Source organism: Lithobates pipiens, unplaced genomic scaffold (assembly GCF_037356315.1).
Source record: "Lithobates pipiens isolate NorthernLeopardFrog02 unplaced genomic scaffold, aLitPip1_a1.2 Scaffold_16, whole genome shotgun sequence".
Classification (NCBI taxonomy): domain Eukaryota; kingdom Metazoa; phylum Chordata; class Amphibia; order Anura; family Ranidae; genus Lithobates; species Lithobates pipiens.
The window spans coordinates 490,605,334-490,749,512 of record NW_027507748.1 but is presented as its reverse complement, the minus strand read 5'-3'; the positions used below and the strand labels follow the sequence as shown (position 1 = coordinate 490,749,512).

General features: G+C 42.9%; 1 long non-coding RNA gene across 1 annotated transcript; it reads right to left on the bottom strand.

Moving 5' to 3' along the window:
- Positions 1–70,013: 70,013 nt before the first annotated feature.
- Positions 70,014–120,522, bottom strand: LOC143984429 (uncharacterized). The gene is made up of 3 exons (XR_013274853.1): positions 120,436–120,522; positions 92,741–92,860; positions 70,014–70,364 (listed from the first exon to the last, which is right to left on the bottom strand). It is a non-coding gene; the product is annotated as an uncharacterized LOC143984429 (long non-coding RNA).
- Between the last annotated feature and the right edge of the window lie 23,657 nt (positions 120,523–144,179).

Sequence of the window (144,179 nt, the reverse complement as noted above, 5' to 3'; positions counted from 1 at the left end):
GGCATGTTGGTATTTTTACTGCTATTTGATATGCACCCATTGCATCCTTAGCAACCAATTATGTCATCTGTCACTGGGGTGAGAGTCAGCAATGGCAGTACAAATCACAACAGCTGTCCTTTGTTTGCACAAGTCATTGAGGTGTAGTTTTGTCCATCATAGCACCACAGTTTACAGTGCACCCAAGCACCACCTCCTCCCCATACAATTCTTTCAATAGCTGTAAAAGAAAGTATAAAAATAAGCCCTAAATGATCATCATGTCTGGCATGCTTACAGGAAGATGTATAAGTTTGCATGCTGCTATGAGCAAATAAGAAGCCTCTGTATCCACAGATGGTCATGGGCATGGTATATGATCTGCAGGCAAGGCATGTATGCCACTTAAACAGCCAACACACACAGAGGATGTGGTGTAGTAGTTAACCAAGTCTTCTGCCACGTACACATGATCGGAAATTCGTCCAGTAAAAGACTGATGAAAGCTTTTAATCGGAAAATGCGACCATTTGTATGCTCCATCTGACTTTTCCAGGCGGACTTCCCGCCAGCAAAAGATTGAGAGCAGGTTCTCAAAATTTCAGTCGGAAAAAGTTCCTATCCGAAAATGTGTTTGTGTGTATGCAATTTCGACACGCAAAAACTCATGCATGCTCAGATTCAAGTATGAGATGGAAGTGATCGGTCTGGTAAAACTACCGTTCGTAATGGAGATAGCAAATTCATCACGCTGACATTTTTTAAATAGTTTAATGCAACGCATTCTCTTCTTCTTCTCACAAACTTCTTTCTTTATTATTTCTCGTGATCTCATGAATACTCTTTTTTGTTTTTAAAGCCAGATCTCCATAATAATGTTTGGAATTATTTTTTACTGTCATTTTATTTTATTTTAATCAAGAACTCCTCTTTTTGGAATATTTTGAAATGATTTTCTAGTCATCTCCATAATTTTTTTTTGTGTGTGTGTCAAGTTTACACAACAACATTATTATCTTGTATTTTTAAAGCTCAAGGAGGTTGGTTGGTGTCCTTTGTTAATTTGACCTTGTATTTTTGAAATGTACCTGCCTACTCACAAAAACTGTCCTATTTGAAGAAAAACACATAGGCAAGTATTTTCATATGAAAACAATTCCATTCGTTCTGGCCCATAACAAAATAAAGAGGAAGGCAACGCTGGAGAAACTGTTGGAATTTGTGAAGCCTTTGTACCCCAGGGCACACATCAACACATCATTTTGAAATCAAATTTATTAGCTTGAGAAATCCATATAATAGTGAGCACAATCTGGTCCAGGATTCCCAGAGATCAGGAACAGCAGCAGATGACATATATGTCCCCAGGCTGTGGTACAATACAGCCTGCGTCTTCTGTTAGACCAGACTGAACCCAGGCCATCACTTTCTGGTCTTCCCTGCAGCCTTTCCTCCACACTTCCCTGCAGCCTTCCTTGCAGCCTTCCTTGGGGGCTGTGGCTCTGGAGGTGGACTTGTGGCAGGAGGAGGAGGATTGGCGAGCGCACATAAGTGCATGTTATCACTCATTTGGCCCCTCAACCCCTTAACAAATATCTGTGTGCTAAGTATACCTTTTGTTTCATTCTCATAGGGGAGAAAAGACACGGGATGTCGGAGGACAACAGGAACACCACACCTCAGGAAGAAGGGGAGCAGAGGGCACCACAACTTTAGGATGTGGAGGGATGAGAGGTGGAAGAAGTGATGGAATTTGACACCGCAACAGGTCAGTATCAGACACCACAAATGCAGGTAATAGATGTATGCCTGCATATGTATAATACATGGTGTGTATTTTTATTTTAGGTGATGTGCAGGTTGTGGAAGAACAATCTACTCATTTCCCCAGTGACAGTGCACAGCAGCTTATCCAGGACATAATGGGGGTTATTTACTAAAGGCAAATCCACTTTGCACTACAAGTACACTGCAAGTGCATTTGAAAGTGCACTTTCAGTGCACTTGGAAGTAAAGTCACTGTAGATCCTAGGGGGACATGCAAGGAAAATAAAAAACAACATTGTAGCTTGCACATGATTGGATGATAAAAACAGCAGAGCTTCACCTCATTTCAGAGATTCCCCTCATATTTACAGCGATCTACAACGCCTGCACTTACCAGTGCACTTTCAAGTTTTTTCTAAAGTTTTAATACAGTTTAAAAGCCAAATTTGGAAGATGCACACAGTGTGTCAACATGTGCTATCTGCCATCAGGGGATTTCAATGTACGCATTTTGTGGGTGCAACCCCTTCCTCCCAACTCTAGTAGGTGAGAGGAAGTGGTTGCACCCCCAAAACATGTCCATTGATCCCCTATGATGGGAGATAGCACATGTTGACATTAGGCATGGGATCAGAAAGGAAATCCCCATTTTGGTTCACAATTTGTGTGCATCTTCTAAATTTGGCTTTTACATGGGTGATGGAAGAAGAAAGCTAGTATTAAGTGGACTTTATAAGGCACATAAGTACTCTCTCTATAAAACAATTTTATTACAAATATAAATATTGTTACACATGCACATAGGTATGGTACAACAATTATATACATAAAAGATTTTTTAATATCACTGTGACCCAAACTGCCTGATCAATATTATTATCCAATGAGGCTTATTGTATAACATATAGTACAAAAAAATCGGAAATACAAAGCCAATAGTTTGATATCCAATAGCAGAGGATTATTCAAAATTCCACAGGGATAATATGAGGCATATGAGTCCAGACTTTGTTTTAGTTGACGAAAAAGCTCGACATGTTCCACGCTTAGTCAGCGCTTCTTCAGGAGCAGTTCATAAGTAGGATTTAAAACAGTTGTATAAAAAGGGGGGGGGGGTTATTCTTCAGCTTTATTAGTTAGTTTCTATCATCCCCAGCGTTTGTACCTACGGCCGTAGGTACAAACGCTGAGGATGATAGAAACTAACTTGCCTGTGATGATCACTCTTAAAGTGCAGCGATAGATTGCAATACTTGTGGCACTTTGATAATCTAGACAACTGACTAAAGGACAACTTTAAATCACTTTTGATACCTCATTTTGTATGAGGAGCTGAACTATTTTTGATACTGATCATTTGGTCTCCTACTATTAATATCTCTACAGCACTTCTGCTTGCTTACCAGTACCTTTTTATAAAACTGTTTTAAATCCCACGTATGAACGTCTCCTGAAGAAGCGCTGACTAAGCGTGGAACATGTCAAGCTTTTTTGTCAACTAAAACAAAGTCTGGACCTTCAGTCTTCACTTTTTAAACTCTTTTAAATCCTACGTATTAACTGCTCCTGAAGAATCGCTGACTAAGCGTGGAACATGTTGAGCTTTTTCGTCAACTAAAACAAAGTCTGGACCCATATGCCTCATATCATCCCTGTGGAATTTTGAACAATCCTCTGCTATTGGATATCAAACTATTGGCTTTGTATTTCCGATTTTTTGTACTATATGTTATACAATAAGCCGCATTGGATAATAATATTGATCAGGCAGTTTGGGTCACAGTGATACAAAAAAATCTTTTATGTAAATAAATGTTGTACCATACCTATGTGCAAGTGTAACAATATTTATATTTGTAATAAAATAGTTTTATAGATAGAGTACTTATGTGCCTCATAAAGTCCACTTAATACTAGCTTTCTTCTTCCATAATCCATATCGGGATGATGGCACATTAATTTAGGTGTGTTCGCAGTATCACCCTACGATACATACATTCTTTACACATTTTTTCATTTCTTTTACATGGGTGACTTCACCCCATCTGATGAAGGCAAGACCAAGACTTTTTTCACACTATAATGTCTGATATTGCCTTCATTTGTGCAATGTTGAACTTTGTAATTTCCAGAGTTGTGTATGTTATGTTTGGAAACATGCCTGTTTCTGTACTTTTTTTAAAAATTTCAAGGCAAAACTTTTACAAAAAAAGGTGTGTTTTTTTTTTTTACTACAAAATGTTTTAGAACACACATGTGCACGGAGTAAAAGGCTTTCTACTCAACAATGTGTGGCTTCTTCTTAAAATACTCAATCAATAACACTTTTTATATTAAGTATGTGTTTACAGTGATAATGGGTGTTATATAAATAATGTTAAAACCACTTGGCACTACGAGTGCACTAGGAGAACCTAGGAGATAGATAAAAGAAACACAAGCAGTAAATCAAAATCAAGATATTATCATATCTATTTTTTTTATTTTGAAAATATTAAAAAAATAGCTGGCATAGCAATGGCCCCCCTACCTGAAAAATATTCCACATATTTTTGACGCACTTCACAGGCGCTTTGGGGGGGCAAGCCAGGACGGACAGCTTCCAGGGCCGTCATTGTATTCTCATGAAGTCCGGCCTCAGGCCCAACTGTGGCAACATAACCAGGTGCATTTAAAAAGTTGTGCAGTATGCAGCAGGATAAAACAATGTGGTTAAGTTTGTACTCTGTCAAGTTAATTGCTGTTATAAATAAGTGGAACCAGTTGGCCATTATCCCGAAGGTATTCTCCACGGCTGTTCTGGCTCTGGCCAGCCAATGATTACAAACCCTCTTCTCTGGGGTGAGAGTCCTCTGGGGGAATGGCCTCATCATGTAATCACCCAGACCAAATGCTTAAACAGTGATAAAAACAAATGGTCATTTTCACTTAAGGGTGTACTCACTTTTGTTGCCAGCGGTTTAAACATTAATGGCTGTGTGTTGAGTTATTTTGAGGGGACAGCAAATTTACACTGTTATACAAGCTGTACACTCGCTGCTTTACATTCTAGCAATGTGTAATTTCTTCAGTGTTGTCGCATGAAAAGATATAATGAAATATTTTAAAAAATGTGAGGGATGTACTCACTTGTGAGATACTGTATATATATATATATATATATATATATATATATATATATATATATATGTATATATATATATATATATATATATATATATATATTTATATATAATTACACAGCAAAATAAGAGCAGTGCACCCTGGGGTGTCTTGAGGTTTCCTCAGGGATGCATTGGCAAACTTATCTTGCCTATCAAACCTACCTTGCCTATAAATTTGTCAAAAATTGTATACAATCTAGCAGGTGGATCAAGCCTGCCTTTTAGTTACACAAAGCCACCATTTTTAATTATGCACCATTACGACTTTCTAGACACTAGTATCCTAACAACCAATGATATCAGTTGATGAGGAGAATATCTTTTACCTCAACAGCATTCTTGTTTAAACCTCTTCTGTCTCTCTCCCTCAGCACTGGGGTCACATTAGCAGACTGATGGAGAGAAATTGAGGGGGAATAGAAACATAGGTATACTAGTAAGTATTAGTGTTCAAAAGTCTATTTGCTTTGGAAGAATGCATGGCCTCTAATGTTGGGGGTCCTGTGTGCGAATGTTGCTGCATTATGTAAAACTATTACAATGTTTTTTTTAGTTTTAGAATGGGGTGCCTTGAGACTGTCCATAATTTTAAAGGGTGCCTTGACTGAAAAAATGTTGAGAAACACTGCTTTAAGGCAGCCCTCAAGCATGTTATTTAATTTGATGACCAAATTAAATGATAGAATCTTCTCCCATAGAAGTCAGGGGGATTCACAGCTAGTTGCAGATTTGCTGAATGTCCCCAAACCCTTAGCAAATCGCTTACCCCTATCAGTGACCAAATTATAGATGTTGTTTGGTAAATACAGTCTTTATTAATATAAACACAATATTCCCAACATACCCATGAGTGGGTGCTACATTTGTATTTGTAATCTGCAACTACTGTTTGCCATTGTTGGATTTCTGGACTGTGGGCTACATTGATGAGTATTATGATGACATCAACAGTTAGGACGTCTGACAGGTATGTCATTTTAAATAATGCATTTATGACATGCATATGACATCATTGTGATGTCAGGGTGTGGGACTGAGCCAGTTATTTGCTCACTGATTGGTGGATGTTTTTTTAAATCATTTTCTGTTCTGCACTTTGTCATATGACTGATGAAGGGGTCCTATATTGCTTTTGTAATTATGTGATCACTGAATAAAGCTTTGGACTCTTTCTGAAGATCCCTGGTGTGCTGGTAATATACTTTTTGCATTTTTTTAATATGGCTCAGGTGGAGATTAATCACATTTCTAAGGATTCATAATCTGCTAGGCAACTAAACAAGTATTACTTGCCTGCCTGTGGATGTTTCTTCAAACAGTGGCTGCAGCTTAAGATGTATGTTCACAAAAACCTGTGCTAAGACCCCTTCAATCTTCAGCAGCTGGAAACGTCTTATCTCCCCAGATAAGAAGAAATTATTTATATATACCAGCTCCAAATAAGTGATAACACACCGTACCCACATTAATAATAAATACAACATATAACCTGAAAAAAAAATTCTGATCAGTCATCCCACTGCATACAGAGCAAATAACACATACATGAAAAAGACATTCATATCTTGAGCTTCGTATGATCTGCTTAGCAATAGGAGGTCACCCAGTTCTGGTGAGAGTTCTTTTTGCATATAGGTGTGGAAACTTCAGGTAAAATTGAGAAGTGTACTTAATTTGTTGGAAGATTGATCACAAAATATGGACTTTCCAAATGAATGACTTTATACATCATGTGTTATTTGGTGCATATGCATTGAGATATTGATCACAATTTAAAATTTTGGGTTATATGTTGTGTGTTTATCAATATTTTTGTAGACACGGTGTATTATTGTGTGCTGGTATATGCCATATGCATTTATAATTTGCAGGATAAGATGCACCTTTGGTACAGGAACATAAGCCATCTTTGGCAAATTACTTGTTCTAAAACCTTTTTTTAAATCTGCATAAAAAAAAAAAAAAAAAGGGAAATAAATTTGGATTAGTCTATAAAGACAAGCAAATGCAGTCAAAATATATACAGTATTAAACCCAAAACCAAAAAATTGTATATACCGTATTGCAGCTTATCAATTCCTAAATGCTGTGGCTCCGGGTAGATGGGACTAGCAAAGGAAGCGTCGCTGGCCCCATCACCTGGTATGGACTTAAAGGGGAAGCCCTACGCCAAAAAAAGGCATGGGGGTCCCTCCTAGGGTCATATCAGACCCTTATCTGAGCATGCTACCCGGCCGGTCAGGAAAGGGGATGGGCACGAGCGAGCACCCCCCCTCCTGAGCCGTACCAGGCTGCGTGCCCTCAACAGGGGGGGGGGTGCTTTGGGGAAGGAGGGGCAGAAGAACAGAAGGCGGCGATGAAGACAGTGGCGACAGCGGTGATAGAAGACTGGGCCACTGCTTGTAAAAGAACTAGAAGAAGGCCCGGCAAGAAGAACCAAAGAGGGGGACAAGACCCCCAAAGAGGGGGACAAGACCTTCGAAGTACATTTTTTTTCACAAGTGAATGGGTAGGGGTACATTGTACCCCATACTCATTCACATAGGGTGGGGGGCCGGGATCCAGGGGCCCCCTTATTAAAGGGGCTCCCAGATTCCAATAAGCTCCCCGCCCACAGACCCCGACAACCAATGGCCAGGGTTGTCGGGAAGAGGCCCTTGTCCTCATGTTGAGGGCACGTGGCCTGGTACGGCTCAGGAGGGGGGGTTTTTGCTCGTCCCCACTCCCTTTCCTGACCGGCCTGGTAGCGTGCTTGGATAAGGGTCTGATATGGACCTGGGGGGGACCCCCAAACCGTTTTTTCGGTGTAGGGCTTCCCCTTTAACTCCATACCAGGTGATGGGGCCAGCGACGCTTCCTTCGCTAGTCCCGGCTACCTGGAGCCGCGCTCAAAATTAACTGACTTTTCTCCGTGCGGGAAAAGTCTGTTCATTTCAAAAGTACAGCGGACTAGCACACACACGGCCGTATTATCTGCCAGACTGCGAGTCCGGTGGACATATTTTGGTACAAAAATACTTTCTTAGTCCGCCGGACTTTTGGGAAAAAAAAGTCTGCCGGAGCCCACACACGGGTGGACTTTTCCACCGGATTGTTTGATCGTGTGTACACAGCATAATAGATTGAATCCAAATTCCAGCTATCACTTTAAGTAGCTACAGCAAAAGTTTTTTTTTGTTTTTTTTCGTTTCGAATAAAGATTTTACATAAATAAATAAAAGCTGACCATTGTAAGCACCCCTATATATGGTAAATGGACTGTCTCAACTATTTAACTGCTACATCTGCAGGGCAGCTTGTTCTGTTTAAAAACAACAGGTTTACTGGCCAAATCATCAGGTGTATATAAAGGATCAAAAGCCTAAAAAAATATCATCTAAGAGATTTTGAATGGGGCTTTAGTGTGTTTGTGTATGGGTACAGCCTGCACAAGGTGATTGCGCAAGTTTTGATTGCATTTGTAAGCAACTAGGGGCATCATCGTGAGGTTGCAGTAGGTAGCCAAAGCAGTTATTAACCACTTTCAGACCGGACCATTTTGCTGACTTAAGACCAGACCACTTTTTGCACTGCGACGCTTTAACTGAAAATTGTGCGGTCGTGCGACGTGGCTCTCAAACAAATTTGACGTCCTTTTTTTCCCACAAATAGAGATTTCTTTTGGTGGTATTTGATCACCTCTGTGGTTTTTATTTTTTACGCTATAAACAAAAATAGAGCGACAATTTTGAAAAAAATAGATTTTTTACTTTTTGTTATAATAAATATCCCCCAAAAATATATTAAAAAAAACATTTTTTTCCCTCAGTTTAGGCCGATACATAATAAGTGATTATTGATTGGTTTGCGCAAAAGTTATAGCGTTTCAAAAATAGGGGATAGTTTTATGGCATTTTTATTAATATTTTTTTTTACTAGTAATGGCGGCGATCAGCGATTTTTATTGTGACTGCGACATTATGGCGGACACATTGGACATTTGTGACACATTTTTGGGAGCATTGTCATTTATACAGCAATCAGCGATTCCTGTGTGAATGACACTGGCAGTGAAGGGGTTAACCAGGGGGTGGCAGTGTAGGGGTTAAGTGTTCCTAGAGGCGTGTTACTAACTGTGGGGGGCTGGGCTTTTTTTTAGTGAACACTGATCTCTGCTCCAATCACATGGATCAGAGATCAGCGTCACTTGTTGCTAGGCAGAACGGGGAGATGCTGTTAACAAAGGCATCTCCTCGTTCAGCCTCCTCGGTATCCCCGATTTAAATGCTAAGAGTGTAGTCCCTTTGTGGATTTTTGGTAGGCCAAAAATAACTGTATAAAGGGGATAGTCATTGTAAAAATAATCTTCAAACTTACCATTTATCCAGCCATTGGATCAACCAATATTAATTGGGTTGGTCAAACCATTCTTAGTACTCTGTAAAGGATCCTTCCTCAACATCATATTAAGCCCCATACACACTATCAGATTTTCTGCTGAGTTTTTCCTTCAGATTTACCAAAACCATGTAGTAGAAGGGCCTGCCTGATTGCATACACATTGAAACTCCTAAGGTTTGACCTCATATTATATGGTATTGGTAAATCTGAAGGAAAAACTCAGCAGAAAATCTGATAGTGTGTATGAGGCTTAACTGGTAGTATCAGCTAACATGGCAAGCATACCTTTCCTATAGTCTGTATAGTTAATGATTACAATAGCCTCAGGCTTATTGTCAGGTTTGCTAATAATGTTCTTATCTTCTCTGAGTGGCCTTAATGCAGAGAATTGCTCTGGGCTTAGTTAGTGTAGTTATTCCTGGAGGCTTCACTAATGACATTGTGTTTAATTGTTCATGTATAACATTTAATGGATAAAAACTGCCCTGGTGGAACGAATTTGCTTTTAAGCTTGAACAGATTCTGTCTTACTGTGGACATCATATGGGGATGCATTTGTTCCAAGAATGCATATGGAAAAATAGTTTAATCATAAAGTGGTTGTAAAGTCAGAAGTTTTTTTTTTGGCTTACGGCATCCTATGCAGAGTAGGGCTTGGGAGCAAGCATACACGAGTGCTCTCATAGCCAATGACTTGCTATGGTGGGGGGTTGAGCCCAAAGCTCTAATGGGGGACCCCATAAGAGGATGATCAAGGCACAAAGCAGTTAAATATAACATGTTTGTTATTTTAATTAATAATAAAAAAAGCCAAGTTTTACAATTACTTTAAGCTATTGTTGAAATTTGGACGTTTCAATCTCAAAGTTAAACTTGTTAAACCTGGCTACAGGGCAAAAATAAAGTCCTTTAGATACAAGTCTTGAAGATAGTTTGATAACCTGGCACACCTTGATCCCTGTTGACTACTGATACCTAGGGGGTTACAGTCTTTTGCCCCTCCTGGGCTGTTGTTGCCACCGGTGGCCGAAAAACGGGGATGGCTGGTGGTACTAGTGGTGGGTATTGTACCCTCTGTTGCCTAAGATTCACTATTCATTGATGGATTCTCAGGGGGACATTCGTTGTCTGATGTTTTTGGGGGATACTTCACTGGCCCCATAGCACCGATTTAGCAGACTTGATTTGTTGTTACTTCTTCGATCACAGCCAACTCTAGTTTGATCATCAACGTGGATATGTTAATATGTATGTATTATGTATTATGATATTTTGGTGGGATTATGACATCATATGACCTCAGAGGATGGGGAATGTCACCTTTTTCTCTGATATTGATTGGTGGATAATACCTTAAATATATCTACATTATTGCATGCACTTATTAAAACCCTGAAGAAGCAGTCCTGCACAGCTCCAAAACATTGCACGGTAATAACATAATATAGTTACAGGATATGGCTATACAGTAATTATGCAGTCATTTTATAGTAATAGTTCCAAATATACTGTAAGCAAAGCTTATTCAAAACTTAAATATTAAAGTACTAAAGTATAGCTAACAAAAATAATATATCTGATATAACACTGACATAAACAGCAGCACACTTGTTGCATCACACCAGTGCAATAAAGACCAACTATAATTCTATTTAATTTAAACACAGGTAGGAAATGCATAGCATTCAGCTATTTCTGAATGGCTAAGATACAATAAATGCAGTGTAGTCTGGGGCCACTGATGATAGTTGTCAGCTATGCAATAGACACAATATTCTCAGACAGGTGCCAGGAACAATCAGAGATTCACATGACAGGATACAGGATGTCCCAACAGATGTCACAAAGCATTAGAGGTCCAAATCGTAAAATACATGACAGGTGGTTTAGAATGAAACCTCCACACAAAAAAACAAGCATCTAACTTGCAGTAAAAATTGGAGATAGTATATGCAAGATATGAGTATTCAGAACTGTTAACAACAAAAAAAGTACATCATTAGATGACAATAAACATTCTAAGGTGCAGACTTCAAAATATGCAGCTTGCAGCAAGATCATAACATGATTTCTGGAATAAGAATAGGTTCAGTTAAGTACAATATAGGCGTATACATATGTCCAGATAGTGCTGACCTTGGCTTTTTTGGATAAAAAATTAGGCATAAGGCAGTTTAGTATCCATAATGGGTGCAGTGCATGTGGTGCGCTGGTGGGAGATGTGCCCACTGTGCACACACTGAGGATTTGTTTCAAGAAACGCTCCTAAAAATTGTCTTATGAATTGCAGCTATGCTTATAACTTTCAGGGGATTGGTACAACAGCCCTATTGTTTGTGTCCACTGGAGGTATATAAACATACTCTCCGCCTATGCTTTTGGTTAGTTGACTTACACCTGGAACTTCAGTGCAACTTTCTCCTGGAAGCGCTGACCGCAAGTGAATATATACCTACAGCTGTTGCCCCAGAAATAGTACTGATGGGCCTGCCAGTCTTATATATATAAGTCAGTGGTGGAGGGCTGGCTGCTGGCCCTGGTTGTTCTGCTTTTTAAATGGATGTTAGAGATCCACACACCTCTTAACTCGGTCATCCAGCATGGTGGGCAGTGCTCCATTCCACTGATCATTGCTACCCTCCATGAACACAGAATTGTAAAGAAAATGCTGCTGAGCACTACGAGGTACATACCCAGCAGACCGGAAATGTATGCTTTGATGGGTAAGAGGGAGTGGGGTACTGATGGCTTGAATATGCTGAATATGGGGGTGTACAGAGAAGGGTGAGCTGTAATATGAGTAAAGAAGCTTGTGAAGGGAAGGGATAAAGCTGACCTATGCACATTGCAAAAAGGAAGAGTGTGTACCGATGCCCATGGAAATCAAATGCATGTTCTCTTCATGGTAACTTGTACTTGTAACTTTTAATGTGTTTATTTGTTTCCCCATTTGTTATGTCCCTTCCCCTCATGTGTTTACTCCCGCTGTTCCCCTGACTGCCCATATGTACTTGATTGCAGGTATATTGCTATGTATGATCTCCCTTTGCTCAGCACAAAGGCATCTATTAAAGTAATATTGATAATGTGAAAGAGCTTAATTATTTCACCAAACATTGTGCTATCTTTAAAGAACCCAAACATCATGCAGTATCCATGGCCTTTCTGCAGGAAACTCATCTGTTGGAGACTGCAAAAGGTTATCCTAAACTCTGCCCACCACTCTCAATTTTTATGTAGTTAGTAAGGTTGAATAAAGACACCAGTCCATCCTGAGTGAGTGTCTACAATTGTCCCTATCCCTGTACATTACACACTCACGTCAGTCCCTACCCTCAAGGAGCCCACAATCCAAGGTCCCCATTCATATACCAGGGTCAATTTTGGACAGAAGCCAATTAACCTACCTGCATGTCTTTGGAGTGTGGGAGGAAGCCCACACAGGCACAGGGAGAACATGCAAACTCCAAGCAGGTAGTGTCGTGGTTGGGATCTGAACCAGTGACCCTTTTTACTAGTAGGTGAGAGTGCTAACCATTACACCACCGTGCCACCCGTCTAAATATAGCTTCTAAACAATAGGATAAAAGATCAAAAGGTATTGCCACGGGGCTGTATAAGCAAACCCCTTTTACAATAGCAGAATCTATGCTGAATGCAGAAAGAAAGATTCTGTTCATATACAGTGATATAAACAATGTCAAATAAAGCTTTGCCACAATTACTACACTTTCCTCTGGTAGATTGTTAAATTTAATCAAATTCAAGAAAGGGACTGCAGAAATATAGAAAGAGCTAACATATTGTCAACCTTACCCTTAGATCACTCATCAGTTACCGCCCTTTGTCTTACCTTGCCAAGATCCCATAAATCTTCTTACCGGAAGGTAAATAAATCACAGGTAAAAGATTGCATCATGTGAGCCTCCTATTGAGGATTTTATATTATTTTTTTTGCAGACACTGAAACCTCTTAAAGAAAAAGGATAGGTCATACAACATTTTAAAGTGATCAAATCAAATCCATCACCTTAAACAATTACATAACAAAGCTTACCGTATTTCCCACCCTCGGCCAGCGTCAGCTAAGGGCAGCTTAGGCAGCTGATGGATTGAAAGTGTAACCTGCCCTGGGATGTAAAAATAAAACCTAAGTGCATATGGGTTTTCCAGTAACAGGAGCTGCTGTCACACTGGTGCCCTCTAGTGGCAATCAATGTCATTACAGTTAAAACAAGTAACGGTGCTCCTATTCGATGCTCTCAAACCTCTAAATAAATCTGGTGGAAATAAAATTAATTTACATATTTCCAGAAGACATGCAACCATTAAAATGCTCATTACAATATTCAATAAATCAATTCATCAAAATAATATCTCTATAAACGCTGTGTCAAGCTATCTAGTGCTAATAAATAAATAAAAAACGTGAAAAATCCATATTGTGTCTGACTTATAGCACATAAAACTTTGCTTCAAAAAAAAAAAAAAATGCCAGCACATTTCCTCTTGTGCTTAAAGTGCAACGTGCATGCACAATTCTGTGCTTTATTTTTTCTCCAATGTGTCCGTTACCCCACTTAGATATACACTCACTGATAACATATGACCTTTTTTATTTTATTAGCTCAATATGCACTCATCTTGTTCTCCACACCAAATCCTACTTTCCCTCTGATTTTTCCTTTGGCTTGATTATTATTAAAAGACCTTCAATATTATGCACCACACCCTCCTATCCACGTCCGCAGGATTTAATATGTAAGAGATCAGTAGGTGATTCCATAGTGTAAAACTGCTTTATTAAACATAATTTTAAATCCAAAAAACAAATCTATACAAAGAAAGTGTATGTACAGCTTTGCTAACATATGTCAAAGTTGCAAAATTACCATACCATCCATCACAAATGGATTAAAATACTTGTTCACAAATGCTGAAACCCTCTCTCCTATCATGCACAGAGTGGAAGTTTTAGTTTACCTGCCTATAGCCGGGGGGGGGGGGGGCATAACCCCCGTTTAGGGGCAGTTCAGCATAGCACACATTTTCAATGCTATGTGATGTCCTTCACACATCGTCCTGTCACATTACACACATAATGTTAAGAAGGTACCAGCGTAGGAAAGGGGTGATGGGAGAGTGGTGGAGCCGCAAGAAAATGCACCTTCTTCTGTGCAGACAAAAATCCTTGTACATGCCCTGTTCCCACCTCAGGCTACTTACTACAAGTGGAAGAGAAATTGAAGCTCAAAGGCCCCAGAACTGTTGAAGACACCCACCCTATACGATCTTGCAGGTGCTGGCTCTGGAAGGAAGGAAAAATCCTGCACAGCCACACACCACTGAAGGCATCTTTATTGAAAGATTAAAATCCAAAAACAGTCATATCTTTTTGACTTTTTGTATAACGTTTGATATTAAATCTTTTGTATGTCCTTATGATGATGAATTTGATTTTGTTTATAGTCATTTTGTGACTTTTATATCTGTATCTGCATTTGTATTATTATCTATTATACATTTTTCCTTATTAGTTCTGATTTTTTTAGCTTTCGATTGCACCATGTGGGGAAGCTGCATGTAGCTTACGACTACATACATATATATTGTGACAGCAGGCAGGTAAAATCACCTGGTTGTATCCAGGATGGAAAATATATATGACCTAGATTCAGGTTTTATGCTGACTTGTACCACTAGAGGGAGTGCTGGGAGTCCTACAGGTGAAGAGGTAATGAGCCCAGCTGAAGTAAGTGGGCTCATTAAGACCTCTACAACAAAAAAAACCAGCAGGCCATCCTGGAACCAGTTATGTGTCGTGTAGACTGGGGAGTGTGGTATCTACCTGTCCTGTGCAGTGAGTCAACGCCTATGTGGAAAACTTCTAAACCAGGGAGATAGGGACTGGAGCAGCACAAGGTTGCACCTAGTTGTTAGAATCTATGTGTGTAGTAAGCAGTCAAGCTGACCAGAATTTTGTTTCATGTTTCTTTTTGTTTTGCTGTTATCTTTTTACTTGCATATAGTATAAATAAACCGCATCTTTGTTTTTGTTTTTTCACCTGCAACATGGTCTGCTGTGCCTGATTTTGTGTGGTGAACCCACCCAGGGTATCACACACACCCGCTGCCAAGCTATCCCCCTCACTATATATATATATATGTATATATATATATATATATATATATATATATATATATATATATATATATATATATATATATAATAGATAGATAGGTAGATATTTTAAGTTAATTGAATTCATTGTATTCGTTTGCTCTTTGCTTCTCCCCTCCAGGTGCAATTCATTTTGGACATTTACATGGTCTGGTTTTGTGGAGAGGTTCCTTTCAACATTCCTTGCATTTGATTGGCTGTCTTTTTCATTAGCTCCATATATACATCAGATCAGATTTTGTTCATTCAGTTATGACTAAGCATCTGTTTGTGGTGTCAAACGCGTTAGCTGTTTTTCCCTGTTTTCTATGCTTCAGATATTACTTTTTTTGGATTTTAATCTTTCAATAAAGATGCCTTCAGTGGTGTGTGGCTATCCAAGAGATACTTGTGAGCTACAGGGATAGTTAGCGGGTGCATTACATCCTGGTGTGAGCAAACTTTTTATGCAGAGAGACCAGTCCAATAAAGTTCCAGCAAAACCATGGTGCGTGTTTGTGCTGTTAACAAAGTATTTTTGATGCTGTACAGTTTCTTTCCACTGTAGCTTGTATATAGATAAAACTTTGGGGTAGATTTGGTAAGGACTAAATATATATTTTTTTGGGGGGTCCTTACCTTTAATAAAAGTTGCAGATGCAATTTTTAAAAGCTTAACTTCAAGCTAAATGCTAAATGCACAGATTAAATACCTATGAGCACAATTGTATCTTCAGTGTGTATTTTTGTTCATCCTGCGATCCAGTTCTGCCATCCAGCACAGCGCTCATGTCTGATTGGTTCAGCTGCATCTGGAGTATTCCTGTCATGTATCAGATAAGACCAGAACTGTGTGGACTGCAACAGAGGAAACCCAAATGTGTATAAGTGAAATATAATGTTTTATTAAGGAAAGTGAATAATATAAATACAAACACACAGTGCAATAAATCAACCAACAGAGACCCCAAAACAACAACAGACAGATATGTACAATAAATGGGAAATACCAGGATCGTAAACGATAGGCAGGCCAGGGTCATGCACAGAGGATCAGTGGATAAACAAGGGCAGTCCAGAATCAGAGACACAAGCCAGGCCAAGGTCATACATGGGGAGATCAGCAGATGGGGTAAGGAACACAGGACAGGGAGAGGATGGACGGATCAGACTGCAGGACAGGGATGATGGTAACAGGTGGGACAGGGTAGGGACCAGGACAGGGAAACAGGATCAGAACCACGGGTCACAGGTTCAGGGCGCAGGAACAGGAACAGGTTCAGAATCAGGCTCAGGATCAGGATCAGGATCACAAGCAGCAGGTCAGGGCACAAGGACAATACCAAGGCAAACATATGAGTGCTTGCCAGCTATTTATAGGCCTGTGATTGGCCTCAAGTGACACCTGATTGCAGGAGGTTCTGCCTGCTCCATACTGCCAGGATCCATCCGCTGGTGGACGCCAGTACTGCAGCCCAAAGATGATATAACATCAGCAGGGAAAAGCTCTCCTGACAGCTCAAAACTGACAGGAGACACCTGCTGGTGGACCTCAGTACTGCACGCCAAAAGACAGATATTATCAGCGGATGGAACATTTCCTGACAATTCCATCCAGTTCTGGTCGCCAATCCTCGGGAGGGATTTGATGGAACTGGAGAGAGTCAAGAAAAGGGCAACAAAAATAATAAAGGGACTGGAGGACCTCAATTACAAAGAACTACTACAAGCGCTAAATGTATTCTCCCTGGAGAAGAGATCCTTGAGAGGATATATGATAGTGATATACAAATATCGCAATGGTCATCCCAGCGTAAGTATAAAACTTTTCAGTCTCAGGGAGTATGAGAGGACACAGGGCCACACAATGAGACTGAAGGAGAAGTGGTTTATCCTTAAGCTTTGTAGGGGGTTTTTCACTCTCAGGGTGGTAAGGACGTGGAACTCTTTCACAATCGGTGGTGTCAACAGGAAGCATGGATAGTTTTAAAAGACTGCATTTAAGCGAAAACAATATAAGGGGATATGGGAAATGATTTCCTACACACATACATAGCAACACAGGTTGAACTGGGTGGACTGTTGTCTTTATTCAACCCTACCTTACCTAACTGACTATAGTAACTATGTAACTATTATACATGAGTTTAGACCAGGTCTTCTGACTAGGATACCACAAGAACAACCTGGAGAAATGCATGCACAACTTGTTTTACTATTTGACTTGGCTCCACCACAAATCCAGGGAATGTTTGCTTCCTTGTTCTCCATTACTACCTTATTTATATACCTTTTGTAATGATAACCAAATGAAGACATTATTTATTTATGGTAATGTAATGGTCCTACTGGCAGTTGGGTACCCAACTTAGATCACTAATGCAACTACTTAGATCGCTGATGACATTGGGTGGCACTGTATAGGAATACAGGTAAAATAATAAACAGAGTTTATTTACCTCCATTAAAGAGCAGCCCAAACATGTAACAGTTGAAATTAGTTAAGAAATTGATTTCCAGACCATTTCACACAAGTAAAACTTTAAAAAAATAGATCTCCATTACCAGCCTGAATGAAGAATTGTCTTAGAAGAGGTCTTAGTGGGGACATGGGCCATTTAATCAATTCCTAAATGTGTTGCTGTCAACAAACTGGGCATGATCATTTAATAGTCAATATGCAAACTTAAATTTAAGCAGCCCTGGCCAGTAGAAATTATATTGGTTCTTTTATTTTTTAATATTGATAGAGAAGATTTGCAGACACTTTGAAATGCAGATTGAAATGCCTAATTACTTTCACTTAATAAGCTGTATTTTTTCAATGGAAGCCTAGAAATTGTTGTACTTAAAATCAATAGGATACTTTCACTTTCCAAAAAATAACAGTATCTGCAAAGAGCCTATTTGATAGACATAGTGTTACATTTTAACAAAGGAAAACTTTTGAAGTTTATAGCATTGAAATAAAGTTCCTGTTGCTAAGCAACAGAAAACTGAATATTGTAAGGAATGAAATAGATAAATTTGCTTTCAAACAAACACTAACATATTGTTCTATGTCAATAACAGTACATTTGTCAGATATCTGAATATAAGAGAACTATGGTGTAAAAGGAAGGTCTTGTAAAACATTAACCCTTTTAAGCCACTATGTGGCCACTAAAAAAAAAAAAAAAAGTTTGTTTATATTAGGGTAAGTTGAAAATTAATGAGTGGAGCTTAAATTCACCTGGCAACAAATGCTAATGTCATCCAACAATGACAATCTTTACATATTCTGTTTTAAAATTATGTATAATGGGGAGAAATATGCTTGCTCTTTTCTCAGTTACTGTACCACTAAGGCAAAGGTATGGCAAAAGTGATATGAATTGTCAGTTTATGTTCTATGAATTAAAGTAGACATTAGTGATCAGAGAGGTCTTCCAACTTTTTTTAAAATGTGTATTTAGATTTTCATTTGATGTTCATGAAAGCTCATTGCTACATAGGAATTACAACCAGCGTAAACTGATTATAATCTAATGATTTACAGATTAAATATTAATTTTACAGGCAAATTGAGCATTGTTTTAAGGGCATACTATATCCCATCACCAACATTATAATATACTTCAGAACTTGCAGCATCTCATATTCTAACTCAATACAGTACCCTCCACTACCAGTGCTTAGCCACATACCCCTCTGCTAAGAACATTATAGAAGTTTGCTTAACTTGAATAATAAGTGGATTTTCCTTAAGTAGAAATATAACACCCAATACTTGCAGGATTTCAATATCGCTAGGGACAGTATAACATCCCATAACACCAACAACAGGATATCTTTTTAACTCCTGTCAGCTTTGCTATAATATTGTATTCCAGAGGGTTACAATCCAGAAAAAAAGTATATCCCTTAACTATGATCCCCCAAAAATATGATAAACCTCAGCTACCAATAATAGCAGCAAGCTTATATTATAAATGTGCCAGCCTGAATTATTTAAGTCAGCATTATAATGAATACATGAACTATCTTTTAACAGAAATGGTGGAAAGAACAAGAGACTGGTTTTGTGTTAGGTAGTATAATAATAGCCCAACATTTTAGTTTTGGAGTCAACATAGCTAAAAATGAATTTCTTTCAGCAAGTATCTGGTGTCTGCCACCCAAGTCAAACAGGCTACCTCCAGATTTAAATAGCTCCTTTCCAATAGTTTTTACTATTTTTAAGGTGACAATCAGGTACAACAGGAACAACAAGATGCAAAGGTTTCCACACAGATCGCATTGTTTGCAATTGTTTACAAAATGTTAGTTATTGTTAGCAACAAACACATATGAAAATAAGAAAAGAAGCATGTACTGCTGTCATAAACTGCTGTTTTTTTGCATTAAGACAACTTAAGACTAGGTATAAGCTCGGTGTTCGTCTCGAACATCGGCAGTTCGTCTGTTCAGCGAATTCAGAACTTTGTGGACCGTTCGCACCAAATTCGTGTGGCACAAACGGCCCACAATGCACTGCGCCATTGCAGTGCATTGCTGGCTCATGATTGGCCAAGCATGCACTGTGACTCCGCAAGCTTGGCCAATCAAAGCACTGGCAGCGAGGAGAGCCATAATTGGCCACAGGCAGGATGCCTGTGGCCATTTATAGCTCAGGGGGTTTAGTACACGCCCCACACTATAGAAGGCCGCCAACGCGGGGGCCTTGTGTAGTGTGTTTCTGCGTGCAGGGAAAGAGCAAGATAGGCAGGGACAGTTTAATTTTATCAGGCATCTGCAGGAGTTAAAGTGGGTGATGTGTGCCTCCAGCACAGTATACACCTGTATCTACCCTTTTTTGCTGGTGTTCTCTAATACAGGCATCTGCAGGAGTTAGTGGGTGTTGTGTGCTTCCAGCACAGTATACACCTGTATCTACCCTTTTTTGCTGGTGTTCTCTAATACAGGCATCTGCAGGAGTTAGTGGGTGTTGTGTGCCTCCAGCACAGTATACACCTGTATCTACCCTTTTTTGCTGGTGTTCTCTAATACAGGCATCTGCAGGAGTTAGTGGGTGTTGTGTGCCTACAGCACAGCACAGTATACACCTATATCTACCCTTTATTGCTGATGTTCTCTAATACAGGCATCTGCAGGAGTTAGTGGGTGTTGTGTGCCTCCAGCACAGTATACACCTGTATCTACCCTTTTTTGCTGGTGTTCTGTAATACAGGCATCTGCAGGAGTTAATGGGTATTGTGTGCCTACAGCACAGCACAGTATACACCTGTATCTACCCTTTATTGCTAGTGTTCTCTAATACAGGCATCTGCAGGAGTTAAAGTGGGTGGTGTGTGCCTCCAGCTCAGTATACACCTGAGGATACCCCTTATTGCTGGTGTTGTCTGTTGCATATCTTGCATATTAGCTTTTAAAATTAGCACTTTTGATTTTGAACGTTCGAGTCCCATAGACATTAATAGGGTTCTAAAGTTCGTACGAATTTTTGGTACGTTCGAAGGTTCTGGTGCGAACCAAACCGGGGGGTGTTCGGCTCATCCCTACTTAAGACTTAGGACTGAAAACTAAGACAGTACTCCTTTCTCCCAGGACACACCCTCGACATCTAAGGGCAAGGTTTGTGAAACCTCTGGTGGAATTCCACCTCAGGCTCCCAAGAATTTACTTCTGGACCATAGCCTTCCCATTGAACCAGATATTGTAATTTGTTCCTAATGATGATAGAATCAAGAATGTTCTCCTCCATAAACTCTTCTTAACCTTGTACTTCAACATAAAATGAAGGTGGAAGAATTATTCCAGAAAAAGGATTTCCATGAAACAGTTTTGCCCCGTGCACACGATTGGACTTTCTGACAACACAACTGAGGATTTTTGTTCAAAGGATGTTAGCTACAACTTGTCTTGCATACACACGGTCACACAAATAGTGGGCAACAATTACAAACGTAGTGACGTACAAGACATATGTGATTTCTCCATTACGAATGCTAGTTTTACAAGACCGAGTACTTCCAGCTCGTACTTGATTCCAAGTATGCGTGAACTATTGTGTGACGGACTTGTGTACACATGATTGGAAAGTCCGACAACAACGTTTTTTTGGCAGAACATTTGAGAACCTGCTAGCCAACATTTGTTGGTGGATAGTGATGGACGAACTTCCGACGGGACGTTTCGCGAACGCGAAACGCGAACGGGCACAAACGTTCGCGAAAACGACCGTTCGCCGCGGGCTCCATTGACTTCAATGGGAGGCGAATTTCGCAAACCTTTAGGTCGAATTTGCGGCCACGGGGTAATTATTAGGGGGTAGCACGTAGTCCCACCACCTGGACAATAGCATAATACATGTATGAGGTGAATTTGGGATCGATAACTACAAGCATTTTTTTTTTATTTGGGAAATTGTTCTGACAATTCAGGACTATGGAGCTAATGAAGGCAATGGAGGAGAGGGAAGGTCAGGGACCAGGGTAGGCAAACAAGAGGGTGCAGGAGATACAGAGCACTGACAGCAGCACCGTAATACAGAGCACTGACATCAGCACCGTGACATACAGCGCTGACAGCAGCTCCGTGACATACAGCGCTGACAGCAGCTCCGTGACATACAGCGCTGACAGCAGCTCCGTGACATACAGCGCTGACAGCAGCTCCGTGACATACAGCGCTGACAGCAGCTCCGTGACATACAGCGCTGACAGCAGCACCGTGACATACAGCGCTGACAGCAGCTCCGTGACATACAGCGCTGACAGCAGCACCGTGACATACAGCGCTGACAGCAGCTCCGTGACATACAGCGCTGACAGCAGCTCCGTGACATACAGCGCTGACAGCAGCTCCGTGACATACAGCGCTGACAGCAGCACCGTGACATACAGCGCTGACAGCAGCTCCGTGACATACAGCGCTGACAGCAGCTCCGTGACATACAGCGCTGACAGCAGCTCCGTGACATACAGCGCTGACAGCAGCTCCGTGACATACAGCGCTGACAGCAGCTCCGTGACATACAGCGCTGACAGCAGCTCCGTGACATACAGCGCTGACAGCAGCTCCGTGACATACAGCGCTGACAGCAGCACCGTGACATACAGCGCTGACAGCAGCTCCGTGACATACAGCGCTGACAGCAGCTCCGTGACATACAGCGCTGACAGCAGCTCCGTGACATACAGCACTGACAGCAGCTCCGTGACATACAGCGCTGACAGCAGCTCCGTGACATACAGCGCTGACAGCAGCACCGTGACATACAGCGCTGACAGCAGCTCCGTGACATACAGCGCTGACAGCAGCTCCGTGACATACAGCGCTGACAGCAGCTCCGTGACATACAGCGCTGACAGCAGCTCCGTGACATACAGCGCTGACAGCAGCTCCGTGACATACAGCGCTGACAGCAGCTCCGTGACATACAGCGCTGACAGCAGCTCCGTGACATACAGCGCTGACAGCAGCTCCGTGACATACAGCGCTGACAGCAGCACCGTAAGCAGCCCCAGGAGGAAGTCAGCACAGCACAGGGATGGTGTGATCCCCTCATAATAAGAACCCCCAGGAGGAAGTCAGCACAGCACAGGGATGGTGGGAGCCCCTCATAATAAGAACCCCCATGAGGAAGTCAGCACAGCACAGGGATGGTGGGAGCCCCTCATAATAAGAACACCCAGGAGGAAGTCAGCACAGCACAGGGATGGTGGGAACCCCTCATAATAAGCAGCCCCAGTAGAAATATGACACCGCTCAACCTCTTCAAAGAGGAGGGTAGGGGCATATAGTACGGTGTGCTTTTTTGGGTCAGGGAAGTGAGCCAAATGAATTAAGAAGGTCTGTGTGCTTGATTCCAAAAATTGTTTATAGACATATACATGGTCTACTGATCACATGTGTTGAATTCCTCCGAGATCCATGCCTCATTCATTTTTAGAAATGTGAGGTAGTTAACACTGTCGTGAGCTAGGCGAGTACGCTTATCGGTCACAATCCCCCCTGCTGCGCTGAACGTCCTTTCGGACAGGACACTGGATGAGGGGCAAGCCAACAGTTCGATTGCAAATTGGGCAAGCTCTGGCCAGAGGTCAAGCCTGCCCACCCAGTAGTCTAGGGGTTCATCACTCCTCAGAGCGTCCACATCGGCCGTTAACCCAATGTAGTCGGACACCTGACGGTCTAGGCGTTCCCTGATGCTGGATCCGGATGACACCTGTCGATGGGTCGGCTGAAAGAATGACCTCATATCCGAAGTCACCAACACATCTTCAAACCGGCCTCTTCTTGCAGGCGCTGTTGGATTGGTACCCGCAAATCCTTCTCTGGGAGTGGGAATTGCTCCTCTGCCAGCGCACGCAAAAGCAGAATGCAGCATTTCTCGAAGCAAGGCCTGGAAGTGCTGCATTCTGACAGCCCTCTGCGACGGCGGTAACATTTCCGCCATTTTGTGTTTGTACCGGGGATCTAAGTACGTTGCCACCCAGTACTGGTCCTTGACCCTCATGCTTTTTATACGGGGGTCCCTATTAAAACACTGGAGCATGAAGGCCCCCATTTGCACTCAAGCGGAAGGTATGTGGTGGTGGTGGTGTTGTTGGTGGTAGTGTCTTTGGGGGTGCACATAGCAGAGAGTGAAGAAGAGGGTGCAGATCGAGAGGATGAGGAGGGTGCAGAAGAATAAGGCTGAGTGAGCCACTCAACCAAGTCTGGTGCGTCCTTTAAAGTAATTGAACGCACCTTCTGCAACTTCCCACTTTGGCTCAAGGCTGTTGCTCCTGCCCTACCCCTACCACCCCTGCGGAAGGGCCTGCCTCTTCCTCTGCCTGTCATTTTTTAAATCACCCTGTGACAAAACTCTTAGTCCCTATACCGCTGAAGGACTGCTGCAGTATAGGGCAGCGGTCAGCAGTAGTGCACGTCAACCCTATGTATTGTGGACCGATAGCGGTCCTTACAGAACAGCAGACTGTACTGCACTCAGGCCTATGTACCGTAGCACCCTATACCAAGTTACCAGTCCTTATAAAAACTTTTGTGGACCAAGCAGGTTGTGTGTTAGTGATTAGCAGACTGTACGTCAGTCCCTATACCGCTGAAGGACTGCTGCAGTATAGGGCAGCGGTCAGCAGTAGTGCACGGCAACCCTATGTATTGTGGACCGATAGCGGTCCTTACAGAACAGCAGACTGTACTGCACTCAGGCCTATGTACCGTAGCACCCTATACCAAGTTACCAGTCCTTATAAGAACTTTTGTGGACCAAGCAGGTTGTGTGTTAGTGATTAGCAGACTGTACGTCAGTCCCTATACCAATGAAGGACTGCTGCAGTATAGGGCAGCGGTCAGCAGTAGTGCACGTCAACCCTATGTATTGTGGACCGATAGCGGTCCTTACAGAACAGCAGACTGTACTGCACTCAGGCCTATGTACCGTAGCACCCTATACCAAGTTACCAGTCCTTATAAAAACTTTTGTGGACCAAGCAGGTTGTGTGTTAGTGATTAGCAGACTGTACGTCAGTCCCTATACCAATGAAGGACTGCTGCAGTATAGGGCAGCGGTCAGCAGTAGTGCACGGCAACCCTATGTATTGTGGACCGATAGCGGTCCTTACAGAACAGCAGACTGTACTGCACTCAGGCCTATGTACCGTAGCACCCTATACCAAGTTACCAGTCCTTATAAGAACTTTTGTGGACCAAGCAGGTTGTGTGTTAGTGATTAGCAGACTGTACGTCAGTCCCTATACCAATGAAGGACTGCTGCAGTATAGGGCAGCGGTCAGCAGTAGTGCACGGCAACCCTATGTATTGTGGACCGATAGCGGTCCTTACAGAACAGCAGACTGTACTGCACTCAGGCCTATGTACCGTAGCACCCTATACCAAGTTACCAGTCCTTATAAGAACTTTTGTGGACCAAGCAGGTTGTGTGTTAGTGATTAGCAGACTGTACGTCAGTCCCTATACCAATGAAGGACTGCTGCAGTATAGGGCAGCGGTCAGCAGTAGTGCACGTCAACCCTATGTATTGTGGACCGATAGCGGTCCTTACAGAACAGCAGACTGTACTGCACTCAGGCCTATGTACCGTAGCACCCTATACCAAGTTACCAGTCCTTATAAGAACTTTTGTGGACCAAGCAGGTTGTGTGTTAGTGTTTAGCAGACTGTGCGTCAGTCCCTATACCGCTGAAGGACTGCTGCAGTATAGGGCAGCGGTCAGCAGTAGTGCACGGCAACCCTATGTATTGTGGACCGATAGCGGTCCTTACAGAACAGCAGACTGTAACGCACTCAGGCCTATGTACCGTAGCACCCTATACCAAGTTACCAGTCCTTATAAGAACTTTTGTGGACCAAGCAGGTTGTGTGTTAGTGATTAGCAGACTGTACGTCAGTCCCTATACCAATGAAGGACTGCTGCAGTATAGGGCAGCGGTCAGCAGTAGTGCACGGCAACCCTATGTATTGTGGACCGATAGCGGTCCTTACAGAACAGCAGACTGTACTGCACTCAGGCCTATGTACCGTAGCACCCTATACCAAGTTACCAGTCCTTATAAGAACTTTTGTGGACCAAGCAGGTTGTGTGTTAGTGATTAGCAGACTGTACGTCAGTCCCTATACCAATGAAGGACTGCTGCAGTATAGGGCAGCGGTCAGCAGTAGTGCACGTCAACCCTATGTATTGTGGACCGATAGCGGTCCTTACAGAACAGCAGACTGTACTGCACTCAGGCCTATGTACCGTAGCACCCTATACCAAGTTACCAGTCCTTATAAGAACTTTTGTGGACCAAGCAGGTTGTGTGTTAGTGTTTAGCAGACTGTGCGTCAGTCCCTATACCGCTGAAGGACTGCTGCAGTATAGGGCAGCGGTCAGCAGTAGTGCACGGCAACCCTATGTATTGTGGACCGATAGCGGTCCTTACAGAACAGCAGACTGTAACGCACTCAGGCCTATGTACCGTAGCACCCTATACCAAGTTACCAGTCCTTATAAGAACTTTTGTGGACCAAGCAGGTTGTGTGTTAGTGATTAGCAGACTGTACGTCAGTCCCTATACCAATGAAGGACTGCTGCAGTATAGGGCAGCGGTCAGCAGTAGTGCACGTCAACCCTATGTATTGTGGACCGATAGCGGTCCTTACAGAACAGCAGACTGTACTGCACTCAGGCCTATGTACCGTAGCACCCTATACCAAGTTACCAGTCCTTATAAGAACTTTTGTGGACCAAGCAGGTTGTGTGTTAGTGTTTAGCAGACTGTGCGTCAGTCCCTATACCGCTGAAGGACTGCTGCAGTATAGGGCAGCGGTCAGCAGTAGTGCACGGCAACCCTATGTATTGTGGACCGATAGCGGTCCTTACAGAACAGCAGACTGTAACGCACTCAGGCCTATGTACCGTAGCACCCTATACCAAGTTACCAGTCCTTATAAGAACTTTTGTGGACCAAGCAGGTTGTGTGTTAGTGATTAGCAGACTGTACGTCAGTCCCTATACCGCTGAAGGACTGCTGCAGTATAGGGCAGCGGTCAGCAGTAGTGCACGGCAACCCTATGTATTGTGGACCGATAGCGGTCCTTACAGAACAGCAGACTGTACTGCACTCAGGCCTATGTACCGTAGCACCCTATACCAAGTTACCAGTCCTTATAAGAACTTTTGTGGACCAAGCAGGTTGTGTGTTAGTGTTTAGCAGACTGTGCGTCAGTCCCTATACCGCTGAAGGACTGCTGCAGTATAGGGCAGCGGTCAGCAGTAGTGCACGTCAACCCTATGTATTGTGGACCGATAGCGGTCCTTACAGAACAGCAGACTGTAACGCACTCAGGCCTATGTACCGTAGCACCCTATACCAAGTTACCAGTCCTTATAAGAACTTTTGTGGACCAAGCAGGTTGTGTGTTAGTGTTTAGCAGACTGTGCGTCAGTCCCTATACCGCTGAAGGACTGCTGCAGTATAGGGCAGCGGTCAGCAGTAGTGCACGGCAACCCTATGTATTGTGGACCGATAGCGGTCCTTACAGAACAGCAGACTGTACTGCACTCAGGCCTATGTACCGTAGCACCCTATACCAAGTTACCAGTCCTTATAAGAACTTTTGTGGACCAAGCAGGTTGTGTGTTAGTGTTTAGCAGACTGTGCGTCAGTCCCTATACCGCTGAAGGACTGCTGCAGTATAGGGCAGCGGTCAGCAGTAGTGCACGGCAACCCTATGTATTGTGGACCGATAGCGGTCCTTACAGAACAGCAGACTGTAACGCACTCAGGCCTATGTACCGTAGCACCCTATACCAAGTTACCAGTCCTTATAAGAACTTTTGTGGACCAAGCAGGTTGTGTGTTAGTGATTAGCAGACTGTACGTCAGTCCCTATACCAATGAAGGACTGCTGCAGTATAGGGCAGCGGTCAGCAGTAGTGCACGGCAACCCTATGTATTGTGGACCGATAGCGGTCCTTACAGAACAGCAGACTGTAACGCACTCAGGCCTATGTACCGTAGCACCCTATACCAAGTTACCAGTCCTTATAAGAACTTTTGTGGACCAAGCAGGTTGTGTGTTAGTGATTAGCAGACTGTACGTCAGTCCCTATACCAATGAAGGACTGCTGCAGTATAGGGCAGCGGTCAGCAGTAGTGCACGGCAACCCTATGTATTGTGGACCGATAGCGGTCCTTACAGAACAGCAGACTGTAACGCACTCAGGCCTATGTACCGTAGCACCCTATACCAAGTTACCAGTCCTTATAAGAACTTTTGTGGACCAAGCAGGTTGTGTGTTAGTGTTTAGCAGACTGTGCGTCAGTCCCTATACCGCTGAAGGACTGCTGCAGTATAGGGCAGCGGTCAGCAGTAGTGCACGTCAACCCTATGTATTGTGGACCGATAGCGGTCCTTACAGAACAGCAGACTGTAACGCACTCAGGCCTATGTACCGTAGCACCCTATACCAAGTTACCAGTCCTTATAAGAACTTTTGTGGACCAAGCAGGTTGTGTGTTAGTGTTTAGCAGACTGTGCGTCAGTCCCTATACCGCTGAAGGACTGCTGCAGTATAGGGCAGCGGTCAGCAGTAGTGCACGGCAACCCTATGTATTGTGGACCGATAGCGGTCCTTACAGAACAGCAGACTGTACTGAACTCAGGCCTATGTACCGTAGCACCCTATACCAAGTTACCAGTCCTTATAAGAACTTTTGTGGACCAAGCAGGTTGTGTGTTAGTGTTTAGCAGACTGTGCGTCAGTCCCTATACCGCTGAAGGACTGCTGCAGTATAGGGCAGCGGTCAGCAGTAGTGCACGGCAACCCTATGTATTGTGGACCGATAGCGGTCCTTACAGAACAGCAGACTGTAACGCACTCAGGCCTATGTACCGTAGCACCCTATACCAAGTTACCAGTCCTTATAAGAACTTTTGTGGACCAAGCAGGTTGTGTATTAGTGTTTAGCAGACTGTGCGTCAGTCCCTATGCCGCTGAAGGACTGCTGCAGTATAGGGCAGCGGTCAGCAGTAGTGCACGGCAACCCTATCTATTGTGGACCGATAGCGGTCCTTACAGAACAGCAGACTGTACCGCACCCAAGCCTATGTACCGTAGCACCCTAGACAGACCAAGTTACCAGTCCTTATAAGAACTTTTGTGGAACAAGTGAGTTGTGAATGATTAGCAGACTGCAGCAGAAGGGCAGCAGTCAAGTATAATATTCTTTCTATATTTGGAAGAAAGAATATTATACGTGTACAAGCCTATTACCGTACCACTGATACCAGTCCTGAAAAGAACCTTTGTGGAACTAATAGTAACAGCAAGTCTTTAAAATTATCCTCACTGCCTGACAACACTGCTTCCTGCCTGTCCCTATACAAATTGGCAAAAAAGAGTAGGCTGGAACGATTAGCTGGAACAGCTCTTTTGTGGACCTGATAGTAACAGCTAATGATGATGATGATGATGATGATGAAGAAAGACTAATCTGGCTGAGCTGTCCCTAAAATAGCAGCATACAGCGCTCTGTCCCTTTATCTAAACTGACAAAAGAAACTCAGGCTGCTGACCTAACACCTATACCAGTCCTGAAAAGAACTTTTGTGTACCAAATAGCTAGCGTTTTCTCTGTCCCTACTCCACACAGGATCCTTTCCCTACAGTGACAGAAGAAAGAATGTAAAATGGCCACCGGATCGGGTGTATTTATAGGTTAGGGGGAATGTCCAAGTGTCCATGAGCTGTCATGTCTCAATTGGTTGTCCTGTAACACATGATAAACGTGTCACGAAAGGTTAAAGTTCTTGTATACATTAAACACGTAAGTCCGCCGGGGCGAACGACGGAAAAAGGCGTTCGAACCCGCGGACGGCGAAAGTCGGAAATTCGCCGCGAAACGACCGCCGGGCGAACCGTTCGGCCATCACTATTGGTGGAAAGTCCGATAACAAATGTTTGATGGAGCATACACAAAAGCTCACATCCAACATTTATTTTTCGGAAAATCTGATCGTGTGTACAGGGCATAAGTAGTGATATATGAAAAACATACTGTGAAGAAGTTTTATGCAAAAAGTGACCAATGACCAAGTTGATTTGAGCAGAAATCTGGAAAGGTCCCACAAATCTTTGGCCCAATTTAGCAGATGAAAAATTAACCTTAAATTTTTTGGTAATTAACCAAACATTGTCGCCCATGTGTAGGAGGTTACCTGCGATGTCTGTCAGTGTCCTCTTTGTCAAATTCCTAAGCCTCAAAGTATCAATCATTCTTTTTTTCTGAATCTCCTGTAACGTAGTTAATCTGTTGATAACAGCAAGAACTGGAGTTGAGATAGGGAAATCAGGAATAAAAACTGGATGATACCAGATAAATGATAAATAAAAAGGACTTTTGAGAAGTGGAACCATGCTTGGAATTGTTAGAAGCAAACTCTGCCATAGAAATATAGTCCACCCAGTTATCCTGAAGATAACGGACAAAACATCAATGGTATTGCTGATTGGTTCTCACAGTCTGACATTTAGACTGAGGATGAAAAGTGGAGGACAGAGTTATTATTACAGCTAAAGTTGAGCAAAGCTTTTCAAAAATTTCTAAATAAACTGTACTCCTCTGCCAGTCACCACATCATCAGAAATTCCATGTACTTTAAAGACTTCTCCAAACATTAACTGAGATGCTCAACGACTACCAAGATATAAGTCATACCTATCAAGGGTTCAAGATTGACCACAAAGTGCAAAGAAATTGACCCCCATGGTCTTGATGGAACAGGTAGTGGCTGGAGCAACCCCAAAGCCGAAGCTTGGGAGTCTGATTGCATGTACAGATCAGGCAACAGGCTATGTAGATTTTGACATCTTTCTTGCAACCAAGCCAAAAAAAAGTAATGTGATAAAAGTTCTTCAGTCTTTGAAACCCCAAAATGTTAAGTAGTTTGGAGTCATAAAACAACCTGAGGGCTTTAACACGAGCAGATTCATGTACATAAAGACAATGTGCTTCAATCCAAAACCCATTCTTGTACTCAAGGTTAATGTCCTTAGGGGATGATTTAGGAGTGGGTCATTCTCATTCCCATCCCTAGGAAGTATTTTTTTTCAAATGGTGTCTATTTGTTCAGACACTATAACATTGGTTACAACAATTGTTCTTTTTAACTTTGTTGGGGCAATTGATTTTTCAATACAGAGAGTCCCCCCAATATAAACATACTGTAAGCTGTTTGAATACCTTCTTTCTTTCTCCTGAGTAGATATGGATCTCTTAATAGCATTAACCTGCATAGAATCTGGAGAAACTTTAGGATCCTTCTGAACAAACTGATTAGAAGTAATAACGCATGCCACCGTTACTTCCAAACATTCCCGGTCTTTCCTTCCTCTTTTCTGTAAATCTCTGATAAACTTGGTTACATATTTGGATGAAAGCCTCAAGATCATTAGGAGTTTGTACTCTGGCAAGCTCATTTTTTAACTGTTTAGGCAGCCCTTGGCGGAACTAACTCTTTTCTGCTACTGGGTTAAAAGTGGTATCTGAGATCCAATGTTGAAATTCAGCGACAGAGCTTCTACCCTGCTACAAACTATGCAACTTTGCTTAGGCAGTAGCACAGAAGTTGGGATCATCAAAAACCGTATTCATTGTGGCCACAAAAGCCTAAAAATTATTCATAGTGGCGCTGTCTTATCCTACATAAGGGGAGGCCCAAGGCAGTGCTTCCTCAGTCAGGAGGTTAATAACAAACAATACCTTTTGTTTCTCAGAAATAAATTCAATAGGTTGTATTTGGAAGTAAATGCAACATTGGTTAAAGAAACCTCTGTAATTGTGATGGTCCCCATTGAACTTGAGTGGTAGAGGCACACATGGGTTAGCAATATCTCATGAACATGAGTCCAGCAATCATCTCTGTAGAACATGGATTTACTCCTGTTGCCCTTTTATTACACTGTCCAATTTCAGAATTTCTTCTTGGTAGAGAATACTTAACTCTTGCAGCTCTGCAATTTGCTCCCTGAAAGGAGCCTATTTGCTATAACAGTCTCCCTGTTTGGGCCAGATTATTCTGGTCACGGTCAGGAGTCACGCTCAGAGAACAGTAGCTATAGCAGTAGAGAGATTCCCACTGACCAGCAGGATAGGTATGCCAGCAGGTCACCCTGGTGAATGACTCAAGCTCACCTATGATGCAGATTTTAATTACTAATCAGTATTCACTGGCACTCTTGATGGTGGAGATGGGTTTTACTGCATGCCAGTACCACATCACTGTCCGCAGGATCACCCCACCAGGAGATGAGCAAGGTGGGGTTCAGTAGCAGATATATCAGGTAGGGATCAAGCAGAAGCGGGTCCAACAGGCGTCATGATTGATGGTGGATATGCATCAAGGGACACATTTTTTTTTATTTTTTAATAAAGGATTAAAAAAAAAACAGTTTCTTGTCTTTATTATTTTTGATACTTTTTTTGGTGAATGGGTAGTGGTACGATGTAACCAATACCCATTCACATAGGGAGGAGTCGGGATTTGGGGACCCCCTTAAAGGGGGCTTCCAGCTTCTGATAAGTCCCCAACAACTATAGTCCAGGATTGTCGGAAAGAGGCCCTTGTTCCCATCAACATGGATATAAGGTGCTTTGGGCCCCAAAGCAATGCCCATGTTGTGGCCTGGTATGGTTCAGGAGGAGGGAGAACTTGTTCCACCCCCCCCCCCCCCTTTCCTCTTCCTTTTTTATTTAAACATATATTAGGGATGGAGGTTTGCCACTGCTCTGATTAGGTTGTGTCAGGTCACATTATTACATTGCCAAACAGGGTGGAAGTTACCCACTTTCCTAGCGACCTGCCTCACCATAATCAAACAATTTATCACTCATCCACATTAATACATTGTTCTTCATTGAGCCAAATTGTCTGTAAAATTCAAATCACCATATATATATATATCTATAATTATACACTCTAGCTTTTATTGCTGGAACATAGGGATATTACACATATGGAATACAATATGGTATACTTCCTTTAGCCTTGAGTGAGCCCCCTTTTTGGGAAGAGAGAGAGGTGACAGGACCGTTTTTGACCCCGGGGCTGTGATGCATGGCAGTTTTTCCCCTTTAAATAGACTTGGGGGTGGGGCTTTGCTTCCTATGCATTGGCATCATGGTTTGATGCCCCATTCAGAGCGTCATTACGCCTGAGCATGGGGTGGATTCTCCCCCCTTTACATCTAGTTGAGGCTGGGACTTGCTTGGTTCTGCAGTGGATTCATATGCCACTGATGAGGCCAAAGCTTGTCGCTATTCCCTGCCGCATTGGTGTTTTTTTTTCATGATGTTGGTGGGGAGCTGCCCCTTCCTGGGGATAAGAGTGGATTGGACTGGTCAGCTGACCATTCCACATGGGTCATTCACATGAGAAGGATCCCAGGCATGCTCACATCCACAGAATCATACACAGAAGGTAACAGAGGCTCATGTATATCATACACACACACAACACTTTTTAGGTCTATTTTAGTATCACTTATTATATTTTACTATCATTATGGAGTGCACATAGTTATCAAATGGTGTGTTTGGACTTTGATTCAATTTTGGTGGGTACATGCACACACATTTTTTGGTAGCAGTCCTTTTATTTAGCACACTTTAGTTCACTGCAGCAATCACTTTCACTTAGTCATTTAGTCATTGGTATAGGTTTACCCGATCAAAAGTTAATTCATTTCACATGGTCTCATTTACATATTCTTGCAGAGCAGTGTGGGTTGTCAAGCACACTCAAGATTGACATGGTTGTGATATGGTCGCTTGGTCTTCACCTGGCTGCTGTCCCCGGTTTGGATGGGATTCCTCACCTCAGCCCCGGGGGGAGATCGTCATCCCTGTCTTCCCTTGGATATAGGTTGGGCATCACTTATGGACCATTTTGTAAGTTATAGACCCCCCTTTTTCTGAGAGATGGTTCTCTTTTTAAAGGGTGTCCTATATTTATAGATATGTTATTGATTTAATTTCAGAGCATTTTACTCCTGATGAGTGGCGTGAGCCATGAAACGTGTGTTGAGTACACTTTGATCTGATACCCAGACAAGTTTGGCTCACTAAGAGCAATTGCTCATGTTTATTATTAATGGATGCACGATCTATGAAATTGTACTGTGGATCATGTTGTATTTTACTTTGTATAATAATTGTATGTGTATACAAGTGACCTGTTATTTACAGTATATCATGTCTTTTACCAAAGATTGATACTTTTTACCTTGATTTTGAATTAATAAACTATTTAATGATCAATATAAACTAGATATTTATTCAGTGACATGCCTCATATAAAGTCCCAGTCTTTACTCTTCCTTTTTTGTTTAAACATATATTGGAGGTTTGCCACTGCTATGATTAGGTTGTTGCAGGTCACATTATTACATCGATCACCCCCCCCTTTCCTGTCCTGCCAGGCTGCATGCTCAGATAAGGGTCTGGTATGGATTTTCTTTTTTAATTTTGGCGTGGGTTCTCCTTTAAAATTCATACCAGCCCTGAAGGATCTGGTATAAATGGGGGGGGGGGGGCATCCGCCCACTCCATTCCCCCCCCCAATTAGTTTCTGTTGCCAGCAATGTGTTTTTTTATTACGTATTATTTTTTTACTAAGCACCCATCCCCCCATGTTAAGTATGTTTGCATGGTTAAGCAGGGGGGGGGGGGTGCTTGCTCATCCCCTCCTCCTTCCTGACCAGCCAGGCTGCATGCTTGCATAAGAGCCTGGTCAGGATTTTGGGGGGACTCCACACTGGTTTTTGTAAAAATGTTGGCATAGATTAAAACCCATACCAGACCTGAAGGGCTATAGCCAGATGACGGCAATTTAAGTCATTTAAATGGGATTTGATTTGTTTTCTTTTCTTCTTTAGAAATGTAATTTCTGCTGTAGCATGTTTTTTGTTTTTCACAGGAGGTGGTCTCAGCAGGGAGCATCAATAGTTTAAAAAAACTATTGGATAAGCACCTGAATGACCACAACATACAGGGATATACAATGTAATACTGACATATCACACACATAGGTTGGACTTGATGGACTTGTGTCTTTTTTCAACCTCACCTACTATGTATTTTTTTCAGGTTGGGATTGTACCCTAGAAGGAGAAGTGGAGAAAACTGGCTTTGTTTAAAGTGGCAGACTGGCAGTAAACTCTGGTTGAAGAAATATATATTTATGTGACATATTGTAGTTACATAGCTACATAGTTGGTAAGGTTAAATAAATACACTGGTCCATCCAGGTAAACCCCAGTGTGTGTGTGAGTCTGTGTACATTTATGTCACTAACATTTTCAATATCTCTGTACATTATATTTACTAAGAGACTCATCTAAAAGTTTTTTAAATTTATCCAAACTCTTCACTGACACCACCAACTGTGGAGGGGACATCTATATCCATATTGCTAAGTAAAGCAATTTAGGATTGAACCAATTTTCATCCAACTTCATTGAGTAGCATTCTTTAGAAACCTTAGATGAAATCATATTCGTCCTATGGTAAAGACACCATTTAACCACTTAACGACCAGAAGCATTTGCCCCCTTAATGACCAGGCCATTTTGTTGCGATACGGCATTGCGTCACTTTAACTGACAATTGTGCGGTCATGCAACGTTGTACCCAAACAAAATTGTTGAGCATGATTTTTGCTATAATAAATATCCCCCAAAAAAAGAAAAAAAAATGTATTCATCAGTTAGGCCAATATGTATTCTTCTACATATTTTTGGTAAAAAAATTGCAATAAGTGTATATTGATTGGTTTGCGCAAAAGTTATAGCATCAATAAAAATTACATAAATCTATCCCCTATTTTGTAATTATTTTATTTTTTTACTAGTAACGGCAGTGATCAGGGACATTGGGTCAGACAGATCAGACACGTTTGACACATTTTTGGGACCATTGACATTTATACAGAAATCAGTGCTATAAAAACGCACTGATTACTATGTAAATGTCACTGGCAGGAAAGGAGTTAACACTAGGTAGTGATCAAGGGGTTAAATGTGTTCCCTGGGAGGTGTTTCTAACTGTGGGGGGATGGGACTGACTGGAGGAGGAGAGAGATCTCTGTTCCTAATCACTAGGAACAGTAGATCTATTTCTCTTCCCCTGTCTAAACAAGGATCTGTCTATTTACACGGACAGATCCCCATTCTGTCTCTCTGTGGAGTGATCGCGGGTGGCTGATGGAGATCACGGCCGGCGCACGCATGCTTCAGCTTTGGCGTCACCTATGGTGATTCGCCCAGGAGAGCCAACCTGTCGCAGTATAATAATGGCAGCTGGTCCTTAAGCTGTTAAAGATTTGTATATTTTGATTATATAAAGTGTCTTGAAAAAGTATTAATACTCCTGTATATATTAAGTATCTCTTCTCCAGGGAGGATACATTTAATTTTTGTTGTCATTCCTCATAATTTTATTATTTTATTTATTTAATAAATACCCTTTATTTATTTATTTATTACTGTAAAAGCTGCATTACACTTTATTTAATTTTTTTTCCCAAACAAATTTATTTTATTTAGAGGTAAAAAGCATTTACAGAAAGCTCAATAGACAATTAAACAGTGAGAGTACATAAAGCATGGGGTGACAGGATAAAGACAGGTTTGTTAAGGATGTAGGGATCAGTTTGTGTAAGGGAGGGCTCCAAGTATGTGCAGTTGATTTTTTAGTTAGGTGGGTTGCAAAGATTGAGATATTCAGGCATCGTCTGGAAATGTAACCAGCAGCCCCATTTTCGATTGAATTTAGTTGAGTTGTTGTGGGCGATATGGATTAATTCTTCAATTTTTAGAGACTGTTGTGATTAAAATGGTATTTCTATATACCTGACAAAGGCCAGCTAGAGGTATAACTAACGCAATTACAATACTCACAAAGCCCTTTACTTAACACTGCAGTGCTAAGGAGACAACATCAAGATTAATGTTCAGGGTTGTCTGTCTGGTGTATTGTGGGAGGGGCTGCATTTTATATGCACCCTTATCAGCCAATAATTGTATAGAACATGGGTGTGGTTAATACAGAGGCGTAAATTACACATCATCATTACACATCATCATTACACATCATCATTACACATCATCATTACACATCATCATTACATATCATTACATATCATTACTCATGTCATCTGCTTCTGAATCACAGTCATGGGATATGTGGCTCAGACATATTGTGACACAATTTCTTTATTTAGACAGTACAGAATAAAAAATGCCTATGCAAGCTACAGTATATTTTCTTATGTGCATGTCCACAGAAAAACTGCCTATGTCTGCAGATACAGAGTTTAAGCTAACTAGCAAAGTTACCCAAGTTAATCTCATATGAACTTACAAAGATGGAGTCACTCTGGTTCAGCCATATCACAACAGAGACGTTGTGAATTCTAGTGAACCATTCTCGGAATGTGGCAGTATGTGTCGAGTTTCAGTGTAGTGGGATGCATTGCTTCGCTGTGCTTATCATGTGCATTGCTAGTGATTTATGGTATGATTTGTGTGATAAGGATGAGAGGTGGAGTAAGAATTGGGCAAATACCCTTTCTAATGCATTCTAATGACCTGCTAGCCTTGCTTTCTTCAGCTTGGCATTGCATGCTATTGCTCAGTCTGTGATCTACAAGGACCCTGGATCCTTTTACATCCTCAATTGCCCCAGAAAATCTCCCCTAGGAAAGAACTTTCATGTATATATTTAGCTTTCAAGTGCATTACTTAGTTTTTCAATATTAAAGCTCATCTGCCTTCCAGCTGCCCACCCCATCTATTTTAACTAAGATTTCTTATAAAGTTGCTATATCCTGTTGTGAAATTATAGCCCTGCTTAGCTTTGAATCAGTAGCAAACCCTGAGCCTTTTTATTCTAACCTATATATAATTTATGAACTAGTCTGTATGTGAGAAGTGATCTCAAAGCGAGTGAGAAAGAGGACCTGGTGGACGGAGAGTGTGATGAGTCTGAGGCATTATGGGTGGAACTGCATACAGATGTGCGTAGTTCAAAGTTAATCATTGGAGTTTGTTATAGACCACCCAATGTTAATGAGGAGGTGGAGACTCAGCTCCTTTCACAGATAGAAAGGGCTGCAAGGGCTGGGACAGTGATAATAATGGGGGATTTTAACTACCCAGAAATTGACTGGGGTAATGGCACTGCTGGGACAGTTAAAGGGCAAAAATTTGTAAACCTATTACAGGACAATTTTATGGTCCAGTTTATTGAGGCCCCAACCAGGAATGATGCTCTGTTGGACCTGGTAATCTCAAACCATACAGAATGTATTACTAATGTTCAGATAAAGGAACATCTGGGTAGCAGTGACCGTAACATGATTTCATTTGATGTTAGCTGTAAGCAAAAATCACATACGGGAAAGATAAAAACACTTAATTTCAAGAGAGCAAAGTTTCCATGGATGAGGGCTGCTCTCCGGGACTTAGACTGGGAGAGAATATTGGCACCAATGGGCACAGAATAGAAATGGGAATTCTTCAAAAAGACTGTTTGTGATCTCACGGCAAAGTATATTCCCATGGGCAATACGTTTAAAAGGTTAAAAATAAAACCGATGTGGCTCACGGCCAAAGTTAAAAAAGCTATAAACTATAAAAAAAAGCTTTTAAAAAATATAAAAATGAAGGAACGCTAGTGTCATTTAAATGTTACAAGGAATATAACAGAATATGTAAAAAGGAAATCAAGGATGCAAAAATTCAAAATGAAAGACAGATTGCAAAAGATAGTAGGACAAACCCCCAAAAATTCTTCAAATATATTAATAGTAAAAAGGTTAAGTCTGAGCATGTAGGCCCTTTGCAAAATAATCTGGAGTGGGTGATTGGGGACAAAGAGAAGGCTAACTTATTAAATATTTTCTTCAGCTCTGTGTATACAAAGGAGCATGGGGGAGCTCATGTCCATAATGGGGGTGGTACTGACGCAGCCCCAAATCCACAATGGCTCAAAAGTGATATGGTCCAGAAATATTTGGACAGAATAAAGGTGGATAAAGCACCTGGACCTGATGGCATCCACCCACGGATCCTAAAAGAATTGAGCTCTGTAATTTCAAAGCCATTGTATCTCATTTTTAGGGACTCATTAATGACAGGAATAGTACCACTGGATTGGCGCAGGGCCAATGTGGTGCCTATATTTAAAAAGGGAACAAAGTCTTTACCAAGTAATTATAGACCCGTTAGTTTAACTTCTATAGTTGGGAAGATACTGGAGGGATTAATAAAAGACCACATAGACGAGTTCTTGCCGGAAAAAAAATATTTTGAGCAACAGACAGCATGGATTCATGAAAGACAGAAGTTGTCAGACAAACCTGATTTCTTTTTATGAGGTGGTAAGTAAAACCTTGGACAGAGGGGTGGCGGTGGACGTGATATATTTGGATTTTGCAAAAGCATTCAATACAGTTCCGCACACACGGCTCATGTGTAAGGTAAAGTCTACAGGTTTGGAAATATCAGTTTGTAAATGGATAGAAAACTGGCTAAAAGACAGAATTCAGAGAGTAGTGGTTAATGATTCTTACTCTGAATGGTCTAAGGTTATCAGTGGTGTACCCCAAGGTTCAGTGTTGGGACCCTTACTTTTTAATATCTTTATAAATGATATTGGGTCTGGGATCAAAAGTAACATTTCCGTGTTTGCAGATGACACCAAGCTATGCAGTGGAATAACGTCCTTACAGGATGTCTCCAATTTACAAGCCGACCTCAATGCTCTGTCTAATTGGGCGACTATGTGGCAGATGAGGTTTAATGTTGAGGAATGTAAAGTTATGCACTTGGGGGCTAAGAATATGCATGAATCATACATGCTAGGGGGAGTACAACTGGGGGAATCCATCGCCTGGTTTCCGCCACACATGCTTGACACCATCTGAACCAAATAAGTTTATCTTGGTCTCATCAGATCACAGGAAAAATGGACATTTAAACTGTGCAGCTTCCTATCTGATGTATCTCATACTGCCACTTGCTTCCCAGGGCCAGCGTTCGTTCCACCAGTCGGAAGTGATAAGGGGATGGCTCTGGTATTAGCGTGTCAGGCTTTTGCTTTGATACATTTTGTGCATGTGCATGTCATCTGGAAGTCAAGTTTTGTATAGATGGATATATTTATCATTTGCTTTGACAAGCTAGTTTATGTCTGTCTCAATTTATATTTAGCTGTTTTATTGTATGTTTTCCACAGAGCTCAGAGCATTCCATTTTGAGAATTACACCAAATGACCATCCAAAACATCTTTCTTCATCTTGGCTTTATGAGCCCATGGCTTTTGAGATCAACTTGAAATGTTCCAATTTATTAGCACTGTAAACAATATCACAGAAAACTTCAAGCACACTTACTAGATCTTCCCCTCACTATCAAATGACATACTGTATCTATAACTGTTCGGTTAATAAAATGTAGATAACAAGCATACACAAAAAAGTCCAGAAAACACACTGTTCAGTGATTTCAACAATATAAAACAAAAAAAAAAAGAAGAAAACTCCACATAGGGGGTAATCCACTTTGCACTGCAAGTGCACTTGGAAGTGCAGTTGCTCTAAATCTAAGGGGTAGATCTGAAATGAGGGGAAGCTCTGCTGATTTTATCATCCAATCATGTGCAGGCTAAAATGCTATTTTTTATTTTCCCTGCATGTCCCCCTGGGATCTATAGTGACTTTACTTCCATGTGCACTTGCAGCGCAACGTGGATTTTCCTTTTGTAAATAACCCCCATATTGTGATACCAATAAAACCAATGCACACAAAGGCATTCAGCGTCTCTTCTAATAAAATTGTAAAAGAAAATCTCCAATGTGTTCTGCAGCCCACAGAAATTCCTGCAAATGAGTGCTCAGACCTCCCTTTCCTGATATCTGTTTTGTCACACAGGATTTTTTCAAAAATATAGGGTTGTCTGGGCATGAATTCCCTATAAATACTTTACCATATCATACCTCCTCAGTTTCCTTAAAAAGTACCTACTGTACATATAATTCAGACAGACAAGCATTTGTGCCAGTGTCTGTAAATATACTGACATTTGCAGCAAATTTGAATAGATCTTACTACTACAATTTAACAATGTGTCACTTTGGCAGTCACAAATTCCTAGATAATTACCTCCAGTTCTCAGAGTAGGAAACTGGCAGTAATTAGGACCTGCTCTGAGCTGGACATATATGGGGTATGCCAGTTGTCAGAGTTGTGCTGGGAAGCTGTCGGGAATGTGACAGCTTCCCGCACAGTACTATATCCTCAACCTCATTCTCCAGCCAAAAATTCTAACTTTAAGGGGCCTTGGATACAGGTGATGTCATTAACCAATATGACAATGTCCATATTTGGGAAATTACTTTTTACTGGGTGGGTGGACCCTGAAGGGAAACTGAGACACTAGTTCAATATCAGGTTCATTTTATGCACATTAGTGGGCTGAGTCCAAAGCTGTTCTAGAACTGAATAGTGGCTATAGATCCACCTACTGCCATGCCAAGTCAATTACCATTTACCAGTAGCATAAAGATGCATTTCCCTGATACTGAACTTGCAGCTTAGCAGGGAAGATCAAGCATAGCTTTAGATATTTCTTGTATGCAAAGTCTTTGATAGAGTTAGAGTAATGCCCTGTACACACAGTTGGGCATTCCGACCACAAAATCCGATTGTTCTGAATGAGGTGACGTCAAACACGTACATTGGGACTATAAATGGGCCAGTAGCCAATAGCTTTTGTCTCCTAGTTTATTCTGAGCATGCGTGGCACTTTGTCCGTCGGAATTGTCTACACACGATCGGAATTTATGTGATCGGATTTTGTTGTCAGAAAATTTTAGATTCTGCTCTCAAACTTTGTGCGTCGGAAAATCCGATGGAAAAAGTCCAATGCAGCCCACACATGGTCGGATTTTCTGACAACATGATCTAATCGCACATTTTCCATCGAAAAATCCGACCACGTGTACAGGGCATTAGAGTTAGTTAAATTGTTTTTGTACTTTAACTGCGTATTCAGGGTTTAACAAGACAGAGGTGTTATTGATTTTTGAAAGGCTTTTGTTCCTGTAAATCAATAAGCTGATCACCACCAGTCTAGATGTGTTATTCAGTGGTCATTAACAACCAGAATGTCGGGGATACTGATAGAAGGCATCCAGCCTCAGGGATAACCAAATCCGTGTAACTGCACTCAGGAAACTGAAACCAGACTGTGTATACTTTAAGTAAGATATATTAATAGTGAAACTGGATCCATCTAAACACAAGCAAACAAAATACACAGCAAACATGAAAATATAGTGAACCATAAACCAAAGTGAAACAAACCCTCAAACTAAGTGACAGAAAACCTAACTAGCAAGTGAACTATAATAGAATATATACAGATAAAAGGGCAACATCACTCAACAGGGTAAACTGGTGGTGCAAAGAACACTTAGCCCTTGTACACACGGTCGGAGAATCCGCCAAAATGTGTCCTATCGAACCGTTTTGTCGGATAATCCGACTGTGTGTGGTAAGCATCGGACTGATTCAGGCGGAATATCCGTCGGAGCCAATTTTCCAACATGTTGGAAATATTTCCCGACCAACTGGGCCGATCGGACATACTCCGATCATGTGTAGAGAATTTTGATCGGACCAAGTGCCACGCATACTCAGATCAAATTCCTACATCAAAGCTATTGGCTACTAGCCTCAATGTAGTCCGATTGTAACGAAATTACGTCATCATGTTCTGAAAGATCGGATTTTTCGCCAACTTTGTCCAACTGTGTGTATGCAACAGTTTCGGACAAAATCCGACAGGCGAAATCCGACGGATTTGGTTGTGGAAATCTCCGACCGTGTGTACAGGGGCTAAGGAAGAGGAAACTAGGCCTGGGATCATTAACAAGAGGAGCAGATATGAGGTAGAGTGGTACAGGGTAGAAGGTACAGGTTACAGGATGCAGGGCAGGAACAAGACCAGGCAGGAATTAGAATCAGGATAACGCAGAAAAAATGAATCTGGCTATTAGGCCAAATACTGCAGCAAGAGTGTCTAGTAGTGGAGAGACTAAATACCCACCCAGCAGCCAGCATCAGGTGAAGACTAATTACTGGGATTATCTGGCTGCTGTGAGACACCCCTTGGCGGACACCAGAACTAAAATTTTCACTCCGGAAACTACAGTGCCATCAACTGGTGATCTAGGTCCCTACAGTTCAATAGAAGATCAATCAGTAACATTGCCCAGAAAGTAATGTTTGTTTACAAAAAGAAGGAAACCAACTAAGAAATGTATTGTACTAGCTAGTATTTTTTTTTTAAACCATAGATTTTTATTGAGTTTTACAGCTTACAAGTGATAAATGAGGCATAATATACAATGTATAGATTACAAGCTATAAAAATCAGTTATCAAGCTTACAAACTAAGAAACATAGCTGACTTATGAGCTACTTGTATTACAATGGAATATGTCCTCCTAGAAGGCAAAGTCTACTAGAAGGCAAACTGGGTTCCCCAGTGACGTATGGGTGACCCCGCCCTCTCTGATGTAACGCAGGTTTCCGTTACATCAGAGGGGGCGGGGTCACCCATACATCACCGGGGAACCCCTGGCTCAGCGCTGGGATCCCCGCAGTATCTCCGGAGTGGAGACAGAAGACGGATGTATGGACAGCGCTGGACTGAGAGATCCCCGTCGCTGGATATGATCATCCATCACTGGATAGCAAGAGTGGATTACCACCACTGGAATCTTTTTTTTATTTTTAATAAAGGAATTTTTCAAAAGTGTGTTTGTCTTATTTAACCATTTTTACACTTTCTTTGTGAAATGGTAGGGGTACTTTTGTACCCCCTTACCATTTCAAACAGGGGGGGCGGGATCTGGGGGTCCCCTTGTTAAAGGGGGCTTCAAGATTCTGATAAGCCCCCGCCCAGAGACCCCTACAACCACCGCTCAGGGTTGTGGGGATGAGGCCCTTGTCCCCATCAACATGGGGACATGGTGCTTTGAGGGGTCACAGACCCCCAAAGCATCCTCCCAATGTTTAGGGAATGTGGCCTGGTACGGTTCAGGAGGGAGGGGGGCCTCTCTCTCGTCCCCCCTCTTTTCCTGTGGCCGGCCAGGTTGCGTGCTCGGATAAAGGGTCTGGTATGGATTTCTAGGGGGACCCCCACGTAAAAAATGTTTCCCCTTAATATTCATACCAGATTCGGGTCTGGTATGGATATTTAGGGGGACCCCCACGTCAATTTTTTTTTTATTTGACACAGGGTTCCCCTTAATATCCATATCAGAACTGAAGGGCATGGTAATTGAATTTAGGGGAACCCCAATGCTTTTTTTTTTTTTATTATCAATGAATGAATGAATTGTCGGCTAATACAGAGAGCACTCATTGAGTGTTCTCTGTATTACGGGAGCCGACAATATAGCCGCAAGTGATTTTAAAAGACTTTTTTTCCTGCACAAAAGACACTTTGTGCAGGGACAGTTCTAAGCACCAGAAACATGCGCCCCTTCACAGGCATACTACAGACACCCCCCAGGTATGAAATTTATAGGAATATTACACTTTTATTGTTTCACTTTAATCATTATTAAAATCACTGCTCCTGAAAAAATGGCAGTTTTTAAAACTTTTTTTTGCATTGATCCATGTCCCCTGGGGCAGGTCCCAGGTCCCCAAACATTTTTTAGGACAGTAACCTGCATATTACCCTTTAAAATTAGCACTTTAGATTTCTCCCATAGACTTGTATAGGGTGTTCCCGGCTTTTCGAATTTGCCGCGAACAGCCCAAATTGTTCACTGTTCGCTGAACAGGCGAACAGGCAATGTTCGAGTCGAACATGAGTTCGACTCGAACTCGAAGCTCATCCCTAGCTACTGGTACAACCGCCCCAATTAGTTGGTCTGGCCACTGGATGGTCAGGTGTTTATGGTAGTTATCAACAGGGTGTATTTAGAAATCAGAAGTGACAAATGCGGAGAGGCATATTTTGAAGTTCTCCAGATCTCCCAATGTTTGTGGAAAACTAGAGCTCTTCTTTTTGTATATGCAAATAACTTTTCCATTAGATATTGGTTGTTAACTGTAGAAATTACTACCTCAATGTGAGGAGGTGTAAGGGAGAGCCATTCTTTTACCAGGGATATGCGGGCAGCAAACAATATATCTACCACTATCTTTCTCAACGTAGGAAAGAAATGTTCAATACCAATGCTTAGCAGTGCCAATGCTGGGTTTAGCATAAATGTGGTGTGTGTAACATCTACGATCAGGGAAGATACTTCTTTCCAGAAGGTTGTAATCATTCCACAGCTCCACAATACGTTGAGTAAGCTGCCAGTGGATTGACAGTTCCTCCAGCAGAGTGGTGGGATGTTTGGATCCATTTTATGGAGACGTAGGGGTGTTAGATACCACCTGTGTAAGGATTTTTGGGCATTATCCCAATGATCTACACAAGCTGAGGATTTACTATTGTATTTCACCGCTAGGTGCCATTGTTTTAGAGAGTACTCTTTTTGTAGTTCCTGTTCCCATTTTGCCATGTTGGGTAGAGATTTTATAAAACAAAGATATCCCTTTTTTTTCCCTGGTACTTGTGAAGTTAGTGATACCATAATACTTGAGGTATTTCTAGTGGTTTCAGTGTATTGGTGGATACATAGTGCTTTATTTGAAACTGTTTATATCTGTCTAGTGTCTCCTGTTCCTCCATTATGGGTATGAGAAAGTGATCACCTCTTTTTTTCCAGGATTGGGTTGACAAGTTGGGGATTAAATATTCATAGTCCGCCAGTGAAACATTTCATTTGCACATAGGGGTATCAGTGGGCTTTTGATGTATCAGAAATGACCATGCAGCAAGTGTGGCTTGTACTGTAGGGTATGGCGGAATTTCTGGTTTGTGATGTATACTAGCTGCTATAGCTAGTGCTGGAAGATCGTGACCCCGGTGTTACAGCACATTCCATATCCGACCACTGGTTATCAGTTTGGTATGAAAACCAGTATCGCATTTAGTCCAATATTGCTACACAGGTGTTTGGGTTTATATAATTGTTCTAAAGCTACTCTAGGTCTTTTTCAAATAAAAGTGTTTAACTTTTTGATAAGTGATTAATGAATTTTTGAGGGATAGGGATAGGCAGTGTTTTGAAATGATACAGCAATTTAGGCAATATTTGCATTTGGTATGCAGCTATCCTACCTATCCAGGAAAGATGCAGTTTACCTATATGATCAATTTCTTCTCCAAGTTTATTTAGTAGTGGAGGGAAATTATGAATATATATGTTAGCAGAGGAAGAGGACAGCTGCACTCCAAAGATAGGTAATTGAAGGGGAATCTTTGTTTGAGTTTGATTTTAGCTTTAGGTGATACATGGAGAGCTAATGTGAAGCATTTCTTTGTATTGACTTTATAAAAGGATACTTTCCTGGACTCATGTAAACGTTTTTGAATTTCTGTGATTGAGGACTCTGGGTTAGTGATAGTTAAAATTATGTCGTGAGCAAATAGCCCTATTTTATGAGTCTCAGGGCCTATTTTAATACCTTTAATGGTGTCGGCGGATCCGATACTTTCCGCTAAAGGCTCTATGATAAGTGAGAAAATAATTAGGGACAGGGGGCAGCCTTGGCGCATGCTGCTCGAGAGTTGGAAGGGTTCAGAGAGTAGATTAGATGTATAGATTCGGGCCGTGGGGTGGGAGTAAAGTGACATTATAGCTGAATGGATTTGGCCAGTTATTCCGAATTTGTGCAAGGCCTTTGATCGGTAGGTCCTGTGTACCCTATCAATGGCCTTCTCTGCATCTAAGGCTAAGAAGGTGCTAGGGTTTTTGTTAATTTCCATAAATCGCAAAAGAATTAGCATCCGTTTGGTCCCATCTGGTGCTTGCCTACCTTTTACAAAGCCCACTTGATATAATCCTATGAGGGAGGGAGTTACTTCTATTAATCTATTGGCTAAGATTTTGGCATATATTTTTAAGTCAAAATTCAGTAGAGAGATTGGTCTAAAACTTTGAGGGTGGGATGGGTCTTTGCCTGGCTTGGGGATCGTAACTATAATGGCTGTAACATTTCCTTTGGGAAAGAGTTAGTGTTAGCTGCTGCATTGAAAATTTCCACCATTTTTGGAGCTACTAGGGAGGCGAATGCTTTATAATATTCAGCCGAGAAGCTGTCAGCCCCCGGTGTCTTGTGCATGGGGAGGGACTTGATAACTGTCATCACTTCATCGCAGGTGATAGGGGAGTTTAGTTTCTGTAGTGTGGGTGCATCCACAGAAGGTAGTTTAACTCCCTGTAGAAACTTGTCAATTTCTTCTTCTGAAGTTTGGTGAGTGTGAGGATCGCTATTAAGGTTGTAAAGGGATTCATAATAATCCTTAAAGGCATTTGCTATGTCTTTAGGATTGTAAAATACAGTGTGGGAGCTATGGTGCTGGGTCTCCAGATCAGCTATGGTTTTGTGGCGCTGTGTTATGCGGTATAATTTTTTCCTCCTTTTTCTGGAGGCTATCTGGATAAAAGTTCCTCTAGCAAACACTTTGTGCGCACACAATGTCGTTGATGGGGAACATTCCTCACTGGTATTAAAGTGGAAGTATTCCTGCAATTTTCCCTCAATTTCATCCCTTATTTGGGAATGGGACAGTAGAAAAGTATTATTACACCCCAGGGGTTTGTAGGAAGTTCTATTGGTATCCATAATCTCAATTGTCACTGGAGCGTAGTCCGACCATGGGATATTATGGATATCAGATTTAACCACATTTTGCAAAGTGTACAGATCAGTGAGAAAATATAAATTCTGGAATAGCTATTATGTACTGTAGAGTAGGGATGAGCCGAACACCCCCCGGTTCGGTTCGCACCAGAACTTTCGAACGGACCCCAAATTTGTACGAACTTTAGAACCCCATTGAAGTCTATGGGACTCGAACGTTCGAAATTAAAAGTGCTAATTTTAACGGCTAATATGCAAGATACTGTCCTAAAAAGGGTTTGGGGACCTGGCTCCTGCCCCAGGGGACATGGGTCAATGCATAAAAAAGTTTTAAAAACGGCTTTTTTGGCAGGAGCACTGATTTTAATGACGATTAAAGTGAAAAAAAAGTGAAATATTCCTTTAAATATGGTGCCTGGGGGGTGTCTGTAGTATGCCTGTGAAGTGCCACGTGTTTCCCGTGTTTAGAACAGTCCCTGCACAAAATTACATTAAACGGAAATAACACCATTTAAAACTGCTTGCGGTTTTAATGTTATATCTGGTTCCTGCAATATGGTTGAAAATCATTGAGAAAAATGGCATGGGTAGCCCTCCCTGCACATTACCAGCCTATTTGGGTCTTGTACGCATATTAAGGGGAACCCTGTACCCATATTAAAAAAAGGAAATGCGTGTGGCCCCCAGGCCCTATATACTCAGAACAGCAGTATACAGGCGGTGCAAATAAGACAGGGACTGTGTAGGTTTGTTGTGTTAAGTTGAATCTGTTTGTAATTTTCAACTGGTACATTTTTAAAGTGTAGCTCCAGTCAAAAAAACTATTTTTAAGCTTTTTGGAAAACATAGGGAAAGGTTATCACCCCTGTATAATTTGTTTTGTCGTCCATCTTTTTTCATCTCACTTGCTGTTGTCTCCTTCCGTTTGCAAGTAGGAGATGTTTGTAAGTTGGATGTTTGAAAGTAGGGGCCTGCCCTATATGCTCTGCAGAAATGGCGGAACAAGGTGTTGGTTTTGCCACAACATTGTAAGCCCTCACAGTGACTCTTGGTGGGCGCTGGAGCGCCCTGCTGTGAACGATTATATCAAGAATTGTAATTACATGCCATTGTTGAACAGTGGTAGAAAAATTGACCTTTGGTGGTTGTGGTGCTGGTGCCACAACACTATAAGTCCTCACCGTTACTCTGGGTGGGCACAGGAAGGGGCCCTCCTGTGAAATATTATATCAAGAATTGTAATTACATGTCCCTGTTAAACAGGGGCAGAAAAATTTGACCTTAGGCACTGGTGCTGGTGCCACCACACTGCAACCTCTCCCATATACTCTAGTTTTATTGCAGGAATTAGCCCTGCTGCAAAGCATTGCATCAAAAATTGTACTTAAACCCCCCTGTTAAACAGGGGCAGAAAAATTGGGCCTTAGGCACTGGTGCTGGTGCCACCACACTGCAACCTCTGCCATATACTCTAGTTTTATTGCAGGAATTAGCCCTGCTGCAAAGCATTGCATCAAAAATTGTACTTAAATGCCCCTGTTAAACAGGGGCAGAAAAATTGGGCCTTAGGCACTGGTGCTGGTGCCACCACACTGCAACCTCTCCCATATACTCTAGTTTTATTGCAGGAATTAGCCCTGCTGCAAAGCATTGCATCAAAAATTGTACTTAAACGCCCCTGTTAAACAGGGGCAGAAAAAATTGGGCCTTAGGCACTGGTGCTGGTGCCACCACACTGCAACCTCTGCCATATACTCTAGTTTTATTGCAGGAATTAGCCCTGCTGCAAAGCATTGCATCAAAAATTGTAATTAAACGCCCCTGTTAAACAGGGGCAGAAAAATTGGGCCTTAGGCACTGGTGCTGGTGCCACCACACTGCAACCTCTCCCATATACTCTTGTTTGATTGCAGGAATTAGCCCTGCTGCAAAGCATTGCATCAAAAATTGTACATAAACGCCCCTGTTAAACAGGGGCAGAAAAATTGGGCCTTAGGCACTGGTGCTGGTGCCACCACACTGCAACCCCTGCCATATACTCTTGTTTTATTGCAGGAATTAGCCCTGCTGCAAAGCATTGTATCAAAAATTGTAATTAAACGCCCCTGTTAAACAGGGGCAGAAAAATTGGGCCTTAGGCACTGGTGTTGGTGCCACCACACTGCAACCTCTCCCATATACTCTTGTTTGATTGCAGGAATTAGCCCTGCTGCAAAGCATTGCATCAAAAATTGTACATAAACGCCCCTGTTAAACAGGGGCAGAAAAATTGGGCCTTAGGCATCACCCAGAACCAGAAATGTTCTTCCAACATATCAGCGGAGGAGGAAGAGGATAGACAATCAACATAACAGGACAGTCACTCAGCATCAGCATAGGCAGTCTTGAAGGGATGTGATATTTCCAAAAAAATTATTCTGTTACATCAGCTTCAGGTGCTTGGTAGCTGTGGGTGATCCAAGACTGATTCATCTTGATGAAGGTCAGTCGATCAACTGATTCGGTGGACAGGCACACCCTGTGATCGGTAACAAAGCCACCAGCAGCACTGAAGGTGCGTTCCGAAAGAACGCTGGATGCAGGACAGGCCAGTAGCTCAATTGCATACTGTGCAAGCTCTGGCCAGTGATCCATCCTCAAGACCCAGTAAGCCAGAGGATTTTCGGTGGGAAAGGTGTCCAAGTCTGACCTTGCCCCTAGGTATTCCTGCACCATGTAAATCAGACGCTGGCGATGGGTGCTGGAACTGATTATACCTTGGGGCTGCGGACTAAAAATTGTCTGAAAGCATCAGTCAGACGGCCACCTTCTCCACCGCTCCTTCTGACGGATGCCTCAGCAACACGTTGTCCAGGACCAGGAGTTTGTAACCTCCCAGTCTCTGGGAACGCGTTGCACAGACCTTTCTGCAAGGCCTCCCGGAGATGTCTCATCCTCTGCTCCCTCTGCGATGGCAAGATAAGGTCAGCAACCTTACCCTTGTACCGTGGATCAAGGAGAGTGGCCAGCCAGTAATGGTCCCTCTCCTTGATCCGAAGAATACGAGGATCCTTCCGCAGGCTTTGCAGGATCAGAGAGGTTAGCTGAGGCATTCGGTCCGGAGTCCTCTGGGTCACTAAGGACAACATGATCCGCAGCTACCTCCTCCCAGCCACGTACAAGTCCACGTGTTTCTTGGGACTGTAAATCATCCCTACAAGACTGCTGCTGCTGCTGATGCTGAGTGCCAGCCTCCACCTCCATGCTGACACAATCATCCTCCTCCTCCTCTTCCTCCTCCTCATCCTCTTCCTGTGTGATGGGTGGCACAGCAGGAACACTCTCTGGATAAAGGGGGCCTTGAGAGGCAAGGAAGTCCTCCTCTTCTGCCTCAAGTGCCCTGTCCATTATTCCACGCAGCGTATGCTCCAAGAGGTGGACAAGAGGTACAGTTCTCCCCCCCGTGACCACGTCCTATCGTGACGAAACGCGTAGGGAGGAGGAGCGACGTCCTGACGCCACCATCTCGTGTTGTATGTTTTCGGTGTAACGGGCGCTAACCGAGACCGGCCGGCTCGGTTTTGCTGTAACGATCGTTTTAATCGTCATTTCTGTAAGTGTGCATTTGTCTCTTACGTTCGATTAAAGTTACTTTTGGGTTTTACACTATTGTGAGTCTCATTGCCTTCTATGTAAATCCACGAACGGGAGTGTATCGAGAGACGAGCGGGCTCTGAAGTCCCTCACATTTCATCCGTGCAGGCCCTGGACTGGGGAATTAGTCAACTGCTTTATATGGTTCTCTGTAATAAGGAACCATTCGTTTCTGGTAAGCGGCAATAATATCATTGGTGGAGGCTGAGCACAAGTCACGTTCGTGTTTGATATCTCTACTGTCACTACTTCACTGTGGGAAACCTTGCAAATAGAGACTATATGGACTCTTTGAACATTGTTCTATTCTCATTATGTTCTCAAACAATTTCCATATTCATGTTTCACTAATGTTATGAGATAACGGACCATTGGATGCCACATTATTTCATTATTGTTTTAAGACAACAGATTTTTTGGATGTTATACTGTTTTTTTGCAGGTTCACCTTATATGAATATTACTTAATGTAATTTTTATTTTCACCACATATATTTTCTGATACCCAATACGATTCTAATCTTTAGGTATCATTGGTGTAATATATTCTTTTTACACGTTTGGGTTTTATCAGCAAAGGTTTGCTTGCATTATCCCACATTTATTTGATCATTCACTCCTACTAAGGGTATTCTGTGTATAACCACACTAAGAGGTATCTGCTATTTTCACTGATTTAGTATTTTCTATCTTTATTAGATAGTCCCTTTTTTGTCGCATTCTAATCCTTTTCTGGCATGCGACAAACACACCACTAAGTTCAAACTTTGTTGTTTCACATGGTTATATTTTTTTATTTTTTTTGAGTTTAGTTATTTTTTGTAGCGCAACCCACTCCTTTTTTCTCACAGTGTCACTGATGCATGCACTGTCACTGCTCACCATCCTTGTGGCCTCCTCAAATGGTGACAGGACAGTGCATGCATCCCTGATCATGCCCCACTGGCGTGGTGAGAAAAAACCGAGCTCCCCTGACCCTGTCCTGGTGCCGTAGTCGCACAGGTACTCATTGATGGCCCTCTGCTGCGTGTGCAGCCGCTGCAGCATGGCCAACGTTAAGTTCCACCTGGTGGGCATGTCACATATAAGGCGGTTCTTGGGCAGGTTCAACTCCTTTTGGAGCTCAGCCAGCCGAGCACAGGCATTAAATGATCAGCGGAAATGCACACAGACTTTCCTGGCCTGCTTCAGGACATCCTGTAAGCCGGGGTACCTGCCCAAGAACCGCTGCACCACCAGGTTAAGGACGTGAGCTACACAGGGCACATGGGTCAGTTTTCCCTGTCGGAGGGCGGAGAGGAGGTTGGTGCCATTGTCACAAACCACCATTCCTGGCTTAAGCTGGCGTGGCGTCAACCTCCTCTCGGCCTGCCCCTGCAGAGCTGACAAAACATCCGCCCCAGTGTGGCTCCTGTCCCCCAAACAAACCAGCGCAAGCACGGCATGGCATCGTTTTGCCTGCGTACTTGCGTAGCCCCTGGAACGCCTACGGAGCACTGCTGGTTCTGAGGACAGAGCACTGGAAGAGGCCATGTAGGAAGAAGAAGAGGAGGGGGTGGAGGAGAGAGGTGTGTCACAACCAATAGTAGCATTTTGGAGGCGTGGTGGCGGAACGACCTCCAACACTACTGCACCTTGTCCTGCATCCTTCCCAGCTGCCAGAAGAGTGACCCAATGGGCCATGAAAGACAGGTAACGTCCCTGTCCATGCCTGCTGGACCATGAGTCAGCGGTAATATGCACCTTACCGCTGACCGCCCTGTCCAGCGAGGCAAGGACATTGCCTTCCACATGCCGGTAGAGAGCCGGAATTGCCTTCCGTGAGAAAAAGTGGCGTTTGGGGACCTGCCACTGAGGAATCGCACATTGTACAAACTCACGGAAGGGGGCCGAGTCTACCAACTGAAAAGGCAGCAGTTGAAGTGCTAGCAATTTAGCCAAGCTAGCATTCAACCGCTGGGCATGTGGATGGCTGGGAGTGAACTTCTTTCGCCGGTCCAGCAGCTGGGGCAGGGACATTTGCCTGCTATAATCGGACGTGGGTGTACCGCTAGCAGAGTTCCCGGAAGCACTTGGCTGTGACACACCTAATTCTACACCTTCATTCCTCTCAGAGCAGGTTTCAGAGAGGACTGAAGGTCTAGTGGGGTTGGAGATGCCAGCTGATGAGGAGCAAGGAGAGGTCCGCTTTGTTCTTTGGTGTGGGTCTTAGAGGTACGCTTGCCAACGAGCTGCATCGCAGGTCAACATATGTCTGGTCAAGCATGTGGTGCCCAAGCAGCTGATGTTTTGGCCACGCGAGATACGCTTGAGACATATGTTGCAAATAGCAGCGGTGCGATCTGATGCACTCGTCTCAAAAAAGGCCCACACCAAAGAACTTTTAGAATAACGCGCAGAAGCAGCGCCCTGCACAGGCAGAGCTCTGCGGTGTGATTCAGTCGGTGTGCTGCCCCTAAGCTGGCCCCCGGAGGGCATCCTGCCTCATTGGACATGTGCCTCCTCCTCCTCCTCCTCCTCCTCTCTCCTTCCAGGCACCCACGTGGAGTCAGTGCCCTCATCATCCCCTCCCTCTTCATCGCTGTAGCAAACCTGGCAGTATGCTGCAGCTTGTGGAACATGACTGCCAGATTGCTGTCCTTCTTGAGCATCCCCTCTCTCTGCGCTCACGCTACTGCCTTCCTCTAGCTGAGTGTCATCATCAGAGCCCACAAAACACTGGGCATCCTCCTGGAGCATGTACCCAACACTGTGCTCAAAGAGTTCAGGAGACTCCTCAGGAGGACGTGGTGGGTCTAGGGAAGGAGTCACTGATGATGACATTGAGAGGAGGGAAGACGATGCGTTGGCAGCTGCTTTGCTAGTACCCTGAGACTGGGTGAGAGAGGATGAGGAGGATGAAGAGGGCTTGGTCATCCACTCTACCAAGTCGTTGGCATGTTGCGGTTCAACATGTCCAGCTGCCGAAAAGAAGGACAAGGGTGTCCCATGGCCACGTGCTGATGACAATGCACCGCGTCCACGACCAGCACTGTTGTCTCTAGACACAGAGCCTGCTTGCCCTCTTTTATCGGCTCGTGCCTGTCTGCCTCTCCTTGCTGGCCTTCCAGACATGGTAATGGCCTGAAGGGAGTTGGGTAAAACAGCAGTGTAATGGAGTCACACAACACCCACTAAGCCCTGCAGATGGCTCTATTAGAGAATAGCAATAAACGGTAGATACAGGTGTATATTGTGCTGGAGTCAAACAACACCCACTAACTCCTGCAGATGCCTTTATTATAGAACACCAGAGATAAAGGGGTATACTGTAATTGAGTCACACAACACCCACTAAGCCCTGCAGATGTCTCTATTAGAGAACAGCAATAAAGGGTAGATACAGGTGTATATTGTGCTGGAGGCACAAAAAACCCACTAACTCCTGCAGATGCCTTTTTTATAGAACACCAGAGATAAAGGGATATATACAGATGTATACTGTGCTGTGCTGGAGGCACACACAACTTCCAATAACTCCTGCAGATGGCAAGTGGGCTCAAATAGAGAAGAGCTATGTAGGTGGATAAAGTGGTGTGTACTGGGTACAGAGCACGCAGACAGCACGCACAAGCTCCTAACACTACTGACTGCAAGCTCTATTATAAAAGATAGATCACTAGCTACAGTGGTGTGAAAAAGTGTTTGCCCCCTTCCTCATTTCCTGTTCCTTTGCATGTTTGTCACACTTAAGTGTTTCGGAACATCAAACCAATTTAAACAATAGTCAAGGACAACACAAGTAAACACAAAATGCAATTTGTAAATGAAGGTGTTTATTATTAAAGGTGAAAAAAAATCCAAACCATCATGGCCCTGTGTGAAAAAGTGATTGCCCCCTAAACCTAATAACTGGTTGGGCCACCCTTAGCAGCAACAACTGCAACCAAGCGTTTGCGATAACGTGCAATGAGGCTTTTACAGCGTCCTGGAGGAATTTTGGCCCACTCATCTTTGCAGAATTGTCCTAATTCAGTTACATTAGAGGGTTTTCGAGCATGAACGGCCTTTTTAAGGTCATACCACAACATCTCAATAGGATTCAGGTCAGGACTTTGGCTAGGCCACTCCAAAGTCTTCATTTTGTTTTTCTTCAGCCATTCGGTGGTGGACTTGCTGGTGTGTTTAGGATCATTGTCCTGCTGCAGAACCCAAGTTCGTTTCAGCTTGAGTACACGAACAGATGGTCGGACATTCTCCTTCAGGATCTCTTGGTAGACAGCAGAATTCATAGTTCCTTTTATCACGGCAAGTCTTCCAGGTCCTGAAGCAGCAAAACAGCCCCAGACCATCACACTACCACCACCATATTTTACTGTTGGTATAATGTTCTTTTTATGAAATGCAGTGTTCCTTCTACGCCAGATATACTTGGACACACACCTTCCAAAGAGTTCCACTTTTGTCTCATCGGTCCACAGAATGTTGTCCCAAAAGTCTTGGGGATCATCAAGATGTGTTGTGGAGAAATTGAGACGAGCTTTGATGTTCTTTTTGCTCAGCAGTGGTTTTCTCCTTGGAACTCTGCCATGCAGGCCATTTTTGCCCAGTCTTTTCCTGATGGTGGAGGCATGAACGCTGACCTTAACTGAGGCAAGTGAGGCCTGCAGTTCCTTGGACGTTGTTGTGGGGTCTTTTGTGACCTCTTGGATGAGTCGTCGCTGCGCTCTTGGGGTAATTTTGGGCGGCCGGCCACTCCTGGGAAGGTTCACCACTGTTCCATGTCTTCGCCATTTGTGGATAATGGCTCTCACTGTGGTTCGCTGGATTCCCAAAGCTTTGGAAATGGCTTTATAACCCTTTCCAGACTGATAGATCTCAATTACTTTCTTTCTCAATTGTTCCTGAATTTCTTTGGGTCTCGGCATGATGTGTAGCTTTTAAGGATCTTCTGGTGGACCTTACTGTGTCAAGCAGCTCCTATTTAATTGATGCCTTGATTGTGAACAGGTGTGGCAATAATCAGGCCTGGGTGTGGCTATAGAAATTGAACTCAAGTGTGGACAACCACAGTTATAGTATGTTTTAACAAGGGGGGCAATCACTTTTTCACACAGGGCCATGATGGTTTGGATTTTTTTTCACCTTTAATAATAAACACCTTCATTTACAAATTGCATTTTGTGTTTACTTGTGTTGTCCTTGACTATTGTTTAAATTGGTTTGATGTTCCGAAACACTTAAGTGTGACAAACATGCAAAGGAACAGGAAATGAGGAAGGGGGCAAACACTTTTTCACACCACTGTATATAGGTGAGGTGAATATAGCGGTGTATACTGCGGTCAGGGCACACAGGCAACAACCACTACACAACAGCAAGATCGAAAATCGGCCGAAAACGATTGGTGTGTACTGTGTTGAAGGTACACAGAACACCCACTAACTGCTTCAGACACCAACACACTACACTAGGCCGCCGCGCTGGCGGCCTTATATAGTGTGGGGCGTGTACTACACAGCCTGAGCTATGATTGGCCACAGGCATCCTGCCTGTGGCCAATCATGGCTCTCCTCGCTGCTGGCGCTGTGATTGGCCAAGCATGCGGGGTCACAGTGCATGCTTGGCCAATCATGAGCCAGCAATGCACTGCGATGACGCAGTGCATTGTGGGCCGTGAGCGCCACACGAATTTGGCACGAACGGCCCATAACGTTCGGAATTCGCCGAACGGGCGAACAGCCGATGTTCGAGTCGAACACGAAGCTCATCCCTACTGTAGAGTAATATGAATAGTTCTTCTCAGTGGCTTGAGAGTAACGCCAGGGATCAAAAAGCCTTTTTTCATGACAAAATGGGCCCAAGCACGGTCTCCATCTAAGAGCCCGTCAAGCCCTGCGTTTTGAACCATATTAAAATCTCCACAAACAATTAGGCTACCTTTTTGGTAAGATCTAGTGAGCTTTACTACTTTTCGAATACATTTCATTGGTTTAGCATTTGGTGCGTATAGGTTTACCAACGTGTAGGTAGTCTTGTTAATTTCTGCAACCAAGATGATGAAGCGTCCTTGTGGGTCTGCGTGATCCTGTAATAAAGAAAAAGTTACCGTGTCCCTGATGGCAATAATTACACCATTTTTCTTAAGAATGTGATTTACTGTGAAAATTTGTGGGAATTTGCTATGTGTGCATTTTGGGGGTTTACTGCTAGAGAAATGCCTCTCTTGTGTACATAGAACATCACATTTCATAGCTATAGCCGATTTCCAAAGTGCCCTATGTTTATAGGGGCTGTTTAGGCCTCTCACGTTGTGAGTCAGTATTTTAATGTTCATTCCAATGTAAGTTAGCGAACTGCTGCCATCCAAGGGTAGGAATTGGGAGTGGACCTGTTGAAAAAGTATTGCTGGGTAGGTGTAGAACTTGGAACAACTTTTCTTGATCAGTCAACAAAAAAAAACAGGGATATAACAAGACCTTAGTTGGTCATAGAATAACTGGTAAAAGTTATGTAACTCATGTTGCATGAAACAGGTTACAGGGCTCATCCCATAAATTAAGAAGGGGGAAACAAGTTTTCAGAAGTAGCCAAGCAGCGGATGCTATTTTAGCCATGAGCTAGGTAGGCAGTTGGGCTAAAGGCACTAGGGGTCTGTAGGCCTGGGAGTGGAAGCAATGTAGTGAAGTTATCATCCATGGTGCCAATGCAAATAGAAATTGCTTATCTGTTCCTTCTATGCTGGTGGTGGAAGTTGCGTCTGTCTTGAAGGGGTTCAGGAACTGCAGCTTCACCATCCTCAGGGAGAAGCCACCATTTTCTGTGGAGTTCCTTGCCTTTTTCCAGGGAGATGATCGCATGCAATTCGTTGTGCCATTCAAGCAGCAATTTAGCTGGGAACCTCCATTTATACAGCATTTTGTGATTGCGCAGGATTTTGGTGATGGGGACTCAGTTATGCCTGGCTGTCAATGTAGATTGTGACAGGTCAGCATAAAGTGAGACTCCGGCAAAGGGGTCTGGGAGGGCAGGGTGCTGTCTAGCGTAACACATTAGCTGATCTTTCACATTGTAGAAGTGAATTCTTGCTATGACATCCCTGGGGATTTGGTCAGGCAAAAACGATGGTTTAGGCAGTCTGTGTGCCTTATCTTTGATGACATCCGCAGGCCCCAGGGAAGGGTTAGCAGTGACCATAAGCTTCTGGAGGTGGGCAGTTAGTTCTGCCGGTTTGATTGTTTCAGGGATCCCTCTGAACTTAATGTTATTCCTGCGAGCCCTGTCTTCAATGTCAGCCACTTTGAGTTGCATAGCTTTAAGTGCAGAGGTAAATTCCTCCATCTTGTGTTCCACATAAGTCCCTCTAGTGCTGACTGCTGAGATTTCTGCCTTAGAAGAGGGCATAAATGATACCATATCTTGCTGGAGGCCCCCCTCAGTGTTTACAGCATTTGTTTCATGGTAGTGTCTATTATAGGCTGACCTGAAGTAGGGAAAGCATCAAGCTGCTGGGCATATGAGGAGGATTCCTCCATTTAATCCCCATCTATTCCTATGCCTTTCTGAGGGTCTCCCTCCTCCCAAATCCTCAGTGTTTGTTTCACAGGGCTTTCAAAGGGGGAAGGTGGCAGGAGCTGTGCTGAGGGACAGGACTCACCCGTGGATAGTAACTGATTGCAGAGCGAACATGCAGGGGAGGCTGAGGCTCTTCTCCCGTCACAGGAGTCATCTCGGATTTCTCTTCCGGAGGCTGGGGAGAAGAAATCCATAAATTTCCTCGGCCCCTCCCATTCCTTTCTCTTGTTCATTATGTCCAGCGTGTGCCTTGTAGTCTCCCTGTGCTGAGAATGTACTTTATATGTTTAATGGCTTGCTGTGGGCCGTGATTTTCTGTCCGCTGTGGCAGAGCTCTCCTCTCACACCACCATCCGCTCTGGCTGCTGGCTCTGCCCCCACTAGCTAGTAATTTAAATAGTATCTGTTTTTCTTTGTGAATGAAAAAAATATTTTGCTTGTGTATTGTATACTATACAGGTTCACCATTTCTCATGAATTACTAAGGACCATCACGCCCCCCCCCCCCCCCCCCCCACACACACACACACACACACACACACACACACTTCCTGTGAATGTTATTTAAAGGAATTGTGCATTTTTAATGTTTCACTCCCCACCAAATGGTATTTTTATTCATTTTTTTTTTTTACATTGGTACATGTCCTCTTTAAAGTGCTTAGCTCCTGATGACCCTCATTTGATAATGCCTTGCCTGCCTATTAGTCTTAAAATGGAGAAAGGCTAATGGACACAATTAAAATTCAAGCTTTGGATCCCATTTACTTGATTCCACTTAACATTTGCAACTCCTGAACTCTTTGATATATTCTGTGAGCAAATGAATCAAAAACAGTCACATTCAGGAAGTCCACACCAGTCACAATTTTCATAACTGACTCCAAGATACACATAATAAAGTGTAGCACCCTGTTCCTAAACAGGGCTGCTAATAAATCTATTTGTGCTGGATGGTAACTAGCTGGCTAATTAGTAGGTTTATCCACTGATTCCTTTCCTAAGTCTGGGTTTGTCTGGGTTTGGGGTAGTCTCTCTCTTTTGTCAATAGGTGGCACTGTTGCTTTTGGCATTAGAATGATGAATTACCATACATTTAGGTAATGGGTAACTAGAATGTCTCAGCCAATCAGCAGGAGTTTATTTAACCACTGTGTTTGCTGGGATAGGCTATTTATTTTGGAGAAGTCAAGTGATCGGAGTTCTTCCTGCCCGAGACTGTGGCCTGGACAGGCGTGTGTTGAGAAGCTCCTGGTTGCTAGGCCTGAAGCCTAAGGTCTATCCAGGAGGTATGCTGGCTGCTAGGTCCACTTAAGGCCTATCCAGCAGTTCAGGGTTCCACAGAGGAAGAGCAACCAAGGTTACACCCAAAAGCTTGGGGAGGAACCGCATGTGTTAGAGGCTCAGCCTGAAGGGAGCCTGTCCATTGATGGAGGTAAAGGAGAAGTGCCCTAAACCCTCTCTCCCCAATGTTCTTGTTAAGAGAAATAAAACTCTCTCTTTGTTAATTTTTTACAAAAAGCAACTGGTGCCCAATCTTTTCACCTTGCACCTCACCCATGTCTAGTAACCTGCACCCTGAGGCGGAATATCTTTTCTCACTGGCTCAGGGGGTCACCATCAGGCCCTTGGAAGTCAGGGAGAACATTACATAAATTATGGTGAATTAAATTCTATTCCTTTAAAGGAATGCAATATGTATTACTTTTGCTTTATCATACATCATGGGACACAGTGCCATAGTAATAACTATATGGGTATATAACCACCTTAGGCGATGGACACTGGCACGCCCAAGACAGGAAGTTGCCTCCCTATATAACTCCTCCCACACTGGGAGCACCTCAGTTTTGTAGCCAAGCAATATGCGTATATATCACAAAGAGGGGAGGGATATCTGTGTCCCGTGATGTACTTCAAGAAAATAATTTTACAGGTAAGCTGTTATAAAAATTCTATTTTCGTTATCATACATCACAGGACAAAGAGCCATAATAATAACTATGTGGGATGTCCCAAAACAATAACATCTGAGGGGAGGGAGACACATATAAGCAGGACTCCATCAGAGTTGAGGACCTATACTGCTGCCTGCAGCACACTGCGCCCAAAGGCAGTATCCGCATGTCTTTTCACATCCACCTGATAGAATCTAGTGAACGTATAAACTGAAGACCAGGTTAAGGCCTTGCAGATCTAAACCATAGAGGCCTGGTGATACACTGCCCAAGAAGCATTAACTGCTCTGGTTGAGTGTGCTATGATCTTAAAGGGTTGAATACCCCCTTTCAAACCATAAGCCGAATGATAATTTGCCTAACCTATCTAGAAATAGTAATTTTTTTTCTCAAAGGATTTTATTGGTAAAAATCAAGGTAACATACATGTTCATACAAGAACCAGAACATACAACAAAAAGGGGAAAAAAATACAGCACACTTGTCATTCCAACGTACCCATATTGTATAAATGAGATTGTTTTCCTTACATACAGCATTCTAACTTAAGGAGATCATATGGTCCATTAGGCCTCAACACTTTTGCACCCAGGTATTCCTTTACCGTAATCTGTTGTTATACAGGTATACCCTCAGTTCTGACTCTTCAGCTAATTTCTTAGAAAAGCAATCTGTCCATAACCAGCTCCAAGGGGGATAACCCTGGGGCACTCAGCCAAGGAGCCCACAATAAATATTTTTTTTCTGGGTGGCCCCTATGTTGGTAAATGTACTTTTCCAAGCGTAATGTAGCTCCCATTTGGGCTATCCATTCCCGCAACCTAGGAGGGTCTCTTGCTCTCCAATGTTGAAGGATACGTTTATGGGCCTGGAAAAGAGCTCTACCAATGTCCTTCCTAGGGTTCTCCTCAATTGGGAGATCATAATGCCTAAAATACACACTTTTGGGTCTTGTGGAACCTTTACCATGAATACTTCATTTATAGTTTCAATGACCCTCCTCCAATAGAGATGTAACTTGGGGCAGCGCCACAGTAAGTGAATGAGATCTCCGTGGTCCCTGGTGCATTGATCATTTTCCCCAATCCCCATCTTGCACAGTCTGACCGGTGTAAGATGTACCCTCATTACAATGTGCAATTGTGACAGTCGTTGTGTCGTGTTAAGCAAGCACCCTTGTATTGCCTGCAGGGCCTCTGCCCATTGATCCTCCTCAAATGTTCCTACGTCCCTCTCCCATGAGGTAGTCACCTTTGCAGGGAATCCTGGCAAAAATGCAGTAAGTAGCATATCATATGATCTGGATATAAAGCCCTTGTAACTGGAAACTTCTATCATATAGTGAAAGATTGGGGTGGGGGATTGTATCCATGGGTTGTGTCCTGCTTGTGCCTTGACGGCATGCCTCAGTTGCAAGTAATGGAAATGCATAGATTGGGGAAATCCATATCTTTCCCGCAACGCTGGAAAGGAAAGCAATTTACCCCTACCAAAAATGTGAGCTAAGTGGGTGAAACCGTAACGTTTCCAACATTCTGCACAAGTCAAAAGAAGCAGCTCCCCGTAATACTGGTTGTTCCATATCGGACTGTATCCTGTGAAGCCTTTTACATCTTGTAATTGGCGTGTTTTATTCCAGATTTTATGGATCAGAGCATATGTGGGGAAGAGCTTAGCGAACGAAAAGGCCTCTAGACCCGTGACCACCTTATCCGAGCCTGTGGTATGCCTTAATAGAGCAGTTCTGGGATCCCCCCACCTCCCCCCACCTCTATTCCGCTTGATATGGCTCAAGCAATGTGTTGGAGTTGAGTGGCTAAATAATAGAGCCATGGGTTGGGAAGGGCCAGTCCTCCTGCCTCTTTAGTTTTCTGAAGCTGTTCCAATCTAATTCTGGGAGGTTTGTTGAGCCAGATAAAGGCTCTAAATAAGGAGTTGATGATTCTAAACATTTTAAGTGGAATTACCATTGGGATGTTATGTAGGATATACAAGAATTGTGGCATGAAGATCATTTTGATAAGGTTTATTCTGCCTATCAATGACATTTTCAATTTAGCCAATATTTTAGTTTTATCCCTGATCCTGCCTAATAATGGGGAAAGATTCAATGTTATATATTCACGGGGCTATGGAGTGATCCATATCCCTAGGTATTTCAATTTGGAAGACACCGGGATGTCTTGTAGTGTGGGGTCCTGTGGAGTTGTAGAGTCTAATATCATAATGTTTAATCACTAGACCCGAGAACGACCCAAATCTTTTAACCACCGACGTGGCCTCACCCAGGGACCCCAACGTATTCCCCAGTAACAGCATGGCATCGTCGGCATATAACATTAGTTTTTCGTGTATCTGCCCATACTTGAAGCCCGTTATTAGGGAGTTAGAATGCACCAAGGCTGCCATAGGCTCTAAGGCAATGGCAAAAAGTAGAGGGGACAGAGGGCAGCCCTGTCTGGTCCCTCTGTATAGAGAGAAAGGAGTTCTGTAAAAGTTGTACCCATGATAGGAACCAAGGCCCAAACCCACATTTTTCAAGAGTCACCCACAGATACTGTCATTCTATGCTATACTGTCATTCTATGCTGTCAAACGCCTTGTGTGTGGGGATGAGCTTCGAGTTCGAGTCGAACTCATGTTCGACTCGAACATTGCCTGTTCGCCTGTTCAGCGAACAGTGAACAATTTGGGCTGTTCGTGGCAAATTCGAAAAGCCGGAAAACCCTGTACAAGTATACGGGAGAAATCGAAAGTGCTAATTTTAAAGGCTAATATGCAAGTTACTGTCCTAAAAAGTGTTTGGGGACCTGGGTCCTGCCCCAGGGGACATGGATCAATGCAAAAAAAAGTTTTAAAAACAGACATTTTTTAAGGAGCAGTGATTTTAATAATGATTAAAGTGAAACAATAAAAGTGTAATATTCCTATAAATTTCTTACCTGGGGGGGTGTCTATAGTATGCTTGTGAAGGGGCACATTTTTCCCGTTCTTAGAACTGTCCCTGCACAAAGTGTCATTTCGCAAGGAAAAAAAAGTCTTTTAAAATCACTTTCAATTGTCGGCTCCCATAATACAGAGACCACTTCAGGTCTGGTATGGATATTAAGGGGAACCCCGCATCAAATTAAAAAAAAATTGATGTGGGGGTCCCCCCAAAAATCCATACCAGACCCTTTATCCAAGCACGCAAACTGGCAGGCCGCAGGAAAAGAGGGGGAGACAAGAAAGCACCCCCCCTCCTGAACCGTACCAGGCCACATGCCCTCAACATTGGGAGCCCTCAAAGCACCATGTCCCCATGTTGATGGGGACAAGGGCCTCATCCCTGCAACCCTGGCCGGTGGTTGTGGGGGTCTGCGGGTGGGGGGCTTATCAGAATCTGGAAGCCCCCTTTAACAGGGGCACCCCCAGATACTGCCCCCCCTGTTTGAAATGGTAAGGGGGTACTTACATGGTTAAATAAGACAAACACACTTTTGAAAAATTCCTTTATTAAAAAAATAAATAAATAAAAAAAAAAGATTCCAGCGGTGGTAATCCACTCTTGCTATCCAGCGATGGATGATCATCTCTCCGGGGTTTTTTGATGCTGCCTGTCCTTTCTTAGGACCGTCTGGCAAAACAAACGAAACATCTTTTTGTTTGTCAGGGAGGTTGGGGGGCTCAATATGTCGCAAAGGTCAAGGGCTTGCGATAGAATGTGAGATAAAATTGGAGGTCGCTCCTTGGGGGGAACCCAGAGGAGGAAGTCGAGAGTGAAGGAGGGAACTGCTTGTCTCAAGTTGGATCAAGTCTGGTTTTTCAAATTTAGAATAAACCGTGGAAAGCTGAGCTAATCTAGCTGATTAAAAATACCATAGGAGGTTGTATAGGCCCAGCTCTCCTTTAAGTTTAGGTTCAAATAAGGTCCTACGGGGAATCCGAGCCACCCCAGGGGAATCAAATGATTTTGTTTTGGAAAGATCTTAAGTGGTCCTTCCTGACCAAAATGGCAAGGGCTCCGAACAAGTACAACATTCTAGAGAGGAGCGTCATCTTAATTGAATTAGTTTTGCCTAGCCAGGATAGTTTCCCTCTGAACCAGCTTTTCAAGTCTGATTCAAGTTTTTTGTACATAGGGGGATCGTTGGCTTAGTGTCTGTTTTAAATTTTATCTGTAAGGGTGTCTGAAACCATTAAATCAGGCTGAAACAGAAGTGCAGTTAAATCACACATGTTTAATAATAAAATTAAAAAAAACAAACATAGTCAAAACATAGCCAAAGTTCAGCAACCGGAACAGACAGTCAGTCAAGCCAGAAGTCAGGGATCAATGTAGAGGAACAGCAAGCCGGATCTGGAGCCAGAAGGGATGTCAGCAAAGCAAGTCTTGAACAAGATCGCAGGAGAACATTTCTGTGATGTTGACTAAGGCGAAGGCAGAGAACCTCTGGACTGGATGGTTTAAGTAGGCAGGACTGACAAGCAGGATATCATCAGCAGCTGAGTAACTGTGGAGTGATAGGAGCTGGCAATTAGCCAACAGCTGAGTGTCCAGCTCAGAGAAGGGAGGGCTGAGCCCAACCCTGACAAAGGGTTATTCCCAGATATCTGGATGATTTTCTCCAAGCAAACTCAAATTAATTTTGTAGGGGAGGGACTTCTTCTTGGGAAAGTGATAAGTTGAGGGTCTGTTATTTAGAATGGCTGACTATAAGGCCTGAGATTTCTGAGAAATCTTTAAGGACTTTGCACAGGTTGGGGAGTGAAGTCAATGGGGATGTCATGAACATGAGGATGTCATCAGCAAAAAGGACACATTTGTGGGTCTGAAGACCACAGGAAACCCCTTGTCTATTTGGGTTGTATTGAATGGCTACTGCTAGTGATTGAATTTAAATTGCAAAAATTAAGGGGGGGGGGGGAGGTCATCCCTGTCTAGTTCCCCTGGAAATGGTTAAGGGAGCTGAATAATGGACCTGGATACGGATCATTGCTTTTGGGGAGGAATATAGAACATGGAGAATAACCTTGAATCATTGGTCGAAACCCCAGTGTTCAAATATTAAAAAAATGCATGGCCACTCCACAGAGTCAAACACCTTGTGTAAGTCTAGAGAGAGTATCATTCCTTTCTGTTTAGGACGCTTATCCCAGTTAGATTGAAGAATGGAAATGACATCTATGGCCCTTCTGCTCTGGTCCGGGCCCTGTTTGTTTGGGATGAGTCCCACCTGGTCCATGTGAATGTAGCAACCTATGAAAGAGGCTAGACGGTTGGCTAAAATCTTTGTGAGTATCTTCAAGTCATTATGAATGAGGGATATGGATCTATAATTACCAACTTCTTCTGGATTTTTGTCCGGTTTGGGGAGCACCTTGATGTAGGCAGTGTTCAGTGGGGGGTCTAGGGGGTAACCTTTAGTATTATAGTTGAAGAATTTGGCCATGAATGGGGCTAAGGTTTCTGAAAATGCCTTGTAATACAGGACCAAGAGGCTGCCTGAACCAGGAGTGGATCCCTTTTTTAGGTCTTTGATGACCTCAAGAACCTTTTTTACTGTAAATGGGGCATATAGAAATTTTCTATGAGTAGGGGAGAGGTGTGGCAAAGGGAGGTCCTTTATGAAGTTAGAGAATCTTGGTCCTACGTCCCTGGATTTAGAGCTGTAGATCTTGGAGTAGAACTCATGAAACATCTTCAGTATCTTGTTTGGGTTGGCGGGGGGGGGGGGGGGGGGGCACCCTGGTATTCTGATTTTGGGAATGGTGTGAGATTTCAATCGGGGAAAAAGTTTGGAAGCCAACATAGAGCCTAAACGATCTTTCTGGTTGTAGAACTTTGCTCTACTACAGCAGATCTGTTTTTCTGCTTTACCCATCAGGGCCAAATTAAGCTCCAGTCTGGCCTTGTCTAAATGTGTTAGGGATTCCTTGGTTGGGTGTTTCTTATTCTCTTTTTTGCTATATGCAGAAGGGATATGGCTGGGGGGCATCATAATATGGTCAATCCTAACACATTATTGGCAAGGGCTAGAGAAATGGGTATAATCCCTTTTGCCAGGGTTAAGTTCCCTCCAAGCGTCAACTAGATTGTGAGAGTGTAAAAGTTTAGCTATCCTGAGACTGGCCTTCGTAGGGCGGGTGAGTTGGGCTGAGAGGGGTTTGGACTTGTCTAACCCTTGGTCGAAGACTACTTTGGAATGAACACTGTGGTGGGGTGGGAAAACCCCCCTGGACCATGTCGTGGATGACTTCTCCCTCCCTGAAAAAAGAAGGGGAGATAAGGTCCCCAAGATGCTTAAGATGGACTTCTGCTGGGAGGGGCATTGGAATGGTGGCCTCCAGACCAAAGGGCTCTTAGCTTGGGAGAGCCTCCCCCCAATTCATGGTATATTCAAGTCCCCAAATAATGGACAGGCCAGAGGGAACATGGTTAATATTCAACCTTGATCTTCATTGCTTGGTGGAATTGTCTGTATCCAGAAAGGCACTGACGGGCAGGCCCATTATGCAATCTGTCTGTATGGTGTCTAAAGGAAGTTTGTATCCTCCTGATGGGCTTACGATGGAAAGGTCCCTGAGACTGTAAAGGGAATATGGATTGTGGACTCAATTCTTTTGGGGGGCTCCCAAAGCGTAACAGGAGTATGAGGCCTACTCGTTGGAGCGTCGTTCAGTGGGCAAGGGAGAAAGATCCATGGTTAGAGTGTCCCATGTTCCTATCAGGAACGTGAAGTTCAGGAAAGGTGGGAGCTAAATCTCCAACTATGAGTTGAGCCCCAGATGAAATTAGGGGTTAAGGGAGTCCTGTAGCTGTGGAAGCGGGAAGGGATATGAGGCCCTGAAGATCTTTGATTAAGGGGGCCTTTTGTCAGTGGTTTTCTTGCTCTTTGTTTTGCTCCAAACTGGGTCCACTGGGCTGGCAAGAAGAGGGCGCTTGGAGGTTCCGGACGCTGCATTGGTAAAGTCCATCACCGATTTTTGTGTGATTAGTTTCAGATTCAGCAGGGTTTGCCCTTAAAGGTGAATTTTACAGCAAATGGGAATCCCCACCAATATTTGATTTCCTTTTGGGAAAGAACATTTTGGAGGGGTTTTAGGGATCTTATCCTTTGAATAGTCGTGGATTTGATGACCCTGGCAATCACCTGGGCTTTGGCTTGAGAATGTCGCATCACTTCCTCTTTCGTGGCGTAAAAGTGGGGCTTGACTATGATATACCTAGGGGATCCATCCTTCCTGGGGGGGGGGGGGCAAGGGCTCTGTGGGCTCTGTCCAGTTCAAGCCGATGTTGGGGGATACCTGGAATCAAGTTCTTCATGAGATCCTGGATTGCTGTTGGGATGTCACTGATTTTCTCGGGGAGACCCCCCGACCCTGAAATTATATCTTCTCGAACTATTCTCAAGGTTGTCTATTCTGGAGAGAGATGTATCGAGCTGGTCCTGTAATACTTGGATGTGGTTGGAGTTCTGATTGGTCCTTGAGACCATGATGTCCAGTTTCTGCTCTATGGCATCCATTCTGGCACCCAAATTTTGAGAATCAGATTTAATGTCTCCCGTTATTTTTGAAGAAGTATTGGATAGACCCCTGTCCAGCAATTCTGACATTTTGCATAATAGATCTGCAGAAAGGAGGGCTTTGTCTATGCCTGGTAGTCCAGGAAAGAAGGCCTCAGGTGGGCAGGCTAGGGCAGGGCCTGCTGGAGAGGAGTATATAATTACCTATTTAAAGTAAAATAAAAGAGGAATGTAATATAAGAAAAGTGAAAGTGGGAAATTATATTAATCTGGTTGTCTGTAAAGAAACCAAGGTGTTCATTTAGTAACAAAGGAGGGTCTAGAATCATGTAAGATGTGAAATAATGCTTCCATCTGCATAATTTGGTCAACTTGAGAAACAGGTTCCCAATTTAGAGCTATGGCCCAGTGCATAGCTACACTAATAGTATGGATACAATTTGAGAGGCATTTAGGAACCTCTGGGATATTATCAAAAAGAAGACAGTGTTCATATGTTTTTTTTTTGTTTTTTTCTTAATCAAAAAAGTTTTTATTAAACATAGGAAAACACTAGAATGTTTATATAAAGGATTCTGCCTTTGTTTTTGCTTTTTAAACTCTTTAAAGTAATTCTTTTGTTCTGTATCACAATAAATATATGCCTGTTGACCTCCACAGACAACAATGCACTAGCGCTGCACATGCTTGATCTCTGTAGTCCAATGAACACTGAAACATATTGGCTCTTGATAGAATTCATTAGACACAGGAGACTTGATATTTGCAGATAACATACTGCAAGGTTAAATAGGTTAATTGATGTTGTTGGACTTGCAATTTTCTTTGTATGACCAGCAAAGTATTTGTGTAAAGAGTTATACAGAGTTGATAAGCTTGATGTGATAATAATGCTATTATATAGTATAGTTGGAGTTTATTAAATATAACAATGCATTTAATGTGCTAAATATTTGTATTGGATTCACATTGGTAACATTACGTGTTTGTGTGTCATGTTTAAAGTGCTATATGTGGGGATATTTACAGTTTTCATTATAATGTGAACATTAGAAAATGATTGCATCTCAGTAGCCTTATATTTGAATTTGTACATGCACTCATTAGGATGTTAAGTGGCGCATCATGTGCAACACAGCAGGATTTAATATATTTGCAAAAGAGAATTAGTAGTTATATAGCTAAACTGTAGCTGTATATTTAAAGTAAATCAGTCATGAGAAAAGGCATTGCTATTGCTGACATCCTTCTGAAAATACTAAATGCCTGGCTTTTATTCTGAGCAATTAATGTCAATGCTTTTTAAATCACAACTGTAGCACAGCTATGTAGAATGCAATACAAATATGTAGCATGTAGCTAGAAAACCATATTTATGTCCTGACAACTAACATTTTCAGAAGGAATGATCCTCCACATTAGCCTCTGTATTAGTCTCATTATTATATTAAGACATTATTCATAAAAATTAAAACTAAGGGACTTTTCAACTGCTAGATTTGCATAAAACCCATTTTTTTGCAAGTAGAAACCAAAAATATGCATAAATCTATAAAACCAACCAAATGTATTATGCACCAGGTGTTTAATAAAACCATACATACATACAGAAATTAAGAAAAACATGAACATCTGAAAAAAGAAAAGAATATCTACATCCCAACTATTCTATGAAATGAATTTTAGAAATGGGGAAACAGAACCATCTATTTTCATATCTTAGCCAGATCAGGTTGCTTCACAGGTTGTGCATATCCATGGTTATTAACCGATTTGTCCATATGATGTATGATTGTCTGTTTTTTTTCAACTTTTTTTTTTTATGTTCGGTCAAAAGTTGCTGGCATAAAGACTGGAATCTCCACAGTAATAAAACCACAAGGGTGCGATATTCGTGCTTTGTTGTTACATTGTTTCTGAGTAAACTGAAAGAGAAGAGCAGTGTGACTAATTTTAAAGAAACAGTAAAATCTAGTTTTTTTTATTTAGTACATTTTTATTTAAGGGTTAAATATTACTTTTATGATACTATTTTTTCAACACCTTATAATGTCCTAGTCTCAAACTATCAAAACAGCAGTGAAATCATCTAAAAGCCATCACAATTCAAATCAAAAGCTATTTTCAATTGATTGTTTATTCCAATTTTTGATTGCATAGATGCTCAAATCTCAAGTCAGAAACAATATAAACTATGAATGGTAGAGTACTGTGAGCCATTTGTAGTTTTATCGAAAGCTAAAGAAAAGCTTTTAAAATGGACCTGAAATTGTCTATGTTTTGTTCAGCAATACAGCTATATACAGCAATAGTAATAAATTGTACACTTTTTATATGTTTTTAAAACACTTCTGGAAAAGAAGCACTTAACAGCACCAGTAACAATAGTTTCAATATAAAAAATATTAAAATTGGCTATATACCAATTTGAAAATTCTTAAATCCTTAATGAAAAGCATTTTTAACATTAACATTACCTAACTAGTCCAGTTCACCCCCCCCCCCCCACATGGTGCTCCTGAGTGCTTCTGGGTGTGCCTGTGCTCCTGTGAAGTGGATCCCAATAGACAATTTTACAGAACCATTCCAGTCTTATTAGAGACCCATGGTAGTTTATACGGTGTCATGGTTATGCAGTGATCTTCCTGTGTTTGCTTACCTCCCCTCATGTGTTCAGACTAAGAGGCCAGCCACTTCCACCTGGTGATTTTTATAACCTCTCCTCTAAGCATGGCTCCACCCCAGGCCCTATCAGGGAACCTTATATTAACCTGTGCACTGCAGGCCATCAGTGCTGATCAACCATTGTGTATTCCATTGTGTGTTTGGCTTCCTGTTACCTGCCGTGTGCTCTTCTCTTGTTCCGTTACCGACTTTGGCGTGTCTTTGACTATCCCTGTTTGCCTGTGATCCTGACCTTTTGGCGTGTCCCTGACTATTTCTGTCTGCTTGTGGCCCCGACCTTGGCTTTGTCCCTCACCATCCCTATCCTCCTGTTGCCTACTGTGGGTGTGAGCTGGGGGTCACGACCTGGAGCCAGTTGCAGCCAAGTCCATCCTCACCACTCAAGGCTCTGGTGAACACCTGCTGGCTCTTAGACTCCGCGCCCCAGGGAATCTTACGCTCTAACCCCGGTGGGACCTGTCTCCCGTCCGCAGCAGTCAGCCGTAGGGTCCACAACCTTGCGGTGAACTCCTGATCCCTACGGTGTGCATCTGTCACCTCGCCTCTAGGTGACCTGACAGTTTGATCAGCCATGGACCCGGCTGACGTGCCGCTTCCTGCAGATGATCCATTGCAGAGCTTAGTTCGCAGACTTGAGACCCAAGAATCGCATCAGACCCAGGTGATGCGATTCCTTCAGGATTTGGCATCACGTGTTGAACAGGTTCAGGCCTCATTAGGACCCCCGGTTCACCAACCTCAACCGCTATCTGCCGCTGCACCTATTGTATCAGTCGCAGCCACACATTCATTACAACTACCAGCTCCGGTCCGTTTCTCTGGGGACTCCAAGGCTTGCAGGGGGTTCCTTAGCCAGTGCACAGTTCATTTTGAACTTCAGCCCCAAAACTTTCTGTCCGATCGGGCAAAAGTTGCATATATCATATCCCTCCTGTCCGGCGAGGCATTAGCTTGGGCCGCCCCTCTGTGGGAACTGAATGATCCAGTGGTTTCTAGCCTGTCTGATTTCTTGAAATTTTTCGGAATATCTTCGAGGAACCGGGTCGTGTCTCCTCAGCAGCTAGCGCTCTTTTACGTCTCCGTCAAGAGTCTGCGTCTGTGGGACAGTATGCTCTTCAGTTCCATATCCTCACAGCTGAATTGAGCTGGAATAATGAGGCCCTAGTTGCAACCTTTTTACATTGCCTCTCTGATAGAGTGAAGGATGAATTAGTGGGAAGATCCCTTCCTGCTGATCTGGACAGTGTCATCACCTTGTGTAACCAGATCGATATTCGCTTTCAGGAGAGGGCCCTGGAAAAAAGACGCCAGCACTCCCCGTTCTTTAGGCAGCCTGAGCCCCCAGTCCCTTCTCTTCGATCTGAGGAACACCCCCTGCCTGCTGAGGAACCTATGCAGTTGGGCTGGACTAAATTATCTCCCGAAGAACGTGCTAGGCGCAGAACTCTGGGCCTATGCCTCTATTGTGGGGCCAAAGGTCATTTCCTTGACACTTGTTCTCTTCGTCCGGAAAAACGCTCAGGGCTAATACATCTGGAAGGTGGAGTATTAGACCCTGAAATATCACCTTCACCTTCTCGTCTTCTCCTTTCTGTGTTGCTTCATGTCGGTGCTTCCTCTCGTTCGCTCTCAGCACATCTGGATTCCGGAGCCGCTGCCAATTTCATGGATTGGGAAACTGCATCCTCCATGAGACTTAGCCTTTTGCCCCTTACAACGCCATTGGTGGTCTTGGCAATTGATGGCACGGTTCTCCCAGGGGGCCCTATCCGCTTTCAGACTCTTCCTGTTAAGATGTCAGTAGGGACACTCCACCAAGAGTGGATATCCTTCCTTGTCTTACCTAAGGCTTCATCTCCTATCATATTAGGTCTTCCTTGGTTACGGCTTCATTCTCCACATGTTGACTGGTCTGCTGGACAGATCCTGGCTTGGGGTTCCTCCTGTTCCTCTTCCTGCCTACTTAAGGGTACCCCAAAGGAGAAACTTCCTGTTACCACCATCCCAGTATCTTCTGCTCTTCCCGCTGTATATAGCGATCTCTGGGATGCGTCCTGCAATAGTCGGACTGATGCACTCTCTAGGTCATGTGGTACTCTGGATGAGGGGCCCACCTATGAACCTGAGTTGATCACTCACTCCAGTTCGCATAACCATTTACCTTTGTCTGTCCCTAATCTCCCTTGGACGCACAGCCAGGCTAACTTGTCTGCAAGTTCCACAGTTGCTATGCCCTGTGATGCGATTGAGATGGTCGCTACACCTGACAATGCTATTCAGTCGACCTCTGCACCAGTTATGCCAGTCCAGTCCATGCCCAATGAGCTTCCTGCTTCTTGTTCAGCACCTTCGGTGACCTGGCCTCACCCTACTGCTACTATGTCCGTTCAAACCCGTTTAAGAGGCTCAATCCGTCCTTTGGATAGAATACCTCATTCGGCCAGGAGGGGTTTTCAATCTTTTTCTCAGGGTTCTCTGCATTCTGTTTGTGTTGCAGCTATCCAGCTTGACTCTTGTGACATGTCACTTTCTAACCAACCTGACCTCAGGAATCCACTGACCTCTGCCCAGTCTGGTGGTCCTGTTATCGGTGCCCAGCTTATCTTTAAGGGTGTGGGGGACCCTGCTCAGACTCCTGATCTTCTCATACCCTTACCCTTTCCTAAAAGCCTTTAGTTCTCAAGTCTTCTTGTCCTCTCCCTACCTCTGTTTCGGTCTCTGAAGATAATCTGAAATACGAGGTTAGTCAAGTTTTGGATTCCCGGCTCCGTAAAGGCATTCTTCAGTACCTCGTACTTTGGAAAGGGTTGGGCCCTGAGGAGAGGTCTTGGATCACTGCATCTGAGGTCTTTGCTCCCTGTCTGTTAAAGAGGTTCCATCTGGAGTTTCCCTTTAAGCCTGGACCCAGGCGGGGGAGGGGGAAGCCTCGTAAGAGGGAGGGTACTGTCATGGTTATGCAGTGATCTTCCTGTGTTTGCTTACCTCCCCTCATGTGTTCAGACTAAGAGGCCAGCCACTTCCACCTGGTGATTTTTATAACCTCTCCTCTAAGCATGGCTCCACCCCAGGCCCTATCAGGGAACCTTATATTAACCTGTGCACTGCAGGCCATCAGTGCTGATCAACCATTGGGTATTCCATTGTGTGTTTGGCTTCCTGTTACCTGCCGTGTGCTCTTCTCTTGTTCCGTTACCGACTTTGGCGTGTCTTTGACTATCCCTGTTTGCCTGTGATTCTGACCTTTTGGCGTGTCCCTGACTATTTATGTCTGCTTGTGGCCCCAACCTTGGCTTTGTCCCTCACCATCCCTATCCTCCTGTTGCCTACTGTGGGTGTGAGCTGGGGGACCCTGGGGGTCACGACCTGGAGCCAGTTGCAGCCAAGTCCATCCTCACCACTCAAGGCTCTGGTGAACACCTGCTGGCTCTTAGACTCCGCTCCCCAGGGAATCTTACGCTCTAACCCCGGTGGGACCTGTCTCCCGTCCGCAGCAGTCAGCCGTAGGGTCCACTACCCTGCGGTGCACTCCTGATCCCTACGGTGTGCATCTGTCACCTCGCCTCAAGGTGACCTGACAGTTTGATCAGCCATGGACCCGGCTGATGTGCCGCTTCCTGCAGATGATCCATTGCAGAGCTTAGTTCGCAGACTTGAGACCCAAGAATCGCATCAGACCCAGGTGATGCGATTCCTTCAGGATTTGGCATCACGTGTTGAACAGGTTCAGGCCTCATTAGGACCCCCGGTTCACCAACCTCAACCGCTATCTGCCGCTGCACCTATTGTATCAGTCGCAGCCACACATTCATTACAACTACCAGCTCCGGTCCGTTTCTCTGGGGACTCCAAGGCTTGCAGGGGGTTCCTTAGCCAGTGCACAGTTCATTTTGAACTTCAGCCCCAAAACTTTCTGTCCGATCGGGCAAAAGTTGCATATATCATATCCCTCCTGTCCGGCGAGGCATTAGCTTGGGCCGCCCCTCTGTGGGAACTGAATGATCCAGTGGTTTCTAGCCTGTCTGATTTCTTGAAATTTTTCGGAATATCTTCGAGGAACCGGGTCGTGTCTCCTCAGCAGCTAGCGCTCTTTTACGTCTCCGTCAAGAGTCTGCGTCTGTGGGACAGTATGCTCTTCAGTTCCATATCCTCACAGCTGAATTGAGCTGGAATAATGAGGCCCTAGTTGCAACCTTTTTACATTGCCTCTCTGATAGAGTGAAGGATGAATTAGTGGGAAGATCCCTTCCTGCTGATCTGGACAGTGTCATCACCTTGTGTAACCAGATCGATATTCGCTTTCAGGAGAGGGCCCTGGAAAAAAGACGCCAGCACTCCCCGTTCTTTAGGCAGCCTGAGCCCCCAGTCCCTTCTCTTCGATCTGAGGAACACCCCCTGCCTGCTGAGGAACCTATGCAGTTGGGCTGGACTAAATTATCTCCCGAAGAACGTGCTAGGCGCAGAACTCTGGGCCTATGCCTCTATTGTGGGGCCAAAGGTCATTTCCTTGACACTTGTTCTCTTCGTCCGGAAAAACGCTCAGGGCTAATACATCTGGAAGGTGGAGTATTAGACCCTGAAATATCACCTTCACCTTCTCGTCTTCTCCTTTCTGTGTTGCTTCATGTCGGTGCTTCCTCTCGTTCGCTCTCAGCACATCTGGATTCCGGAGCCGCTGCCAATTTCATGGATTGGGAAACTGCATCCTCCATGAGACTTAGCCTTTTGCCCCTTACAACGCCATTGGTGGTCTTGGCAATTGATGGCACGGTTCTCCCAGGGGGCCCTATCCGCTTTCAGACTCTTCCTGTTAAGATGTCAGTAGGGACACTCCACCAAGAGTGGATATCCTTCCTTGTCTTACCTAAGGCTTCATCTCCTATCATATTAGGTCTTCCTTGGTTACGGCTTCATTCTCCACATGTTGACTGGTCTGCTGGACAGATCCTGGCTTGGGGTTCCTCCTGTTCCTCTTCCTGCCTACTTAAGGGTACCCCAAAGGAGAAACTTCCTGTTACCACCATCCCAGTATCTTCTGCTCTTCCCGCTGTATATAGCGATCTCTGGGATGCGTCCTGCAATAGTCGGACTGATGCACTCTCTAGGTCATGTGGTACTCTGGATGAGGGGCCCACCTATGAACCTGAGTTGATCACTCACTCCAGTTCGCATAACCATTTACCTTTGTCTGTCCCTAATCTCCCTTGGACGCACAGCCAGGCTAACTTGTCTGCAAGTTCCACAGTTGCTATGCCCTGTGATGCGATTGAGATGGTCGCTACACCTGACAATGCTATTCAGTCGACCTCTGCACCAGTTATGCCAGTCCAGTCCATGCCCAATGAGCTTCCTGCTTCTTGTTCAGCACCTTCGGTGACCTGGCCTCACCCTACTGCTACTATGTCCGTTCAAACCCGTTTAAGAGGCTCAATCCGTCCTTTGGATAGAATACCTCATTCGGCCAGGAGGGGTTTTCAATCTTTTTCTCAGGGTTCTCTGCATTCTGTTTGTGTTGCAGCTATCCAGCTTGACTCTTGTGACATGTCACTTTCTAACCAACCTGACCTCAGGAATCCACTGACCTCTGCCCAGTCTGGTGGTCCTGTTATCGGTGCCCAGCTTATCTTTAAGGGTGTGGGGGACCCTGCTCAGACTCCTGATCTTCTCATACCCTTACCCTTTCCTAAAAGCCTTTAGTTCTCAAGTCTTCTTGTCCTCTCCCTACCTCTGTTTCGGTCTCTGAAGATAATCTGAAATACGAGGTTAGTCAAGTTTTGGATTCCCGGCTCCGTAAAGGCATTCTTCAGTACCTCGTACTTTGGAAAGGGTTGGGCCCTGAGGAGAGGTCTTGGATCACTGCATCTGAGGTCTTTGCTCCCTGTCTGTTAAAGAGGTTCCATCTGGAGTTTCCCTTTAAGCCTGGACCCAGGCGGGGGAGGGGGAAGCCTCGTAAGAGGGAGGGTACTGTCATGGTTATGCAGTGATCTTCCTGTGTTTGCTTACCTCCCCTCATGTGTTCAGACTAAGAGGCCAGCCACTTCCACCTGGTGATTTTTATAACCTCTCCTCTAAGCATGGCTCCACCCCAGGCCCTATCAGGGAACCTTATATTAACCTGTGCACTGCAGGCCATCAGTGCTGATCAACCATTGGGTATTCCATTGTGTGTTTGGCTTCCTGTTTCCTGCCGTGTGCTCTTCTCTTGTTCCGTTACCGACTTTGGCGTGTCTTTGACTATCCCTGTTTGCCTGTGATTCTGACCTTTTGGCGTGTCCCTGACTATTTATGTCTGCTTGTGGCCCCAACCTTGGCTTTGTCCCTCACCATCCCTATCCTCCTGTTGCCTACTGTGGGTGTGAGCTGGGGGACCCTGGGGGTCACGACCTGGAGCCAGTTGCAGCCAAGTCCATCCTCACCACTCAAGGCTCTGGTGAACACCTGCTGGCTCTTAGACTCCGCGCCCCAGGGAATCTTATGCTCTAACCCCGGTGGGACCTGTCTCCCGTCCGCAGCAGTCAGCCATAGGGTCCATAACCTTGCGGTGCACTCCTGATCCCAACGGTGTGCATCTGTCCCCTCGCCTCTGGGTGACCTGACATACGGATTCACTAGGCAGTCACAAACAGAAGCCAAAAAAAGAGGTTGTGAGTTGGAAATGTGAAAACAGCATCCATTTCATTAAAGTATTGATTTAAGACATGGAAGAGGGGTAAGTAAACAAAATTTACTGAATAATTGTACTTTATATGAAAGTACCTTTACCATTTTTGATTAATTTATACAGTTGCAAAAAAGTATGTGAACCCTTTTGGAATGATATGGATTTCTGCACGAATTGGTCATAAGATATGATCTGATCCTCATCTAAGTCACAACGATAGGCAATCACAGTCTGCTTAAACTAATAACACACAAAGAATTAAATGTTACCATGTTTTTTATTGAACACTCCATGTAAACATTCACAGTGCATGTGGAAAAAGTACATGAACCCCATACAATAATGAGATCTCCAAGAGCTATTTTGAGTGAGATGTTAGCCAACTGGAGTTCAATCAATGAGATGAGATTGGAGGTGTTGGTTACAGCTGCCCTGCCCTATAAAAAAAACACACACCAGTTCTGGGTTTGCTTTTCACAAGAAGCATTGCCTGATGTGAATGATGCCTCGCACAAAAGAGCTCTCAGAAGACCTACGATTAAGAATTGTTGACTTGCATAAAGCTGGAAAGGGTTATAAAAGTATCTTCGAAAGCCTTGCTGTTCATCAGTCCATGGTAAGACAAATTGACTATAAATGGAGAAATTTCAGCACTGCTGTTACTCTCCCTAGGAGTGGGCTTCCTGTAAAGATGACTGCAAGAGCACAGCGCAGACTGCTCAATGAGGTTAAGAAGAATCCTAGAGTGTCAGCTAAAGACTTACAAAAGTCTCTGGCATATGCTAACATCCCTGTTAGTGAATCTACGATACATAAACCACTAAACAAGAATGGATTTCATGGGAGGATACCACAGAGGAAGCCACTGCTGTCCAAAAAAAAAAAAACATTGCTGCATATTTACCGTTTGTATAAGAGCACCTGGATGTTCCACAGCAGTACTGGCAAAATATTCTGTGGACAGATGAAATCAAAGTTGAGTTGTTTTGGTGTGGAGAAAAAGAGGCACAGCACACCAACATCAAAACCTCATCCCAACTGTGAAGTATGGTGGTGGGGGCATCATGGTTTGGTTCTACTTTGTTGTGTCAGGGCCTGGACGGATTGCTATCATCGAAGAAAAAATTAATTCGCAAGTTTACATCCAATCTTAAATGCTGCCCTGCCATCGCGAGAGCGCCACCGGCGGCGCGTTAGCGTGCTGGTCGGGACCCCCGTGTGTCCAGTCGCGGGTCCCGTGGACTCAATCGCCACGGACATACCCGCGATCGTCTCACGGGGCGGCTGAACTGGGAGATGCCGTTGTAAACAGCATCTCCCCGTTCTGCCTAGCAACAAGTGACGCTGATCTCTGCTCCATGTGATTGGAGCAGAGATCAGTGTTCACTAAAAGAAAGCCCAGCCCCCAACAATTAGTAACACACGCCTAGGAACACTTAACCCCTACACTGCCACCCATTGGTTAACCCCTTCACTGCCAGTGCCATTTACACAGGAATCACTGCATTTGTATAAAATGACAATGGTCCCAAAAATGTGTAAAAAATGTCCGATGTGTCCGCCATAATGTCGCAGTCACAATAAAAATCGCTGATCGCCGCCATTACTAGCAAAAAAAATGTATTAATAAAAATGCCAGAAAACTATCCCCTATCTTGTAAATGCTATAACTTTTGCGCAAACCAATCAATAATCGCTTATTGCAATTTTTTTTTCCAAAAATATGTAGAAGAATACGTATCGGCCTAAACTGAGGGAATTTTTTTTTTTTTATATATATATATATATATTTGGGGGATATTTATTATATAAAAAATAATGCGTTTTTTTTTTCAAAATTGTTGCTCTATTTTTGTTTATAGCGCAAAAAATAAAAACCGCAGGGGTGATCAAATACCACCAAAAGAAAGCTCTATTTGTGGGAAAAAAAGCATGTCAATTTTGTTTGGGAGCCACGTGTCATGACTGCACAATTGTCAGTTAAAGCAACGCAGTGCCAAATCGCAAAAAGTGCTCTGGTCTTTCGCTAGCAAAATAGTCCGGGGCTGAAGTGGTTAAAAAAAAAAAACTTGGGCATGCGAGGCTCATTCATTAACAGAATTCTGTGAATGGGAGAACTATAACTACGGTCATCTATTGTAGCTTATGGCTAGTTCTCAATTAACTACCAGGGCACAGATGAGTGCTCTAGGTAGTTCATTGAAGTGTCCTGTGATTCAGTAACTGCCTGCCTGCACGAGGTATGGACAGGCAGCTACACTTACAGTCTGCAGGAGCCTGAGATTGCACCCATGATCTGCTGATTATGTGTGTGATGCTTTACAGGCTCCTAATAAAAAAAAAAAAAATAGTTGCTACATTGGGTATGAAAAGCTCCTTGTTCGCACATTCTTGCACTTGAGTATCCTGACTCTATCTTGGTAATAAAGTTTAGCATGGCACTTTATGTTTAACCCTGAATGATCTATGAGTTTCTTGCACTTACATCTCTCAATATGTCCACTTCATCATTTTGCACTTCTTGTATAATTTGAACATGATAATACTTTGGATGAAGCTTATTTCTTGGTGTAATGAAGTTGAAAGCTTGTTTCTACTGTTCCATTTGTTATATTGTGCTTCAAAACTTCAATAAAAATGTATTGAAAAGAAAAACAGAATTAACTTTTACCTGCAATTTTTTTAAATGGTCCTAATGGATGCAAAAATGTTTATAATAAAAATAAATAAAAAAACTGATAAAATGTGTCTTTAAAACAGAAAAAAAAGAGAGAAAAAATGTACTTAAGTTGGATTGCATTATGAGGGCAATGTTGGTGCATGCATACATGAAAGAAGAAAAAATAAAAACCAGGCTGAGCTCAACCTCAATATGTAAAATTATAATGAATAGAAAAGAAAATGAATAAGCTGTTGAATTGACTGGAACCCAACCATCATTTAACGGGGCACATAAGGCACATATATCCCTGTATGTTGCAGTCGTTCAGGTGCTTATCTAATAGTTTTTTGAAAATATCTATGCTCCCCGCTGAGACCACCGCCTGTGGAAGAGAATTCCACATCCTTGCCTCTCTAAGCCCTTGTACACACGGTCGGAGATTCCGACAACCAAATCCGTCGGATTTTGTCCGTCGGATTTTGTCCGTCGGATTTTGTCCGTCGGATTTTGTCCGTCGGATTTTGTCTGAAACTGTTGTATACACACGGTCGGACAAAGTTGTCGGAAAATCCGACATGATGACATTATTTTGTTATGACGGGACTACGTTCATGCTAGTAGCCAATAGCTTTGGTGTAGGAATTTGATCGGAGTATGTCCGATCGGAGCATTTTGTCTGAAAATTTTACCATCAAGTTGGAAAACTTGGTCCGTCAGATACTCCGATGGAAACAGTCCGATGTAGACCACACACAGTCGGAATATCTGACAAAACGGTCCGATCGGACACATTCCATCGGAATCTCCGACTGTGTGTACAAGGGCTTACAGTAAAAAACCCTCTACGTAGTTGAAGGTTAAACCTCTTTTCTTCTAATTTTAATGAGTGGCCACGTGTCTTGTTAAACTCCCTTCCACTAAAAAGTTTTATCCCTATTGTGTGGTCACTAGTACCATATCTGTATGTTGAAATCATATCAAATCTCAAGCGTCTCTTCTCCAGAAGGAATACGTTCAGTGCTCACAACCTTTCCTCATAACTAATATCCTCCAGGGATGTAATGTGCTTTTCCCATCACCGAATGAGTGAATTGGCTCCTTACCAGATCCAAGCGACCCCCCGTTACAGAGGGTCACCACAGGCGACAACAGTCAAAGGATATCCGGATAGCGCTTCCTCCTCAGGCGATCCCGAATCTTTCACGCGATAGGGTTATGGCTGTTATTCCACATATCACTCCCAACTCAACGTAGTATCACATAGGGAAAAACATAGGCTCCAGATAGTGTAAAACCAAGTGACTTTAATTTGCAAAAACGAACGTATACACTTACATAAAAGACTTTAAAAGCAGGTTCAAAACAGAAGCGTGCACCGGCCGGATACACGCTAACGCAGAGACCAACCCGTCCTTCCTGGTCCAAAAAGAACGAACACGACTGGGGTGACGTCGACACATTCGCACCGCCCTACGCGTTTCGTAATAATTTACGTCGTCCAGGGGCACGGGCGGCGTGCGACGTCACCCCTTTTATAACCATCAACTTAACCAAGCCTCGCTTTGGGTCAGCGGCCATCTTAGATATCACATAAGCATTAGGAATCAATGACCATAGGCCAAGCCTCACTATCAATCATGAACGTCAGATGTGCATATCCGCAACGAACGTCCTATGATTGTGGACCATGCCTCGTTTCCATACGAACGTCATATGGTCATAAACCAAGCCTCACTTCCAGGTAATAACCCTATTGGAAGAGAGACGTGGCAAATGCCCTCATTTTAAAGTACCCTTCCTATGTCCAGAGACAGGGCATAGTATAGGTCAAAAAGGAGGGTAGACTAAAATAAAAAATCAATAAAATGAAGAATAATAATAAATTGTAATAAAATAAAACAAAAATAAAATGAAGTAAAATATCACAAATTGGTATAGAGATACACCAAAAAATTATGCGTTTCTTGATGTATTTATATGTCCATCAAATTCAATTAAGAACTGGGGCTACTGTAAACATGTATTTCAAATACCTTACTGACTCGCGTATTCCCCAGGGATTAGCCTAGGGCATCCCAAACAAATATCAAGGAATGCAATTAAACATGAATCCCCAAATCTAGAGGGCCACCAAACCCAAAACCAGGCCTGCCATCCAAAAGGGGCCAAAAAAGGAGAAAAACAAGGATATGTTCTACAATAATATGTACCAAAATGAACAGCAAGAAAAGTACAGTAGAATGGTATTTCACAGTAACTGATACAAGAACCGTGGTAGAAAAGCATTACATCAAACAGGTCACCTCAAGAGTTATTAATAAAGGCATTTACATCGGTGTCCACATTAAGGCCAAACGGAACATATGTTTTTAATTTATGGATCCAGGCCATTTCGAGCTTAGATATTTCCCTAACCAAGGACCCTCCCCTCCAGTGGGGCCTATATTTGTCTAAACCGACAAATAGGGTGCCTGATGGGTCTCTCTTATGTGTCTGGTCATAGTGTCTGGACACAGGGTGTTTATCAAACCCACGTCTGATGTTGCCTATGTGTTCGTTCAACCTGACGCGGAGTGCCCTCTTGGTCCGCCCTATATACTGGAGGCCACAAGGGCACTGAAAAGGTAAACCACAGCCTCCGAGGAGCAAGTAATAAAAGACTCTATTTCGTATGTTCTAGAAGTGCTTGAGGATACAATGCTAGAAATCTTAGAGCCCCTATGTGAATTCAGGGTACAAACCTGACAGTTCTTACATTTATAGTAACCAATTAAATTTTGAAAGAAACATCTATTGGCCCTAGGCGGGTCTTGTACACTGGGGGCAATCTTGTTTCCCAGTGAAGAGGCCCCTTTAAAAATTATTTGGGGTTTAGCAGGTAGAATTGGATTCAAAACATGGTCACTAGTGAGTAAGTGCCAATGTTTTTGAATCAAATTTCTCACACCGCGATGTTGGACTGAGAAAGTCGTGACAAACGGTACACCACCCTGTATGTTAGCCCTAGCACTTTGTCTGTCTGCCAGTAGTGAAGATCTATCTCTAGTCCGGGCAGTCTTCATGGTTGCATCAAGGGAAACGGGATCATATCCCTTTTCCAGAAATCTGTCTGCCAAAATCGCTGCCTGTTCATCATATTTTGCAATATCCGAACAGTTCCGTCTGAGGCGTAAAAATTGCCCCAGGGGAACAGCTTTTAGCCAAGGTTGAAAGTGGCAACTGTCGGTAGGGATGTACGAGTTCCTATCGGTGGATTTAAAATATGTAGATGTGATAAACTCATCTCCAACCCTCCTGATGTTAAGATCAAGGAAATTGACCTCATCCTGGCTAGCCTCAAAGCTAAATTTGATCCCTCTATTGTTTTCATTTAAACTAGCCATGAACGACCGCAAATCTGGCTCTGTTCCTTCCCAAAGGAGGAGGACGTCATCGATATACCTCGCCCACAGGACTATCTCAGACCTTCTAGGGGCATCAATGACGTCCTCCTCCCATTTGGCCATGAAAAGGTTTGCCAAGCTGGGGGCATATTTTGCCCCCACGGCCACGCCCCTGTCCTGGCGATAAAATTGCTGGTCAAACCAGAAATAGTTGTGTCCGGCCGCATATTCCAGAAGTTCTATTAGGAAATCAATCTGAGGTGAAGGAAGACCCGACCCCCTCTCTAGGAATAGTCTCACTGCCTCCACTCCTAAGGAGTGGGGGATGATGGTGTATAATGAATTAACATCTGCCGTGACCAACCAAAGACCATCTCCAGGGGTGATACCGGACAAAAGATTGATTATATGTTTAGTGTCTTTGACATATGACGGGACCTTTTGGACTAAAGGTTGCAAATAGTGATCTATATACTTGCCCACCCGGGACGTCACCGAGTCAATGCCACTGACTATGGGTCGTCCCGGGGGGCAAGCTTGATTCTTATGGAGCTTCGGGAGGTAGTAGATAACAGGTGTACGGGGGGCACAAGGTACCAAAAAAAGTTTTTCTTTATCATTTAAGATGCCCCTCCGATGACCTCCCTCCACAATCCTACCCAATTCCTTCTTATACTTGTCCACTGGATCCCGATTAAGGATAGTGTATGTTTCCCTATCCTCCAAGATGCGGTACATCTCTTTCATGTAATCGCATCGGTCTAGTACCACGATTCCCCCCCCCTTATCGGCAGGTCTAATGACCAGGGACTTGTTGTTACACAAAGTATCCCATCTCCAGGTCTCTACGCATTTTAACTTTCTTCACCCTGATATCCTCCAGGTCACGTAGTACCACATCCCTGAATACCTTAATACTGGGTGCAAGGGATCCTGGAGGATTGAAGAGGGACGCATTTGAAAGGTTGGAGTGTTGAAACTCCGTTATTCTCGTGGTATTCTCTCTGATGGGGTTGCCCAACATATACCGTTTTATATTCAATTTGCGGACAAATTTGTGTACGTCCATATAAGTTTGAAACTTGCTCAGACATCTGGGTGGAGCAAATTTCAAACCTTTGTCAAGTAATTTGGTTTCAGAAGCCGTGAGTTCCTGTTTGCTTAGATTAAAGATTCCAGTTCCTATGGCCTCTTTCTTTTTTGTTGATTGGGCTCGCCTCCCCCCTCTAACCCCTCTCTTTGTTCGACTGACCTTTTCAGGCCTCTGTTGTCCCTGGGAAAAAAATGTTGGTTATTGTTCTCACTGGTGTGGGGCCCTCCCTCATAGGCGGGCTGTTGGTATCCCTGTCTATATCCTGGACTCCCCTGGATATAGGAATTGGGATGCCGTCTAGGGTCCGCCCTCCAATTCCCTCCTACTCGGCCCGATCCCCTGGGGGTCTCAGAGTCAGAGAGGGGAAAAAAACGATTTTGAATGGGGACATTATAGTTATAATTCCTATCATCTCTATTCTGATAGGGAAGATTCTCTTGATAGGGACCCTGAGTCCAATCTGGGGGCCCATAGGTCCCTGAATGGCTGGGTCGTCCTGTTCTCGGAGAAAAAGGTACTCGGTGAGGGTATGGCCCATTCAACTTGGGGCCTTTTTTGGGGATTCTCTGTTGAGGAGGGAATCTCTGGGATTCTCTGTTGAGGAGCTCCCGCATATTGGTTCCTAGTCTGGTTTGGAGTTTTTTGATTATTCACAGGTCTCCTAAAACCATAGCTAGTGCCGGGATTGGGTTGGGTATTGTTCGGGGGTGGTTGTGCGGGGTTACCTCCCACTGCGCCCAGTGAATTCAGTTGTTGTGATGTGTCCATCTGGACCTCCACCACCTCTTCCAAATCTAAATCTCTCTGCCAAGAACATACCATCCCAGTGTTATAATCCTCCTTATCCCTATTATATTTCCGTTTTTTCTTAATTTTCTGATCTATGGTCATTGATTCCTAATGCTTATGTGATATCTAAGATGGCCGCTGACCCAAAGCGAGGCTTGGTTAAGTTGATGGTTATAAAAGGGGTGACGTCGCACACCGCCCGTGCCCCTGGATGACGTAAATTATTACGAAACGCGTAGGGCGGTGCGAACGTGTCGACGTCACCCCAGTCGTGTTCGTTCTTTTTGGACCAGGAAGGACGGGTTGGTCTCTGCGTTAGCGTGTATCCGGCCGGTGCGCGCTTCTGTTTTGAACCTGCTTTTAAAGTCTTTTATGTAAGTGTATACGTTCGTTTTTGCAAATTAAAGTCACTTGGTTTTACACTATCTGGAGCCTATGTTTTTCCCTATGTGATACTACGTTGAGTTGGGAGTGATATGTGGAATAACAGCCATAACCCTATCGCGTGAAAGATTCGGGATCGCCTGAGGAGGAAGCGCTATCCGGATATCCTTTGACTGTTGTCGCCTGTGGTGACCCTCTGTAACGGGGGGTCGCTTGGATCTGGTAAGGAGCCAATTCACTCATTCGGTGATGGGAAAAGCACATTACATCCTTGGAGAAGATTTTTAATTTGTGTACTTATAACTCAGCTGTTTGAAAGTTTTTTCTTCACTGCTGTACTTCACTTGAAGTTTTACTTCACTGGTGTTCGTTTAACATATGGACATTCTATTATTATTTTTTGATATATGACTATATGGACATTATATAGAGTGTCTCTAAATACGATTTTTTTTCGATAGTTCATTTATGTAAAAATTGCAAATATTTTTTTCATATCTTATTTTTTATTTTCAATTTTTAGGGGTATATGCACAGAGTTTGACATACTCATATTGTGTTTGGGGAATTTACATTATTGACACGCAATTATGGTTTGTTTTTGTAGTTAATTGCACTTATTTGTATATGGTTTGCACTATATTTTGGAGGTGGTCTCAGAGACATTAAGATACTAAGACCCATTTTGTGGGTCTGGCACATATACATACCCTACTCATTTTGGGTATTCGTGGTTAGCGCAGTTCTCTCTTTTTTCTATTTCTGTTTGGTGTATTCTTGGTGTACATTTGAATTGCAGCTTCCGCCCAATACCATTTGTATTCCGTAGCGCAGTTTTTCCCCTTTTTTTCATTCTTTTTATATTTTCCAATTATTAATTGCTGCTTCGGTTTTTTGGGTCATACCAATTTTGAGATCATGGATATCTTTGAATTTCGGGCAAAAAGGGTTGTAGACATAACTGGGGTTTTTGACTCTACCCCACCGTCAGTGGTCTCCGATACGAGTGGTCTTTTTTTGCGACTTAAAAATTTGACCACATCCGAGATCCATCTCCAATGGGACATTGCCTTCCTGGAAACCTATATTAGGGAGGCAATGGTCCCTAGGAGTTTGAGGTGGAATGTCAGTCCCCAACAAGGGGAACCGGATTTAGAAGGCTGGTATAGATATTTTAATGAATCAGGGGTGAGCTTATTACGCTTTTTAGCTCAAAAAAAGAGCGAGAAAGCAGCCCGATTAGACATAGAGATTAAGGCCATCAGGGATTCCCTATTACCTCTCAGGGACAGTGAGGAGTATAGGGAATGTTCCAAGAACCTGCTGAAGGTGCTTGAAAAAGAAGAAAAAGATCAGAAAATTAAGAAAAAACGGAAATATAATAGGGATAAGGAGGATTATAACACTGGGATGGTATTTTCTTGGCAGAGAGATTTAGATTTGGAAGAGGTGGTGGAGGTCCAGATGGACACATCACAACAACTGAATTCACTGGGCGCAGTGGGAGGTAACCCCGCACAACCACCCCCGAACAATACCCAACCCAATCCCGGCACTAGCTATGGTTTTAGGAGACCTGTGAATAATCAAAAAACTCCAAACCAGACTAGGAACCAATATGCGGGAGCTCCTCAACAGAGAATCCCCAAAAAAGGCCCCAAGTTGAATGGGCCATACCCTCACCGAGTACCTTTTTCTCTGAGAACAGGACGACCCAGCCATTCAGGGACCTATGGGCCCCCAGATTGGACTCAGGGTCCCTATCAAGAGAATCTTCCCTATCAGAATAGAGATGATAGGAATTATAACTATAATGTCCCCATTCAAAATCGTTTTTTTCCCCTCTCTGACTCTGAGACCCCCAGGGGATCGGGCCGAGTAGGAGGGAATTGGAGGGCGGACCCTAGACGGCATCCCAATTCCTATATCCAGGGGAGTCCAGGATATAGACAGGGATACCAACAGCCCGCCTATGAGGGAGGGCCCCACACCAGTGGGAACAATAACCAACATTTTTTTCCCAGGGACAACAGAGGCCTGAAAAGGTCAGTCGAACAAAGAGAGGGGTTAGAGGGGGGAGGCGAGCCCAATCAACAAAAAAGAAAGAGGCCATATGAACTGGAATCTTTAATCTAAGCAAACAGGAACTCACGGCTTCTGAAACCAAATTACTTGACAAAGGTTTGAAATTTGCTCCACCCAGATGTCTGAGCAAGTTTCAAACTTATATGGACGTACACAAATTTGTCCGCAAATTGAATATAAAACGGTATATGTTGGGCAACCCCATCAGAGAGAATACCACGAGAATAACGGAGTTTCAACACTCCAACCTTTCAAATGCGTCCCTCTTCAATCCTCCAGGATCCCTTGCACCCAGTATTAAGGTATTCAGGGATGTGGTACTACGTGACCTGGAGGATATCAGGGTGAAGAAAGTTAAAATGCGTAGAGACCTGGAGATGGGCCTAGATACTTTGTGTAACAACAAGTCCCTGGTCATTAGACCTGCCGATAAGGGGGGGGGAATCGTGGTACTAGACCGATGCGATTACATGAAAGAGATGTACCGCATCTTGGAGGATAGGGAAACATACACTATCCTTAATCGGGATCCAGTGGACAAGTATAAGAAGGAATTGGGTAGGATTGTGGAGGGAGGTCATCGGAGGGGCATCTTAAATGATAAAGAAAAACTTTTTTTGGTACCTTGTGCCCCCCGTACACCTGTTATCTACTACCTCCCGAAGCTCCATAAGAATCAAGCTTGCCCCCCGGGACGACCCATAGTCAGTGGCATTGACTCGGTGACGTCCCGGGTGGGCAAGTATATAGATCACTATTTGCAACCTTTAGTCCAAAAGGTCCCGTCATATGTCAAAGACACTAAACATATAATCAATCTTTTGTCCGGTATCACCCCTGGAGATGGTCTTTGGTTGGTCACGGCAGATGTTAATTCATTATACACCATCATCCCCCACTCCTTAGGAGTGGAGGCAGTGAGACTATTCCTAGAGAGGGGGTCGGGTCTTCCTTCACCTCAGATTGATTTCCTAATAGAACTTCTGGAATATGCGGCCGGACACAACTATTTCTGGTTTGACCAGCAATTTTATCGCCAGGACAGGGGCGTGGCCATGGGGGCAAAATATGCCCCCAGCTTGGCCAACCTTTTCATGGCCAAATGGGAGGAGGACGTCATTGATGCCCCTAGAAGGTCTGAGATAGTCCTGTGGGCGAGGTATATCGATGACGTCCTCCTCCTTTGGGAAGGAACAGAGCCAGATTTGCGGTCGTTCATGGCTAGTTTAAATGAAAACAATAGAGGGATCAAATTTAGCTTTGAGGCTAGCCAGGATGAGGTCAATTTCCTTGATCTTAACATCAGGAGGGTTGGAGATGAGTTTATCACATCTACATATTTTAAATCCACCGATAGGAACTCGTACATCCCTACCGACAGTTGCCACTTTCAACCTTGGCTAAAAGCTGTTCCCCTGGGGCAATTTTTATGCCTCAGACGGAACTGTTCGGATATTGCAAAATATGATGAACAGGCAGCGATTTTGGCAGGCAGATTTCTGGAAAAGGGATATGATCCCGTTTCCCTTGATGCAACCATGAAGACTGCCCGGACTAGAGATAGATCTTCACTACTGGCAGACAGACAAAGTGCTAGGGCTAACATACAGGGTGGTGTACCGTTTGTCACGACTTTCTCAGTCCAACATCGCGGTGTGAGAAATTTGATTCAAAAACATTGGCACTTACTCACTAGTGACCATGTTTTGAATCCAATTCTACCTGCTAAACCCCAAATAATTTTTAAAGGGGCCTCTTCACTGGGAAACAAGATTGCCCCCAGTGTACAAGACCCGCCTAGGGCCAATAGATGTTTCTTTCAAAATTTAATTGGTTACTATAAATGTAAGAACTGTCAGGTTTGTACCCTGAATTCACATAGGGGCTCTAAGATTTCTAGCATTGTATCCTCAAGCACTTCTAGAACATACGAAATAGAGTCTTTTATTACTTGCTCCTCGGAGGCTGTGGTTTACCTTTTACAGTGCCCTTGTGGCCTCCAGTATATAGGGCGGACCAAGAGGGCACTCCGCGTCAGGTTGAACGAACACATAGGCAACATCAGACGTGGGTTTGATAAACACCCTGTGTCCAGACACTATGACCAGACACATAAGAGAGACCCATCAGGCACCCTATTTGTCGGTTTAGACAAATATAGGCCCCACTGGAGGGGAGGGTCCTTGGTTAGGGAAATATCTAAGCTCGAAATGGCCTGGATCCATAAATTAAAAACATATGTTCCGTTTGGCCTTAATGTGGACACCGATGTAAATGCCTTTATTAATAACTCTTGAGGTGACCTGTTTGATGTAATGCTTTTCTACCACGGTTCTTGTATCAGTTACTGTGAAATACCATTCTACTGTACTTTTCTTGCTGTTCATTTTGGTACATATTATTGTAGAACATATCCTTGTTTTTCTCCTTTTTTGGCCCCTTTTGGATGGCAGGCCTGGTTTTGGGTTTGGTGGCCCTCTAGATTTGGGGATTCATGTTTAATTGCATTCCTTGATATTTGTTTGGGATGCCCTAGGCTAATCCCTGGGGAATACGCGAGTCAGTAAGGTATTTGAAATACATGTTTACAGTAGCCCCAGTTCTTAATTGAATTTGATGGACATATAAATACATCAAGAAACGCATAATTTTTTGGTGTATCTCTATACCAATTTGTGATATTTTACTTCATTTTATTTTTGTTTTATTTTATTACAATTTATTATTATTCTTCATTTTATTGATTTTTTATTTTAGTCTACCCTCCTTTTTGACCTATACTATGCCCTGTCTCTGGACATAGGAAGGGTACTTTAAAATGAGGGCATTTGCCACGTCTCTCTTCCAATAGGGTTATTACCTGGAAGTGAGGCTTGGTTTATGACCATATGACGTTCGTATGGAAACGAGGCATGGTCCACAATCATAGGACGTTCGTTGCGGATATGCACATCTGACGTTCATGATTGATAGTGAGGCTTGGCCTATGGTCATTGATTCCTAATGCTTATGTGATATCTAAGATGGCCGCTGACCCAAAGCGAGGCTTGGTTAAGTTGATGGTTATAAAAGGGGTGACGTCGCACGCCGCCCGTGCCCCTGGACGACGTAAATTATTACGAAATGCGTAGGGCGGTGCGAATGTGTCGACGTCACCCCAGTCGTGTTCGTTCTTTTTGGACCAGGAAGGACGGGTTGGTCTCTGCGTTAGCGTGTATCCGGCCGGTGCACGCTTCTGTTTTGAACCTGCTTTTAAAGTCTTTTATGTAAGTGTATACGTTCGTTTTTGCAAATTAAAGTCACTTGGTTTTACACTATCTAGAGCCTATGTTTTTCCCTATGTGATACTACGTTGAGTTGGGAGTGATATGTGGAATAACAGCCATAACCCTATCGCGTGAAAGATTCGGGATCGCCTGAGGAGGAAGCGCTATCCGGATATCCTTTGACTGTTGTCGCCTGTGGTGACCCTCTGTAACGGGGGGTTGCTTGGATCTGGTAAGGAGCCAATTCACTCATTCGGTGATGGGAAAAGCACATTACATCCTTGGAGAAGATTTTTAATTTGTGTACTTATAACTCAGCTGTTTGAAAGTTTTTTCTTCACTGCTGTACTTCACTTGAAGTTTTACTTCACTGGTGTTCGTTTAACATATGGACATTCTATTATTATTTTTTGATATATGACTATATGGACATTATATAGAGTGTCTCTAAATACGATTTTTTTTCGATAGTTCATTTATGTAAAAATTGCAAATATTTTTTTCATATTTTATTTTTTATTTTCAATTTTTAGGGGTATATGCACAGAGTTTGACATACTCATATTGTGTTTGGGGAATTTACATTATTGACACGCAATTATGGTTTGTTTTTGTAGTTAATTGCACTTATTTGTATATGGTTTGCACTATATTTTGGAGGTGGTCTCAGAGACATTAAGATACTAAGACCCATTTTGTGGGTCTGGCACATATACATACCCTACTCATTTTGGGTATTCGTGGTTAGCGCAGTTCTCTCTTTTTTCTATTTCTGTTTGGTGTATTCTTGGTGTACATTTGAATTGCAGCTTCCGCCCAATACCATTTGTATTCCGTAGCGCAGTTTTTTCCCTTTTTTTCATTCTAATATCCTCCAGGCCCTTTACTAGCTTTGATGCCCTTCTGTGTACTCTCACCATTTCCAGTACATCCTTCCTGAGGACTGGTGCCCAGAATTGGGCAGCATGCTCTAGGTTCATCCAGACCAGATTCTTGTAGAGTGGGAGAATTATTGTTTAATCTCTGGAGTTGATCCCCTTTTTAATGCATGCCAATATTCTAATTGCTTTGTTAGCAGCAGCTTGGCATTGCATGCCATTGCTGAGCCTATCATCTACTAGGACCCCCAGGTCCTTTTCCATCCTAGATTCCCCCAGAGGTTCTCCCCCCAGTGTATAGATTGCATTCACATTTTTGCCACCCAAATGCATTATTTTACATTTTTCTATATTACCTTCATCTAGGTGTGGCAATGTATTTAAAAAAAAGTATAAAAGACAATAAAAATGCACTCACTAGATAAAAGTGGATCAAGCTTGTCATAGACCCATCTAGACATCCATAGGATCATTGTGAGGCTGCAGAGCTCAGCAGGCATGTGGCTAGTTGAGGGAAGTGCAGCTGTCAGGTTTCAGGCTGGAATATAAGCAACAGCAGATTCCAGAAGTGAAAAGATGATGGCATCCCTAAACAGCACTCCTCTATACCTAGATGGAAGTGTCCTCTTGTGTTTGTTTTTTAAAAGTATAATGTTTCCCTAAACGGATGTGTAAATATGGGAGATCCAGCAAAGTTGCCTGACATGTAATAATTAAGAAAAATACATTTATTAAACATATATAACCTAGAACATACAAAAACCCACTATCTAACTGATAAAATAAAATTATAATTGGTCAATTATTAAAAACGTAACCATGTCAGCTGCTGGAAAATTGTGTAACCCTCCCCCCTCCCAAAAAAGGGGGGGGGGGGTAATAATTATACAATTCCAAGTGTTCATAGGCATGTGTACCCCATTAGGGGGCATAATCTACTTGGACTAGATCACAAAGTTTAAATTACTCCTTCATATTGCATGTAACTGAATGGTCTTCACAATTCATAAACGTATCATTTGGTAGGATATATTCCAGGACTGACATATGGCTAAATGTCATTCAAAGTTCATTAAGTGATCCTCTGAGACTAACCCATGTATAAACGGTGTTGATGGGCCACTGCATGTGGCTAAATAACATTTCAAGTCTGTGAGGGTGTCCTTTAACTACCTCAATACCAGGCACTTACACCACCCTTGCCAAAGCCAGCTTTCAGCACTGTCGCTGTTTAAATGACAATTGCGCTGTCATGCTACACTGTACCCACAAATAGAGCTTTCTTTTGATGATATTTGATCCCCTCTGCATTTTTTTTATTTTTTGCTAAACAAATAAAAAAAAGTTTTTCTTTTGATTCTGTTATAACGTTTTGTAAATAAATAAGTTTTCTCCTTCACTCATGGGCACTGATAAGGCGGCACTGACAGTCACTGATAAGGTGGCACCAATGAAGTGGCACTGATGGGCATTGATGGGTAATGATAGGTGGCACTGATGGGCACTGGTAGGCAACACTGATAGGTGGCACTGATATGCAGCACTGATGGACATTGATAGGCGGCACTGATGGGCACTTATGGGTGGCACTGGTGGGCACTGATAGACAAAATTGATGGGCACTGAAAGGCTGCACTGATGGGTACTTATGGGTGGCACTGATAGGCGGCACTGCTGGGCACTGATGGCACTGGCGGGCATTGGTGATGGGCACTAACTGGAAGCTGCCTGGGCAATGATTGGCATTTCCCTGGTGGTCTAGGGTGGCATACCTGGTGGTCCAGTGTGACGGAAATCCCTAGTGGTCCTGGCAGCATCCTGGTGGTCCTGGGTGGGCATCTGGGGGGGATACACTGATAAACAATCAGCACAGACCGCCCTATCAAGAGAGGAGCTGATCGGCTCTCCTCTACTCGCATATGCCAGACACGAGTGAGGAAAAGCCGATTGACGGCTCTTGCGGTTTACATCGTGATCAGCCATGATTGGACATGGCTGATCATGTAGTAAAGAGCCTCCATCAGAGAGAGATCAGTGTCAGAATGACCCACCACACCAACAATGCATGCACCACGGGCACGCAAGAGCAGTCGTTCTGGAGGGCTATCATATGATGCCCACCCAGAACAAGAGTCACACCGCCCAGCTGTCATTTGATAGCCGGCAGGCGGGAAGTGGTTAATGAAATGTGTTAAAAGATGAACCTCCCATATGAGCAGTGTGGAGCAAGAGTGAGTTATGGCACATGTATCAAGCATGAAGGGTAACTGGAAAACTCCCAGGGAGAAGTGCCACTATTATCACATATAACATTCATATAGCTTGTAGCATAGCACCCACTACCCTCCTTTTATTGGCAACTAGATCAACATAGGAGAGCTCCTCCAACTGGGTGGTATGTAGTTCATAATTGTCCAGTTTGGGAGTCACCATTTTTGAATAAGAAAAGTTTCCAAGCCATATAACACTCAAGTAGATAAAATAGTACTTAGTCATCCATGTAGGTCTTGAAAAGTCCAAGCTGTTCTTATAGAAAGTGGTGGTCTATACAGTGCCTTGGAAAAGTATTCACCCACCTTGACTTTTTACCTGTTTTGTTACATTACAGCCTTTAGTTCAATGTTTTTTTTTTTTAATCTGAATTATATGTGATGTATCAGAACACAATAGTCTAAATTGGTTGAAGTAAAATTAGAAAAATATATACATAAAACTATTTTTCAGAAATAAAAAAATTATAATTGGCATGTGCGTATGTATTCACCCCCTTTGTAATGAAGCCCATAAAAAGCTCTGGTGCAACCAATTACCTTCAGAAGTCACATACTTAGTGAAATGATGTCCACCTGTGTGCAATCTAAGTGTCACATGATCTGTCATTACATATACACACCTTTTTGAAATGCCCCAGAGGCTGCAACACCTAAGCAAGAGACACCACTAACCAAACTCTGCCATGAAGACCAAGGAACTCTCCAAACAAGTAAGAGACAATGTTGTTGAGAAGTACATCAGGTTTAGGTCTGATGAGACTAACATTGAACTTTTTGGCCATCAAAGAAAACGCTATGTCTAGCGCAAACCCAACACATCAGATCACCCAAAGAACACCATCCCTAGTGAAATATGGTGGTGGCAGCATCATACTGTGGGGATGTTTTTCAGCAGTCGGGACTGGGAAACTGGTCAGAGCTGAGGGAAAGGTGCATGGTGCTAAATACAGGGATATTCTTGAGCAAATCCTGTACCACACTGAGTGTGATTTGAGGCGAGGTTTAATTTATTTAAATGATGCAAATCCTCAAACAATCCATGTTAATTACAGGTTGTGAGGCAGCAAAACATGAAAAATGCCAAGGGGGGAATACTTTTGCAAGGCACTGTAAGTCCATATCCAGACAAGCCATAGTCCCTTAAATGCATGGAGGAGATAGAGGAGGAGGTATCCCAGAAGCTGACATCATGGGAGCAAGCCTGGGAGCCTGACCTGTTTAGCCATTTTGTAAATATGTAAATTTTGTAAATGTGCTTAAAATGGCCTATATTGGCATCATTGCGCATGACCAAAATAAATGTCATCATGCAAAAACATCACAGCACACTCATAATTGCATCACTGCACATGAATGTAGCGGCAGATACAATGCTACTAGGAAACAAAATAACCATAGATGTCTCTCAATTATAGCACTAAACATGTAAAAAAAAACTAAATGGAAAAAGTATGACTGTAAACAGAGGAATATTGTATATAAACATACATAATTATCTTAAATATTCCATGGATTGTATCATATTATACAATGTGTCAGGCCAATGTGATTGAGGATGCTGGGACTGTGACATCATAAAGGGCAGGGTCACCACGTGACATCACCTGGGGACCCCACCCATTGTCCTTATATAAGTCACCGCACAACGCGTCCCTGTCATTGCGGCCAGAGAGAGCGTCAAGTCAACATCTTAAGGAAGAAGAAGAGAAGAAGAGAAGACGGCGACAGCAGCGACAGAAGACCGGGCCACCGCTAGTAAAAGAGCTGTAAGAAGAAAGCGGAGGTCCCGGCAAGAAGACCCGAAGAGGGGGACAGACCCCCGAAGTCGGAAGAAGACCCCCGGACAGCGGCGACGAAGAAGAAAGCCAGGCTCCTACGCTAGTAAAAGGGCTAGCAGAAGATAGCGGAGGAGTCCAGCGAGAAGACCCCCCAAGATGGAAGAAGACCCCCGGAGCTGTGCAATTAATTATTTTAAAAACATGTGTTGTGTTTTTTTCTTTACAATTTTTTTCACCAGGTGAATGGGTAGGGGTACATGGTACCCCAATACTCATTCAAATAGGGTGGGGGGCTGGTATCTTGGGCCCCTTATTAAAGGGGGCTCCCAGATTCCGATAAGCACCCTGTCTGCAGACCCCGACAACCAATGGCCAGGGTTGTCGGGAAGAGGCCCTTGTCCTCATCAACATGGGGACAAGGTGCTTTGGGGTGGGGGGCCGCAGGGCCCCCCTTCCCCAAAGCACCCCCATATTGAGGGCATGCGCCATGGTATAGCTCAGGAGGGGGGCACTCGCTCGTCCCCACCCCCCTTTACTGACCGGCCAGGTTGTATGCTCTGATAAGGGTCTGACATGGACCTTGGGGGGGACCCCCACGCTGTTTTTTCAGCGTAGGGCTTCCCCTTTAAGTCCATACCAGGTGACAGGGCCAGCGAAGTGTCAATCTCACCGCTGCTAGTCCCGTCTATCTGGAGCTGTATTCAAAATGAATGGACTTTCCTCCATAGTCCGGTGGTTTGTCCACCGCACCTAGTCCGGTCATTGTGTGGGCAGGTTCGCTCCTTCGGAAAGTCTGGCGGACCTCCACTTCAAAGTTCGGTGGTTTGTCCGCCGGGCTAAGTCCACCGCACAGTCCGATCATGTGTACGCGGCATCCAGGAACCACCTTCAATTATATACATGCAATAATTGCAGGTGCCACATCTCCTCAGACCTCTGTAAATACCATGAGGAAAGGGACACCAAGAAATATCACTATGGATGAGTATATGACTCAATGAATAGTCTCTTCTGTAGATGAATTGTGGGCAGGCTGACACCAGTTTTCTAACCGCCTCATCGTCTGTCAAAAGGTGCCAATGGGTGGCACAGATGTCCCTAACTTCAGAAGATACCAATTCGCTAAATTGTAAGCTTGTAGTTAGGGACTTAACCACCTCCTCCGATATCCACGTTGGATACATTTCTTTCCCAAGTTTTTAGCCTCCATCTTAAATTCTGTATCCTCTGTGGAGTTGTGACGTGCACATAGATATTGGCCCACAGGTATATTATGGGCTAATGACCTAGCGTGGAAACTATCTGTATGCAGGAAATTATTGGTGGCGGTCGGTTTCCTATACAGTTTAGTTCTAATCTCACCATCGTTTCCCAATTCTATAGTCAGATCCAAGAAATAGTAAGTAATAAAAATAGTGCTGCGCTGTAATCAGATAAATGATACGATACAAATAGTGCAAAATGTGCAAAATAAAGTGACCAAGTGCAAAATTACCAAAAAAACATAGATATAGGCAATGCCTCTGACTAATCAACAATGGGTGACTTCAATTGATAAAAGACAGCAAATATACAGTAAGGAGGGTGTCACATACTGTTTAACCACTTGTCTACTGGGCACTTAAACCCCCCTCCTGACTAGACCAATTTTCAGCTTTCAGTGCTATCACACTTTGAATGACAATTACTCAGTCATGGAATACTGTACCCAGATGAATTTTTGGTCCTTTTTTCACACATATAGAGCCATCTGTTGGTGGTATTTGATCACCTCTGGGTTTTTTATTATTATTTATTTATTATTTTTATTTATTATTTATTTTTGCGTTATAAATGAAAGAAAAACAAAATTTGGAAAAAAAACGCATTCTTCTTAGTTTCTGTGATAATATTTGGCAAATTATTAATTTTTCTTCCTACATTTTGGCCACAATTTATACTGCTACATATCTTTGGTAAAAATAACTCAAATTAGTGGATATTATTTGGTCTTTGTGAAAGTTAGAAAGTCTACAAGCTGTGGTGCAAATCATAAAAAAATTATCACACCTGATGTACTGGTGGCCTATCTCATTTCTTGTGACCTGAACAAGCCAGGAAAATACAAATACCCCCCAAATGACTCCTTTTTTGAAAGTAGACATTTCAAGGTATTTAGTAAGATGCATGGTGAGGTTTTTGATGTTGTAATTTTCCCCCACAATTTTTTGCAAAATTGTTTTTTTTTTGTCCACAGCATTGTCATTGTAATAGTTTTTTTTTTTCTCTCACATGGCACATGTATACCACAAATAATGCCCCAAAATACATTCTAATACTCCTCCTGAGTATTACGACACCACATGTGTCTGACTTTTTCACAGCCTAGCCATATAGAGAGGCCCAACATGCAGTGAGCGCCATCACGTGTTCTAGGAGCATAAATTACACATCTAACTTAACTTACTTAGGCCAATCCCATGAGGAAGTCTTAATGACGAAACATGTCGGCGGGAGTGGCTACAGGACAATCAATTGTACTGACATGAGACGCCACTCAACAGAGAAGCTACACTGCCGCTGAAAGAAGAGACCTGGGAGTGGGTGAGAGATAACGTTTGAGTGCACACTTCTGGTCCACCGAAGCCACAGTACACCACTGAACCATTGGTTTTTGTTTGCTGTGTGTTTACACTGAAGGCTTTTTTCCACTATGTGAGATGTGAGTTTAACTATTGGAGTGTTAGTGTGATTTATTAAACTGGTTGAAACATTATCACGCTATGTGGAGCACTTATTTTATTTTTTCACATATGGAGTCACCTTGTTAAGTAGCATGTGGATCAAGTGGATGGTCGTTGTTTAGAGAGAGGTGTCACAAGCACGCAGTGTGATGGAAGATCCAAGATTTTGAGAAGATTGTTTTGGATCATGTTGTCAATTTAGGACTACACATATATATTTTGTCACCTGTCACTGGGTGTTTTATGCTTATTTATCAGATTATGTTTGTGATTTATTGCGTATATATGTATATTTATTTATAGGTTGAATTTCAGTATACACATCTAACTTGTTGACTACATATTACACTTTTGAAGGCCCTGGAGCACCAGGACAATGACACATGACACTGATGTGCACTGATATGTAGCACTGATGGCATGTGGCCCTGATGTGGCACTGATGACAGATGGCACTAATACGTGGCACTGATGACACGTGACACTGATAACAGATGGCACGTGACACTGACAGGTGGCACTGGGGACAGGGGGCACCGGGGGCAGGTGGCATGCATAAGGGGCACTGGGGACAGATGGTACAGATAGGCGGCACTGGGAACAGGTGGCACTGACTGGTGGAACTGGGGACAGATGGCACTGTGGGCATGTATGTTTGTGTGTGTGTGGGCACTGTGTTTGTGTTCACACTCATGCTGCAGCCGGAGGTTGCTCTCCTTCCTCACACGCGGTCTCTGTGATTGGCTGTGTCCAACGGATGGAAAGAACTTAAGTAGGAGCCCACCATATAGAACCCAATCCAGGGTGTGGCCTGCCATTTGAGTGGGTCCGCTAACACCCTGGATATACCCCATGCTCGTAGCAAAATTTATCAGCTGCTGGGAGACTAGATGTTCAATTTTATTTATAATGCAAGGACTGTTTAATGAGTACTTGGCATATCTCCTATAGGAAATCAGCAGTTTTATTAGGGGGATGGTAAATAATTATTAAGCCCATGGTTTCTTCAGGTCCTAGTTTGCAAACAAAGAAACCATTTCCACTGTATCAAATTGGTGAACATCAGCTGGGAGCGAAATATGAGAGCCCCCCCCCCCGTTAGTCCCGTTAGTCTATCATGATTTAAGATGCTATAGCCATTAGGGACTAATTCATCCATTCTAGAGGGAGTGGCAGAGGAAAACCACCTTTCTGTGACTGCTAAATAATCCAGTTTGTGTAGACAGATGGTAACAACATAAGTAAATGTAAAATGTCTCTCACATAAGAAAGTTGGTTTCTGACAAATGGTGGAAGAATTCAATCAATGTATTCACTAACTTTTTCTGTAATGCCGCGTACACACGATCAAACAAGCGGGTGGAAAAGTCCGGCAAACTCAAGTCCGCCGGACAATTCCCCCGTGTGTAGCCTCCAGCATACTTTTTTGACCCGAAAGTACGGCGGACTTAGAAAGTAGTTTTGCACTCCAATCTTCCCGCCGGACTCGCATTTCGGCGAACAATCCGGCCGTGTGTGTGCCAGTCCGCCGTACTTTTGAAATGAGCAGACTTTTCCCCCCCTTTAAGTCCATACCAGGTGGCGGGGCCAGCGGTGTCTCCTTCACAGGTCCCGCCTACCTGGAGACGCGCTTGAAATGAGCGGACTTTCCTCCGCGTGTGTGGGCGAGTCCATTCTTTTCAAAAGTAGGGCGGATAGTACGGCAGACTTAGTACGCCGTATTAATCTGCTGAAAAAGTGCCATGTGTGGGCAAGTAGCCCGTTCGGAAAGTCCGACGGACAGTCTGGCGGGAAGTCCGCCAGTCTAAGTCTGTCGGATAGTCCGCTACGTGTGTACGCGGCATAAGTGAACCTTGTCCAAAAATGATGGCATGGCCTGGGGGATCCACGGCAGACTTGTGGATCTTCAGCAGTGTATAAAAAACGGTGTCCGTGGAAACTCTACTTTTAAATACTTCATCATATCCTTGCCAATGACCTTGTCTCAGTGTGCCCTATCGATGATGTTAAACAATAATTTATTATTTTGTTACATATTTAAATAGGGAATGGGAGTGTACCAGGCCCTGTCATACGTAATCTATCTACACGTGATCAGATATCAGTCTCAATCCATAAGTACAATATCTCTGCAGCTGCCATGGTTGAGTTTTTAATAATTGGCCAAATATGATTTCAGTTTATTAGTTAGATAGTGTTTTTTTGTATGTTTTAGGTCAGGGGTAGACAACCTTAGCCCTTGTACACACGGTCGGAGAATCCGTCGGAATGTGTCCTATTGGACCGTGTCGTCGGATAATCCGACTGTGTGTGGTATGCATTGGACTGATTCCGTCAGAATATCTGTCGGACCCAATTTTCCAACATGTTGGAAATATTTCCCGATCAACTGGGCCGATCGGACATACTCCGATCATGTGTAGAGAATTTTGATCGGACCAAGTGCCACGCATGCTCAGATCAAATTCCTACATCAAAGCTATTGGCTACTAGCCTGAATGTAGTCCCATCGTAACGAAATTACGTCATCACGTTCTGAAAGATCGGATTTTTCGCCAACTTTGTCCGACCATGTGTATGCAACAGTTTCGGACAAGATCCAACGGACAAAATCCGACGGGCAAAATCCGACGGATTTGGTTGTGGAAATCTCCGACCGTGTGTACAGGGGCTTAGAGTGGTGGAGCTCTATCTGAACAACATGGGAGAAAGAAAAGATTACGAAGTACAACATACTATTTTTGGGAGCTAACCTAGCAAGGCAATTAAAAAGAAGGCAGTTTTGAAGAAAATTTGGGGCCAATTCAGTCCGGGATCACACGGTACTGCGGCACACACTCCTGTGCATTTCCCACTTTTTCTTGTGAGGTGCATTTTGGCAGCCCATTCATTTGAATGGGCTGCAAATCACACTGGAATGCCGAAAAATAAATGCATGCATTACTTTTAAAAGCATGCTGCAGCAAACAGCATTGTCCTGCGGAACCATGCAATATGGTACCCACAAACGCAATAAATTTGCGGTCTGCATTTGAGGTGCTGTTACCAATACATTGTTACCTGCATGCAGATCGCAAAGGCTCACCCGCAGTGCAGGACATGTGCATGGAATGCACATTTTCTGCACCACATTCTTTTTTGGCCCTTAGAAAAATATAATAATACAAATGTCATTGTAAAAATATGAACTTATCCAGGTCAAGAGTAACTAAAGTTCACAGGTCAGGAGTATATAGTGCGGTGTGTACAGGTCAGGAGTATATAGCCCAGCATTACAGATCAGATGTATAAATCCCAGCATTCACAGATCAGGAGTATATAGCCCAGGATTAGAGGTCAGGAGTATATAGATCACTATTAACAGGTCTGGAGTATATAGCCCAGCATTAACAGATCAGGAGTATATAGTCCAACATTAAAAAATCAGTAGTATACAGCCCAGCATTAACAGATCAGGTGTATATATCTCAGTATTAACAGCACAGGAGTATACAGCCCAGCATTAACAGGTCAGGACTATATAGCCCAGCATTAACAGGTCAGGAATATACAGCTCAGCATTAACAGGTCAGGATTATAAAGCCCCACATTAACAGATCAGGAATATATAGCTCAGCATTATCAGATTACAAGTATATAGCCCAGCATTAACAGATCAGGAGTATATAGCTCAGTATTAAAAGATCAGGAGTATATAGCTCAGCATTAGAGGTCAGGAGTATATAGATCACCATTAACAGGTCCAGAGTGTATACAGCCCAGCATTAACAGGTCAGGAGTATATAGCTTAGCATTAACAGATCAGGCATACACAGCCCAGCATTAACAGGTCAGGAGTAGATAGTCCAGCAATAAAGGTCAGGTCAGAAGTATATAGCCCATCATTCACAGATCAGGAGTATATAGTCTATTTTTACAGGTCAGGAGTATATAGCTCACCATTAACAGGTCAGAAGTATATAGCCCAGAATTAACAGGTCAGGAGTATAAAACTATTCACCAAAATCCTAGCAAATCCCCTTTCACCCATATTACCTGAGATAGTACATAGAGACCAGATGGGTTTTGTCCCTGGGTGTGAGGTCAGGGACAACACCACTAAGAATATACACCTCATGGCTTATGCCCAACGCAATCACATACTGACCTGCCTTCTCTCCTATGATGCAGAGAAGGTCTTTGACTGGGTCTGCTGGTCCTTCCTGCAAACCACCCTCTCTCAGATAGGATTAGGCCCAAACATGCTCTTGTGTATCATGTCCCTATACTCTAAACCCTCTGCCACAATCTTAGTGAAACAAACTCAGAGAAGCTTACAATCGCCAATGGCACCAGACAGGGCTGCCCCCTCTCCCTACTTCTGTTTGCCCTAGTCATTGAACATATAGCTCAAGCCTTCAGAGCGAATCCAAATATACATGGTATACAAACCCCTTCCTCTCAATGTAAACTTTCCCTATGCGCGGATGATCTTCTCCTGTACGTGACCCAACCCCACATCAGCATCCCATCCATACTTTCAGAGATCCACAGGTTCAGCCGTTTCAGCAACTACAAACTGAACATCTCCAAGACTGAAGCGCTGAACCTCTCCTTAACACAACCTACCCTCTCCTCCCTTAAGACCAACTTTTCCTTTCAGTGACAATCAAACTCAATATTAGGGATGAGCTTGGTGTTCGAGTCGAACGAAGCTAGAACTTTGAGGGCCGTTCGCACCATATTCGTGTGGCGCTCATGGCCCACAATGCACTGCAGCATTGCAGTGCATTTCTGGCTGATGATTGGCCAAGCATGCACTGTGACCCGCATGCTTGGCCAAACACAGCGCTGGCAGCGAGGAAAGCCATAATTGGCCATAGGCAGGATGCCTGTGACCAATTATAGCTCAGGTGATTTAGTACACGCCCCACACTATATAAGGCCGCCTGCGCGGCAGCCTTGTGTAGTGTGTTTCAGTGTTCATAGAGAGAAGTATAGGCAGGGACAGTGTCTACATTTCTTGTGATTGAACCTACCGCAGTTATAGTTGGTGTATTGTGCCCCCTGCACAGTGTACACCTGAAGCTACCCCAATTGCTGGTGTTGTTCTGGTCCTATACCACAGGCATCTGCAGCAGTTACAGTCAGTGTATTGTGCCCCCTGCGCAGTATACACCTGAAGCTAACCCTAATTGCTGGTGTTGTTATGTTCCTATACCACAAGCAGTTGCAGCAGTTAGTCGGTGTATTGTGCCCCCTGCACAGTATACATCTGGAGCTACCCCCAATTGCTGGTGTTGTTCTGTTCCTATACCACAGGCAGCTGCAGCAGTTACAGTTGGTGTATTGTGCCCCCTGCACAGTATACACCTGAAGCTAACCCCAATTGCTCATGTTTTTCTGTTCCTATACCACAGGCAGCTTCTGCATTTAGTCTGTGTATTGTGCCCCCTGCACAGTATACACCTGAAGCTACCCCCAATTTCTCATGTTGTTCTGTTCCTATACCATAGGCAGCTGCAGCATTACAGTTGGTGTATTGTGCCCCCTGCACAGTATACACCTGAAGCTACCCCCAGTTGCTCATGTTGTTCTGTTCCTATACCACAGACAGCTGCAGGAGTTACAGTCTGTGTATTGTGCCCCCTGCACAGTATACACCTGAAGCTACCCCAATTGCTGGTGTTGTTCTGTTCCTATACCACCAGCAGCTGCAGCAGTTACAGTCGGTGTATTGTGCCACCTCCACAGTATATACCTGAAGCTACCCCAAATTGCTGGTGTTGTTCTGTTCCTATACCACAGGCAGCTGCAGCAGTTACAGTCTGTGTATTGTGCAGCCTGCACAGTATACATCTGAAGCTACCCCAATTGCTGGTTTTGTTCTGGTCCTATACCACAGGCAGCTGCAGCAGTTACAGTCAGTGTATTGTGCCACCTGCACAGTATATACCTGAAGCTACCCCTAATTGCTGGTGTTGTTCTGTTCCTATACCACAGACATTTGCAGCAGTTACAGTCGGTGCATTGTGCCTCCTGCACAGTATACACCTGAAGCTACCCCCAATTGCTCATGTTGTTCTGTTCCTATACCACAGGCAGCTGCAGCAGTTACAGTGGGTGTATTGTGTCCCCTGCACAGTATACACCTGAAACTACACCCAATTGCTGGTGTTGTTCTGTTCCTATACCACAGGCAGCTGCAACAGTTACAGTGGGTGTATTGTGTCCCGTGCACAGTATATTCCTAAAGCTATCCCTAATTGCTGGTGTTGTTCTGTTCCTATGCCACAGGCAGCTGCAGCAGTTACAGTCGGTATATCGTGCCACCTGCACAGTATACACCTGAAGCTACCCCCAATTTCTTGTGTTGTTCTGTTCCTACACCACAGGTGGCTGCAGCAGTTACAGTTGGTATATTGTGCCACCTGCACAGTATACACCTGAAGCTACCCCCAATTGCTGGTGTTGTTCTGTTCCTATACCACAGGCAGCTGCAGCAGTTACAGTGGGTGTATTGTGTCCCCTGCACAGTATATACCTGAAGCTACCCCTAATTGCTGGTGTTGTTCTGTTCCTATACCACAGGCAGCTGCAGCAGTTACAGTCGGTGTATTGTGCTACCTGCACAGTATACACCTGAAGCTACCCCAATTGCTTGTGTTCTTCAGATCCTATACCACAGGCAGGCAGCTGCAGTAATTACAGTCGGTGTACTGTGTCATCTGCTCAGTGTGCACCTAAAGCTACACCATTTGCTGGTGTTCTCATCTCCCTGCAGGCCATTAGTATGTCTGGAAGGCCAACAAGGAGAGGCAGACAGTCACGAGCCAATAAAAGAGGGCAAGCAGGCTCTGTGTCTAGAGGCAACAGTGCTGGTCGTGGAGGCGGTGCATCATCATCAGCACATGGCTATAGGACATGCTTGTCCTTATTTTCGGCCGCTGGACGTGTTGAGCCACAACATGCCAAAGACTTGGTATAGTGGATGACCAAGCCCTCCTCATCCTCCTCATTCTCTCTCACCAGGCTCAGGGTACTGGCAAAGCAGCTGTCAATGCGTCCTCTTTCCTTGTCTCAATGGCATCAGTCACTCCTTCCCTAGACCCACCATGTCCTCCTGAGTAGTCCCCTGAACTGTTTGAGCACAGTGTTGGGTACATACTTCAGGAGGATGCCCAGTGTTTTGGAGGCTCTGATGGTGATACCCAGCTAAAGGAAGGCAGTAGCGTGAGCCCAGAGAGAGGGGAAGCTCAAGAAGGACAGCAATCTGGCAGTCATGTTCCACCAGCTGCAGCATACTGCCGTGTTTGCTCCAGTGATGAAGAGGGAGGGGATGATGTTTAACAGGGGCGTGTAATTATAATTTTTGATGCAATACTTTGCAGCAGGGCTCATTCCTACTCTCCAACTAGAGTTTCTGTGAGGTGTTGCAGTGTTGTGGCACCAGTGCCTAAGGCCCAATTTTTCAGCCCCTGTTTAACAGGTGCATGTAATTACAATTCTTGATATAATATTTCACAGCAGGGCCCGTTCCAGCGCCCACCGAGAATAACTGTGAGGACTTACAGTGTTGTGGCACTAGCACCACCACCACCACCACCACAACCACCAAAGGCTCAATTTTTCTACCACTGTTCAACAATGGCATGTAGTTACAATTCTTGATATAATAGTTCACAGCAGGGCGTTCCAGTGCCCACCAAGAGTTACTTTGAGGGCTTACAGTTTTGTGACAACACTAACACCTTAGGGCCAAATTTCTGCAGAGCATATAGGGAAAGCCCCTACTTTCAAACATCCAACTTACAAACGTCTCCTACTTGCAAACGGAAGGAGACAACAGGAAGGGAGATGAAAAAAGATTGACGGCAAAAAAAATTATACAGGGGTGATAACCCTTCCCTAGCTTAAAAATAGATTTTTTGACTGGAGCTACACTTTAAAAATGTACCAGTTCAAAATTACAAACAGATTCTACTCAACACAACAAACCTACACAGTCCCTGTCTTGTTTGCACTGCCTGTATACTGCTGTTCTGAGTATATAGGGCCTGGGGGCCCCACGCCTTTCCTTTTTTTAATTTGGTACGGGGTTCCCCTTAATACCTGTACAAGACCCAAAGGGGCTGGTAATGGGCAGGGGGTTACCCATGCCATTTTTCTCAATGATTTCCATCCATATTGCCGGAACCAGACATTACATTAAAACCGCAAGCCGCTTTAAATGACTTTTTTTTCATTAAATTTTGTGCAGGGACTGTTCTAAACACAGGAAACATGTGCCACTTCACAGGCATGCTATAGAAACCCCCCAGGCATGATATTTAAAGGAATATTTCATTTTTTTTCACTTTAAGCGTCATTAAAATCAGTGCTCCAGAAAAAACTGAGGTTTTAAAAAAAAATTTGCAATGAGACATGTCCCCTGGGGCAGGAGCCGGGTCCCCAAACCCTTTTTAGTACAATAACTTGCATATTAGCCTTTAAAATTAGCACTTTTGATTTTGAACGTTCGAGTCCCATAGACTTTAATGGGGTTCTAAAGTTTGTACAAATTTCCAGGCAGTTCGAAGGTTCTGGTACGAACCGAACCGGGGGGGATGTTCAGCTCATCCCTTGTGAAGAAGAAAATTTCCTGGATTATGGCCCAGGAGGTTAGCATAATCCTGGACACAACAATGAATTTGGAGGCCATTTGTGAACCCTGGGCAACCTATATGCGCATCCCTCTGGTCATGTAATTTATTTTATTTCCTTTATTCTAGTTTTTGAGCTCTCCTGATTGTTCACTGGAATTTTCTTTTTTCTTCTTCCTTCTTTTACTTTCTTTGTACTTCTCCCAACCCCTCTCTTTTCTTCCTTCCTACCTCTCCTTTCATTTTTTTTCAGTTAATTATTGGGGAATTTTTCTTTGTCCCTAATGACTATCAGAAATCAACACCCAATTCTGATACCCCTTCTGATCAATATTTATGATCACTGGGGGAACCAGCCACCAGATATATTTTTTACATTTGGTTGGCCCTTTAAGAGACTTTTCATAATTGATATTAATATACCGTATCTTTGTTTCAATTAACTGCTTTTTTGCTGATCTTACACATGGATGTATGTTATGCTTTACTCAAATTCCTTATGTAAATTAAAGATGGACCTTGGCAGTCCTTGCTTCCATTTGTTTGGTATTTATTTTATTCTTTTTATACTTTGTATACTTTTTGTAAACTTGAAATAGCTATACAAAACTTCAGGACAAACTGGATCCTTCCTTAAATTCTAGGAAGAGATCATCAGAGCCCTTCGTTTCCAGACGGTGCTCTGGCCCAACTTCCTAGTGCAAATGCAGTAAGCCGGCTGCATGAGAGGCATTTTCCGCAAGCCCTCTCTGGTACCCCTAACCAAAGAAACCCCCAAAGAAGATATTGTGTCTGTAGAAAGCGTGGATTTAGGCGTGACACCCACTATTTTTGTCCCTCCTGTCCTGACCAACCTGGCCTTTGCATTGGTGACTGTTTTGAATGCTACCACACACCAGTTGAGCATTAGCGTAGGGTACAGCACCACATAGTCATAGGCACACTTACACAGGGTCTTGGGGTCTCGAAAGATGTGATGGCCATCACATTATGAGAGGCCCTAATCTGCAATGTTCAGTTTATAGTTTTTTTTACAGTTTTTATAAAAGTGAAAAAAGTGAAAAAAAAAAACACACAAAAAACGCAAAAAAAATTGAAAACAAAAAAGCCAAAAATAATAGTGGTTGTATTTTTCTTGTTCTCATGCTTATGTTCGCTACTTTCCACTCTACTGTTCGCTCATTATTGTTCTATATCTATCGTTCTCTCTCTGTTTTATTTTTACTATGTTTTATTGTATTTGCTTTGCAGGTATGGTATGTTATACTGTAATGTTTGTTTTATTGTTAACCATCATTTGCTTAGCAGGCACACCATTCAGCTGTAGCACAGATTTATTTATCTTGACAGCAACAGCGTTTGCTCCCACAATACATAAAGCCATGACTCCAGCGCTGTAGGAGGTGGTTTCACCAGCAGTTAAAAAAAGAGCATATATGCCAAAGCATAGGGGCAGCAGGGGTGGAGGAGTGATTTGCTCCTGCCTTTTGGGGAGGATACCCCCATGCTTCAGCATATATAAATGGTGCATGTATGCCTATCATTAGTAGTGGGTGAATGAAGGGAGGTATTCTAATGGTGGGAATACTCACCGATCAATCTCTGTTTCATTCAGCCCACAGGCTGCATGAAAAAAGAAGATTACAATATATGCCCAACAAGGACCAGCAACATACTGGTAAGTTGCTGGACTTTGAGTGGTTATACCAGAATGATGCCTGCGGGTTTAAGTATTATCTTGGTATCATTCTTTTCAGCTAGCGGTCGGCTTTCATGTAAAAGAAATCCTAGCAGCTAATTAGCCTCTAGACTGCTTTTACAAGCAGTGTGGGGGGGGGGGTGCCCCCCTCCCACCGTCTTCCATAGATTTCTCTGGCTCTCCTGTCACAATAGGGAACCTGGGAATGAAGCCGGTGGTTCCGCCAGCTGACCATAGAGCTGATCAGAGACCAGAACAGCTCCAATCATCTCTATGGCGTAAGAAACTGGAAGCTACGAGCATTTCATGACTTATGCCGCGTACACACGACCAGACTTTTTAACATCAAAAGTCTGACGTAATGATTCCGGCAGACTATTCGATCGTGTGTGGGCTGCAGGGGACTTTTGATTTGCAAAAGTCTGACAGACTTTAGAAATGGAACATGTTTCAAATTTTTCCGCCAGAACTCCGCCGGACCCAGTTCCTACCGAGAAATCTGCTCGTGTGTGTGCTAGTCCGACAGACAAAAACCAATGCGAGGGCAGCTATTGGCTACTGGCTATGAACTTCCTTATTCTAGTCTGGTCGTACGTCATCACATTCGAATCCGTCGGACTTTGGTGTGATTGTGTGTGGCCAAGTCCGTTCATTCGGAAAGTCCGTCAGAACTCTGTCAGAACTCTGTCAGAACTCCGTCGAAAGTCTGTCGGACCTAAGTCTGGTCGTGTGTACGCTGCATTAGATTTCGCCGGATGTAAACAGTGCCACTGGGAAAATGGGAAAGCATTTTATCACACCGATCTTGGTGTGGTGAGATGCTTTGAGGGCAGAGGAGAGATCTATGGTCTAATAGACGCCAGTTTTAAAAAAAAAAGAGTACCTGTCGCTACCTATTGCTATCATAGGGGATATGTGCATTCCCTGAGATAACAATAAAAATGATAAAAAAAAAAAAAAGTAAAGGAACAGTTTAAAAATAAGATAAAAAAGCAAAAAAAATAAATCACCCCTGTCCCATCCTGCTCTTGCGAAAGGCGAAAGCAAGCGTCGGTCTGACGTCATATGTAAACAGCAATTGCACCATTCATGTGAGATATCACCATAAAGGTCAGATCGAGGGCAGTAATTTTAGCAGTAGACCTCCTCTGTAAATCTAAAGTGGTAATCTGTAAAGGCTATTAAAGGCCTTTAAAAATGTATGTAGTTTGTCACTGATGCACATTTGTGCACAATTTTAAAGCATGTCGTGTTTGGTATCCATGTACTCGGCCTAAGATCATCTTTTTTATTTCATCAAATATTTGGGCAATATAGTGTGTTTTAGTGCATTAAAATAAAAAAGTGTGTTTTTTCCCAAAAAAATGTGTTTGAAAAATCGCTGCACAAATACTGTGTAGAAAAAAAAGAAATACCCACCATTTTAATCTGTAGGGCCTTTGCTTTACAGTGCAGTTACACCCCCTTCCTGACCAGACCAATTTTCAGCTTTCAGCGCTCTCACAGTTTGAATGACAATTACTCAGTCATCCAACACTGTATCCATATGAAACTTGCGTCCTTTTTTCCACACAAATAGAGCTTTCTTTTAGTGGTATTTAATCACTAGTGGGTTTTTTATTTTTTGTGGTATAAATAAAATAAAATGTAAATTTTGTGAAAAAAATGCCTTTTTCTTTGTTTCTGTCATACATTTTTGCTAATTAGTAATTTTTCTTCATAAATTTTGGCCAACATTTATACTGCTACATATCTTTGGTAAAAATAACCCACATTAGTATATATTATTTGGTCTTTGTGAAAGTTATAGAGTCTACAAACTATGGTGCCAATCACTGAAAATTGATCACTTCTGATCAGGCCTTCAGTACATCAGGTGTACCTCATTTCTTGAGACACTAACAAGTCAGGAAAGTACAAATACCCCCCAAATGACCCCTTTTTACAAAGTAGACATCCCAAGGTATTAAGTAAGTAGCATGGTGAGTTTTTTTAAGTTGTCATTTTTTCCCACAATTCTTTGCAAAATGAAGATTTTTTTATTTTTTTATATTTTTTTACTAAATTGTCATATTATCAGGTTATTTCTCACACACAACATATGCATACAACAAATTACACCCCAAAATACATTCTGCTACTCTTCCCGAGTACAGCGATACCACATGTGTGAGACTACACAGCCTGGCCACATACAGAACACCAACATTGATGTAGTACCTTCAGACGTTCTATGAGCAAAAATGACGCATCTCATTTCTCAACCACCTATTACACTTTTGAAGGCCCTGGAGTACCAGGACAATGGAATTTCCCATAAAATTACCCCATTTTGGAAAGCAAACACCCCAATGTATAATCTGTGAGGCATAATGAGTCTTTTGAATAGTTACTTTTTTTCCAGAAGTTTTTGGAATATGTGGAAAAAAATTAAAACACATTTTTTTTTACACAAAATTGTCAATTTATAAGATATTTCTAACACATAGCATGTATATAGCAAAAATTACACCCCAAAATACATTCTGCTACTCTTCCCGAGTACGGCGATACCACATGTGTGAGACTTTTACACAGCCTGGCCACATACAGAGCACTAACATTGAAGTAGTACCTTCAGACGTTCTACGAGCAAAAATGACGCATCTCATTTCTCAACCACCTATTACACTTTTGAAGGCCCTGGAGTACCAGGACAATGGAATTTCCCATAAAATGACCCCATTCTGATACTCCTCCCGAGTATGGCGATACTACATGTGTAGGACTTTTACACAGCCTGGCCACATAGAGAGGCCGAACATTGAAGTAGTACGTTCAGGCGTTCTAGGAGCATAAATGACACATCTCATTTCATTCCTACCCATCACACTTTTGAAGGTCCTGGACCACCAGGACAGTGAAATTACCCACAAAATGACCCCATTTTGGAAAGCAAAGACCCCAACGTATATTCTATGAGACATGGGCTGCAAATAGGTACTCGGGTACTCTTATGGGCTGGAGATAGGTACTCGGGTACTCTGATGGCCTGGTGACAGGTACTCGGGTACTCTGATGGCATGGTGACAGGTACTCGGGTACCCTGATGGACTGTGACAGGTACTCGGTACTCTAATGGACTGTGACAGGTACTCTAATGGACTGTGACAGGTACTCGGTACTCTAATGGACTGTGACAGGTACTCGGGTACCCTAATGGACTGTGACAGGTATTCGGTACTCTAATGGACTGTGACAGGTACTCAGTACTCTAATGGACTGTGACAGGTACTCTGTACTCTAATGGACTGTGATAGGTACTCGGGTACCCTGATGGACTGTGACAGGTACTCGGTACTCTAATGGACTGTGACAGGTACTCGGTACTCTAATGGACCGTGACAGGTACTCGGGTACCCTGATGGACTGTGACAGGTACTCGGGTACTCAGATGGGCTGTGACAGGTACTCGGGTACCCTGATGGACCGTGACAGGTACTCGGGTACCCTGATGGACCGTGACAGGTACTCGGGTACCCTGATGGGCCGTGACAGGTACTCGGGTACCCTGATGGGCCGTGACAGGTACTCGGGTACCCTGATGGGCCGTGACAGGTACTCGGGTACCCTGATGGGCCGTGACAGGTACTCGGGTGTGCCGTGACAGGTACTCGGGTACTCTGGTGTGCCGTGACAGGTACTCGGGTACTCTGGTGTGCCGTGACAGGTACTCGGGTACTCTGATGTGCCGTGACAGGTACTCGGGTACTCTGATGTGCCGTGACAGGTACTCGGGTACTCTGATGGGCTGGGACAGGTACTCGGGTACTCTGATGGGCTGGGACAGGTACTCGGGTACTCTGATGGGCTGGGACAGGTACTCAAATACTCTGATGGACTGTGACAGGTACTCTGATGGACTGTGATTGACAGGTACTATGAGGGGTGGTGATAGGTCCTCTTTACTGGGGGGGGGGGGCAGGCAGGCAATTAGTGTGATTGGTGTACACTAGGCGGTAACGAGATGTTACCGCAATCTCCTCCTCACACACCGATCTCGTTACCGCGGTTTGTTTACATTTTAGTGATCGGCTGTGAAAGGATCACAGCCGATCACGTGGGTAAACAGCCGGCCAATGGCTGTTTACCAGCGTCGGTGACAAACAGTGTTCCCGGAGAACACGCCCCCACCGACGTGCAGCGCAGCACACTTACGATCGCGCGCATGCGCCGTGCACAGTCGGGGTGTGACCATCTGTGATCGGCCGTGACTTCATCACGGCCGATCACGTGGTAAACAGCCATAACGAATGGCTGTTCACCCCCTTCAGTGGCGAGCGGTGTCTCCGTGGCACGCCGCCACCGAAGAAACAGGGATGCGCGCACACGATCGCGCGCATTCCCTGTTTAAACGGGAGGCCGTCATATGACGGCCTCCCGCCACAATAGGTGCGCCGCCTGGCCGTCATTTGACAGCCGGCGGTCAGCATCTAGTTAATATATATATATATATATATATATATATATATATATAATGTTTGGGGTTCAAATTAATTTTTCTTGCAATTTTTTTTTTTTCATGTAAACAAAACGTGTCAGAAAGGGCTTTGTCTTCAAGTGGTTAGAAGAGTGAATGATGTATCACATAAGCTTCTAAATTTTGTGCATAAAATGGTAGGATAGTTCAAACCCCCCCAAATGACCCCATTTTGGAAAGTAGACACCCCAAGCTATTTGCTGAGAGGCATGTTGAGTCCATGGAATATTTTATAAAACATATTTTTTTTTACACAAAATTGTCAATTTATAAGATATTTCTAACACATAGCATGTATATAGCAAAAATTACACCCCAAAATACATTCTGCTACTCTTCCCGAGTACGGCGATACCACATGTGTGAGACTTTTACACAGCCTGGCCACATACAGAGCACTAACATTGAAGTAGTACCTTCAGACGTTCTACGAGCAAAAATGACGCATCTCATTTCTCAACCACCTATTACACTTTTGAAGGCCCTGGAGTACCAGGACAATGGAATTTCCCATAAAATGACCCCATTCTGATACTCCTCCCGAGTATGGCGATACTACATGTGTAGGACTTTTACACAGCCTGGCCACATAGAGAGGCCGAACATTGAAGTAGTACGTTCAGGCGTTCTAGGAGCATAAATGACACATCTCATTTCATTCCTACCCATCACACTTTTGAAGGTCCTGGACCACCAGGACAGTGAAATTACCCACAAAATGACCCCATTTTGGAAAGCAAAGACCCCAACGTATATTCTATGAGACATGGGCTGCAAATAGGTACTCGGGTACTCTTATGGGCTGGAGATAGGTACTCGGGTACTCTGATGGCCTGGTGACAGGTACTCGGGTACTCTGATGGCATGGTGACAGGTACTCGGGTACCCTGATGGACTGTGACAGGTACTCGGTACTCTAATGGACTGTGACAGGTACTCTAATGGACTGTGACAGGTACTCGGTACTCTAATGGACTGTGACAGGTACTCGGGTACCCTAATGGACTGTGACAGGTATTCGGTACTCTAATGGACTGTGACAGGTACTCAGTACTCTAATGGACTGTGACAGGTACTCTGTACTCTAATGGACTGTGATAGGTACTCGGGTACCCTGATGGACTGTGACAGGTACTCGGTACTCTAATGGACTGTGACAGGTACTCGGTACTCTAATGGACCGTGACAGGTACTCGGGTACCCTGATGGACTGTGACAGGTACTCGGGTACTCAGATGGGCTGTGACAGGTACTCGGGTACCCTGATGGACCGTGACAGGTACTCGGGTACCCTGATGGACCGTGACAGGTACTCGGGTACCCTGATGGGCCGTGACAGGTACTCGGGTACCCTGATGGGCCGTGACAGGTACTCGGGTACCCTGATGGGCCGTGACAGGTACTCGGGTGTGCCGTGACAGGTACTCGGGTACTCTGGTGTGCCGTGACAGGTACTCGGGTACTCTGATGTGCCGTGACAGGTACTCGGGTACTCTGATGTGCCGTGACAGGTACTCGGGTACTCTGATGTGCCGTGACAGGTACTCGGGTACTCTGATGGGCTGGGACAGGTACTCGGGTACTCTGATGGGCTGGGACAGGTACTCGGGTACTCTGATGGGCTGGGACAGGTACTCAAATACTCTGATGGACTGTGACAGGTACTCTGATGGACTGTGATTGACAGGTACTATGAGGGGTGGTGATAGGTCCTCTTTACTGGGGGGGGGGGCAGGCAGGCAATTAGTGTGATTGGTGTACACTAGGCGGTAACGAGATGTTACCGCAATCTCCTCCTCACACACCGATCTCGTTACCGCGGTTTGTTTACATTTTAGTGATCGGCTGTGAAAGGATCACAGCCGATCACGTGGGTAAACAGCCGGCCAATGGCTGTTTACCAGCGTCGGTGACAAACAGTGTTCCCGGAGAACACGCACCCACCGACGTGCAGCGCAGCACACTTACGATCGCGCGCATGCGCCGTGCACAGTCGGGGTGTGACCATCTGTGATCGGCCGTGACTTCATCACGGCCGATCACGTGGTAAACAGCCATAACGAATGGCTGTTCACCCCCTTCAGTGGCGAGCGGTGTCTCCGTGGCACGCCGCCACCGAAGAAACAGGGATGCGCGCACACGATCGCGCGCATTCCCTGTTTAAACGGGAGGCCGTCATATGACGGCCTCCCGCCACAATAGGTGCGCCGCCTGGCCGTCATTTGACAGCCGGCGGTCAGCATCTAGTTAATATATATATATATATATATATATATATATATATATATATATAATGTTTGGGGTTCAAATTAATTTTTCTTGCAATTTTTTTTTTTTCATGTAAACAAAACGTGTCAGAAAGGGCTTTGTCTTCAAGTGGTTAGAAGAGTGAATGATGTATCACATAAGCTTCTAAATTTTGTGCATAAAATGGTAGGATAGTTCAAACCCCCCCAAATGACCCCATTTTGGAAAGTAGACACCCCAAGCTATTTGCTGAGAGGCATGTTGAGTCCATGGAATATTTTATATTTTGCCACAAGTTGCAGGAAAATTACAAACTTTTTTTTTTTTTTTTTTTGCACAGCAGCAAGTCGTCACTAAATGATATATTGCTCAAACATGCCATGGGCATATGTGAAATTACACCCAAAAATACATTCTGTTGCTTCTCCTGAGTACAGGGCTACCACATATGTGAGACTTGGGAGCCTGGCCGCGTACGGGACCCTGAAATCCAAGCCTTAAGGATTTCTAAGGGTGTCAATTTTTGCTTTCATTCCTCACTGCCTTTCACATATGGAATGCCCAAATGGCACAAAAACAAAAACCCTCAAATTACCCCATTTTGGAAAGTAGACACCCCAAGCTATTTGCTGAGAGGTACGGTGAGTATTTTGCAGCATGTTGAGTAGGGATGAGCTCGGTGTTCAAGTCGAACACATGTTTGACTCGAACACCGGCTGTTAGCCTGTTCGGCGAATCCAGAACTTTGTGTGCCGTTCACGCCATATTCATGTGGCGCTCACAGCCCACAATGCACTGCGCCATTGCAGTGCATTGCTGGCTGATGATTGGCCAAGTATGCTGGGTCATTGCATGCTTGGCCAATCACAGTTCCGGAAGCAAGAAGAGCCATAATAATAGCTCAGGGGGGTCTCAGAGTATCTGTGAGGGGTTGCAGTTTTGTGGCACCAGTGCCTAAGGCCCAATTTTTCAGCCCCTGTTTAACAGGTGCATGTAATTACAATTCTTGATATAATATTTCACATCAGGGCCCGTTCCAGCACCCCCCAGGAATAACTGTGAGGACTTACAGTGTTGTGGCACCACCACCACCACCACAACCACCACCAAAGGCCCAATTTTTCTACCACTGTTCAACAATGGCATGCAATTACAATTCTTGATATAATAGTTCACAGCAGGGTGCTTCAGCACCCACCAAGAGTCACTTTGAGGGCTTACAGTTTTTACTTGTGGCAACACCAACACCTAAGGGCCAAATTTATGCAGAGCATATAGGGCAGGCCCATACTTTCAAACATCCAACTTACAAACGTCTCCTACTTGCAAACGGAAGGAGACAACAGGAAGTGAGATGAAAAAAGATGGACGGCCAAAAAAATTATACAGGGGTGATAACCCTTCCCTATGTTTTCCAAAAAGCTTAAAAATAGATTTTTTGGCTGAAGCTACGCTTTAAAAATGTACCACTTCAAAATTACAAACAAATTCTACTTAACACAACAAACTTACACAGTCCCTGTCTTGTTTGCACCACCTGTATACTGCTGTTCTGAGTATATAGGGCCTGGGAGCCCCGCACCTTTCCTTTTTTTAATTTGGGTACGGGGTACCCCTTAATATTTGTACAAGACCCAAAGGGGCTGGTAATGGGCAGGGGGGCTACCCATGCCATTTTCCTCAATGATTTTCATCCGTATTGCCAGAACCAGACATTACATTAAAACCGCAAGCAGTTTTTTTCACTGGCTACACCTGTGACGTTACGTTCAGAGCCTTCTGAGAACATAGCAAGCAGGGTGGCTTGTGTGGGAAACGCCTCCTCTCCAGCTGATTGTTTGAAAGCGCTACTTGTCGGCCGGGTTATGTGAGTGTAATCGGTGTGGTTGGAGCACGTATGTAATTACTGCGCAATGAAAGTTCTTTTCGTGTAGTGCCAAGATCTGGGATTGGATCGGATCTGGAATAATATGATCATGAGCGATAGTGGTCCTAGACAGTCTCTTCTGAGAGAAACGATCGCAAGTAATACTGTCTGCAGACATTAGTGGGACTTTGCTTTCAACTAATTTGAGACTGCACACAAATATGGATGTAGTGATCAGTACATACACTATCTGTGACAATTAATTTCTTCTTGGTTTTAGCACATTGGTATAGTGTTTTCTACAGTTATATTATTTATCTATTTGTGATCACTATTGATTTTTATGAGTTGTTTTCACTGGAAATTATATATTTATTTTTGCTATTTGCACATCTATTGGATGCTATATGCCGTTCAGTAGGCACGCTGATTGGCAATAAGCACAATAGCACTTTATATTGGATGTGAAGTTTGGCATTTGGTTAGTGTGGTGGGGACTTTTGTCTCCAACACTTATTACTGCATATTTGTACAACATTTGCACATATATTTTTGGTATTTGCACAGCAATTTTGCACCTTGTTATCTGTTTACACATTTTTTGCACATTATGATATTGCTTATTTGCACATTATAACACTGCATATATTGCACAGTATTGTATTAAGTTTTACATATATTGCTATAGTAGCCTCAGATATGGTAGCCTCAGATTTTATAGTCTGTGTGCAGACTTTGAATTAGAAAGTTGACTTGAGCGCACCATTAGATATAATAATATATGTTTATAGCAGCTCTATAAATGTCAATGGTCCCAAAAATGTGTCAAAAGTGTCTGATCTGTCCACGCCAATGTTGTAGTCCCGATAAAAATCAAAGATCGCCACCATTACTAGTAAAAAAATAAATTATATATATATATATATATATATATATATATATATATATAATAAAAATGCCATAAATATAGCCCCTATTTTGTAGAGCCTATAACTTTTGTGCAAATCAATAAACGCCAATTGAATTTTTTTTTTTTTTTTTTTTTTTTACCAAAAATATGTAGAAGAATATATATCGGCCTAAACTGAGGAAGAATTTACATTTTTATATTTTTGGGGAATATTTATTATAGCAAAAAGTAAAAAAAAATACAGCTTTTTTTTCAAAATCGTTACTCTTTTTTATTTATAGCGCAAAAAAAAAAAAAAAAACGCAGAGGTGATCAAATACCACCAAAAGATCTATTTGTGAGAAAAAAAAAGGACATCAATTTCATTTGTGTACAGCATCGCACAACTGAACAATTATAAGTTAAAGCAACGCATTGCAAAAAATGGCATGTCATTAAGGGGGCAAATCCTTCCGGAGCTGAAGTGGTTAAAAGGGTTATAACAAAGCTTAGTGATCCTTACAAATCTAGGTATTTAAATCAGTTATTTGTTAGCCAAAGAAATAGATTTTATAATTAATACTTTTTAACAGAATCACTTATCAAAATTATTATGTGCATCTTAACACATTTAATTACCAAATGGATATGTATAAATACATTTCAGCATCAGCACAATAACTCTTCAAAAGTCATGGCTTTTTGTAAGAGCTTTCAATTCCCTATTTCTGACTACAGCCCACCATCTCCCGAATACTATTTTTCTTGTATCATTTTTTAATTCAGCCAGGCTTTGTGCTTTGGATTGGACAAATGTATTAATCACCTAATCCTACTTTCTAAATCCTTTTTAGCATGTAATCTTCAGTCATAAATTTAATATAACAAGTCTATCTTAGACAAACAATTCATGTAATCACTGATAGTCTAAAATCCTTATGTATTTGAAAGCTTGTTATTATCTCTGGATCTCCATGCATTGTTTTTAAATCTGTTGCCACAGGTTCCCTTAAAAAGAAGGCCACAAGGAGAGTGGGAAATTTTGGAGAATTATCCTGGTTAGGAAAATATATTTTGTATAACTGATTACAAGTTGTTGTTATTAAGCTGTGCAAAATTCCATCTTCTTTTAAGGACAACAAAGGTTTAGCAGTACAAAATCCTAATAAATATATTTGTCAGATAAGAAGCTGAATGTTGGACCCTGTCACAAGCATATATATGAAAAGACTTGATGTATCTAAAAGGAGGTTGCTTAGAGCAGTGGTTCTCAATCTCAGTCCTCAGGTACCCCCAACGGGCCATTTTGTGGGAACCAGGGCAGGACTTAGGGTGGTGGGGGCCCCTGAACTTGAGTCACTTTCGGGCCCTACCTTCTACACATTATTGTATTTATTGGCGTATAACATGCGCCAGCGTATAACACGCACCCCAAGTTTAGGAGGGAATTTTAAGGAAAAAAAACTTTTAGGAGGGAAGTTTAAGGAAAAACCTTACATTTAAATGCCCATTAATGCAGCCTTATCAGTGTCCATCTGCAGCCTTGCCCATCCATCTTGCAGCCTTGTCCAGTCAAGCCCAATGGTAAGTCTGGCCCTGGTGGGAACTTCCCTTAAAATAGCTCTTATCAATACCATGTCATTGTTATTGATTTAAAGCAGCTGTGCAAAGTAAAGGAAAACCTGAAAACATGGCCCTCAGGCTTTCACATTGGAGACACAGGAGCAGCTCTTTCAGGCCACTTTTCAGGTGCTATTTTTAGTATATACCTCTCCCTGTGATAATTTTTTTATTTATTTTGCTTTGGTATATTACCGCTGGGCTGTAATGTGATATTGCCCTTAGTTTGGTGATCCCTAACTTAAATAGTCACAAATTGCCAGAACTAATTTTTACATTTTGGATTCCATTAATTTCAGAGATGCAGATCAATGTTCGAAATTGTGAGCAATTGATCAAACATCCTGCAAACTGAACCTGGGTATGTTCGTCTCATCCCTACATCTGATAGAGACAGAAATCACCTACTGTATGTTAAAACAGAAGAAGAGCAGATGTGCATATTTGAATTTAATAGAGAACATTTTCATATTTATACAGCATGTCAAAAAAGTAGAAGATTAACCACTTGTCTACGGGGCACTTTCACACCCTTCTTGCCCTGGCCAATTTTCAGCTTTCAGCGCTCGCACACTTTGAATGACAATTATGTGGTCATGCAACACTATACCCAAATTAAATTTATATAATCTTTTTTTCACACAAATAGAGCTTTCTTTTGGTGGTATTTAGTCACTGCTGGGTTTTTAATAAAAAAAAAAAAGAAAAAAAGAAAAAGCATTTCTTAGTTTCTCTCAGTAAATTTTGTAAATAAGTAATTTTTCTGCTTCACTGATGGGCACTGAAGAGGTGGCACTTATGGACAATGATGAGGCAGCACTGATTAGGAGGCACTGATGAGGAGGCATTAATATAACACACTGATGGACACTTAAAGATGGCACTGATAGACGGCACTGGTGGGCACTGATAGGTGGCACATATAGACAGCACTGATGGGCACTGGTTGGTGGCATTGATGGGTAGCACCGACGGGCATTGATGGGCAGCACTGATGAACAGGCACTGACTGGCATCACTAATGGGCACTGATTGGTGTCACTGATGGGCACTGTTGGAGCTTTACTGTAATCAGGGCACTGATGATCCTGGTCTCAGAGCATCTCTGAGGGTCTCTGGCACCCCCCACACCTCTGACCACATGCAGTACAGCACACCCATGAGGCTTGAATCCTGCTCGTCTTGTGAGACAACGCTCGCAAATTGAGTCAGCATTAAAAAAAAAAAACAGCTCCTATTGCGAAATGCGTAAACCATGTTACTCACAATCCGAGGTTTTACTGTACTTTACAACAATAGTATCTGAAAAAAATGGTAACTGAGTGAAGATCTCTGGCTTGATATTATACAACTAGTTCATGTGACCCATATTTCCAGTGCATCAGGACCTGGTTCATCTGCTGGTGGCACTGTGGTTCCCAGGACTGATAGCTGCAGTTCCAGTGTCCACCAGCAGATGTCTCTCAGAATCCATTTTCAGTGATCAGCTTCCCCTGGTTTCATCTTCTAGGTGGCTATATAATGCTTCTCCCACTAGCACACAGCACCTCAGTGTTTTGGCTGCTCCTGACCTATACTCTGCTTGCCATGCTGCTGCCTGACCAATTACCATCTATTTTTGACCTTGCCCTGCACCCAGTACCCTGCTGCCTTGCTCCTTGCTTCTCCAGTTTTCCACTGCCTTCTGTATATATCATTTGTGTATATTGTTTGTTTTGATTGCTGGTTAAGCATTTTGTCATTTAGTTTTCATTCCTATTTTTATTATTTGCTGGTGTGTGATTGTTCTTTTGTTTTTCACTGCCAATAAATTGTGTAGATGTATATATATATATATATATATATATATATATATATATATATATATATATATATATATATATATATATTTATTTATTTATTATCACAGAAAATGATCTATCCAAGCTATGTATTCATTTGTTATGATATTTGACAACTTAATCATAATCTATTGCATCCCCACTTGCCCAAGAAAGAGCTTTCTTGTCGCCTGCAACAACTAGGGATGAGCTTCGAGTTCGAGTCGACGGGAAATTCGAAAAGCAGTGGAACACCCTGTACAAGTCTATGGGAGAAATCTAAAGTGCTAATTTTAAAGGCTTATATGCAAGTTATTGTCATAAAAAGTGTTTGGGGACCTGGGTCCTGCCCCAGGGGACATGTATCAATGCAAAAAAAGTTTTAAAATGGCAGTTTTTTTCGGGAGCAGTGATTCTAATAATGCTTAAAGTGAAGCAATAAAAATGTAATATTCCTTTAAATTTCGTACCTGGGTGGTGTCTACAGTATGCCTGTAAAGGGGCGCATGTTTCCTGTGCTTAGAACTGTCCCTGCACAAAGTGTCATTTCTGCAGGAAAAAAAGTCATTTAAAAGCAATCGTGGCTATAATGAATTGTCGGCTCCCCGTAATACCGATAACAGTCATTGAAAGTCATTGATTAAAAAAAAGAGGGGAGTTCCTCCAAATTCAATTACCAGGCCCTTCAGGTCTGGTATGGATATTAAGGGGAACCCTGCGTCAATTTAAAAAAAAAATGATGTGGGGTTCCCCCCAAGTATCCATACCAAACCCTTCAGGGCTGGTATGGATTTTAAGGAGAACTCCATGCAAAATGTAAAAGAAATGGCGTGGAGTTCCCCCAAAAATCCATACCAGACCCTTTATCCAAGCACGCAACCTGGTAGGCTGCAGGAAAAGAGGGGAGATGAGAGAGCGCCCCCCCCTCCTGAACCATACCAGGCCACATGCCCTCAACATTGAGAGGATGCTTTGGGGTCCCCCCAAAGCACCTTGTCCCCATGTTGATGAGCCTCATCCCCACAACCCTGGCCAGTGGTTGTGGGGGTCTGTGGGCGGGAGGCTTATCAGAATCTGGAAGCCCCCTTTAACAAGGGGATCCGCAGATCCTGGCCCCCCCTGTTTGAAATGGTAAGGGGGTACAAAAGTACCCCTACCATTTCACAAAGAAAGTGTAAAAAAAGTTAAAAAAACACACCATTGTGAAAAGTCCTCTATTAAAAATAAAAAAAGATTCCAGCGGTGGTAATCCAATCTTGCTATACAGCGATGAATGATCATCTCTTCTGAGTCCAGCGATGGATGATCTGATCCAGCGATGGGTGATCTCTCCCTTCAGCGCAGCGCATCCATCCTCTGTCTTCACTGGAAACACTACGGGAATCCCGGCAGCCTGACATTTCTTAACTGAGGAGGGTGGGGCCACTCGTCACCTGACCCCACCCCCCTCTGATGCAAGGAGAAACCTGGGCTTCCCCAGTGATGTGCGGGTGACCCCGCCCCCTCTAATGTAATGGAAACCGGCGTGGGTCACCCGTACATCATTGGGGAAGCCCGCTGGAATTTTTTTTACTTTTTTTTGTTTGTGTGTGTTTTTTTTACTTTTTTTAGACATTCTTTGTGAAATGGTAGGGGCAACTTTGTACCCCCTTGCCATTTCCAATGGGGGGCGGGATCTGGGGGTCCCCTTGTTAAAGTGGGCTTCCAGATTCTGATAAGCCCCCCGCCCGCAGACCCCCACAACCACCGGCCAGGGTTGTGGGGATGAGGCGCTTGTCCTCATCAACATGGCAACAAGGTGTTTGGGGAGACCCCAAAGCATCCTCCCAATGTTGAGGGCATGTGGCCTGGTACGGTTCAGGAGGGGGGGGTGCTCTCTCGTCCCCCCACTTTTCCTGCGGCCTGCCAGGTTGCATGCTCAGATAAAGGGTCTGGTATGGATTTTTGGGGGGAACTCCACGCCATTTTTTTAAAATTTGGCGTGGAGTTCCCCTTAAAATCTATACCAGACCTGAAGGGCCTGGTAATTGAATTTGGGGAAACATGCACCCCTTTACAGGCATACTATAGAAACCCCCCCAGGTATGAAATTTAAAGGAATATTACACTTTTATTGTTTCACTTTAAGCATTATTAAAATCACTGCTCCCGAAAAAACTGCCATTTTTAAAACTGTTTTTGCATTGATACATGTCCCCAGTGGCAGGACCCGGTCCCCAAACACTTTTTAGGACAATAACTTTCATATTAGCCTTTAAAATTAGCACTTTTGATTTTGAAAGTTTGAGTCCCATAGACTTTAATAGGGTTCTAAAGTTCACACGAAGTTTAGGTCTGTTTGCAGGTTCTGGTGCGAACCAAACTGGGGGGTGTTCGGCTCATCCTTAGCAACAACTAATCAGCAGGAGAAAAACAAATAGGTACTTTCCCCAGTATGTTGGCATGTTGAAGCATTGTGCCAATTCATGTTTTGTGTACAGTGGAGAAAAATGGAAAGGATAATGTCTGAAGCTGGATAGGAACTTTGCGGAAATTAGCATCAGTTACAGATCTTTCATTTTAGCATTGTTCCAGTATGATCGTATATAACCTACACATTCTTTAATGGTATGACTTTTTTAGAGTATGTTCAACTGTACCAAAACATGATTGTGGCTATACAATAGCCAGTACATTTTGTTTTTACAGAAATAAACAACTAACAGGAAAAGATACCAGGATGGTTTCAGATTTCGGGATCCCAACATCCCTAATTGTTGCAGAGATCAAAAAAAATGGAGATCACTTATGGTTGGGACTTTTAAGGCACCACCCAAAACCATACAAAATCAAAGAAAAAAAAGTTTATTGCAAAAATGTAACATTGGTAAAACACAGGAAAAATGGCCGACACATCATGAATTGTGACACTCATTAACAGCCATAAAACCTATCCATTTCATGTTATTGCATTTCAATATATCAACTTCCTCAGGGGTTTAGGGTAGCCAGACATATCACTAGAGTATATAATATACTGTATTGGCTTTGTCATAAACATTATATGCAAAGGTCTATCCCTCAAGGTGAAAACTACAAGTCATTTCATAAGCTAAGGAGTTTGAGGTTATGAACAAGAATGCATAAAGACCCATACACACTATCAGTTTTTCTGCTGAGTTTTTCCTTCAGATTTACCAAAACCATATAATATAAGGTCAAACCTTAGGAATTTCAATTTGTATGCAATCAGGCAGGCCCTTGTACTACATGATTTTGGTAAATCTGAAGGAAAAAGTCATCAGAAAATTTTATAGTGTGTATGGGGCTTAAGAGATACCCCAAATTATAGCAGCAAACCAAAAAAAAAATCTTTACCAATAATTGTAGCCACAAATGTAACATCAGATTTAGATGTCTATAACCTCATATCAACGGCACCAGGAAAAGTTCAAAGAGTATGGTTTTGGATGAAGCCTTTAAACCCTTTCACTGCCAGGCCCTGCACTTCACTTTTAGCCATGGAACACACGGTCGGACATTCCGACAACAAAATCAGTCTGATTTTTTCCGATGGATTTTGTCCGAAACTGGTGTTGCATGCACACGGTCGGACAAAGTTGTCGGAAAATCCGATCGTTTGGAACGTGATGATGTTCGTTCGTTACGATGGGACTACGTTCAGGCTAGTAGCCAATAGCTTTGGTCTCATAATTTGATCTGAGCATGCGTGGCACTTTGTCCGATCGGAATTCTCTACAAACGATCGGACAAAGTCTGATCGGATCATGTTTTCTGAAAATTTTATATCCAGCTCTCAAATTTTGTTGGTCCAAAATATAGCCCACACACGGTCGGATTATCCGACAACATGGTCCGATCGGACCTTTTCCGTCGGAATTTCCGACTGTGTGTACAGGGGCTAAAACTCAGCTGGTTGGACCATTTTTGCAATTTTCCATTGCTTTTTTATTTTTCCCTTACAGCTTTCAGAGTTTGTAAAAGACCCCCCAAACCATATATTTTCTGAAAGCACATGATCAGTAGAATAAAAAGACGTTTCTACTGATCTTTAAAGCCTCGTCATATTTGTGCAAATGTTTATCATAGCAATATTTTTGCTGAAAATACACTAAAATTATTATTAGCAAATAAAAACACAGCAAGTTTTACAACGTTCCTGCTAAATATACAGGCTTAACCACTTGACCACTGGGCACTTAAACCCTCTTAATAACCAGACCAATTTTCAGCTTTCGGTGCTCTCACATTTTGAATGACAATTACTCAGTCATGCAACACTGTACTTATATGAAATTTTTGTTCTTTTTTTTCACACAAATAGAGCTTTCTTTTGGTGGTATTTAATCACCACTGGGTTTTTTATTTTTTGTGCTATAAAAGAAAAAAGACCGAAAATTCTTTAAAAAAATGAATTTTTCTTTAGTAGATTAGTAATTTTTCTTTATAAATTTTGGCCAAAATTTATACTACTACATATCTTTGGTAAAAATAAGTACAAATTTGTGGATATTATTTGGTCTGTGTGTGAAAGTTATAGAGTCCACAAGCTGTGGTGCCAATATCTGAAAATTTATCACACCTGAAGTACTGATGGCCTATCTCATTTCTTGAGACCCTAACATGCCAGAAAAGTACAAATACCCCCCAAATGACCCCTTTTGGAAAGAAGACATTCCAAGGTATTTTGTAAGAGGCATGATGAGTTTTTTCAAGTTGTCATTTTTTCCACAATTCTTTGCAACATCAAGATTTTTTTTACTTTTTTTTTTACTTTCAAAAGGTTTTTATTTTTCATAACAAAAAACATAGGCATGAGTGGCTGTCAAATGACATTAAGCAGAAAATACAAATAAAGAAACAGATTGTCGTCTTATTATAACAGTTGTTACATTTATAACAGTTGTTACACTAAAATTACAATCATGTAGCTGCAGGGACCACCTTATAAGTGGCTTAGGTGATGACCGGCCGTGGGTGGGTTGGACGAAAGTCCAAACTAATGCGACCTAGGTCTTGGAAAGCATCCCAAGCCTCTGTCAGTGCACTACCTAAGGTAGGAGCATGGAGCTGCGGTGCGTGCCGCCAGTCACAGCCGGCAGGGAAAGGGAGGATCCGAGGCGGTCCCTGTAATCACCCAGCACCCCCTATGGGATCAAGCTGTGCTGAGTGGGGATATCGTGGGATCAAGCTGTGCTGAGTGGGGATATCGGCCCGCAGACCCCCTCATTCCCAACGGACCACCCCTCCTAGTTCGGCCCATAGGCTTTGGCCTGCCTCTGCTTTTTTACTTTTTTTTTACAAAATTGTCATATTATGAGGTTATTTCTCACACACAGCATATGAATACAACAAATTACACCCCAAAACAAATTCTACTATTACTCCCGAGTAAGACGATACCACATGTGTGAGACTTTTACACAGCGTGACCACATACAGAGGCCCAACATGCAGGGAGCACCATCAGGCATTCTGGAGCACCCAGGCCAATTCTGACATTTCTCTCCTACATGTAAAAATCATCATTTATTTGCTAGAAAATTACATAGAACCCCAAAACATTATATATAGTTTTTTTTAGAAAAGACCCTAAAGCATACAATGGTGGTTGTTTCAACTTTTTATCTCGAACGGTATTTGCGAAGCAATGTTTCCAACGCTTTTTGTGTTTTGTGCTTTAAATTGGCGCCAATTGTCGCTACTTAAAAACCCCCATAGGCGACGCTTTACATTTTTTTACTGGTTATATGTTCTGCATGCGAGCACATGGGGACAGGGGTGCTTTACATTTTTTTTTTATTATTGTTTATTTTACTTTATTTATTTTAGTTTGACATTTTTTTCCCCAAAAATACATTTTTTGATCACTTTTATTCCTATTACAAGGAATGTAAACATGCCTTGTAATAGGAATATGTCATGACAGGTCCTCTTTACAGTGAGATATAGGGTCAATAAGACCCCACATCTCACCTCTAGACTGGGAAGCCTGAAGTACAAAAAAATGATTCTGGCTTTGATCGTATTGGCAAGTCGGTAGAAGCACCGGAGGGTGGCGGGAGGGCCTCCCGTAAGAATGATAAAGCAGTGGAACAGCCGCTATGATCATTCTTATGATGTAGGGAATCGCTGGCTGAAAAAGCTGATATCTGAATGATGCTTGTAGCTACAGGCATCATTCAGATATCCTCGCACAAAGTCAAGGACGTCATATGATGGCTGGCAGGTGGGAAGTGGTTAAAATGCATTTTTTTTAACACAAAGTTGTCCATTTATACAATATTTCTAACACATAGTATATACATATCAAAAATGACACCCCAAAATAGATTCTCCTACTCCTCCTGAGTACGGCGATACCACATGTGTGAGATTTCCACAGCCTGGCCACATACAGAGGCCGAGTACAGCCGAGAATGGCTGAGCATGGCCGAGTATGGCCGAGCATGGCTTGGTATGGCTGAGCATGGCTGGGTATCACTGAGTATTGCAGGGTGTCACTGAGTATGGCTGAGCATGGTCGAGTAGGGCTAGGTATTGCAGAGTATGGCTGGGTATTGCAGAGTATCACCGGGTATGGCTGGGTATTGCAGGGTATCACTGAGTATGGCTGGGTATTACTGGGTATGGTAGTTTATGGCAGAGTATTGGCAGGGTATCGTAGGCTATTGCAGAGTATTACTGGGTATTGGCTGGGTATTGCAGATTATTGCTGGGTATTGCAGAGTATTGGCAGGGCATTGCTGGGTATTTCAGAGTATAGGCAGGGCATTGCAGAGTATTGGCAGGGAATTGCAGGGTTAATTGTCAGTGAGCAACGCTGTGGGCACTACAGATCCAGCCCACAGCGCTGCTGTCACCGATCTCTCCCCTCCACTTTACCAATCGGTACAGAAAGGGGAGGGAGGAACCGGTGTCCTGAGATGACGCTGGTTTGTTTACAAGTGATCTGGAGCGAACACATGGTAAACGGCCGTGATGAGCGCCCGTTTACTGTGATCTGTGATGATCACAGATGCTCTCTAGTAGTTGTCCCAGGGGGCATGGGAGAGTTAAGCAACCGTCCTGTAGCCGTCATTCGACTATGGCCCGGTTGTTAAGTGGTTAACCTGTATTGAGTTAATAAATAACAAATATTTGTACATTTTAAATTGTACCTTTTTGCAAAATGAAAATCGAACATAAGCAAAAATGTAAATATCCAAATTTCTCCAAAGATCTGGAGGTTTAAATTTTCCCTCAACAGCTTTCAGAGTTTCTAAAAGATCCCCAAACCAAATATTTTCTGAAAGCGCATGACTAGTAGACTACAAAGAAGGTGCTGTTGATTTTTTATATTTGCGCAAATGTTTATTAAAGCAATATTTTTGCAAAAAAATAGACTAAAATCATTATTAGCTGATAAAAACTGAATATTTTATAAAATTTCTGTTAAATTCCTACTAAATATAAAAGCTTAAAAAAGCTTAACCTGTGTTGAGTTAATAACACATTTGTAAATTTGAATTGCTCCTTTTGTGAAATGGGGAAAATCTACACAATGTAGAATATACACAACAATGTAAATATCTAAATTTCACAAAAAAATGAAAGTTTTCATTTATGAATTACAGCTTTTTATATTTTGTAAAAAAAACACCAAAACCATATAATTTCTGAAAGCACATGACCTGTAGAATAAAAAGAAGGTGCTGCTGCTTTCTAAGACCCCGCAATGTTTATCAAACAATATCTTCTCTGAAAACACAAAAATCATTATTAGCAGATACAAACATAGCAACTTTTACAACATTTCTGCTAAATTGCTTTTAAATATAACAGCTAAACCTGTATTGAGTTAATATATAACAAATATCTGTATATATATATATATATATATATATATATATATATATATATATATATATATATATATATATATATATATAATTTTTTTTTTTTTTACTGCAGCTCTTTATGAAATGGTGGAAATCGAACATACGCAAAAAAGTCTCAGAAACTCTGGAAGTTTTAATTTTTCCCTTACAGCTAAAAGAATTAGTGAAAGCACATGACCCATAGAACAAAACAAGGTTCTACAGATTTTTAAGGTCATGCAAAATTTGCACAAATGTTTATCAAATCACTATTTTCAAAATAAAAATAACATTTTAAGGGTATTGTAAGTCATCACCAGCTGAATTATATCATATAACCATTGTACATCAGCAGGTGGTGGCAGGTATAACCCTACTAAAACTAAATGTTTGTCATAAACAAGAGCATACAGGATCACATATCTGCCACCTGGGTCCGAACACACATCCGATACTTGAAACAAGAGTGATATACGAATAAGGACACTGACTGCCCTAGCATAGTTAAAATAAGTGGAGTGGTAATGTGCCCCATCCATGCTCTCTAGAGTCTGAAGATCCTGGAGCCCACTAGATGAGTATCCTGTAAAATGTTAAATATTCGGTAGGTATGGAAACCTTGCAGATGGATATATAATGGAGAAAGGTTCGACCCAGGGGATAGACTGTCACTCCGGCAAGCTCCTTCTTTGGTGAAGATGGCACAGCAAATTCACACCAAAGGAAAAACACCATGTCATTGTACATATAAACACACAAGAGGCAATAGGTCCCAAGCCAAGAGGGAGAAGAAAACTTCTAGTTAATTCAGAGATACTAGCACATATCAGGTAGTTCATAATCTCCTGGGTAATCCCAGGGGCACATACTCAGTTACAAAAGAAAAAAAGAAAAATCATACTGAAGAGACCAAGTTCCATCCAAACATGTAGATGCAGTAGTAGAGATATAAAGGAGTAAGAGTAAATCTGTGAGCAGTCAAAGAATATCAGCTGTATCCAGGCAGAACATCATAATATATCTCCGATTGCATTACAGGTAATCCAATCGTATCGCACAGACTGGGAGTTGGTGAGTCAGTAATCGGAGGACCCAACAAGGAGCAAGTCTGCCAATAAAAAATTAAAAAAATGCATAAACTGAGGATAAACAAGAAAGAAAAAGGACCTTGAACAAAAAAAACAGGGAAACAGATGGGTGGAGTGCAAACAATCATCCAGCTGTTATTTCAGGACATATGTCAGCACTGTACAGGCTTCAGAGGCAAGGAAAATTTAGATGCATGTCTAAATCTACCCCTTCTATATTTTTTATTTGTATTATTTTTTATGTGCTTCATTGCTCTACCAACAACAGTGCTCCCACCACCACGTGCAATGCTTGCTCACCTCACTGCAAGACCCAGCAGCGGTCAAGCACACTTTTGCACACAGTGCACCTCTCCTATGGGCAATGCTCCACAGTGGTCCCGGGTAGCTTCTTATGATCCCTCTAGATAGATAAAGCTCCACAGCAAATGGAATGACCTCCCAGTAAGCTGGTTCAACTTAGGCTACTCAGTATTTGCCGGTATTTCCACAGCGACATATAAAAACAGATAAGCTTCTGATATAGTGTAGTACCAAGGATATTAAAAACAGGACCTCACCACCCCAGCTAATATTCAACTCACACTTATTTAAGAATATAAAAACATTGATATAAAATCCATCAGGTATATCTCACTTGTTGCAACCGGTTCCACTGCCAGGCTCCACCTCTACTAGTTACGCCACCTCTCACGTGGCTTCATCTGGAGGAAATGAGCCGATCGGCTAAGGTGGGGTACATATATAATCGTTTTGGACAAAGGATTAAAATACGCACCTGTGAGAAATAAGACGTCAATGTGGACATACAAAAGTATGTCAGGAAATTAAACATCAAAAAGTATATATTGTTTCAACTATGGAAAAAAAAGGCCATATGCAAGGAAGACATTTTTCAACACACGAGATTAAGAAATAAATCTTTATTCAATCCACCTGTTAGTGGCAATGGTCACATTGAAGTTTTTAAAAGAATGGTGGTGCAGGACTTGCATAAGATGGAACTGAAAAAAGTAAGGGAAGCTAAAAGCATTGAAATTGGATTTAATGGCTAGAAAATAGAAAAAAACTTGTCATTAGACCAGTGGATAAGGGAGGCGGACTTGTTATCCAGACGAAAGAGGCATATAAAGCTGAACTAAGAAGACACCTAGAAGATAATGAAACACAGTTTTCATTAAAAAGTACTCCTACTCGTAGTTATAATTGTAAGGTGTGCCCCTCCTTGATTAGCTCGAGCTGGACTTTAGTGGTCACTGGAAAGTCCTCTCAATCGATTGGGTAAATCAGAAAACCATACGCACTTGATGGTTTATGATGGTTCATGAATACAAAGTCTTTATTTCCTGTTACCACTTTTATGTGCTTCAAACATTGCATAGAGACAGAAGGAAGGCCTCTTGTCAGCTAATCAGGATTATACAAGACATTCAAGACATAATAGCCTTTTGAATGACCAATCATATACATCCACATTTATGTTCATCATACATTAAGCTGAAATTTTTTAGGGTAATTTTTGATAAAAGGTCCCCTGACATATCTATATATAAATATGTTTTTATGACCTTAAACTGTCTATAATAATTTGAACATAAAACCACAATATTTCATTTTGCCTTACAATGTTCTAAATGTTAGCTGTGACCACAAATGCATCCTGGTTCTTGCAGACTTCAGAAGAAACTTGCAAAGCATGGTGTGGGAAGCAGTTTCACTAACCTTCAGTATATATCTGTTCAAGCAGAGTCTAAATGTAATAAGAAGACTATAAACTTAAAGGGTGACTCTCCCTACCCTTACAATAATAATGACTTAGAAAAATTGGTTGATAAAGGCTTAAAGAAAGGTCTGCTGAATAAGAAAAAAGCAAATATTTGGGTTGAAACACCTGTAGGATTCCTATTATCTACACTGTACCAAAATTACACAAGGATGGGAAAAAAAAAAAAAAACCTGGGACGTCCCATTGTCAATGGCATTCAATCTTATCTTTTGGGGCTAGGATGGGTCAATATCTTGATTATCATTTGCAGCCATTGGTAGATAAAGCCAGGGCATATCTGAGGGACACTGAGCAACTAATTCAACTATTAGAAGAATTACAAGTAAAGGAAGGTCCCTGTATATTAGCTATAGCTGATGTTAATTCCTTATATACAATGATTGGACACCAAGAAGAAACCAAAGCAACACAATTGGCCTTAAAACATTTAAGCAAATTCCCTAGAAAACAGCGGGCTTTCCTATTAGAAAGTTTAGAGTATTGTCTGTCGCATAAATATTTCTGGCACGATAGCACTTATTTCCAACACATCAGAGGTATTGCCATGGGGGAAAGTGTGGCAAAATTTTCATGGCTGAGTGGGAGGAAAAGCAATATACCAAACCACACCAAATGAGTTATTAATGTACACACAATACACTGATAACGTTATTATTTGGAAAAGCAATGAATCCCCATTAGTCCACTTTCTGAATAAGTTGAATCAAAATAACCAAAATATCTAATTCAAATGGGAGTATGACATGAAATAAACTTTTTGAATCTGACTATATCTGTGACGGATGGTAGGTTTAAAACAAAAACCTTCTTCAAAACAGTGGACAGAAACGGATATATGCCATTATGCCTCCTGGTTGCTTAAGATACCCAAGGGCCAATTCATGAGGCTGAAGAGAAATTGCACAGATGACAACAACTATAAAGAACAGGCAGATATAATGAGCCAAAGATTCATCCAAAAAGGCTATCAAGAATCCATTATCAAATAACAGAAAGAAAAGGTGAATCTAATAGACAGACAATCTCTAACAGAAGATAAAATCAAAACTGAACAACTATCAGTACACTATGCCCATCATTCTGAACTATGGAGCACAGCAAAAAAAAAAAGAAAGGTTTTTAAAAAACATTGGCCAATACCAGTACAAGCATTACCCTCCTATGCTAAATTTACGTACAGACGAGCCCCAACACTATAGGATAAAATTACAAAGAATGTAGTAGACCCTCAAATTTTACATTCTTTCCAGGAAAAGTTTTTTTTTTTTATCCATGCAAGCACTGCTATGCCTGTTTCAGAACAAAAATAAATAATATCAAAAGAAATAATTTTGTAGCTACAGCAACAGAAAAAAGAATACCAAATAAGGGACTGCATAGCATGCAGAACAGAAGGTGTAGTTTATGCCCTGCAGTGCCCTTGCCAAATTCAGTACACTGGTCATACCAAATGACCAATGTGGAAAATAATCCCTGAATATGTCCAACATACTGTCAATGGTTATCCTAAGCATAGTGTTTCTAAGCACTATGCTACCTATCATAACAAAGATCCTTCCTCCCTTCTATTTTGGGGCATAGAAAAATACCATCCTCATTGGAGGGGTAAAAATACAGTTTTTTTGCCCTGAGTCAACGTGAATTCTTTTGGATACATGAAATGCAGACATTATATCCGACTGGTCATAACAGAGTTTGACATTAACTGCTTCATAAGTGATTACTGAAGACTAGAGTTTTGTCCATCATTTTAGTAAGCTGTTAGAACTATATAATAAAAATGATTGGTAGTATATATCTATTTGGTTTTTTTTCCCTGTGATACCATCTTTTGACCACTAGATGTCATCCTTGTATTCATTCCATAATCGTCCTAGGTTTTTTTCTACGCTGCTGTTCTCTCATTTCCTCTTTTTAATCTTTATAGACTTATTATTGATGCCCTTTCGAACACGTATTAATGATTTTAAATGTTTTTATTGATTTCATATCTGTTTTAGTTTTCTATCTATCACAAATAATGTGCTTTGGCAATGATGTATTATTTAACCACTTGCCTACTGCGTGCTTTCACCCCTTTCCGGCCCAGGCCAATTTTCAGCTTTTAGCGCTGTCACATTTTGAATGACAAACACAAACAGATGGAGTTTTTTTTGGTGGTATTTAATCACCACTAGGGTTTTTTTTTTTTTGCAAAAGAAATGAAAAATGCCTGAAAATGTTGAAAAAAAAAAAAAAAAAAAAGTAGTTTCTTAGATTCTGTTATATTGTAAACAAGTAATTTTTCTCCTTCACCGATATGTGCTGGTGCAGCTGCACTGATGGGCACAGATTAGCAGCACTGGTGGGCACTGTTGGGGCTGCACTGATCATCATGACACTGATGATCAGTGCCCCGGTTGTCAGTGCAGATGTCCCCTGTGTGGATTTTCTCAGTTTTTGGCTCTCCTCACAAACTGCAGATAACCAGAAAATCCTGTTTACATTGTGATCGCCTATGACTGGACACAGCTGATCACATTGGCTATTTCATCATGTCTTCACCTTTGCTTTCTTGTGTGTTTTTTGTCTTAATTTCAGCCATTTTCTAGTAGCCTTGTTTACCATTCCTTTGGCCAGAAGTTGTATTAACTAATGCGGTGACCTCCGGTTTTACCAAAAGTCACATTTATCAGCATATGATGCCAAGGTAAACATTTCCCCATAGACCCCCATTAATCCCCATTGCACATGCACAATTTTTATTGTCACCTGATGCTAATTGGCATTTGCTAATTTACGTTATCTATATATGTACCTCGCCTTAGCCACTCAGCTCATTTCCTCCAGATGAAGCCACGTGGGAGGTGGCATAACTAGTAGAGGTGGAGCCTGGTGGTGGAACCTGTCGCAACAAGTGAGACATACCTGATGGACTTTATATCAATGTTTTTATAATCTTAATCAAATGTCAGTTGAATATTAGCTGTGGTGATGAGGTCCTATTTTTAATCCCCTTGGTACTGCACTTTTTCAGAAGCTTTTATGTTTTTATATGTCGCTGTGGAAATACCGGCAAACACTGAGGAGCCTAAGTTGAACCAGCTAACTGGGAGGTCATTCCATTTGCTGTGGAGCTTTATCTATCTATCTATCTATCTATCTATCTATCTATCTATCTATCTATCTATCTATCTATCTAGAGGGACTATAAGGAGCTACCCAGGACCACTGCGGAACATTCCCCATAGGAAAGGTGGACTGTGGGCAAAAGTGTATTTGACCCTCTGCCGGGTCTTGCAGCAAGGTGAGCTGGTATTGCACACGATGGTGAGAGCACTGCTGTTGTTAGAGCAGTGAAGCATGTGGAAACAGCATTTTTTCTTGTATTTCATTTTACTTGCTTTATAGCAGAAGAATTGTTACACATATTTGGATGTTTTTCATTGAGCACTATGCATCTGTATTCATATATTTAAGTTTTTCAATGATTATTATTTTTCCTATGTTGATTTTTATATTTAATATTTGTCCTTATATGCAGCACTGTCACATTCACTATATTATTGCTTTGACAATATTTTTTTGGTTGAATAATGATTTGATTTGGTATATTTTCTATATTTTGGATGCATAGAATGCACTTTTTTACTTCTGGTTCCGGCGCTGCATGGAGTAACTGCTCCTCTCCTAGACTCATGCAGCAAGACCCCAAATCTGCCTAGAAAATCAACCTGAGCCGCCCAAAAAACACCCTCATGCCCATCCGGGTGACATCCGCTGACATATGGACCGGTTTGTGGAGAAAACCGACTCCCGCTCCCAAATGGGCCTAATGGCGCTGCCGGCCCAGCTGAAAATTGAGGCCCCGGTCCCGGCCTACACGGAGCCTCAAACAGATACACAGGCGGCAGAAATGGAGGTAAGCGGCTGCTCTGCATCCCACTCCTCCCCACTTGCCTTATCCTCACAGGGCTCTTCTCCACATGCCTCTGCCCCCAGGCCATCCCTCCACACATCTCCATTCCACAACCCACTGGAGACAACAGCACAGAGCGCATAGCGCAAGCCGTGGCAGCCCTCCTATTCCCTATAATAGCAGCTTCTGTGGAGAAAGCTGTAAACGCTGGGATGAAACAAATCAAGGCCCGGCTAGGGGAGCACACCACCAGGCTGAATGATCTAGAGCACCACCTCACTAGTGTGGAAGAGGAGCTCTATCAGACTCAGGCCTCAGAACAAGCTCATGACAAGACAAACCAGTATATCCTCCAAAAATGATGATTTAGAGAATAGATCCAGAAGGAGCAACCTACGATTCATGGGTATCCCAGAATCGCTTCAAACAATGGCCCTCTCCGAATTTTGCACCAGACGCATCCCTGAAGCACTAGGCCTTCCAGGCCTCTGCACAGTAGAATGGGCCTACCGCATGGGGTCTTTCAATTCCGAACGCAAAACGCCCCGGCCAATAATTGCCAAATACCTGAACTATTCTGATAAGACCCTTATCCTACAAAAATTCAGACAGACCCGCTCCCTCCAAATTGATGGAATAAGGGTCTTGATATTCGCCGATTATTCAATCGAGGTCTCAGAGAAACAGAAAGCATTCCAGCAGGTATGCACAGCACTCTATAAACAGCAAATAAAATTCTCGTTGGCGTTTCCAGCCACCCTCCGCCTCAAGACCCCAAATGGAGAGCAGTTATCTTTCCAAGACCCCTCTGAAGCGGAAGCCTTCCTACGTTCTCTATTCGCAGACCTGCATCCTCCCTAGATCAAAGGAGCCTGCAAAAAGACTCTCCCAAATGCTTCAGGCCTTCGGCCCCAGATTTCCACCATCCTACCCCCCCACTGAAAGGGGAGTCACATCTCATGATCCAATTACTCACTCTCTAAAGGTCGCATTCAATGCAACACCTCAGGTCTGACTCTTTTTTCTTTATTTTTCTTGGTTGCTTATCCCCAGACCCTCCTTTTTTCACCTTCATATCCCACTGGCTCTATCTACTACAGCCACTATTTGTATAGTTGTCTTTTATGTTTTAGGTTTTAAATCAACTACTATGTCAAATTAATGTTTTTCTTTCTGTTATAAATGTTTATACCAAGTCTTACCTCCCCTCCTGGCTTCAATGTGTACCGCTTTTTTAATCTCCCCCTACACAAGACCAGAGGCAGCCGCATAAACCCATCTTTATAGAAATGGGCACTCATAGGCACCTCTACCAGGGTTCGGTACTGGAAGCTGACCTACACAGTGACTCCATGCGGAAAAAAAAGAGTTCTCACGATTTATTGTTTCTTTTTGTTTTCAGGTTTCCCCCCCCAACACCCTCCTTCCCCTCTCCCCCCAATTATCACGGGGCTCGTGTACAACACCAGACCACTACACAACACACCCCTACCAAGAGAACAGTACCTTGTCTCATATTACAGCTATAACCTTAAAATTTTCCCTGCACAGCAATAGATCTACAACATCAGCCCAAATCCCTCCCCTAACCCCCCCATATGAAAATAGTTTCTTGGAACCTAAAAGGTTTCCTAACAAAAGAATAAAAATCCTCAGACATCTTAAAAGACGAAAAACTGACATTGCCTTACTCCAGGAATCACACTTGCTGTCCCCTGATTTTCATTGTATGAAAAAACTATGGGTAGGTATGGTCTTAGGCTCAGACACTGTAGGACGTAAAGCAGGAGTTCTCCTGATAATACACAAGAACCTTCCATGTACAGTCCTATCTGTAAACACAGACAGCCAGGGTCATCTTCTCACAGCACACATCAAATAGGATCAAAGGATCTAGTGATATCTAACGTCTACACTCCCAATAACCCCTTCAAACAGTTCTATAGCAAACTTTCTTCATGGCTACTTACTAATACACACCTCCCACACTTAATTGGAGGAGATTTTAATGACATCCTACACCAGACCAAATACAGATCATCCCTCTGATCATCATCTCTCACCCAGCTGACAGAGGATTCACTTTTTACTTCAACCCACACAATGTCCTCACGAGGATCGATTATTTCTTTGGCTCTGACAACCTTATTTCCATGCTATCTGGTGCTGACAACCATAACATTGCCATTTCCAACCATGCTCCAGTCGAGGTGACACTCGAAAATCTGGATTTACACCCACACCCCAAAATCTGGCAATAACACTGACTTCCATCAGTTTATGAAAAAATCCTGGACCAAATATTCCACGGCCAACGAACCCCACATCGAAGATCCAAATCTCTTCTAGGATGCCGGCAAAGCATTTCTAAGGGAACGGATCATATCATATGCCACCTCCTTTAAGAGTTATACTTTAACAAAATACAAACTAGCCAGCGTGCAACTACATCAAGCCCAATGTTCCTTGACCACCAAGATCTCCCTGCACAATAGGAACAAATGGCAGGCAGCCACGTGGGCCTTCGACACCTGGGCAGAGTTAACCAAAAAGGCACACTTAGATGCCATCCTCCACAAATATGGAAATAAAGCAGGCAAGCTATTGTCCAGACTTTACAAGGGCTCTTTTTTCGCCCGACATATATTACCTCCCTTCGGGACACCAACGGAAACGTTAACTCCACACCACAAACAATAAACAACACCATGCTTCAATTCTATTCAGCATTATACACACCAGACCCCATAGACAAACAAAAAGCATGCACATTTCTAGAGAAGGTAGACATTCCTACTATCACTCCCCTACAACTAGAAGCCCTCAATGCTCCTATCTCTCTCTGAAATTTCATCCACTATCCGCAACCTAACCCCCTCCAAGGCCCCTGGCCCTGACAGTTTCACTAGTGCATTCTACAAAACCCTACAAAATATCACAGAACCCACTCTCCACAAAGTCTACAACGGTATATGGGCCTGCGGCGCATACCTTCAGACAGGAAAGAAGGCCATTATAAAATTACTCTCTAAGAAAGGCAAAGATCCCCAAGACCCAGGATCCTATAGACCCACCTCACTACTAAATCTGGATGTCAAAATCCTATCCAAGATCATTGCCACTAGACTTGCTGCCATCATCCCCTGTCTACTACACCCCACCCAATCTGGCTTTGTAAAAGGCAGAACTGCCACCCTGAATATATGTAAAGTCATGTTGGCCCTAGAACATGTTAAACAAAACCCAGGCAGAGACTATGCCATTATTACATTAGACGCAGAGAAAGCCTTTGATCATGTCAGCTTCGAATGGTCATGGCCTTGTCAAAAATCCTTCTGCCATCTCATTAACTATGTACACGTCCCCTACGGCTAGGCCGGTGGCAGCAGGCCTACTTTCAGAGGACTTTCGCCTTCACAAGGGTACACGTCAAGGCTGCCCCTTATCCCCACTCTTTTTAAACATCTCCCTAGAACCCTTATCCAGATACCTAGCCCAATCAGCTCCCCTACACAGCATTCAAATTGGTAAACACAATCTACACACCTCCCTCTTTGCAGATGATGTTCTTATTTTCTCAGCTAATCCCTCCTCTGACATGTCCACCATCAAAAAGATATTTGACGAATTTAGATCCTGCTCAGGTCTCTGCATCAACTATGAAAAAAGCTAAATACTTCCCATAGGCACTCTCTCCAACCCTCCCTGGGCCCACCATTCCATCTTTTTCAGTAGCCCCACATCACCTACCTGGGAATCAAAATAGGGAAACTCCCCTCTTATATATATCCCCTCACTACCCTCCGCTGATCACAAAAATATCTCAGGAATTAACTAACTGGATGGATCTGCCCCTCTCGCTCCTGGGAGAATGCCACTTGGTAAAAATGGTCAGTTTTGCTAGATTAATATACCCAATGCAAACCATTCCTCTACTCTTGCATCACAAAGATGTCAAACTTTCTTAATACATCCATCTGAAATGTCTTATGGAAAAATAAAAGACTGCCTATAGCATTGAAGAAACTATATCTTCCCAGACGCAAAGGGGGTATCAGTCTCCCAAATGTTAGGACTTATAACTTGATGTGTTTATTGAGAACCACTCTAGACTGGATAGAACAATCCTCCCGCTACTCCAACTACCTTATGGAGTCTGAAATGGCTCATCCATACTCTTTAGTGGCCCTTCTCAACTGCAAATGGAAATCAATCCCCTCCTTTACCAACACAATCTTCTGCTGAGAGACACAGCTATCGCCAGGAGAGACGCTAGGAAGATCCTCAAGCTATCACGTTTCATGTCTAGTCACCTACCAATACAAGGCAATCCCAGCTTCCCCCCTGGACTGGAACACAAACCCTTCTCCGTCTGGCAAGAAAAAGGCCTCACAAAATTCTCCTCCCTATGCAACACGGAAACAGGATGACCTCTACCCTTCTCGACCATAGCTGAAACTTTTTCTCTTCCCAAAGCGCATATATTCCACTATGGACAATGCATCAGCTTCCTAAAGGACGCCTGTAAAGAGCAACACAAGAGGTTCCAACCAAACATCAAGGATCAAATGCTCCTAGATGGCTCTTATAAAGTATCAGACATCTATAAACCCCTTTTACGGGAAACCACTCCTCCTCTAACAACCTCAACTGTGGCCAATTGGGGCAAGGACTTCCCGGATCCCAACCTGGTGGTCAAAATTCTACAAGGCCTCAAAAAGGTACAACAACTAACTCCCAACAAAATTTGGAGGGAAACTCAATTAAAGATCGCCCATTGGGCCCACATACCCTTCATATCTTTCAAATCAGATCAGAGCAAAGCCTTCTGCCCCCTATTCCACCAACTGAGGCCAACCCTGACCCACCGCTTCTAGGCATGCTCATACATATCCACCTTCTGGGATCAGGTCCTATCATACATCTTTGAAATAACCCTACTAAAGCTTCCTAAGGACCCTCTACTTCTTATCTTCGGACAGTGGGAACCCCAACTGCTGTCATGGTCCCAAACTACAAACCCAATTACCACTGGAACCTACAACAGGCCCCCCTCACATAAAGACTGGACCTTGATCTGTCTCATCATTGGTCAGAGATCTATCCTGAAAAACTGGACTTCATCTCTCTGTCCAAACATCACCCAGATTAAGCGGAGCTCCTTCTCCTATTATTCAAAGACCAATTCAACACTGATTTCAAGCAGGAAAACTCCAAAACCCATTCCTACTCCAAGTGGCAAACCTTCCTGCGCTCAACACTCCCTCCAGGAGATGCAGCCAACTACTTCAGACAGCCACCCTCAAACCCATAGGAAACGTACCCCCCCCAATGGAAAACCCACAACCAGCGGACTCTAACTCCAGCTGGAAACAGTCTCCACCACAAGCCTCTCCACAAATTCTCTACACAACAACTCCATCCTTCTCTTCCAACATCGTGAAGAAATCTACCCAAAAACAGTCTTAACATTGGACATGATGCCCCCCCTCCTCCACCCCCTTCTTCTCTTTCCTTCCCACTTCCTGTTATTTTTATTTTCCTATTTTTGCAAACCTAGGGAATCCTTGTAGACAGATCCATCCTGTATTTAAAAATGACTGTTCAGGTTAAGTTACTGATATGTATGTCTACAACCCCTAGACTATATTACCCTGTCTACCTATATTTACTCTGAAAAATGTTCTTACAAATGCGGTTATCAATATTTATGGTTTTATATATCTCAATAAAAACTTTTTGAAAAAAACAAAAAGAATGCACTTTTTGGCTAAGTTCTATTGGCAGATAGCATTTGTAATTTTACTTGTTTTATTTTTTTAATGCACAATACAATAAAAAAAATTGTGGAGAATAATACTTGGCTATGTGTTTTACTTCAAATGACAGTTTGGGAGTAGGCAGCTACATTTTAAAAAATAAAATGTAAAATTGACAAGGGACACCAACATAGTTGTATCTTTGATCTTAAAAACTAGGGGACAATGGCGTTGTTGTAACTTGCTCAAAAAAAAAGAAAAAAAAAAGCATAATAATATTATTCTTGATATCACTAAAATTAGTTTGCAATCATACCATCGGTATCACCAGCAAAGCAGCTTCATTATTATCCCATTAAAGAAGAAGAGAATTGCGCAATGCATTTGGAGATTTCATAATTTGCCATGTCATGAATGTTAATTCTCCATTACAAACATTAGCTTACAAGACCGACTTCTTCTAGCTCATCCTTGCTTCTGAGCATGCGTGCTTGTACTTTGGACTTTTGTCCAATGGACTTGTGTACACATGATTGGAAAATCTGGCAACACACATTTGCTGGTGAAAAATTTGAAGACATGCTAGCCAACATTTGTTGGCGGAAAGCCCAATAACAATTGTCAGATAGAGCATACACACGGTCGGTTTTTCCGTCAACGGAAAGTCTGATCGTGTGTACGGGGTTTTAGATCCTTCCCAGAACCCAACAACACTCCTTACCACCATCACAGGTGTTCGACTTATTATTCGTTTACTTCAAAATCAAAGTTTGACCACCCACCCTGTCAATTTCAGCTAGTGCCTCCAACTGTTGTGATTAAAATGGTATTTCTACACACCTGACAAAGACCAGCTAGGTATAATTACGGCAATTACCACACTTACAAAACCCGCTCAGCACTGCAGCACTGATGAGACAGCTTATTACTGAATACAAGAAAAGATGAGTGAAAGTTGATGTTCAGAGCTTATCTGGTTTAATTCTGGGCGGGTCTACAACTTATATGTTCTATTATTAGCCAATCATTGCATAGAACATGGGTGTGGTTAATACAGAGGTGTACATTACATATCATTACATATTATTAATGATGCCATCTGCTTTCACGACTCATAGTCATGAGTCCTGTGGCCCAGACATATTGAGACACAATTTCTTTATTTAGATAGTACAGAATAAAACTGCTTATGCAAGCTATATTTTCTTATATGTATGCTTTATAGGAAAACCGCTACAGTCTGTAAATACAGAGTTTAAAGCGGAGGTCCACCCTAAAGTGGACCTTCTGCTCATTGGAATCCTCCAGTACAGGTATCTGCACCCACTTCCGGCGTAGATTCTGCAGAAGCTACGCCCCTTTCCGCAGAATCTACGCCCCTTTCTGAAGGTCCCCCACTGCCTGCTGGGAA